General features: G+C 37.8%; 7 protein-coding genes across 18 annotated transcripts in view; 4 read left to right on the top strand and 3 right to left on the bottom strand.

Moving 5' to 3' along the window:
* Nucleotides 1-14455: 14455 nt before the first annotated feature.
* nefmb (neurofilament, medium polypeptide b) lies at nt 14456-16963 on the top strand. Its single transcript, XM_035522199.1, is given in 6 exon segments — nt 14456-14533; nt 14536-14724; nt 14726-15299; nt 15755-15881; nt 15976-16663; nt 16778-16963. Coding segments are annotated over 6 exon segments (1842 nt in total).
* Nucleotides 16964-19514: 2551 nt separating this feature from the next.
* On the bottom strand, nt 19515-26873 carry asb6 (ankyrin repeat and SOCS box containing 6). 3 transcript variants are annotated; one of them, XM_027029148.2, is made up of 7 exons: nt 26808-26873; nt 26276-26412; nt 25951-26123; nt 25247-25353; nt 25025-25133; nt 24772-24858; nt 19515-21243 (listed from the first exon to the last, which is right to left on the bottom strand). In XM_027029148.2, exons 2-7 carry the CDS (start codon nt 26383-26385, stop codon nt 20513-20515), a joined length of 1317 nt encoding a protein of 438 aa, XP_026884949.2. In that variant the 5' UTR covers nt 26386-26412; nt 26808-26873; the 3' UTR covers nt 19515-20512. The 3 variants fall into 3 exon arrangements, with proteins under 3 accessions (XP_026884949.2, XP_026884951.2, XP_026884950.2); XM_027029150.2 differs by having other exon boundaries at nt 26276-26324; nt 26808-26849; XM_027029149.2 differs by lacking the exon at nt 26808-26873 and having other exon boundaries at nt 26276-26776.
* A 7062-nt stretch (nt 26874-33935) lies between these two features.
* Nucleotides 33936-40380, top strand: LOC113589470 (SWI/SNF-related matrix-associated actin-dependent regulator of chromatin subfamily B member 1-A). 3 transcript variants are annotated; one of them, XM_027029152.2, is made up of 9 exons: nt 33936-34044; nt 34541-34652; nt 34789-34897; nt 35905-36042; nt 36283-36410; nt 38597-38763; nt 39168-39358; nt 39751-39882; nt 40001-40380. In XM_027029152.2, exons 1-9 carry the CDS (start codon nt 33961-33963, stop codon nt 40038-40040), a joined length of 1101 nt encoding a protein of 366 aa, XP_026884953.1. In that variant the 5' UTR covers nt 33936-33960; the 3' UTR covers nt 40041-40380. The 3 variants fall into 3 exon arrangements, with proteins under 3 accessions (XP_026884953.1, XP_026884952.1, XP_026884954.1); XM_027029151.2 differs by having other exon boundaries at nt 34768-34897; XM_027029153.1 differs by lacking the exon at nt 40001-40380 and having other exon boundaries at nt 34768-34897; nt 39729-39812.
* A 3977-nt stretch (nt 40381-44357) lies between these two features.
* Nucleotides 44358-49232, top strand: p2rx7 (purinergic receptor P2X, ligand-gated ion channel, 7). The gene is made up of 13 exons (XM_027029157.2): nt 44358-44900; nt 45107-45254; nt 45336-45407; nt 45496-45565; nt 45646-45742; nt 46070-46150; nt 46331-46472; nt 46566-46702; nt 46804-46894; nt 46985-47050; nt 47136-47237; nt 47378-47485; nt 48217-49232. Exons 1-13 carry the CDS (start codon nt 44782-44784, stop codon nt 48733-48735), a joined length of 1752 nt encoding a protein of 583 aa, XP_026884958.2. The 5' UTR covers nt 44358-44781; the 3' UTR covers nt 48736-49232.
* A 4764-nt stretch (nt 49233-53996) lies between these two features.
* On the top strand, nt 53997-58357 carry gucd1 (guanylyl cyclase domain containing 1). Its single transcript, XM_027029160.2, has 6 exons — nt 53997-54294; nt 54664-54745; nt 54826-54991; nt 56920-57011; nt 57190-57431; nt 57886-58357. Exons 1-6 carry the CDS (start codon nt 54288-54290, stop codon nt 57975-57977), a joined length of 681 nt encoding a protein of 226 aa, XP_026884961.1. The 5' UTR covers nt 53997-54287; the 3' UTR covers nt 57978-58357.
* Nucleotides 58358-59486: 1129 nt separating this feature from the next.
* Nucleotides 59487-77759, bottom strand: upb1 (ureidopropionase, beta). 2 transcript variants are annotated; one of them, XM_027029161.2, is made up of 10 exons: nt 77583-77759; nt 76243-76414; nt 75980-76067; nt 68208-68302; nt 67603-67764; nt 64407-64576; nt 64242-64323; nt 63541-63583; nt 60999-61153; nt 59487-59653 (listed from the first exon to the last, which is right to left on the bottom strand). In XM_027029161.2, exons 1-10 carry the CDS (start codon nt 77684-77686, stop codon nt 59570-59572), a joined length of 1155 nt encoding a protein of 384 aa, XP_026884962.1. In that variant the 5' UTR covers nt 77687-77759; the 3' UTR covers nt 59487-59569. The 2 variants fall into 2 exon arrangements, with proteins under 2 accessions (XP_026884962.1, XP_026884963.1); XM_027029162.2 differs by having other exon boundaries at nt 64407-64531.
* Nucleotides 77760-100189: 22430 nt separating this feature from the next.
* LOC113568542 (TOG array regulator of axonemal microtubules protein 1-like) overlaps nt 100190-113505 on the bottom strand; it is a 13982-nt gene continuing 666 nt past the window's right edge. The window contains exons 1-19 of one of the 7 annotated variants that reach the window (XM_035522035.1): nt 112729-113505; nt 110777-110840; nt 109375-109506; nt 108867-109124; nt 108112-108296; nt 107304-107536; nt 106716-106801; nt 106430-106585; nt 106087-106152; nt 105688-105857; nt 105238-105406; nt 104921-105142; nt 103261-103378; nt 102937-103042; nt 102427-102662; nt 101885-102043; nt 101432-101558; nt 100855-100967; nt 100190-100668 (exon numbers count right to left, since the gene is read on the bottom strand). The exon at nt 112729-113505 is cut by the window's right edge and continues 666 nt beyond it. In XM_035522035.1, the coding sequence (XP_035377928.1) occupies nt 100500-100668; nt 100855-100967; nt 101432-101558; nt 101885-102043; nt 102427-102662; nt 102937-103042; nt 103261-103378; nt 104921-105142; nt 105238-105406; nt 105688-105857; nt 106087-106152; nt 106430-106585; nt 106716-106801; nt 107304-107536; nt 108112-108296; nt 108867-109124; nt 109375-109506; nt 110777-110840; nt 112729-113505 (3546 nt within the window). In that variant the 3' untranslated portion in view covers nt 100190-100499. The remainder of the gene's footprint in view (nt 100669-100854; nt 100968-101431; nt 101559-101884; nt 102044-102426; nt 102663-102936; nt 103043-103260; nt 103379-104920; nt 105143-105237; nt 105407-105687; nt 105858-106086; nt 106153-106429; nt 106586-106715; nt 106802-107303; nt 107537-108111; nt 108297-108866; nt 109125-109374; nt 109507-110776; nt 110841-112728) is intronic. The other 6 variants (XM_035522039.1, XM_035522038.1, XM_035522040.1 and 3 more) reach the window with 6 other exon arrangements.

Below are 113505 nucleotides of genomic sequence, written 5' to 3'. Positions count from 1 at the left end.
TACCTGGCACCTCGCTGTAGTCATAAGACATTGGATCCTGGGACAATGAGATGCCCACGAACCCGCAGCACCAGGAGATTTGCTCTTTCTGGCTTGGTGGTGCTGAGACATGGCAGATTCAGACCGTGTGGAAACAGCCGGGGTTTTGTCCCAACGGAACAACCACATGGCAGATTCTCGCTCCCTCGCTGCATCCTTGGTAGCCATTCTGTAACAGAGCGATTGTGAGGCAGATGCATTTGCTGAGAAGAGTGAGATTTATTAGGGGCAAATCCATAATCAGAGTCATAGTCACTGTCCAGGGTCAAATTACCAATAGGAAGAGTTCTGGGATACATGGCAAACAAGAGAAAAAAAGCACACAATAACAGAAGAGGTTTAAAAAAGGCTACAATAAGGAACACAACAGAAAACAGACTATGTACAAAATTACAGGTAGCACAAAAACACAGAGGCTGGAACAAACATCTACACAGAGCAAACAAAAGAATGGATTAACAATGACCAGTACACACTGTGTATTATATTATACTATACACACACACACACACACACATACATATATATATATATATATATATATATATATATACACACACACTGAGACTGACAAAGTTCAGAAAGTTTACTCTCAGTTTTTTTTTTGCTCCTTTTGCCACATATTTATATGGTATAGTGAAGTACAATTATAAGCTTTTCATAAGTTTTTTTTCTTGACAAATACATCCAGTTTAAGCAAAGACTTAATATTTACAGTGTTGACCCTTCTTTTTTAAAACTTCTGCAATTTGCCTTGGCATGCTGGACATCAGCTTCTGGGCAAAATCTTGACTTATGGCAACTCAATCATACTGATTGTGCTCAGCCCATTGGCCCATTTTTAAAACTGCTCCCAAATATGTTGTGCATATTTGCTTCATGAAAAGGACCAAGCTGACTTGAGTTGCCATGGTGATTTATGCCAAAGAATTCTTTGCAGTCATTACTGTCAGGTCGCTCTTGAGCAGCCTCTAAGTGTGCATCTGTGTAGAGATGGCCTTTGATCAGTTCCATGCAATTCCTCTGTGACTGACTGTCCTTCAATAATGGTGTAAATGCACTCTTCACAGCCTTACAAAGCCACCCTCCAACTCTGATGATCCCAGAGGTCTCATCAAACTCAGGCTATTAGGATAATTAGGCAAATTAGTAATTAGGCTACTTAGTAAACGGAAGAGAAGGGGATTACCTAATCCAATTCCAATGCATAAAAATTACGATGACCTAACCAGTACCAAAGTAATGAACATATGAAAAGATACAGGCCTTATACTTCGATGGGTTCAACCAGGTCAGAACTGGCTGTTCTGGGTAGCAGCCCTTCGGATCACATTGCTGGGTTTACAAGCCTGCACTCATATGGGCACGGAATGGGCACAGAAAAGACCCAGCAGTTCCTGATTCACTGGACTTCATTTCCAAGATGGCTCACTCAGAGAACTAGCTACATTTGCATTGTAGCATTTCTAGACAATGACATAACAGGAGTCATGATGTAGATATGTTCTATATGTATATTCTTATCTTTTCTGGAGATTCAAGAACCAAGTAATTACTGGCCACATGACAATAACTTCCATCTCTGTCAGCACAAATAAACATGGATTTGCTTAAACAAAAATGTAGGTCAAAAAAGAAAAAAAAAGTGATGAGTGAATTATGAGGAGCATACACTAAAAGATAAGACAAATAAAACAAGAAAATAAAATGAGACTTGAGTTTCCTTAATGAGAGACTATTGATGATTTCTCAAATAAAATCAATAGTGTTTCCTTGTGTAAGCTTTGCTTGTTCTTTTTTTTATCCCATTCATTTTCAGTGGGATACGCCAATTCCTTTAGACTTGCCCAACCAATGTACAATGAGTCTGGCATGTCCAGTTGGGGAGATGCAGTATAATTAATTAGAATTAAAATTATAGAATTGTTGTTTAATGAGTGGGTGTGAGTGTGTGCATGAGAGTGTAATTGTCCCAGGGGGATATTCATTTGTAGGTGTCATGTTTGGCCCCTCCTAGCATCTTCATTGTCATGGTTACCCTGCCTCATGTATTTGTTTTGCTTCTGTGTTTAGTTTCTCTCCACCCATCTTTTGTATCACCTGTGTCTTGTGAATTCTTATTAGTATGTGTATTTAAACCTTGCCTTATTGCCTGTGTGTGTGCTGTTCATTGTTAATAATTAAATAATTAGTTATTTATTCTTGTCGTCACTTGTTATTGTTATAGCTTTCTTCCCCTTTTTGTTTTGATGTGTTTTGTTTCCTTTTTGTTTATTATGGATTCTTGTATTCTTCATATTGGCTCTATGACTCTGGACTGTTCTCATTATTACGATTCTGGATTTTCCCATAATAAATCTCACTCTTCTCCATGTATGCATCTTCCTCCTAACTCCTCAACATGACACAGGGTGTATTGTGTAATGCTGGGGATCTGGTGTGCTTGTTTTTTCCTTGTGGTGTTGAATTGAAATAGTCACCGTTGCAGATAATTGTTGAGAGGTGTCTAGATTGAATCAAATTAGTAGTTTGTTTTTGATGGATGCTGATCATTTTTGAAATGTAGTCCATTAGTTTTTCCAGTCAGTAATTGAAATGCTGATGTTTTATTTATAGTCCAAATGGACAGTTTTCTTGTTGATAATAAAGGTAAGTATTGCATTGGGACTTTTGTTTGTCACATTGATTGCTTACTGTAACGTAGGAGAGGTGGAGAGCGAACACACTTGCAGAGTGCCGGCGTCTTGGACATGATACTGAACTAAATTATATAGGGAAGCCATAATAGAAGGGATGGATGGGATAGAATAACTAAATATGTTTAATTACAGACACAGACTAACAATACAGAATAGAACTAAGAACAAACAGGCTAACAGGGTGAGGGCAAGAACTAGGGAACAAGGGAATTAAACATAAAGGAAACACTAACGGAGAACAACAACAACAAAGAGGTATTAAAACTAGAAAAAGCGGGGATTACACAGAACTGGGCTATGTAAAAAAAAACACAGGTAACAGAACTTGAAAGTAAAACCAGACAGCGCTTGCATATATCAACAGGGGAAGAGTAACGTAAACCGAAGTGAAGCGATGGGGAGAAAACCAAATGAGAAAAGAAAGCAGAATAAGACAGATGAATACTCATGAGGAAGTAACGTAGATGAAAACACAGAGAGAAAGTACAACAGACGAGAAAGCAGAATGAAACTTAGCTAACATGATCAAGGAAAACAAAATAGACAGATGATAACATAGAGCGCGGGGAGAAAGTACATGTGAACAAGAAGTGAGATTTAGCGAGATATACAAAAACAATGACTGACAAACAAGAGACGCAGGAACAAGTTTTACATAGGAACCCCTGGGGATAAAGGGGAGGAGATAGGGAACCATGGAGACAGACGAGAACCCGGAAGTGACTCAGTTGCCAGGGAAATGGGAAATGTTCAGGTGTCCTATCAGATGATAGTAGATTTTTTCATCTTTGCAATGTTCCTGAGTTCCTAGGCCTAAAAGAAGCACTTCTGTTCAGAACTTCTTGTCAGGATTAAATAAGAGAAGTTTCTTAACATCCATTGTCTGATGTCATTTACACATTCTTCAATAATATTAATTCTTCAATTCATATTAATATTAATAATATTTGTCTTCTGATTTGGTTGAGTGTCATTAGCATAGCAGTGGAAACTGGCACCATGTTTACAAATAATTTTACCTACTGGTAGCATATATAAATGTAGCGGTTACTCACAGTAGGAATGACTACTACTTGTAACACACTAGTACTAGTTTCAAAGGAGGGGGAGACAGTGATCAGAAAACCCATCATTTATAACATGAATGAATGTAGATTTATACCACAATGTATGGGTCACTTGAGGGATTTGTCCGAGTAGAATAAAAAGAGAAAAGGGGAAAAAAATAGCTTCAGCTCTAAAAGAAGAAAATGATGCCCCCCCCCACCCGCCCCTCCCGCCCCTTGAATCTTGGTTCCTCTCAAGGTTTCTTCATGTTTTAGGGAGTTTTTCCTTGCCCCTGTTGCCCTTGGCTTGCTCACTGGGGGCTTTGACAGACATTTGTAAAGCTGCTTTGTGACAACAACTATTATATAAAACTGCTATATACATACATTTGACTTGACTCTCAGAAACATATCAATGATGTAGCAGTAGTGAAGCATCTGAATACATTCGGTAGACTAATCAAGAGACTTTAAATGAGTAAATAATATTTGTTTATTATCTGAAGAATTCAGTTGTTTTCACTTTATTTGGAGTTTTCAAATTCATATCTTTAGATTTTAACCTCAGAGGTCACTGAACATGTAACAGCTATAATACATACCATCTTAGCATACTCAACAATACTTATTGTATATTTAGCTGCTAGACAATGGTAGCCATAATACTAGATCAGTAAGGTTGGGTTTGTAACTGGTTAAGGTTAGGATTATGGTCAAGGTTAGAATTAGGTTTCAGGTTGAGGTTAAGATTAGTTGGTTTGAGGTCTGATTACTGGTGTCTGACCCTTGAAAAAGTTATACCAAATTGATTAATTTAGATGAAACTCATTACCCTCTGAAGGTTGTTTTTCAGCCATTACTCTAAATCTATCAGCAGTCAAGACTGCATTCAATTTGTAAATGCAAGCTCAACCTGTACCAGCACATTTAGCTAGCTAGCAGCATATTTTGTTAAAACAGCTTCACTGAAGCTACAACCTCAGCAGCCAAGCTGACAGTGAAATGCAGACAAGTGGCCTTTGGTGAAAATGCTGATTATGAATATTGAGATAAATAGATTTGATAATCTTTTTCTCATTTTTTAACTGGATCTCTGGCATCCCTGTGTTTTAACATTCACAATTCATCTTGAGGTTCTTATGTTTCTCCCTTTATTAACTGAATTATATTCATATCTGTACAATGTTCAACAATATGGGCAATTAGATCCTCTGTTTCCCTCTAAAGTACCACTTTAAAGGCTCTCTAACATCCTGACAGTATATATTAACATGTAAAGGATGGTATGTTTAAAGACAAATGTGCTGGAACTGAAAAATAATATTGCAATGTTGAGGCAGAATGTAAGTGCAAAGAGCTTTACAAGATAACCTTAAATTTGAAGCCAGGCTCAACTGCTATGGATGCAATGCAGTGGTGAGTTGACACATCACTGATGGGCTCACTTCTCCTCATCATGATGCATCATGATGCATCATGACATCTTTTAAGTTGATGAGCTGAGGAAAGATATAAAAGGTGCTGCACTAAGGACATAATTTTTGTGGAGATAAAAGAAGGTGAGGATTAAGAGAGAGAAAATGATTAAATGCTATTTTATAAATAATATTTTTATATATAGCTAATCAGTTACTCTTCATAAAGTAATAAGGATTGTATTTTCAAACAGCATTTGATTTTCATTTCAAAAACCAATGTTGAAAAATAAAAATGCATCAGTTCTCATTTTAGGTACTGTTAATGTGAAACTGAAAACAAGAAATAGTTTGTTTTTGATTCACAAATAAATTATAAAATTGAAAACTAAGCAGCACATGCAAAAATGACCATCATGGGCTTTTTTATGAATGCATATGATACAAGTACTTGTTAACATCAAGACTTATTGTAATTTATTACTAAGACATTTAGGCATCACAGGCTGGAATAATAATAATAATAATAATAATAATAATAATAATAATAATAATAATAGGATAATTATTATTTGTATGCACCTTTCACAATACCCAAGGACACAACACAAGATGAAATTAAAAGAAAACAGAAAAGAGCTACAGTAAAAGATAATTAAATGGCTACATTTAGAATATATTTTGTATATGTAGTCATAAGATATGTAGTCTGGAACTATATATGAGGAAAAGCAGTCTGGAAGAGGTGTTCAGTTGGTGTTTTGAATGAGATGAAGGTATAAGAGCGGAGGTGTAAAGAGATAGTCTTCCAGAGTTTAAGGTCTGTTACACTAAAAGCCCTATCCCCAAAATCCCCAGAGGGTTCTGGAGGTGCAGGGGCAATCAGCAGAGGCAAGTCCGACAGGTCCAGAGATCTGGCTAGAGGAAGAGACCTGGTATAAAACACAGGACCAAGACTAGTGGCGTCTGTCACGCCGAGAACAGGCTGGGTGGCATCTTCCATGCCAGGAACAGAAACAGGAACAGGCTGGGCGGCATCCTTTATGCTGGGAACAAGAACTGGAATAGCCTGGGTGGAGCTCTTCACATCGGGAATAGGAACTTGATCAGGCTGGGCTCTGTCCTTCAGGCTAGGAACAGGAACAGGCTGGACAGAAACCATGACAGACGATGACAAATGATGAGGGACAAGCTGAGGAACTGGACAAGGAAAACAAAAATGCAACACAGACCAGACTAGGGGCAGCAGAACAGGGATGAAAACAGACATGGGCACCAGAACAGACACATGCATGGGCACAGGGACAGAAAAAAAGGAGACACAGATACAAAACCAGGCAGATGGTAAAGGCAAAAGCAAAACAGTGGGTAACAATGGAGACATAGGCAGACAGGAGCAGGCAACAGCGGAGTCACAGGAACAGCAGACACAAACGAGGTGGGACGGGTGGGAACCACAAGGCAGTGGAAGCAGCAAACACAGACAGGGGTAGGATGGGAGGGAAATATGAAGATATGGCATAGCAGTGCCTTTCGGCAGGTCCAGCAGATCTAAGAGAACAGAAACTGGCTGGGTGATATTGTGAGGTAATGAAACACACAGAAACTGAACAAATGAAGGCTAGGATTAACAGACAGACTATGATACACAAAGGCTGTAATAAATATAAAGGCAAGGAGTACATACTCAAACTAGATTTCAAATGAACAGATACAGGCTTTCATGAACAGACAAGGAACTTACACACATTATATATATATATATATATATATATATATAGAGAGAGAGAGAGAGAGAGAGAGAGAGAGAGAGAGAGAGACATGAGCTTTCAAAAACGTCAATGAACAGCAAAGACACAGGGCACAAGACAGGGTTTAAATACATTACTTTAACAAGACTAGAAATGAGGAACAGGTGTGGAAAAACAAACAAGGGGTGGAGAAAACAAAATTATGGAATGGAACCAAAACCAAACAACACAGGGAAACCATGGAACATGGAAGCTAGGAGGGACGAGCCGTGATAGTATTAGAAATCAATTTTATAAATTTTGCACACAAGCCGCATTTAGCTAGCTAGCTGGCTAGTAGCAGACATTGTGGCTAAATGTGACGGTAGCTATTTACGTCCACTATTATAGCCATACTGTAAAATAACATTAATTTATCCATCTATCTCTTCTATTTTCATATTCTTCATCAAAGGATTCAAACTTCTGTTATCATCACTATTTTCCAAAATTGCTGCAATGACAGCAGGTGTACATTTTTGCACAACATTTTAGCTAGCTAGTTAGCTGGATGTTGATTGCACCAGGAAGGAAATGTTCCTCAAGTGAAGGGTAAAACCTGATTTCTTGACTGGATTGTTTATAAGTTTAACACAGACCGACACAGAAATATATCACACATGGTGATTAGATGGATAAGACCTGAGTGAACACACAAATTATATGGTGAGAGGCAGATGACATGTATCTTAACCTATTTCTTACCTCTCTATCTAGGCTCTTTATTCTTACTATCAATGTAACGGTGAGTGGTAAGGAGGCGGACGCATGTGTGCAGAAGAGCAAGATTTATTATGGGCAAATCCAAAATCAGAGTTGTTGTAGCAGTCCAGGGTCATAGAGCCAACAGAGAGGGTACCTGGATACATGAGCAAAACAAGACAAGGATAAACGAAAGCTAAGAAACACAAAGGAAAGCTACACAAAGGCAAACAAGGGAAGCAGGTTATGACAAAGACGGGAAAACTCGGGGCTAAGAAACACAAAGGCTAGGATACACGGAGTACAAACTTACAGGTATACAGAGACGGACTTTCAAAAACATTCACTAAACACATAAATGCACAGATTCAATTAAACACAACCATTCAAATAAAGAATGAACAGCCAGCACCAAGGCAGGGCTTAAATACTTGAATTAAACAAGGGGCAGAGAAAACAAAACAATGGCATGGAACTAAAATACATAAGACAGGGAAAACACGGAACATGGAATATGCGAGGGACTAATTGTGACAATTGACAAAATTGAAATGCCAGATTCCACAGATTCAGGAAATGTTTGAACCATATTTGTACACTGTGTTATTTCAAAGATATTAATAAAAACAGAGAAACATTAAAGCAGATGTGCCAGTGCATGCATCAACAACATTGGGTTAATATGCCCCTAGACAGCCTGCAGACTGACCGCCCTGCCACACAGTTGTCCAGCGTGGACTGGTTGGCCCCTGAAGAGCAGCCCCCAATCCCTCCGCCCAAAGGTGTGACCCCTTTCCTCAGAAACCAAGGTGGTCCCAGATAGTGAGAACTCAGTCCTAGGGGTAGACTACTGTAGACTTAGACTAGGACTCTTCTCCCTCATGTGGCAATCGCATCATGGGTTCTTGGCTGCTTGGGTCAAGAAGTCAGAACAGGACACCTGGTGCAAGATGGAAGTGGCTCTGACTTCCCCAGCGAGCGTCAAGGAACCATTTTTGTTTCCCAGAGTAATTCTTGTGAAACTTGACAGAAACATTCGTTTATGGACTTTGAATTATCCTACCTATATTGGGAAATTTCTGACAGTAAGGGGCATTACAACATGTAAAAAGGTATTTCAAAACAGAAAAATTTGTTAAAACTATTGTTTGAATATTTTGTTCTCAAAAAAAAAAAAAAAAGTACTGTGGATTTCACTCAGTGGTCTGAAAACTGACCTGGAAATAATTCTTGCCTTCTTGAATCAATGTATGAAGACTTATGGGCATGGCACTTTTGATTATTTGTGAAATTTGCCTGAACCCTGGGGATTACCGCTTGCATCTGTATTTTACATTTTTGCCTGTACTTTCTGAAGTTATTACTTCCTGGAAAAGAAGGACAGACAAACAATAATAAATTAAGGACAGTGCATTTTCTAATATGGGTTTGGTTGTTTGCAATTTAAACAAAAGTGTTCACATCAAGAAGAATGAAAGCCTGAAAGTGTTTGTTTTGTTTCCCTTTTCATGGTTAATTTATACTGTACTTCAATAAAAGTGCTTGTATCTACTAACCTACCTTCTGAATTTTCTTCTCATTGCTTGACATGTTTACAGTTTTTTAAAGCTGCTTTCAGGAATAGCCCTCACATAGCTATCATGCAGATATTTACATTATAGCTAGTATCATGGCATCAATGCTCACAATATGAGTTGTTTGGTTGGCAAGTAAGTTTTGGATTGGAACATACTGTATTGGAATATATTGTAAAATTACTTTGATATGATTTAATAAAAAATATTGTATGATACCGAATTACAGTGTTATACTAAACATTTAGCATTTTTTCAATTTTAAAAAACTGAACTGAAATATTACAAGACACTGCTCAAAGCCAACCAAATGCAACATAGGCACTGTTGATTTTTTTTTTTTAAGGAAAACATCAGTTTTTACCAGTATAATATATGTATATTCAAGTTGGCCTGAGGTGAAAGTAAAGACAACTGTCATTGGTGAAAAACGTGCAGATGTCACAGAATGCTCCCCTCTCACTGGTCACGTGGTACAGCCCGCCACATGAAGTAGGAGTTTCTTGTTTTGGCTTGACTGTACTCGCGCCTACATGTTTGCACACCCCTGCACCTAGTTAAGTGTTGTTCTGTGTTTATGTATTTAAACCCCTGTCAGTTTGTGCATCACTGTCAGTCATTGCCTCTGTTTGTGTCCTTGTTCACATTGTCAATGCCCGTGTTTGCTGTTTACGTTATATCTGAGTGCCACTGTTATTTGTGTCTGTCAATAAAAGTCTGTCTCTGTTTCCAACTGAAGCATTTAATGAAATGAACAAAAATGAAGCTACACTAACGAGAACAACAGAAGTCAATGGAACATCAATGGCCGAGCAACAGTCAAGGAAACACAACAGATTTAAATAGGAAACAACATAAAACATACCATATGTTTAATAAAGTACAACACACACCACCTGAGTGTGCATGGCACAAAATCAAAACATACAAGCACATATGACACAGACACAGAACATAAGCAGGCACATGCTCAGCCACTATCGCATGCCAGAGGCTACTGGCAATTGGAAGGCAGCATTACAATAACAGCTGGATCCAGGGTAGCGGCCTTGAGAGAACTCTTTGCAATTTGGACTTCCTTTCATTGTCCAACAATGAAAAATTGTCAAATAGTTTAAAGGAAAGACTGATCCAAATATTCAACAGTCTTTGGAGAGACAATAGGAAATAAGATTCCTGCTGAAACATTTTGTGAAAAGGCTTCTTTTCAGTTTTATAGAAACATACCACAAAATATAACAGGAAAAACCTCAGCAGTTGTTTTTGAAAGACATAAGCATAAAAGGTTATTTCAGGTGAACCATAAATGTTCTACTTCTGTGCAGAATAAGCAACAAGAAAAAGCTAAACAGAGAAACCAAAAAAAAGACTAAAAACTTTGTAATACCAAAACAGGTGCTGGTTTGAGATTTCCAGGGAGGGAAAGAAAAGGCCTGGAATAACAGTGTAATAGAAAGAGTGTTAGGTCCTGTAACATACATAGTAAATGCCATCTAAAACCTTCTAAAAACATTTGGAGGAGAAGAAACAACAGCATTGGAAGTTTTTTTTTTTAGATTTTCAGAGTAAAGAATCACAGAAGAGATACAAAATGGACTGTGTGTCAGAGAGAGTTAAGTCTCCATTGATGTTCTCCCATCTGAAAGCAGACTCTGACATACAATGGCTGCACAAACCTTAGTTTAAACCAGCTAGTATTTTCAATATTTTTTTTGTTTGTTTTTTATAGAGTTTCATATCAGTTTTGTTGTGGTCTATTTTCCTATGGGAGAGATTATAGTTCAGAGCAGGATGGCTCATAAATACAGCTAAAATACACTGATCCTGCCTGCTGTGTCAGTCACCACCACCACGAACAATAGATTGTTTATTTTGCCAAAGAGACACCATCGTCAACCATTAATCAATCTGATATACTGCATATTAGATATACAATCTACACATTTTTTTAATATGACATTGGTAAATTCTTATTCCCATTCACATCTTTGCTATTAAAACAACCATGCTTGACATGGGCTTTACCAAGCTGACAGGGGCTTTAATCCATTACAGGGTCATAGTGACAATAAGGCAAGGAAAGGAGACCAGTTTTTCTGTAAGGTACTTCCTTCTGTCAGGATCCTCCTGGGGGATCCCAAGGTGTTCCCAATCCAGCTGGGAAATATAATCCCTCGAGTGGTTCTACCCTCCTAGCTGTTGACCTTTTTGATATACCTCCAGTTGGAGGCAACTCATTGTGTGCAGAGGTCAACCCAACTATATCTAGCTGGTATCTCTCAACTTCACACACTAGCTCCAGCTCCTTCCTACCTAGTTTCTATTGCAAAGGTCTGTAACACCACAGGCCCCTCCGTTCCTGCTGTTTCCCTAAAAGGCATTGCACTGCAGCGTTACTCTGGACCTTTCAGGTGATGGGCCCACATGGTCCTCCCTCGTTGCCTCTTCAGGCTCAGCCCAACTGTGTTATATAGGCTACCCAACCACCAGGCACTCCCATTGTTTTTTCAGGCAGGTTACCCAATACGTGGTTCTCTTGTTTCCGTGGTTCTCTTCTTCAAAAAGGTTTTTATGTACCATGTTTGCATGGATCTGTATCCTCACATTTGTTCATCATGAGAGGCACTACCAGTAGCCTAATGCTCAACCACAACAAGTCCCTGATCAAGGAAGGGCCATAAATTCATCTATGTAGCATGTGTTTCATGTCCTACATTGTTATCTGTTTCTATTAAGCCTGTTCATGTTTTTCTCTCAGTTAACCTGTTTGTTTAGTTTTTCAGTTTTTGCATTTTACTTTCTGTTTATTTTTTCAGGTATGATGGATTTGTGTGTGTGGTAAGTGAATCAAACATCACTGTAAATGAATATTTTTTACAACTGTCTACCTTAAAACTAAAGTGGGTAGTCAAAACAATTCTTAAATAAAAGTGCCTGCATGTGAACACAAATTATCTAAAATGTTTTTCTCTTTTTTCTCTATTGTCTTTATTCTCTACTGATATTTACTAGTTTATTATGTGAACAACCATCAGGTACAAGCTACAATAAAACTAGGCATAAGTGTTTCTACTTTGCCAAGATTGGGCCTTAAATGAGAGCTCAGCACTCTCAGTTATTGCTGAGCATTAGCTATGTGCCCCTCTCTGCTGCATAGGCAGAGTCATAAAAGGATTCTTTACATTAAGGGTGTGGAGTAGAGTGGCAATGAGTCTGCGGGGGTGTCAGCCATGACCACAGCCAGAAATCTAGGCACTGATTATTGAAGGAACATGGTGACAGCATGGAATAAGACAAATTATGTTACATTGAGTAAAGTATGAAATTATCTCAATGTTTTGATTTTAATCCTTATTGAAGATACAGTCCTCATTGATGATCATTGTCCTTAGACAAAGTACATTAAGTAGTATCCGAGGGTCCCAGAATAGTAGATTGACTGTCAGGTCCAGGTAGACTGACTGGAATAGTGTGTGTATAGCTGTACAGTTATAACAGTAAAAACACACAGGAGAGAAATGCATTGAAAGAATGTTGTATAATGTTGTGTAATATTGTATATTGCCCATTTAAAGTACATGTCCAAAGTACCTAACCATGGTCACTATTGCAAGGTCTAATAAACCACTAGCTAGCTAAGACCTAGTTAGCTAAGACCTGTATGAATTAATAAACGAATTATCGAGCAAATTAACATATTAGTGAATCCCAAAAATAAACAAACTTGAGCACTGGTTTATCAGCCGACAAGATCTGTAGTGAACTGGTCTGGTCTGACCTTGTTCGTGAGCGATTGGGTGAAGAAATTTCAACTCTACTGGTTGTCAAAAACTGGCATGTGGAGGTCATTACTTCATTATAAAACGGCGCATTTAACGACGATGGATGGAAGCAAAGCTGTGTAAAAAAAACAAAAAAACCCCGCCGCTTTAGAGCGCTTCAAGCGGCGTTTTTACGGCATTTTAAACTGACATTTAAACACCGTAAAATACAGCGGACATAGTGAACAATATCAGCATATAAAAACTTCCAAAATGCCGCTTTATTTTCGCGATATTACAAATAAACCGCATTTTGTTTGAATAAAGTTTTGACTACTCTGGCTTTCTTTAGAACACCACCATAACCACCACCTTACCACAATACGTTTTTGTGTATGAACTTCAGTTTAGTTTTTAGCTCATAAGAAAACATCTATTAAAATGGCAACTTAATTGCAGGTTAGTTATGCACTGGAGCTTTGTATCAAAAATTTTGTTAGCAATAGTCCATTGTAAATTAATATTAAAGGCATTTTAACTCATACTGACCTTTAATGCTTAATGAACAGTCTTCCCCCAAATATTTTTTTCATATGATTTCTTTTTTATTTAAGTAAATTAATTGATTTTAAATAAGGGTGCCTTTAGCCTTCCAAAATATGTCATTAGTGGCTGCTTTAAAGAGAATTTGTCAAATCATCAAAATGTATGAAAGTTTTTAGCTATTTCGAGGCACCGTGTTAATTAATAAACATTACTTTAAAAAAAAAAAACTAAAATACTATGACTGTATTTTATTGTATTTTTTACTGTTGGATATCATATTTAAGAATGACACTTCCAGACTTACAGGACACCCAGCAATTTTTGGGCATCGATTATGCTAATTTATGAACTCATAATGCACTATACTTATAAGAGTCCTGGAGCAAGAATACTAAAACCACACTTTCCTACCTCTGTAACATGACTGAAATTGTTGCTCTAAATAAGAGTTTCAGCCAAATACATAAATTCTCATTTCATGAATGCACACTCTTGTATGATCAGGTGGTAGTCATCTAATCTATGTGAAACAAAACCTGTCAGAAGATTTAAACATTTATTTATTTTTATATTTCATGTGGACCAGTGACTTGAACAGAATTTTATTTATTTTTTTAATCAGGATATCACATGGGCCTTGTACTGTATGAAAGTGAAGATGATATGAATTAGTATGATTTCTTACAGCATTAAATTATCAAAAGTTGCTCTGGACATGTTCTTAATTTTTTTTAATTCTTATGAAATTGTTTCTATTTTATGTGTGTTACACAAAATATTTGGTGATCATTTCTGCATGATATATAAAATGTTATAATAAACAATAGGCCTAAATTACATCAGGGTAACTTTCGAAATATTCTCAATTTTACCAATTACCAATATGCCTATTTCATTCAAAAGAACATCAAATTCACAAATTGGCAAAACTTACAACTCCAGTGTGCTCTTACCTGAGGCATATTTGAGTTTATGTCTGTATTTAATGGAAACCACATGCGCAGCAATGAGAAGGAGCAGCTCCAAGAGCTCAACATCTGCTTTGCAGGATACATCGATACGGTACGATACCTCGAGGTGCAGAACAAACACCTCGAAGCAGAGATTCAGGAACCATGGCAACAAAAACTGTCACAGGCTCACTTGAGCGAATGCATACGACCAGGAAATTCAGGAGCTTTGCCTCACTGTGGAGCAATTTAACAGGGACAAGGCACAGATTCTCCTTGACAAGGACCACATTGATGAGGATTTTCAGCGACTGAAGAAATGACATGAAAAAGAAAAATGCTTACAAAAACAAATGGAGTTGGAAAAGAAGGTCCAGGATGTTTTGGATGAGTTGGACTTTTTATGCCATAACCATAAAGACAAAGTTAACAAACTTCTAGTTCAGTTGCAAACTGCCCAGGTTCCGGTAGAGAGAAATATGCAGAAGACTGACATTATTTCTGCGCTACGAGAAATCCGTGCGCAATTAGATGGCCTCTCTTCGAAAAACCTTCAGCAAGGTGAAAATGAGCTCAAGTGCCTTTATATCGTGCTAACAGAGGTGGCTGAACAGAATAAGACTGCAATCAAGTCTGTAAGAGCTGAGATCGCTGATTCTCGCTGCCAATTACAAGCCCAAAACATTGAACTAGAGGCATTGCGTAGCATGAAGGAATCACTGGAGAGTCAACTCAGTGATATTTAAGACTGGCACAACAACGAAATATGCAGTTATCAGGTTCACACTCACTTTTCTGTTCAGCATATGTAAGTATGTAAGTGTGTGTGTGTGTGTGTGTGTGTGTGTGTGTGTGTGTGTGTGTGTGTGAGAGAGAGAGAGAGAGAGAGAGAGAGAGAGAGAGAGAGAGAGAGATACAGAAAGATTTGCACGTCTGAAGCCTATTTGTTGAAAAAAGGCAGATGTAATTGGGCTGCATTTTACATGTGTAATTGTACACTATTGCGCACAGTATGCCTGTGAATTAATGCATGTAATTGTCCTTTCAAAAACAGTACCGGATACACTGGGAAATCATCCATAAAAGTTATCCATGCGTGAATCCGGAAACCATAAATTAAATTTAGCCACTGGATTCTATACTTTACATTACTTCTTATTTCATGTGCAATCAGTTAAATAACTTGATTATTTATTATACTGTTTTGGAATTGCTTAATTTCTTCTATTTTTAAGATATGATCTACCAGCTCGAAAATGATCTGAAGGGGTCGAAGTGAGAAATGACTCACCATCTCCAAGAATATCAGGACCTGCTCAATGTTAAGATGGTCCTAGGTGCTGAAATTGCAGTCTACAGGTGCTACATTTACATTTATGACATTTAGACTGTTTAATGCTGTACTCTGTTTAAGTATGTATAAAGATCTCACTACTGTTTATTTTCTTTGCAGGAAACGTCTAGAGAGAGAAAAGATGTGCTCTGTAACCTTTTCTGGTGCTCCAAATGCTAGATTTACCTATAATCATTCCAAGAATCCCATACTCCAGCAGAAAGTTGTGAACGACATAATTTAATAAATTACAGGAGAGAGTGGCATAGATGATGACTTGGCAGATATGGCAAAAGAGATGTCAGTGGAAGCCTGTGGACAGGAAGAAGAACTTGAGGACAATGATAAAGCAATGGAGGAAGAGATTGTACTGTTCACTGAAGCAAAGGTAAATTCTGAACAGGAAGAGAAAGAAGAAAGTGAAGTAGAAGAGCATGAGAAAGAGAATGAGAGGGAAGGCATAGTAGCACCAGGACAAGAAAAGGATGAGGTAGAGTGAGAGAGAGAGAGAGAGAGAGAGAGAGAGAGAGAGAGAGAGAGAGAGAGAGAGAGAGAGAGAGAGAGAGAGAGAGAGAGAGAGAGAGAGAGAGAGAGAGAGAGAGAGGACAGAGATGAGCAAAAGTCAGAAGTCGGAGAGGAGGGACCGGAAGTTGAATTGATTGCAGAAACAGAACTGGGAAGCACATCTGAATCAACAGGTAGTAAGCCAGATAAAGGTGCCAGAGAAGAAGAAGAGACCAGTGAAAAAGCAGGAGAAAAAGAGGAGTAAGAGAAGGAGGATGAGGATGAGAAAATGGAGAATGAGCCTGCAGAGTGGTCCATAGGAGATGATGATGAAGAGGAAACAGAAGAAGAGGTAACAGAAAAAGAGAATGGAATGGAGAATGAAAAGGATGAAAATCTATTTCTTGATAATGGCCAGGGGGGACCTATCAAAGTAGAACCCAACTGCAGAGAGGTTTCAACTAGAACTGTAGAGACCATCACTAATGGAGGTAAAGAGATCACTCCAGAAGAACCTCTGGAGAAGAAAAAAAAGAAAACAGTGAAGGAAATAAAAGGAAGATCGATAATTGGTGAAAATGACTCAACTCAACCTCAAACATAGCAGTAACTAGGGAGGAGACACCATATGAAGTGAATTGTGAAAACAGAATATTCACAGCTACCAGAAAATACCCACCTAATCAATTGCATGTGTGTTGTATGAAATATTTGCATGTGAGGGAAGAAATGCAAAGTATAGCTAAGCCTACCAAAAAATCTGGCATTCTTAAATGAAAATGGTTTTAGGATTGTTATAAAAACAATACATGGGTTTTCAGCTTGGTGATGGTGATACTAAATGCCATGCAAAAATCTGAAAAACTTAAAATTCATGTCTCACCTAATGTCATATATATATATATATATATATATATATATATATATATATATATATATATATATATATATATATATATATATATGTAAATGATCCTTACTATTAAAATCTGTTAAATAATTATAATATTCCTATTTTACCTATTCCTTTAAGGCAATAATACTTATTCCCCCTTTCAACCCAAATCAAGTCCATGTTTTAATTTATTGATTCCAATTAAGCCATTAATTCCAGTGGCCTCTTTGTCAGATCTGACTCCTATAGGTATGGTAATAAACATGAAAAATCTTCCTCTACAGAACCAAGGATTGCCTTAAGTTATTCAATTATGTGCAATATCAATGACCTAAACGGAAAGTAGTACCCCCACCACTAAAATTGCATCTTATTTTTCTGGTTCTTACCTGTGCCCCCCTGGAAAGGATTGGCTCTGATACGAAAAGCAGTTTTAATCAGCATAGGTAATATCGAGTTCACTTCTCATAGGTCAGATGCTGTTATGTATAAATTATAGTAAATTAAACCCCTTTATTTTGTCCACTAGGAAGATCAAGAGGGCAGCACAAACAATACAAATTTATATGTATTGCATACATAAATATATAAAACAAAGCTACTCTGACCTGTGGAAAATATAAAAACAATGTCTGCTAAATAAACAGGCTGATTTCACACAATCATATATATTTGGATTTTATCAGATATTTTACTTGCCTTGCCATATGCTGTTTTGGTTTAAATCTGCTTTCTTTCAGTGTACCTGTGTCTAGTCAGTGTTTATCAACGTTTTTAAACCATTTTTTCTAGTTTTGTTTGCTAGTAATTGTTCTATGGTTTGGCTACAAATTATCCGTGACGTTGTGTACTTACTTAATTTTGCTCATTTTCCTGTTTAGTGTTGTTTTGCTTTCTTTCTGTTATTTTATCAGTTTTGTGTTTCTCAATGATTACACTGGGTTTTCCAGCACGGATGGTCATAAGACCTACAACTATGGATTTGCTTTCAATAAACATCCGGCCCTTGCATCCTGCCTCTGCTTGATCGCAATTACATTAGCAGCTAATGATGCAGTGACAGTGTCACAAGCAAATGACCTACCAGTATGTGTTTGTTCAGTTGGGACAAATCTCCAGCTACTTCATTGTTACTACTAACCTGTAAGCTGCCATTTCAATGTCCAACATTGAGCAGGTTTTGATATTGAGATAATAATCCATTCCATTCTTCATTGTCCTGTGCTCATTTTCCAATTCACAAATATTCTTCTGCTCAAAGATTAAACATTAAAATGACTGAATTAAAATTCATATGATTAGAGCTCAAACTATTTAAAAAATAATTAAATAATAGTTTTTGTGTAATGGTCAGCAATATTAGCATGATTAGGATCTCTAAATCTCAACATTTCAGCAGGTGTGTGTACTCCACAGCCTCATTTATAGCATTGCCAAAGTTTTCTTTGTGTCTGGCCATGTTCTCTACCACGTTATTAACTTTACCACACCTACCCTTTGCCAGATGCTCATACTGAGCTATGATATGAGTGCTGCTGCCAAATCCGTTTTAGCAATTACCATCTTTTTGAACTTGTAAATAGACTGAAAAAATTATTGATTTACTTTCAATACGAAAATACTATTGCTACATAGGAATCTCACAAATAAATCAGTATACTACTTAGGATCTCTTTGTAAATGCTTTTAAATATATTTGTAAATTTGAATCTAAAGGACAAAGCAAAATGTACTGTTTTTTTCATCTTATCAATTGATGCAAAACTGAGGAATCCAAGTAAAATGTTGCCTACACTTTGTGCCCCCATGCAAAAAACTTTGCAGTAACTTTGAAATTATCTGAAATTATAAAACAACGTGCAAGTTCTCTTAAGCTCCTACTAAATTCATTGTAAGTTAGCCAATGAGAGCAATGCTAATAAAATATCCATGAACCCACCAAAATAACAGGGTTGTTTAAAAAAAAAAGAAAGTAAAACAGAAAATATATACAAAGGGCCAAATCACTGGGTTGTAAATGGGCACGTAAAACTGCATCTGAGGTTTTTTTTTTGTTTTTTTTTTCATTGACCAAAGTCACATACCTTCTACTAAAAGTAGAAAAATTTGAAGAAACTAAATAAATAAATGCAATCTAGAACACCTTTAGTAACAAAGTCTACATGGAATGGCTAAGGTGCTACAACAGAATACAAAGAATATTTCTCTGTATTGTGTATTTGAGGTAGCTTGCCATTCATAAATACCTTTTGACTTTAGGTAAAAGGTACACTTTTATTTCACTTGTTTCACAAAGTAAAATGCAACATCCACTTCATTGTCTTTATAAATATGTGAATAATTCCATGCTATTAACTGTTTGATGCAAAACATCCTGATTTAACAACACAGACATACCTTAACAATACCTAAAAGACCTACCATATGGGAACAATCTAACATTCACAAGGAAACATAATTCATGAGATTTTCTACCAACAAAGGATGACAATATTGTACTATTTACATGACTATCAATTTTTCTGGAATCTGTTAAAAGACAACAGGTCACGCTAAGGCACTGGTCAGCTATACATATTGACAGCACACCATGACAATAGTTAGCTACTACATAAAAAATAACGTAGAAAAAAGTCTGCAGCACTTGCTACAGTATCATTAAATAAATCCTGTAAACAATAGTTTGTGTTCAGATGATTTAGTACAATTAGTTATACTCAAATGTGGCATATGTGTGAATGTCTACCAGAATGATATTGGGTTACACATTATTTTATCAACCCCATATATAGTCTTTTTTCTTTCACCCACCCACAATGGGACAAGTGAAGATGATGCAATGTTGTATGACTTTCTACTCAATTTCTACTGATCTCCTGCCAAAAGGACTGTGATCAGGACATGTTTAAATAGAAAATGATCAGATGGAAAGATTAATTTACACTTAAAGGGAAATAATTCAAATATATACAGTTTTCTTTTATTTTTTGTATATAGAGGTACACTATCATGATCTTTTATCAAAATGATTTGGTATCTAAATGTGGTTCAAATAAGTGTGCTTAGAAATAAATGACAGAAATACAGAAAACGGTCACAGATACAGAACTATCTATGTTTATTTGCTTGTCTACACAAACAAAAGATGGGTTCTCATTTACTTACTTGCATCGGGCTTATCTGGCAAAAAAAAAAAAAAAAAAAAAAGCCAGGATAAGAGACAGTATTTAAGATAACATACTCTGTCTCATATCTTTTCTAGTGAAGTGTAGAGAGGGGCTTGAAACTATCCCACCCTGGTCTACATGTTAGACTGTGGTCTGGCATCAGATAATCCTTCAGTCTGTCTGGCAGAGGCAAGGCCTTAATTTTCTTGTCTAGGGGCCAGGGTTGCAAACAGTGGCGGATATGGACCCTGCAGAGACTCCGAAGTGGTAGTGGCCGAGCTTCCTGCTCCCCAAGTCGTTTTTGTAGCTCCAGCAATGGCTCAGGGATTGACTCCTTCTCTTGCATAGACAACACAGAATGAGTAGGAAAAGGAGGAAAATGTGGGGAGCACAGCTGAGCAATCTCTATCAGTACTTCAGCTTTAGCTAGTAGGTCAGCCACATTAACAGCATTTAGAGATTCATGGAGGGCTTCTTTTAGCCTAGTGAAAATCAGGTTGTAACCTGTCCAGCATGACATGCTGTGGCAAGAACAGAAAAATGAAGAACCTCGCTGAAGGAGAACCACAGCTAAAGGGAAAAGCAAGTCAAAGTGCTCCAAGCTAGTGTAGGTTAGAGAAGGTTCCCATTCCTCTCCATCATTGGTGTTCAAACAACAGCTAGGGTCGGCACCATGGTCAAGAAGAAGGTTGGCAACTCTGATGCAGAAGTGTCCAACTACTGTTGCATCTTCCACACTACTATCTAGGGCCTCTTTTACTAGAAAGATGAGTGAGGATAAGGGGTTCTCACCATCATGAGTGGTGGCATGTACATCAGCACCTACAGAGAAGCAAACATATGCATGAGTTTTTGGTTCCAAACGTATGATTTTCATTACAAGTTTTTCATTGAAGGAAAACAAAAACAAATTAAACAAGGGGGGGGGGGAGAAAAAAAAAAAAAAAACACAGAAGAATTATTTGGATGATTATTTGACAATTGATGGTGACCACATGGATACAGGACTATATTTAACGTAATTCTTGCTTATGTTCTTATGTGTTTTACATTCTAGCTACTGTTAGTAGATTGTTTAACCATGTTTCCCTTAAAGCCTAGCTGGTGATTACATTGAGTGTTGAAATAAACAAAAGGGTGATCTTTTTAACTCTTGAGCAAGGAGTTGTATCCACATATCCCTAGCTTCCACTCTGGTGACCCCGTTTTCTCTGGGACGATTCCGGAGTTTACCATACCTGATGGCTAATGCAGTTTCAATCAAATTAGGCCAATTCGGCTCTACTGGTCTGCTAATGAATTAAAGACTAGATATGGAATTGTGACAATATTACATTTTTATCTTTAGATGACTTTCAACTACAAAAGCAGTTTCTTAGCAACATGATTATATTCATCTGCCAGACTGCCAACACACACTGTACATTATCTCCATTTAGCCCGCTGATGTGTCGGTATCTGCTACAGCAGTGTCATCGGGTCCTCCACCAAGGTATGCAGAATATCACTTTTTTCATCTTTCAGCACTTCTCAGAGTTCATCTTTAGATTTAGTTTTTAATAATGCAAACAAGTTTCCTGTATTTTGTTTGTATTCTAATAAAGACTATGAGGAATAATTACATATGGTCATTACACCACAAAAAATCTAATGGAAGCCTAAGACGTTTGCACAGTATTGTGCCTGTGAAGAATTTTCCCCACTCGCACTGCTCTAGGTGGTCTTTTCCCTTCAAGCTCATGTCCTCTACCAGAGGCCAGGGAGCTTAAGTGTCCTGCATAGTATCTTAGCTGTTACCAGGAACAACATCTGAGATTTCAGTCCATAAGACTGCAGTCCTGGGATCTGTTGGAGTGATTCTTCCAGTTTGGAGTTCACAGACTCTAGGGCTCTGATTACAGTTGCCCTCACCCCCCACATCTTATCTTTCTATCCATCTTCAGGCCTTGGTATTTCTCGAGTTTCTCATGTTCCTTTTTCTTGATGTTGCCATCACTCAGGATTGCCATATCTATCACTATTTTCTGCTGTTTGTCTTCTACTTCTATGGCCAGTTAGTTAGCTATTACCATTTTGTCTGTCTGTATGTTGAAGTCCCACAGAATCTTAGCATGGTCATTTTCCACACCTTTGGTGGTACATCCCACTTAGACTTTGGAATGTCCAGCACATACTCAGCACAATGTTTCTGTACACTATGCCAGTGACTTGGTTATGGCATTCCTTGCACACCCCGCTTACTAGCATCTTGTATGCCATTGTAATGCAGGAACTTTGTACAGCCTGCATCTGGGATCCTGACTGGTATGGTAGATCCCAGCCTCTATTGATCTTGTATGCAGTGCTTGTTCCTGTGCTGCCATGATTAGTGCTTCTGTGCTGTTTTTCAATCCAGCCTTTTCCACCCATTGGTAGGATTTCTCCATTTCAGCCACTTCCACTATCTGCCAGGTTTTTCCTCCCATGATTATTCCTGTTCCTTCTCATTCCCATTCTCATCGTGTTTCAGCTGTCTGAGGCACTTTGTCACGTGGGGCCCATTATCCTGGTGTGCTCCTGGAACTTGAGGTTGTTTCATTCTGGATAGAGGCTCTGATGCTCACTAGTCCTCAGCCCCCCTCCTTCCGCTTAGTGTACAGTCTCAGAGTGCTGGATTTGGGATGAAACCCTCCATGCATTGTAATGCATTTCCTTGTCTTGTTGTCATTTCCTCCTAGGCCATCTTATTATTCCCACAGGGTACCTGATGACTGGTAGGGCACAGATCTTGTTTCCCCCCACCCCCATTTAGCTGACCTCTCAGGACTTGCCTCACTCTCTGTAAGTATTTGGCTGTAACTGCTTTCTTTGGGGCCTCCCCATGATTCCCATTTGCCTGTGGGATTCCAAAGTACTTGTGTTTATACATATATGATTCCCATTTGCCTGCCTACACACACACACTATATATTATATAAAAAGTGTATGAAGTTAGAGTTAAAAAAAAAAAGAAAAGAAAAAAAAAGGTGTCAGCCTCTAATCAGCAGTTTGAGAATGATTATAAAAAACATAACAGAATCTGCTAAAAATATACCTAATTAAAAAATCCAACAAATGACAATACAATAAAAAGAAAGGGAGTTATTAATCTGAAAAAAAAAGTGTCTTAGTAACTTCCATGGTCCAAACCTAGCAAAGATTTCTTCTATTTCTATGTGAATAACCAAACTGTCAAGTAAATGGGTCTAGGCCACTAAGAACTAGCAAATGTATCTTTAGTTCAGTCTTTCATCACAATATCTCTAATAAATGATTATTGATGAATTGCATTTGCACCATTTCAAAATGCCTCTTACTCATCTTTGGTCATAAGTCAACATTAATAGAATAAATGAATACCATAAACTATTCAAATTCATTGTGATTTCAATATATTTCCAAATTTAAGAGACCTCCATGAGACCAGACACTGTGCTGGTTTCAGAAACATCAAAGTAGTGGTCATACCAGAGCTCAGTGTACCCTGTGAGGAGGAGAGGATGTGGAAGAAGTCAACGAAAGGAAGTGAGGCAAGTAGGCAGACTTGGTGGAATAATGCCACAGAAAGGGGTGGATATGGATGGGCTGCACAGACTTTGCATCTCAGTTTCTGTGTAAATTCTACAGTCTCCTGGGTATCACAAGCATAACGGAAAGCCATCCAAGCCAGCAATATTATAAAAAGCAGAAAAGGCAGCAGCAAAAGCCTCAATGTATGTGGATCAAAAGGATCCTTGGCATATGCTACTTGGACACAAGCTGGAAACTGATCATTCCCAGTTTCATCTGAATCATCGGGGAGAGGGTGTCTAATGTTTGAAAGACCTTAAACACCCAGTGACCCACAGGTAACATCACTGACGATGTGTCCAAGTGTATCACTAGTAAAAAGACATCTCATTTACAATATAGCCAAATACAAAATAGACAAATGCAAATAAGACAAATACAAATAAGAAACTTGTGTTAAAATGGTGATAAAATAGAACAATAAAACTTTAAATGATAAAAACAATAAAACATTAAAACTACAATTATTTCTAATGCAAAACCTAAAACAAAAGCATCAACTAAACAATAATAATAATAATAATAATATCAATAACAATAATAAAAAACAATGCATCAACTAAAACAGATAGAAGTGAAATATGAAGAAATAAATAATTTAAATTTCTCTAGGATAAAAATGAGGCTTTAGACTGTTCTGCATTTTGTTCCAGGTTTCAGGCGCACAGTGAAACTCAGTAAATACAGCAAGCACTGTTAATGACATCGTTGAACCATGGTGGTTATACACCTTTAAAGAAAATTAGATGTGCAATAAAGTACCTCTCTCCAGCAGTAGCTGAATGTTCTCTGTATTATTGACTGTCAAGCCATCACTGCAAGCCAAAGCATGGAGCAAGGCAGTCTTGCCTGCAAGAAATGTTACAAACTGCTTACTGGTTTTAATGACATACCATGGTAGAAAACCCAATCTCCCTGCAACGCTTACACCATAACAATGCGAAATTATGAACAGTAAAATAGTGCCAGTGGTGATTTTAATATCGTGGTTAATACTCTGTCAATTTAAAAGTACCATTCTTGTCTTTGGCATTAACATCAGCTCCAAGATCCAAAAGCATGCAGAGGCAAGAGAGTCTGTCTGCTTCCTCGCTAGCAAGGTCCAGAGGACTACTCTCATGAACCTGCAAGTGTGAAACATTAGTCAGACTTACTGGGCTAAAAACACAGCATTAAAGACAGCACCTTAAAGCTGAAGAATAGCAAAATGGCTTCTAAAATGTCATAATACACTTACCCTATCTCTTTTGTCAATTTTTGCCCCATGACCAACCAGCATTTGTACCATGTGTGGTTTATTCCTTAGCACTGCAATGTGCAGGGGGGTGTAGTAAGACACTGGATCTGTTAGGGATAAGAATATAAGGCAGAAGACTAGTCTTTTGATGAAAGGACCTATCCCTATTGTCATCTATGAAATCTGATTAAGTCTCACAAATATATATTTCAGGACGATAAATAAGAATACTTTGAACCTTATGCAAAAACTTTTTGTATTATCTAAAATTATTCAATTTTTTTGTAAAGTCAGCTCAGAGTTCGTAACTGTTCCACTTTAGATTCATCAAACTGTCAATTATCAGTAAAAATTAAAGTGATCCTATATAATTTACATGAACATTTGTGTACCTACTAGAGCTTGCGTTCACAATTACACACCATGTGTCTACTATGTGGTCCCTTTAACGGGTCATTACAAACTGCTAGACAGCTTATTTTGTCATTTGAATAGGGTTCTGACATTTTTCTCATGTCTAAAGGGAATTCTAAATAAACTATAAATTAGCAAATGCAGCAAGTTAATTTTTCTTAAACGAGCGAATTTAAAATAAACACGTATGTAGGAATGGTTTTGCATGCAGCCGATTAAGCGGAGCACTAATTTAGCTACATAATAAATGTATATAAATAAAACTCGAATCAATCAGACAGACAACACACCTTCAAAGTTTACGTCAGCTCCATAACGTAAGAGCACTTTGGCAGGACTCACTCTCCCAAGTTCTGCCACTTTAAAAAGAGAGTAGCTAATTCCTTCTGTAAATACCAGTGACTGTGACTCTTTTTCAAGTAGCTCCATCAGAGATTTACACACATTTTCATCACTCTCCAACCTGTAAATTTTGAAAATAAAAACACAGCTAACAAACCAGCCCCTCTTGTGCACGCTTGAAACATGGTTAGTACAGTCAACAGAAGTATAGCGAGCGTGTGTGTAATATATCACACACAGAGAGAGCTAACAAACATATCAGTGCCTAGTTACCTGGTGGGGTTAGATTCTTCTTCTTCTTTCGGCCCTATAACGCACATCACTGCATCCACAAGAGGTTGGTATTCGTAAACTATTCGTCTGAAGCCGTGTAAAAAGGGCATTCTTTTACTTTATTGCGCTTCTTCACACTGAAATAAGAAAGCGCAATACACCCTTAGCTTATATATCTAGCCATAAGTCTAAAGGGCTGTACAGAAAAGATCAAGCTGGTAACGCTAAACTGCTAGCTAGATATGTAAAAGACCGATGGGTTGATAGGAATACTAGACTAGTTGTGTCAAAACCAAATTATGCAATGACCACTGACTCAGGAACTAACTAACTCACTAACGTTACTTACGATACCTAACGCTAGCTAGCTAGCTACAAGGCTTGCTGCTTCAGGACAACCCTAGAAACAGACATTTGCAGAAAATAACTTCCATATCACTGAACCAAATCATCACGGACATCATTAACGTCCACATTGTTATTTTCGGAATAATTAAAATATACACGTTTTAAGACATTTGAAATAACGTACAGAAAGTACCGCTGGTTTTCCCTGCATTTCTTTAATCTTCGGTCCTTCCACGTCAGTCCGTGACCCGGAAACAGTCGGAATCGCCCATCTATAAGGATAATCCAGGGGACGATATATTTCACTATGTTGTTTGTTACTCATGGTGCACCGTAAATGTAGTGAACAACTGATGGACACTGTTCAAGCTCGTTCTCAATAAAGAAGCATTGCAGTATTTCACTCAGAAGCTTTTATTGATCAAATGGAACATGGACGTAGATAGCTGATATTAAAGTCGCGACATATCACAAATGAAAACTAAAACATCGCTAAACTGCCTAATTTAATTGTGTTGTGAGTGTCCACTAGACTTGTGTCCCTCCTGCAGCGTGGGACCGTGACAGAAGTATGTAGCGATATGAATACTTTAATAAATTGTCAATCAGAACTGATGAGATTAATTGGGGCATTGCCCTGATTAGCAGGGGGGAAAATAATACACTTTAATGACTTTATCAATGACTATTAATTCAGTCTCAACTCATGAAAGTCGTAAGTTCGACAACGTAATTATTTGTAGTTTACCAAAAATGAGAATACCACTCTTGAATCACAAGCGTTGCAATTAAGGGGACGTGTTTTTAAATAAAAAGAAATAGGAATATGCACAAAGACCATTCATTAAGATGTTAATGACCAGAGCTAATGAATTCTCTAAACCCGCTATAGAAAAAACAAACGTAAGAAACCACGTAGGAAAACAAAATTAACCCAAATGAGATTCGTAGTGAACCGAGTGTGGTTAAACAAATGAAAAAAAAAAGAAAAGGGAAAAGCACGAAAACAAAAATGATTGGGGGAACAAGCTACAGAGGTGCATTTCTACCGAGAGAGACATCGCCTTCTTCGGAGCGTGCGCGGTGCGAGGTTCACGCGAAAGCCGATGCAGTCCATTTACTTTAGTTCTATATGGATCAAAAGAAAGACCAGATCACACATTTAAGTCAAAAGTGATGGAAATCGCTGATGGAATTACTCAGATGTTGCGGTATACAACTAAATGTTACGGTACAACTTCCAATGGAGGTAGTCCTGTTTATTTTAGTTCTATGTTGATCAAAAGAATGAGCGTAGAATTACATTCAACACGGGTTATTTTATTTCAGTTTTCATTTTATAACCGACATGTAAATATATTATATATAAATTTATGGTGGTACATCCGTGAAACAAATTCTTAACTGCCTTAAATTCTTAAAACAAAGTCATAACCCGCCCATCTATACCTTAGATAGCATTATCACTGTTTACATTTCTACTCTAATGACTTGTTATTCCTCCTTAAATAACAAACTTGATGCACTGTTCTCCATCAATAATGCTTAAGGTGATGGTTCTGAGAGGTACTTGAAACCCTCTGTTAACTGATTTCTGTTAAGCCAATCGAAATGTATACTTAGTTAATACTTGTTTGCTTTGCAATTACTACTGCTCTACCCAAAGACATAACAGAAAATAAGAAAATTGAAATACAGATTTGACTTTCAAAACGTAAAAACAATGGTCGCTAAAGCAATACAATAATATAGGAGATTAGAGTGCACATATCTGTACCCTAAGAAACAAGAGACATAATATACATTTAGTATTAGCGTTAACAGTGAGTTAAATACAGCTAAGCTGTTAAGACAATTTATTGAGAATTAAGTGTAAATTAGCACACAAAAAAGTTACCCCAAGTACTGCCTGAAAAGGTGAGTTTAGAGGCCCTAGTGGAAGGAACTGGGTTGTGTAAAGTTTAGGGGGAAGTGTGTTCCATCACTAAGCAGTTACTAAAACTAAAGCATGACCTAGACATATGGGCATGGTTCACCACAAATGAATTCAACTAAATAAAACAAACAATCATATATTTGTTAAACAATTGAATGCCTCATGGTCTTAGAATGAAGTTTACAAACTAAAGTATCAAGCCAGAGGATGTGTGAAGCTAATGGGACAGTCAGTTTAATTATTTTCATATTTTCTTGAAGTTACAAACTACTGACTTTGATTAATTCGTTCATATAATATTTACAGTAAATATTGGTACATTAATACAAATGTGAAAATAGTACATTATTAGTTACATGTATCAATGCCAGTGCTGGAATTACCCATGCCTTACCACAAACATTTCAATACATGAACATGTTTATAAAAATTACAAATAAACTTGACCTGAAGTGAAGTTATATTAATTCATTCGCACATGTGACCTTTTGCATTGGTATCTTGAAGTTTTGCTAAATCAGCATGAAAAACTGGAACTGGATGTCATGCTCATTCTACACTAGCTAGCATGGTATGTTCTAATATTGGTCATTTTTGTTATAACTTGTAGGTATTTCTTGCAGTCATCCAATAAAGCTAATATTGTTACCTTTTTTAAATTTTACTTATTTTTTCATGGATCTCATGTTTCTCAATTACTGTCAATTTTAGGTAGTGAGTGAGAGATGTCTACCCAGTAATGGTAAGGGCCATTGGGTATACAGAGAAGTAAATTTAATTCTTGTATCACTGAAACAGTTCATTTGTGCACTGCATTGTTTTATAGGATATTGCATATTAATTTGTGCAGTTGTGTTCTGTTGTCTTTCTAGATAACCACTACCATATTTCCTCCTTCCTTTTTTTTTTCTTCTTATAATTATATGTAGAATTGTATCTTATTTGCATTGTCTGAGCATGGTCTATTGTGCTCCACTTAATCTTGATTTCAACTGATTTGAATAAATTACTTTCCTACTATTGAATGCTATCCTTCTAAGAGGTAGTAGCCAGAAAAAATCTGTAAAAAATACTTTTGTGTCCTGTTTTCATTCAGATACAACATGCTTCTCAATAGTATCCAACTTACAATATAGTTACTTTCTAACTACAAAGCATGTGAGCAGGTGCATTGCTAAGGACCCATTGTCAAAGAAATGTCTGAGGTACTGCAACTGTTTTTCTCTCTAAGCTAATTGTAACGTATTAAAACGAAACTGTATGTTTTAGTAATAAATGTTACTTTGACTAGCTAACACCTTGGAATGCCACCGAAATCAAGAGAACTCAGTTGAATGCTGATGACTGCAGTGTTGGCCCAACACTGGTGAACATAGTTACTGTCACACATCGAATTTCACCATCAGAACAAAATTGGTCTATATTTGGCTGCATTTTCAGGGCACGGGATAATGGTTATTAAAGAATGGGGCTTGACATCAAAATGCCACTGTTTATCCAGCGTCAGCTCCTGTATCGGTTCGAGTGCCACAGGGCGTTGAGCAGGACGCATAGACTCCCTTGACGATGTGAAACATTTAATGACATAAAACATAAAGGACACTCGTGGTACTCACACATAATAACATTAATGGACAGGAATACACAAACAGTATAAACAGTAACAACGACAGCATAAAATGATACAAATGCTGGGTTACACCTGCAGGCATTTAATCTGTACATAGTAAGTCATCCTCCATTTTGTATTCAGTCATAGTTTAGGCAAGCTGTACTGCACTCCCTTCCATATTCACCCTTTTATGTTTGAGCCTGGAAAATATATGCCTGTAAGTTAATAAAATCTTAAAACTTAAGCAATGTTAATAGCAAAAAAAGCATAAAAATGAGAACTTACATTTCTATGGTAGGATTTGCACTGTATATTTTGTGTTAGTTCTTAGTTAGTTCTACGCAATTGCACATCTGCTCCACACCACACTGACCCACCTGGACAAAGGGAGGGGTAATTATGTTAAAATGCTGTTTGTCGACTACAGTTCAGCATTTAACACTATCATCCCCTCCCTACTCACTACTAAGTTGGAGGATCTAGGACTGCATACATCCCTGTGCAACTGGATCTCCAACTTCCTAACAGACAGATCACAATCAGTACAGGTGGGCAACTGTGTCTCACCCACCCTCACCCTCAGCACTGGAGCTCCGTAGGGTTGTTTCCTAAGCCCCCTGCTCTACTCACTGTACACCTACAACTGCGCAGCCACCATCATTGTCAAGTTTGCTGATGATACCGTCGTCATGGGCCTGATCTCGGACAACGATGAGAGGGCCTACCTGGTGGAGATTAAACACCTGGAAAACTGGTGCCAGGGAAATAATCTTCTCCTAAATGTCAGCAAGACAAAGGAGCTGATTGTGGACTGCAGCAAGAAGCAGGAGCAGCACTACCAACCTGTGAGGATCAATAGAACCACGGTGGAGAGAGTAGACAGTTTCAGGTACCTTGGAGTTCACATCTCGCAGGACCTGTCCTGGTCACGCCACACCAACTCCCTGGCAAAGAAGGCTCGTCAGTGTCTTTCCCACCTGAGACGCCTATGAGACTTCAGACTGCCCTCCAAGGTACTGCGGAACTTCTAAACCTGTACTATCAAGAGCATGCTTATGGGGAACATCACAGTCTGGATTGGGAACAGCACCAAGCAGAACAGACAAGCACTCCAGAGGGTGGTGCGTTCAGCAGGGTGCATCACTCATACGGAACTTCCTGACAAGCAGACCATCTATTACAAGCGGTGTCAGAAAAGGCCAGGAGGATTGTGAAGGACCTCACCCATCCCAACAATAAGCTCTTCTCTCTGTTGAGGTCAGGGAAGCGCTTTCGCTCCCTGAAAACCAATACAGAGAGACTGAAGAGGAGCTTCTTCCCACAGGCCATTCAGGCCCTGAATCAGGGCAACTGATAAAGTGTGGTGACCACCACCATGTGACTGTAAATCTGTAAATTTGTAAACTGGAATTGTACATTGTGTACATACACATATATCCATATATACATTGTACATTGTGTATATATACATATAATACATATATTGTACATACATTGTTTTATATATATATATATATATATATATATATATATATATATATATATATATATATATATATATATATATATATATATATATATATATCCTTATGCACCCCTGTTTTTTTGAACAGTTTGGACAGAGCACTCTCAAACCATTTCACTGTGAGTTATACTATGTATGACTATGTACGTGACAAATAAACCAAACTTGAACTTGAACCTTGTATGTATCTGTGCGTTTCCTAGGTAGTCCAGGGTTGCCACAGTACCATAAATGTATATATACACAGGGTAAGATGTTGAATAATCTATGCCATTAGAGCACTATTAGAGCTTCACAACATAGGGCCCTGCATACTCTGAGGCAGAGGCAGAGTGCATGAGGCAGCAGAAGAAGCTGAAGAGGAGCGTATTGACAGCTTAGCTCTGATAATTGACTCAAGACCCATTTCAGCACACTAATGAGTATGTACAGTCAGTCTTTCATACAGTATGTTCAGCAGCAACTTCCAGATTCAGTGCTTCTTCAGTCAACTCATAGGGATGTTAAACGTCCTCAGCTCAATACAGTTTCAGTACATTGCATTGCCATCTCCAATGAAAAAGATACATGTGGAAGATAACTCACATTACAACATGACAAGGAGAAATTGCATTAAAGATCCTCTTTGCCATCCTGTCATCTTCACTATACCTTTACGTAAAGAAATGGTGCATATGCAGAAATTAAGTGCAGTTTCTTTGACAATCAGCCTGTAAGTTTAAACAATTACTACATTAACTTCAATTACATTTTCATAAAATAGTATAAATTGTACACCAAACTAATCTTCCTCCATTTTGTTTTGACTAAACTGGCATTTACGTTTTGGTTACTCAGACACAGAATTAGATCAGAGTAACCAACTTGCTAATTCATCTTTTTATGTATTTTTAGGTTGGAGATGCCATGGTGCACCTGGACAGTGAGATGAGCCAGAAACCTCATGTCTTGGTGCTAGGGAATAAGAAAACCTGCTTCTAAATTAATATCTTTAATGGGGAGGCTTTTGAGCTGAATTTAAGCAGTGGACTTATGTTTCAAGATTTGTTGTTTCTATGACAAACTACATAAAGCCTTCTGCCCCAATTTGGGAGTTTTTGTAACTTGCAGTTTTCAGTGTCCCAGGAAGAACTCCTTCAACACACTTCCCTCTGCTTTTATCCAAAACAACTTACAGTTATAACTAAACACAACTTGAGGGTTAAGGAGCTTGCTCCAGGTCTAACAGTGCTGGTTCAACCAGCAACCTTCCAACAACAAGCCAAGTACCTTTACCACTGAGCTACCACTACCCAAACAAATGCAAACACTGGGCTGTAGGTGTATAGCAAGCTACAATTCAAAGTGCTGCGGTTTGGCACCTGTGGGGTTAAGCAGGAGAAGCGATATGTGGCAACAGGTGAACAAGATAACTTTTAAGTGGGAGATTGAGAGCCCAGGAATGGCTTAGCATGAGTGACATGGATTTGTGGGTGCTGGCGTGTGTTCCTGGCTGGGTAGGGGTGGGGCATACAAATGCTATTTTGCACGTTTCCAAGTGAATAAATTAACATTTAATTTATATTTCTGCATAAAAATACCTATGTAAATATCAATTTATAATGATGTATTCCTTTCCAGAATATCTATACAATACATGTTAACTTGAATACATTTGAGTGAATATATTGTAATTGAACCTCGGTGAATTTGTTGATGTCTTTGAAAGCATAAGGACTGTAGAATACAGTTGATGTAACAGAAATTGAATATGAAATTGCAAAGTAGCTGTTTCAATCACAGTTAGTATTGCTTCTTGTGAGCAGTTTTTCTGCACTGCAGCTGGCGTCTACCATGTCTGGCGGGAGACCGTGCCATTTGGGTGTGCATATTGATTCAAGGAGTGCAAAGGCTTTAAACCTGTATGAGTTTGTTGAGCTGTTTTGTAGGAAAGTAATTAAAAACATAGAATACAGCAGAAATTGAAACTGAAAAAAAACTAAATAACATTGTAAACAAAGCAAAAGCCTCGAATTGTGATAATTGGTTGGTGTGTTTGGATGAAACTTGAGAAAATGCAGCATTATACAGAACACAGACTATTCCCTTTTAATGCCTGTAATTACCGTCTGAGCCGTTCCCATACATGGGAATAGACGAGGTTAAACTACAGCCAGCCCTTAGATGGCACCAGACACATAGTGGCATCACTTTTCACCCTATATCACACGTAGAACGAGTACAATAACGTCTGCGCATGTTCAGTCTTGTAGCTAAACTCTAACATGGCGCTGAGCAAAACATTCGGGCAAAAACCAATTAAATTTCAGCTTGAGGAGGGTGGAGATTTTTATATGATTGGATCAGAGGTCTGTTTTCATTCCAAGGACAAAGTACTTCTTGTTGTTTAGATTTTTTAGTCTTTATTTTCACGTCATGCTTATTGTATTTCAAACCGCATTAGCAGTCTTTGCTAAGACTATGTGGCTTCATTGCTAATTTAAGAGTCTAGCTAAGATATATAGCCAAGTTGGATTTGGTAGCTAGATGTGCATTGTTACTCGTAAATAATGTTTGAGATAGTTTGCTAATTTAAGGTCCCCGCTGATTTCATAATATCTAGCTGGCTAGGTTTACATAATCCATTCATCCCTCTTCCAAGTACATAGCTAGCTGCCATACCTAAGATTGTAAGATAACTAGCCATCGTAGCTAACGGTTTTTGTGTTAATATTACAGGCGATGTTCGTTATAACGCTAACTTTTCTGCTTTCTGTACATGTGTATGTGTGAGTGAGTCGTTAATCATTTTTGCTGCTGATAAATAAGTTCTGTTAAAAATCACATTACATTGTTTCCTTCCAGGTAGGAAACTACTTGCGCATGTTCAGAGGCTCCTTATACAAAAGGTACCCATCTCTGTCAAGAAGACTAGCATCAGTGGAGGAGCGCAAGAAAATAGTAGCATCGTCTCATGGTGGGTATTGAGTTTAGTTGTAGTGTAATGACATACTTAAGACAAAGTTCCTTTTTTGCATAGTTCATTAGCTACATTTTGTTCAGTAGAATCGTCAGTGTTTTTTTTGTGTTAGATCACGGTTACACAACTTTAGCCACCAGTGTGACGCTGCTGAAGGCTTCAGAAGTTGAGGAGATCCTTGAAGGTCATGATGAGAAGTACAAGGCAGTCTCTATCAACACTGAGCCTCCAACCTATATTAGGTACGTCATCCTCCCCACCTATGGGGTAGGAGTGTCCTGGCTTGGCCTTATGCCCCCTTTCTTGCCCTATGCACTTTTGTCATGGTGAAGACTACACACCAATCAATATGTCATGGAGAAGAAAATTCTCTGTCCTGTTTACACATGGAATTAACCTAAATCTCAAGTAATCCAGTCACCAGTAGACAACTAATAAATGTTGCTGCGTATACCTAGCAATTTGACTGTATCTCCACTGACCTTGTGTGGATTTTGAATTTTCCCTTGTCTGCCATCTGCTATGTAATTTATTCTGGACTGTACAGAAAAAAAATGTTTCTAATAAATGTCTCCAATAAAGAGGATGCTGAGTTTAGTCCAGGTAATCTGATTGCTGTTAACGTTTAAGCAAAGCCTTTACATAGATTTGAAAGAAAAGGGTTTTTATAAATTTGATTGTGGCAGGCTGTATGGATATTGGTATTGTGAAATTCCACCTTATGTTGTTTTCAACTGAACACAAGTTCCAAAAATGAATTCCCTGTTATGTCAGTGACATGCACTGTTACTTATTCTATTAAATGTAGATAGAATAATGGTATAATTCATATCATGATGTTTACATGAATACTTTCTGAACACTTTTACATCAGTGAGGTGCAGAAATATGTTTGGTAAAACTTGTCTCATTGAATTATATGACAAATCTACCCCATTTGGATAAAATAAAATATTAAATGTGCCTGTGTACTTGTTTAGAGATTGTTATAAATAAGCAGTATCATGGTACATATGAATCTTCTCAGTATTAGCTGAGATGTTATCCATGCAAACATTTTATTGTTCAGGATAAAATGTGCATATTTGCTATTAATCTAAGTCAGAAAAAACCTTTTGCCTGCTAAGACAGCAAAAGCTTAACAGTGTGCACATTGCCCAATAAATAAACCCTATATGAACCTCTGCTGCTAAATGACTACAGTAAAAGTCTTGAACTTGATCGTTCTATTACATGGCTGTGTTCACAGGGAGCAGAAGGCTAAGAGGAATAGTCAGTGGGTGCCCACTCTACCAAACAGTTCCCATCACTTGGATGCTGTACCCTGTTCCACAACAATAAACCGCAACCGCCTAGGCCGTGACAAGAAGAGGACTTTTCCACTTTGGTATTTAGTACTGAGTACCAATGAAATACAGACAATAAAACAGCTTTACAAATAAGGCTCTAAATGCAGCATAGCCAAGAATTATTCCTTACTATCAACTATCACAACTATATTGAATTTATAGTGCAAATTGCAGTTAAAATGAATATACAGTATTATAAGTGTTTGCTTGGCCAGAATACCAGGCTGAATCTTTTTGGGAGTCCTGAAAAAACTGAGGTTGTCCTTGATCTCTTGCAGCTTTGACGATCATGATCCTGCTGTGATTCATGAGAATGCCTGCCAATCTGAGGTTCTGGTGCCTATCCGGTTAGACATGGAGATTGATGGGCAGAAGCTGAGAGATGCCTTCACTTGGAATATGAATGGTATGTGTTTAATGATGGACTTGTTATATGTATAAACTTCATTTTGATTGATATTGGCATTCCCTCAGATCTGTTGGAGAGCCAGTCCTCCAATTTGGGGCTCACAGCTGTGCTCCTATCACCACTGGGATTACCTTGGTGTTAACCTTCTGCATTCTTTCTATTTCCTCTTTCAAGAAATTTATATATGTGTATATAGTATGTATGGGTCTATGATTGAGAGAATATATACTGATTTGCCAATTTATGAAGTACATCTAATCTATAGATGTACCTATATGCTGCACATCTTTTTGGGGGCAAATTCTGTGTACTCAGAAGTCGAATGAGTAACATGTATTGCGTTCAATATGATTGTGCCATGTCTCCATTGGCTTTTTCATGAATAGTCTGTTTTTTAAAAAGGGTATTTGATAGCTTGATATCTTGCATTTGGGGGGGGGGGAATCGGCCAACCTTCCAAATTGCAAAACTTTAAGCTTTTAGTGGTCTCAGAAGCAAACGTTGAAACATTTTGAACATGCAGACATTTTAGTTTGAATTTTATATCAAAAACATTTAAATTTTGAACATAAATAATGGTTTATTCTAGAGAGGGCACCAATTTGATGTCCTGTGTGGAATCGGGCCGATATCAGCAAAAAAGGATTGGGTATTGTTGAAGAAATGTTTAAGAAAACCGATCTATTACCATCACAAATCCAGCCTGAAAATGGCACAGCAGCACTTTGCAGCAGCACAGCACATGTGGTAACAGCCCTGTTAGTGTTAGCAGGTCACATGATAACAGCTGGGCTAGTGTGACCACGGTTTATACACTGCTGTAGAGTTTACCTGTAGCATTTTCTACCTGTTAACGATTCAAAACTTGGGGACCAAGGTGATTACCAAGGCAGTAAATATCTCGTGAGAGACTGACTAAGCAAATGGAAGGAAAAACAAATAAATTAAATGTTTTTAGTCTTGTTAAAGTTTTTTAGTTTTTTTATAGTTTTATTTTGGTTTATTTATTTTATTTGTTTGTCATCTCCATGCATAACATCTGTAAAATAGTGTATATATAATGCATCTCACACAAAACCATTCGATGTGATGTCACAGCTGTCACATTACAAAATGAACCAATCATACAACCCTACATGTGGCCTCAGGAGCAGGTAGCTTCCATACACAGCACCAGAGTTCGTTTGAATGAACTCCATTCCACTGATTTCAGGAGGATCAGAGATTGGTTCTGTGGCTTGAAAACAGCTTTCACACTCTACCAGACATACTGAACTCGCAGACAAGTGGTCATGGGTTCAGAAAAAAAAACACTAGAAAAGTCCACTAGAGTGCTACTTTCTTTCTTTCTTTCTTTCTTTCTTTCTTTCTTTCTTTCTTTCTTTCTTAAAGCTGCATTAAGTGTCTTTTTAAAGAACATTTTTGCTAACCTGATAAACATTCTGATGGATATCAATGAAATAACTGCTCTGATGAGATGTAAATATCTCAAAGATTGACTGGTTCTGTAACCAGTTGCACAGAATTCCTTACACAATACTAAAAGCTGCATTAACCAATGACAAAAAACTCTTCCATGAGAAGCCGAGCCTTCCTGCTTGGCAGTTGTTTTGCATGTGTATGCAGCACATAGAAGGGTAGGCTAAGCATGCATGCTTTTAAAGAGAAGATGTGCAACTGACTTGTTTAGTGGGCAAGTCAGATAGAAGCTAGCAATAACTCACATCTATTACAGCAGGTTTAATACTGTAAAAATTAACAATATATGCTACAGTCTAGCAATGTGCTAAAACCTAACTTGTCTGTGTTTTTTTTGTAATAAGGAAGAGATGAGAGTATAGTAGCTTCTATCCTAACACTATCCTATGCTATTTTGTTCTGTTCTAAGACAAAATTAAATGTACACCATTTTAGACCATGAAAAGTTGAGCAAATGTGAAATCTGTACCTAGTATGTTTCTTTATTTCAACAAAGATGAAAACTTTACTTTTATAAGCCCCTCGGATTTATAGACTTTTTCAGTGACTATTATAATGAATAGTAATGAATTCTGTGTTGGACAGGCAAAGATAATAATACACTGGCAAATACACCAGCCATCAATATATTGTTCACCTTATGTTGTTCATGTAGACTTGTACTTTTAGCTTTGAGAGACTAATTTGCAGTTTTTTTTTTCTAGAGAAACTGATGACACCAGAAATGTTTGCGGAGATACTTTGCGATGACTTGGATTTAAACCCCCTAACATTTGTCCCAGCCATTGCATCAGCCATAAGACAACAGATTGAGTCCTACCCCACAGACAGCATACTGGATGAGCAAATGGACCAGAGAGTCATCATCAAGGTGCAACAGCAACACTCATACTCTAATTACCTATAGGTCTTTAGTTACTGCTGTAATTTGTTTTCTACTCTCAACTACAGTTCTTGCTGTTGAGTGGCTGATTTATAGTAATTTGATAACTAATTTGAATTTCTATCATCTTTTGTGTACATTGTAAAAGGTTTTCCCAAACATGAAACTTTTGTTTACATAAACATATTTAGCATTAGTGCCTTAAATAATGTTCACTGGCAAAGGTAGGAAAAAAATCATATACACATGCATTTTATATATATATATATATATATATATATATATATATATATATATATATATATATATATATATATATATATATATATATAAACTGCAAAGTGTCATCAGAGGCATTTGTGATTTGTTTATTTATTTATTTTTTTATACAGCTTAATATACATGTGGGAAATATCTCGTTGGTAGACCAGTTTGAGTGGGATATGTCTGAGAAGGAGAACTCCCCTGAAAAGTTTGCCCTTAAGCTATGCTCTGAGCTAGGCCTTGGGGGAGAGTTCGTCACCACCATAGCCTACAGCATCCGTGGCCAACTCAGCTGGCATCAGAGGACTTATGCTTTTAGGTACCCACAAATATTCAAAATTAAATTTTAATTCTAATTAAGAGCTAGGCTGTGTAACATGTTTAAAAAAAAAAAAACCTTTTACTGTACAAATGGACTGAAATACAGTAGACCCAGATGGCTTAACATTTGTGTAAACTCCAAAGTTAGATGTCTTTTCAGCCTCTCCCAATAGTGTCAGCAGCAGTATCAGCTTGATAAGTTATTTGATAACTCATTTGAGCAAAAATGCCTCAACTTACTGGGCATTTTTAAATATGTTGTTATTTTATGTGTTTTATGTGATATAATTGTTTTTATTTCTTCAAGATTACTTGAATATTTTTTACCTCAAAATTCCATATATTTAAGTAGCAGTGGTGGTCGTCAGGTCTTGTTTCCTGTTTCTGTAGTGAGAATCCTCTGCCAACAGTGGAGATTGCAATTAGGAACACTGGGGATGCTGACCAGTGGTGTCCCCTTCTGGAAACATTGACAGATGCTGAAATGGAGAAGAAGATCCGTGACCAGGACAGGAACACAAGGTAGTAAAATACAAGTTTAATATTTTCTAAAGTTGCACTGGATGGTAACCAAGACTTAAAGTTCAAAATATTTTTGTTTATTAAACCATTTTTACATCTTTTCTGACTTTAATTTTAGGCGCATGAGAAGACTTGCAAACACTGCTCCAGCATGGTAAAAGAAATTTGCCATATTTTTACACCTATGACAATATGATCAAGAGGCAGACTGAGCAGTTTCAACTCTACAACACTGTACATTCCATTTTCCAGACTAAAGTTCTCCCATGTTGATTGATTCAAATACATTTAATTGCACAATATCTACTCCAGTCAGGTCTACTGCAAAATGTTAGGACCTGTTCAAATGTACTATTTATCTACTGTAAAGGATGTTTAGTAGCATGATAGTCTGATGTATCCTAATGTCTTAATTTGCCTTGTTTGTGAATAGTCCATTTTTGTAAGGTTGAATTATATCTGCTTTTAAATAAACAAATTACAACTATTGTGTTAATAGCAATGATTATATATTTATATGGTATAAACTTGTGAATGTGAGCCTGCTGAGTAAAAAAAATGTTGCTAAGCTAGCAAGAACTTGGTATTTCATCCATAAGGAAGTGTATGCACACGTACACACATACACAAAAACAGTGCAGACAAACTAATGATACTGACAAGGTGTTTATACATACAAAATGATAAAAGCACAGTACATTATAAACAAAGTCAAAAAGGCAAAGTGAACTACAAAGTGGCAAAGCCCACACTGACAAGTCAAAAGACCACCACCAGGTTATCTGTGTCAGGAGCATTTTACAATTCTTCTGAACACATTACTGCCAGTGAACAATCTAGTTGCAGTACATGGTGTCTAGAAAACTTTCAAACAGTGTATGACTAAGCACAATCTTTCACTTAGACACCGTTATTTTGAGATCTTAGATGAGATACTTGATAAACATGCAAAACATGCATTAATTGATATAAGTAACGTTCGAATACACACTTGTGCTGCCCGCCTCAACGTTACACCCCCTCACCTTTTATAATTGGTATGAATTTTGAATGGTCCTTCAAAACCAGCTGGTTAACTTTTAAAGTTTAATGTTTTCCTTTTGTGCAGAATCGAGCGCTTATGGAAGGGACGTATGGTCAGGAGTAACATGTCAGGCCTACAACAGCTTGGATGAAGGTGGATTGTTAGATTTGTCTAATGAGCTCCAATTCTTCTCTCTTGATTCACTATGTGCTCATCTGACACCTAATGTTTGACCTTCAACAATTTTTGGAATGCTGGAACTGCCATCTCTTTCGAAGAGAAAACAATCTGATTGCAGATCAGCTATGGCATATTGGAATGCTGCAGATTTAGAACTATGTGACACATACAGAGCATGGATACTTCCCCTTTCAGTACTGCAAGGTATATTGCAGTATTTGAGTATTTAAATGAAAAACCACCAGCGCCAGACTGTTTTATTATAGGTTTATTATAAGCAAAATGTTCAAAGCCTTCAAATATATTTATAGAGGTAACACCTGAAAATATGTTGATTTGTTCAACAACATTTGCTCTTTGTTCAAAATAAATCAAACATTAAAAATAAATGCAAATAAGCATAAAAGCATTTCTATGCAATGCTGTGCTGGGGGTCAGTGAAGTTTGTCCTGTCTTGTCACCGGTCATTGTAAATCCAAGCCTCTGTTTGTTCAAAGCCCTGTAGTGGTTTGCTACCTGTATTTGTTGTGTTCATATGTCCGAGTTATTTGTGCATAGCCAAAAATAATAATAATCTAAATTTATTTATATACCACTTTTTAAAACAGATGTTGTCACAAAGCAGCTTTACAAATGTCCAAGTCCAAGCCCCCAATGAGCAAGCCAAGAGCGACAGTGGCAAGGAAAAACTCCCTGGAGCATGAGGAAGAAATCTTGAGAGGAACCAAGACTCAAAGGGGGGAGGGCATCCTCCTCTGGCTGACAATATCCCTGCTTGTGTAAGTCGTGTTATTTGTTATAGCCTGCTTCCCTTTTCTGTTGCCGTGTTACAATGTATTTACAATGTTTTCCCGGACTCTCAGTGTTGGTCCTGGATTGTGATTATGACTCTGATTCTGGATTTCTCTCATATAAATCTCTTCTCAGCGAATGTGTCCACCTCATAATCACTCCACATTACAAGAATACAGGTTTGGTTCAGTAAAGTTGTTCAATTCCACTAGTAGCTCTTTAGTCTTCTGATTTTATGAATGTGTTACTTTTTCTTGCCAGAAGGAACTTCCTTCCGAATGCCCCAGTATCAGTGTCAACTTCACCAACAAAGGTGATTTTCAACAAACTCTGGAGTTGCTTTTTTTTTTTTTTTTTTTTTTTTTTTGCTGATAAAGCATCAGACAACACTGAAGCATGTTTGCTCTTGTAACACTGAGGGGGAAATACTTGGCAGTATCAACTTGACAAGACAATAAAGTCCTCTTCACTGCAAAATAAAAGTAGGACACCATTACAAATCAGCACACTAAGAAGTAAACTGAAAGGAGAAAATAAAATGACCTTTTTTCACGAGGCTACCTTTAAAAGGAACTGTCCTGTATCTGGAGCTGCAGTCTGGACTACTTACAGGGCAACAGATTATAAAAGTTGGATCAACAATTTGGATCACAAACAAAGAAACATGGCAATACTAAAATTCTTACCTAAAGCCATTTTGGTGGTAAGAGTGCCCCCTTGATGAATTGTATTTTTACTCTAAACATGAGTTTACAATCCAGGTCCATGCTTCACATCTAAAAACTATAGCTCTGACTTACAGTGTAGATACAATACTTAAAAGAAAGTTATGACATTATGCATTGGTTTATTTATAAAGATACCCTGATGTGTGGGCATTCTTCTTTGGGTAACTTAAATGATTAGCACTTAATAAAAAGAATACACATATAATGTATATACTGCTCAAAGAATTAAGGGAATCACAGCATAACACCAAGTCAATTAAACATCAGGGATATCAATCTGTCCAGATAGGAAGCATAAGTGATTGCAAATCAATTTCAGCAGCTTTGGTGCAAATGAAAGTGACAACAGGTGCACTGGAGTGGCAACAGCAAGACAACCACCAAAAAGGGAATGGTTTTACAGATGGTGGCCACAGACAATTACTCTCTCCTTATCCTTCCTGATGGATTGTTCTCTACAGTACTGTAGTTTTGTGTTTTTCTAGTGTCCTTGCTAGTGTCCTTTGCTAGTGTCACTACTGGTAGCATGAGGTGGTACCTGCAGCCCATTCAGGGTGCACAGCTAGTCCAATTCCTCCAGGATGGCACATCTAAATATACCATCGCAAGAAGGCTTGCTGTGTCTCCCAGCACGCCCATCACAGTCTCAGGAGCATGGAGGAGATACAAGGACACAGGCCATCACACAAGGAGATCTGGACAGGGCTGTAGAAGGGCATCAACCCAGCATGAGGACCGGTGTCTACTCCTATGTGCGAGGAGGAATGGGAACAGAACTGCAATAGCCCTACAAAATTATCTCCAGCAGGCTACTGGCATGCATGTTTTAGACCAAATTGTCAGAAAGAGACTCCATGAGGGACTGACATCTGGTGGGATCCTGTACTCACAGCTCATTCACCAGAGAACATCAGAATTGGCAGGTCCACTATTGGTGCCCCATTCTTTTCACAGATGAGTGCAGGTTCACACTGAGCACGTGCGACAGATGTAAAAGAGTTTGAAGACACCATGGTGAAGGTTATGCTGCCTGCAACATCATACATCATGACGAGTTTGGCGGTGGGTCAGTGATGGTCTGGGGGGACGCATATTCTTGGAGGGTTGCACCAATGGACAGCTGAACACCAATTTCTTCTAACTAGCTAACAAAGGCTGACTCAATTTAGCTTACAAGGTATAATAAACTATATTATGAATCTGACTACATTATAAATCTGACCTTTCAAGTCAGTGTTATGTACAATTCTGTCAAAATGCATTAACAAATAACAGGAAACGACATTAATGATAACTGAAACTAATTAAGTTAGCTAGCTAGCTATGTGCCTATCTCTTAAACACAGCTAAGGTTAGAGAATGTTAGTGATTTAAAATGGAACACTTAAACCTGGTTGTTCCACCATATTCACTGAGTGGCTGTGTCTAATTGTCAGAGCTCCTGGCTTCGCCTAAATCAGTTGATCAACAGAGTTTTAAGGTGAACGCCTTCTTGACACATCTGTAAAAATTGTCAGATCTCAGAGGCAAAAGATTGACTGCAGAAGCAAAGGGAATATTTCAGAAGCAAAAGAACATAGCACAATCCATGAAAAGAGAAAAATGAAAGAAAAGACTGTCAGAATACAAAAATGAATATTTCATGACTGCAAATAGTAAAACGATAACCAAGTATATCAAAAGGAATGTTTTATTTAATAAATATGAATGCATTCGCAACATACATGTTTGATAATGGGGAGGGGGGGGAGGGGGCAGTTGTTATCTGTCAGTTCTACAATCACCCCTCACATTAAAATGTTTTTATGTTTAACTTATATAGAAGTATAGAATAAGGTTTTATAGAAGTAATTTATAAAAGTAATTTATCATTTGAAATTAAAGTTTGTCATCTGAGCAGTTCACTTATATGGAATGGGCGAGGTTAAAATTTGAATTGCAGCCATCCACTAAAAGGCGTCAGACACATAATGGCTTCACTGTTCACCCGCTGTCGTCTAGTCCGTCGGGTACACCGCCTATGTTAGAATCACAATGCTTTACTCATTTCAGGGAGCTGGCCCAGTTCATCTCTTACAAGCCTTAAGACACAGTATGGCCATGTGACTTTATTTCTACAGGAAGAGTGGGTAGCCCGAGCAGCAGTTGTAGTGACTTTGTGGTCAGTTATTAACAATGGGTTGCAGACTGTTCAATCTCTGTGAATATGAGACATATAAACTTGTCAGAATCCGGAGCGTAAAACTCGGAACGTTGAAATGGACATTAAATGGAGTTATCCTGATGTTTATATGGTGAGTGGGGTTCTCTTGTATTAACCGTAATAACAAAAACAATACCACAACAAGATTATGTTGTTGATGCATAATATCATTAATAAATCAGGAAGCCAACATTGTATTATGTTGTTGGCAGTGCTGTTTCAGGCATCGGGGATTCTTATGAGTAGATGATGTATTTTTCACATGAAGCAAAATAATTTCAGACTTCTTTTTAACAGTTTCATGATGCTGTGGAATAAAGAATATCAAGAGTATGACTTGATCACAAGTTCTGTAACAACAAAAGTCAAAGGAGTGGCACATACAAATATCCCTTACATTGGTGAAGTTGTGTGGGATGTTGTAGACTACAGCGGACACTCTCCGGTAACACTGATGCTGTATGGCGTACATTAAGTATATTTAGATGTTAATTATGTGTTTTGGAGGACTGTGTTTGTTTTTCAGGAAAGAAATTCATTTTTTGTGGCAACAAATGTTATTGTCACAAAGAACCAAAAACAAGATAAATGCCCAGAGGTATGTATATATTTTGGGACTTGATTTATTCTTAATATTGGTCATTTTTATAATAATTTTAAATGGGATCGTTTCTTTATGACTACAGATTCCACCTTGGGGTCTATGCAAAGCTCATATGGACTGTGAGAAAGGGTTCTCAGACCAACATAGCCACGGTACTATCATGTCTGTTACAGTATTTGCTCAGTTTATTTATATCTTAAATTATTCTTACCTTGATTTGTGTGTGTATCAGGGGTTCAGACAGGGTCGTGTGTGAAGTACGACATTCTGAGAAAGACATGTGAAATATCAGCTTGGTGCCCAGTTGAGAGCCAAAAGAGACCTCCCAGGTGCAGTAATAAAAACAAATCATATGTTTGTAGTTTAGAGGCTCATAATCCATAGAATCCTATCTATGCACAAAAAAAACAATAGGCAGTTTAGGTCCACAGCAGGTTTTTAACTTCCACAAGTGTAAGCATGAGTGGTTTTACTCCTGTTGCATTGGTAGCACAAGGGTTGCTTTAAGGAAGCGTTAAGAGGAACTTCTGCACCTTTATATAGAAACTGAGTCATGTGGATTTACATGAAATATTGTGTTGGGGGACAATGTTAACTTGTTCTGAATATTACTGACTTCCAAAAATAATGCTTACCTGTTATTTCCATTTATACAGACCTGCCCTTTTAGCCTCTGCAGAAAACTTCACTGTGTTAATCAAAAATAATATCAGATTCCCAGCCTTTAATTACATAAGGTAGAAACTTTTTCACCAACACTATTCATGTATCTTGCACTTTGCACTGCTGCTAACATTTGGGCACCTAAGTGTTTTAAAATGCTTAACCTTGACTTATAGAGAAAGCCAAAAACTTAGGTAGAAAATATTGAATATAATTCACCTACAACAAAGTTTTTTGTTTTTGTTTTTTTCTAGAAGAAACATACTACCTGAAATGAAGGACAGTGACCTTAAAGGTTGCATTTACCATCAATTCACCAACCCATATTGTCCTATATTCCGTCTGGGAGATGTTGTGCATGAAGCCAAAGAGAAATTTTCTGATATGGCTGTGGAGGTTAGAATATTTAAGCAGACTATTTTTTCCAGCACTATTATATTTTTCAGCAATATATTTTTTTCAGTGCTAGTAATTATTTACTTCTCATAGGGTGGTGTAATTGGGATCCAGATCAACTGGGACTGTGACTTGAACAGGTTCTTCCACAGCTGCCTGCCCAAATACTCATTTCGCCGTCTGGATGAAAAGGAGAGCAACCAAACCTTGTATCCAGGCCTGAGCTTCAGGTAATGAAAAATACTGAATAAACATCCAATGTATAGAATTTTAATATTGATCTAAGATATATATTTTTAAATTTGTTCTTAAACTTCATACTATGTTTCAGGTTTGCAAGATACTTTACCATGAACGGTGTTGAACAGAGGACTTTGTTTAAAGTATATGGCATTAGATTTGATGTTATGGTGTTTGGCAAGGTGAGAATAAGAGCAACATTGTGATAGATAATTTTGGTTAGCATAAATTTTTTTCTATTTTACAAAATCTTTTTTACTCCTTTTTTTTAGGCTGGTAAATTCAGCATCATTCAGCTAATTATCTACATTGGATCAACACTCTCATATTATGCCCTGGTGATTGTCATTAATATTTAAATTCATATTTATGATATAGTTGAGCAGATTATAAAATAATAAAATGGTACTGTGCACCTCATAGACCAATGTCTTCATTGACTGGCTTATTGGGACAAAGTGCTACTCAAAAAAAGCCAACCAGAACTACTCAGAAAAGTTTGAGTCAGTACATGATCAACAGGAGGTGACGCATAAACAGCCACACTTACTCATACTTTTACACCTGGTTCTCCAGTGTGTATAATTTATAGTTGTTTATACATCCCTAAATCATAAAACTGATTAATGTAATTGTTCACTATTTCAATGCAATGTTTATTGCAGTGCCTTCTTTGCATATCTTTTGTGGATGAGGAACAGCTAAGGGTGGTGAAAAAGTCGCAAAAGAAAAGTCTACAGGAAACCAATCCAATTTTTCTGCACCGGTGGAAGGTGAGGTACATATTTCAGACCTTTGTCAGACCTTCAAAGACACATAGCAGAAGCTGATGAAATTTCTTAACCAGTACTAAATGTTTGTTAAGCACAATAACTAACAAAATATACAGCAAGATGACCAAAGATTATATGAGAATACATTTGTATTAAAATAAGTACAAAGGAATAGATTGTCACCAAGAGTTGGTGAGCTGTGTCCCAATATGAATGATAACAGTTCAAGGTTTGTGCACATCACACCAACCACTTTGATCCCTCTGCAGTACAGAATCGGTGGCTATGATCAGTGGCTATGATCCATTAAATTACTAAGCATTCCAGAACAAAGCTAATGTAGAAACTAAACCAATTCTAAATTCATTTATGGCTATCTTCAAGTATTGGTATGCTAGTACCTAATAAGTAGAACAGAATTTGACTGACAACACTAACAAGGTAAAATTAATGTGGCGCAGTGGATGAATAGCTGGAATATTTGCTTGCAGAATTCTGTTAACCATTTGTTGGACTAGTGCAGAAGGAACTATATATACTTGTGAGATAGTTGGCTACCTATCAATTTAGTTACCCATATCTGTGGAATTAATTATAAATAAATGAAAATGATAATGTCAAGCAGACTGTTTAGTTTTGTTTATACTGGATAGTAGCAGCACAGACCTAAACTAAAATACACCAATCAACATAGGTTATGTTGTCTTATCTTTGTCAATTATTTGTATTAGAATACTTTGACTGGCAAGAGATTTTTGATTGTCATCCAGAAACGTGGGCAGACCATGACCCCACCTGTACAGATTGGCCAGTGGAGTGAACTGAAGGCAGACGGCATTCTCTCTGCAAAGCACAGTGATGTGAGCGCTGGTACACCTTTGCAGGAGAAGCCCAGGTCTGGATACCTTGACTGGTGTCATTGTGGCGTTTGCCACCACTCAACCAGCTTGCATGAGCAGCTCTGTTGTCGACAGAGTAAAGGGCGCTGTATTTCCACCTGCTCCCTCTTCCATGTTCTAGTGCTCAATCATTCAACCTTGGAGACTGCACTGCTCTATGAGACGCCACTTGCAGAGCAGCATGAAGAGGACCAGCTGCGCCATGAGGCTTATGCACAGTATATTAAGTGGCGATTTGGTGAAAAAACACCCATGGATGCTGTTCCTGTAATACCTAGTTGCTGTTTATGGAGGATTAGGGATCAGTACCCCAGCCCTGATGGCAAATATAGTGGCTTCAAGTTCCATTAAGTCCTTTCATTCTGACACCGCTAAAGCAAGTCTGTTTTAGACTTTGGAATGCTCCTAAATGTTAATACTGTGTTGGTTAATGAGCTCCCATTAATGCCCAGGCTGGGGCCATTACAACTGTTGCCACTCAGCCATCTTTCAGGATTAAAGGGGTCTGTATTGCCACGTTCCCCAATCTAGTGCCTAGTCATTATACCTTGAAGATTGCTCTACTCTATGGTGTGCTTCTTGTAAGGTGACATATGGAGGCTATGTCAGTCCAAGCTGGACACTAACCACCATTAAGCTCCAACAGAATTTTGTTTAATGAGAATGTATTAAAATGAACCTATTATGCTTTTCTGTTTTTTTCTCTTTCCTTTAGTGCATTATATAGCTTTTTGTGCATGTAACCAAATTGCAAAGTTACAAAGCCTAAAATACATGCCAGAGGCTGGAATGCTTTCCAACAGAAACCATTTTTCTTAGCTGCCTGATATTCCTCATCGGAATGGCTAGAACAGAGCAAGCAAGCTAACCACTCAGAGCAGACTGGTCTCATTAGGAAGGGGCTTAAAGACACAGGAGCTCTAACAGCATTTCAGATAGAAGGTGAATAGAGATGTACAGCATGAGAAAAAAGCAGTAGACCCAATAAATAAAATTATAAACACTGAAAATGAGCATATATCCAAAAAACAACCAGACAGTGTAACACTGCTTAAGAATAATGGTTTTTTTGTTTGTTTGTTTTTTTGTTAACAACACAGATATAACACACAAATAGCTCCATGCTTCTCTAATGCTTCTCCCATAAGATAGAGTTCCAATGGCAAAAAGCGGTAGGTTACAAATCATTTTAACTGCTGGTAATAATGCAAAAACAAAATATTACCATTGTGATATGTCTTGTGATCTAATAAAAGTGAATGTAATGGATAAATATTGGCATGCATTATTGATTAATGTATTAATTATGTTTAGATTACACATGATTTGATGCATTTTAACAGACAAAAATACTAATTAGGAACATAAGAATAAAGTGTTGCACTTGATAAATTACCTGCTTAAGAAAGATTAGGCCCTTGCATCCTCCTTGTTGTCCGGTGTCTCTTCGTCATAAAAGTCAGCATTAACCAGTTTTAATTCATGCTTTTGATTTAAAATATGAGCATAGAAATGGTCCAGAAGTAATTTATGCTAAACATTGGCAAGTAAAGAAAAATATATAAAACAAAATACATTAGGGATTTGCTGCCTAGCAAACTGAATAAGAGAGTTGTGCACGATGCTGAATTTACCTGCCTACGATATATATATATATATATATATATATATATATATATATATATATATATATTTGATAGATAGATAGATAGATAGATAGATAGATAGATAGATAGATAGATAGATAGATAGATAGATAGATAGATAGATACGCATTTGTAATTTAGAAGCAAACAACATAATTAAGCAAAGCACAACTTTCAAAACAACAGATAAGTCAATCTCTGCAGCTTACAGTGCCATACTTTGTCAAAAACAAATCATATTCCATAAGCTTTTACCAGTGTGAGCATTTTAGCAGTTTCACTGTTTTTAACATATTTGGCATAGTTTTAGAGAAGAGGAATTTGTTGCATATTGTAATGGTATGTTGAATTTCACATTTTAATCTTCTTCGATAACTCTTCTCTTAACTAGTTGTAAATATTAAGTCTTTGCTTAAACTGGATGCATTTGTCAATAAACAGTTACATTTATGTAATGCTTATAATTGTACTTCACTATACCATATAAACATTTGACAGAAGGATGTAAAGGCAGTAAAATTTGTGAAAACCAAAATTTGTGTCAGTCTCAAAACTTTTGGCCAATACTGTGATCTAACAAAGGGATCACAATTCTAAACAAAACACAGAAGGACAACACAAGTGAAACCCAGTGCATGCTTACATACAGATCTAGAGATCCACAAGCACAAGCTGACTAGGGATATCAAAAGACAAGGTAAGCACACCAAGACCACAAAAGTCAAACAAACACTAATGCACCTCACACATTGTTAGGACAACTCTAGCAGGAGCTTGGCCAAGCTGCCATCTTTGCCCAGCAGGGTCCTTATATAGGCCACAGCAATCACTTAAGGCAGGGCGGAGCGAGTAACAAGGCGTACAGCAAGACCCAAATCCCGAACTGGATGAGGAGCACACTGCAGCAGTCCAGGAGCAAAACAATACACAAATCTCGCAGGACCTGTCCTGGTCCCGCCACACCAACTCCCTGGCAAACAAGGCTTGTCACTGTCTTTACCACCTCAGACAGCTAAGAGACTTCAGACTGCCCTCCAAGGTGCTGTGGAACTTCTATACCTGCACTATCGAGAGCATTCTCACGGGGAACATCACAGTCTGGCTTGGGAAGAGCACCAAGCAGGACAGACAAGCACTCCAGAGGGTGGTGCGTTCAGCAGAGCGCATCACTCATACGGAACTTCCTGACCTGCAGACCACATATTACAAGCAGTGCCAGACCAAGGCTAGGAGGATTGTGAAGGACCTCACCCATCCCAACAATAAGCTCTTCTCTCTGTTGAGGTCAGGGAAGCGCTTTCGCTCCCTGATGACCAACACAGTGAGACTAAAGAGGAGCTTCTTTCCACAGGCCTTTCGGTCCCTGAAACAGGGCAACTGATGAACTGTGGGGATTACTCTGTGTTTGGTGTCCACAATAACATCATATAAAAACTGTAAAAATTGTAAATTGTAAAAACTGGAAATTGTACATTGTATATATGTATATTATACATTCCCTCTTCATCCATCATTACATGGATTATTTATTCATCAAACCACATCCATTTCCCTGTATCTCCCTGTATCTCTCCTTGGCTCAGACAGAGCAGTTACAAAAGGCATTTCACTGCCAGTTATGCCATGCATGACTATGTACATGACAAATAAACTGTGAATTTGAACTCAAATTGTTATCAGAGCACTTCAGTAGATTCTGGATGTATGCTTATTCCTGTACCCTTGGTATGATTCACATTCATTTTTACTGTAGGAAATTGTAGTAATGGGATGGAAAAATCCTGTCTATTCAGTTCCATATATGCAATATTTAAAGCTCTATAAAATAAAATAATCTCCTCTACTCATCTATGGCTTACTGCAAGCTCTCAGACATTATTTTGTTCTGTTGTTCACCATTTTTAAACCAAAAAAAAAATCAACATATTTGTTTCTTTATTTTTCAGCACATTTTTAAAAGTTTTTTTCAAGTTATCTTCTATTATATTAATATTAAATGATTCATCTGTTTTACAGTGAATAATACTTTTATATATTGCATTTGTTGTGTGTGGGGATTTTTTGTGAATACTAGAAGCTTGTTGTCTGTAATTTAACATTTAAACTTGGCTCCAATAAGGTCTTCTTCATGTCAGAAAAAAAACAAAAGGTTTGTGGAAGAAAATGTGAAAGAGGTCTGTTTATATGTGTGCATTTGTATATAGTAATGGTTGTAGTGGAATCTATCTATAACTGATTTTATAGACCAAAATACACATTTAAGACGATTGTGCCATTCCAATAGTCCAGATTGCTACAGTAAAAATGACTGAAAGTCATACCACAGGTATACCACAGGTATATAAGATATTTCAAGAATATATTGGAGTAATCTGATAACAATTGGATGTTTATTTTATATTGTTTCAAAAGTTGACATATAGTGAACAAAATAGATATTTTACAGGATTTTTCTTCCCCAATACTCTAAAGTCCTATAGGAACATTGAATGAAATCTTCAAAAGGTGATGTATAGACAACCAAATAGACATTTTTTCAACCCATTACTACAGTAAAAATGATGGAAAGCCATATCATGGCTTTCATAAGAAAGTGTATTTTCGGAATATAGTGGGGTGATCTGATAACAATTTTGTTTATATGTCACGGAACACTCCCTTCTCACCGGTCATGTGGTATGGCCTGCTGTGTGCAGTGGGAGTTTCTTGTTTTGTCTTGATTGTAATCACACCTACATGTTTGCACACAACTGTACCTAGTTAGTGTTGTTCTGTGTTTATGTATTTAAACCCCTGTCAGTGTGTGCATCACTGTCGGTCCTTGTCTCTATTCACATTGTCGATGCCCGTGGTTGTGGTCATGTTCGTTGTTTACGTTATGTGTGAGTGCCAATGTTGTATGTGTCTTTCAATAAATGTCTGTCTCTCTCAAGGGAGTCTGTGCATCCTGCTCTGTGCCTGGCAGCACTCAGGCCATTACATTATAGTGCTTCAAATGTTTCATATATGGAACTGAATAGACAATTAACAGAAATTTGCCATCCCATTACTCCAAATTCCTACAGTAAAAATGACTGAAAATCATACCCTCGGCACATGTGTAAGTGTTTTTAAAGAATCAAGCAGAGGGATCTGATAATTTGATTTGCCTAGTTTATTGAGCTTCAAATATTGCATATATGGAACCGAATAGACATTTAACAGGATTTTGCCATCTTATTACTACAAATTCCTACAGTAAAAACATTAGAAAGTCACACAATGAGTACAAGAGAAAGTGTATTTGATTAATTTAATGGCGTGATCTGATAACAATTTGATTATTTTATTTTATAGATCTTAAAATATTGCATATATGAAACCAAAGAGACATATTAATAGGATTTTGCTACCCGATTACTCCAAATTCGTACAGTAAAAATGACTGTGAATCATACCATGGGTACAAGAGTAAGTGTACTTCAAGAATGTACTAAATTGATTTGATAAGAATTTGATTTGTTTATTGTATAGAACTTTAAATATTGCATATATGAAACTGAACAGACATTTAAGAGGATTTTGCTACCTCATTACTCCAAATTCCTACAGTAAAAATGACTGTAAATCATGCCATGGGTGCAAAAGTAAGTGTACTTCAAGAATCTCATATAGGGGTATGTGTGTATTTTAGAGCTTCAAGTATTGATATATAGTGCACTGAATAGACATTTAAGAGACATTTAAAAGACATTTAAGAGAATGTCACAAAAGGCAATATAGTATATAACTTTTGATAGAGTGGAGAACCTAGCGTGTCCCTGCAACCTCTCACCCCGACCCCCTCCAGAGTTTTGGTGACCATCGAAGCGCCGGACGTCACTAGTCACATGATAACTTTGATGCGAGCTTCGATATACTGTGTCGAATCAGTGTGAATTGAGCTTCGATACACTGTGTCGAATCAGTGTGGTTTGCGATAGTGGAACGAGCTTCGGTGGCTTGGTGTCGAATATCCCATTTCTACGAGGAAGTACACAGCTAGCTACATAGGACACGTATTAGGCTTGTTTTTGCGTTAATACATTAATGCATTCCTGAGACCAGCTAGTTTTTAACGATGTCTTGGTACAAAATAAAAAGATTAAGTAATTAAAGTAAGGGTAAACAGGGTTCTAATGACTATCTTATGCTACTGAAGTCTACAGGGAGTTCATTAAAATCTTTACCGAATGAAGGACTAGCTTAGCTGCTTGCAGAAGATAGACGCACTACGTAATGACAGGTAAGTTAACTATATGAAATGTCTTAATTTGAAGGGCTCTCGTGACCCTAGGCTGATGTCTGCCAGTCACCGGTAACCAGAAATTAGGAATAGCTTTAATTAGCAGCTCACGATATCCGTTTCTAACAAGTTGGGAACGTTGGGAACACGAAACTACTACAAGAGAAATAGGTTGGATAACCTATCTTAGCTAGATACCTAGCCAACTAACAAGTATCTGCAAGAGAAAAACTGCTTCATGGTATCCTTAGCATGCTGTCATTGGTTTCGCTGGCGAAAACGTTAACCTAGGTTATAGACTTTTGTAGCTAGTGAATGTATAATGGCAAATTAATCTTAAATTTATTGGGGTTTTTTTTTTTTTGGTAGATGCTGTTGTTTTAAATGTACCGGTTATCCGGCAGCTATATCATTGGGACTGCGGTTTGGCGTGTTCGAGAATGGTGTTAAAGTAAGTGCTAATTGTCAAGTCTTCGTGTAAGTAGCGTGTTTCATTATACCTCACTGATACTACTTTTCCAAATTGCTCAGATATCTTCATCCAGTAAGCGAGGAAGAATTCCAGGAAGCCTGCTGGGATCTGAAATTGACGGAAAGCGTGTGGACTATCGATCTCGCATATCTTATGCGTCAGCTAGACGTTAAGCATTGCTTCTGCACGCAGACCTTAGGAGTAGATAAGGGCTTTAGAAATCAGGTGAACCACATGTTGCAGAATTTACATAACTAGTGTGTAAGTGTAATGCTGGGTAACAATTAGATGTCGTTTTCCCAACTGTGGTGCTGGACACACTTGCCCCCGCTGCACAATGTTGTCTTTCCTACTGCTTGCCTCCTGAATATAAAATGTCTACCACCCCTTTTAAAATGGCAGGTTTTTGTGATGTAAAAAACTGAATCCAAGATAAATCATGTCAGAATATTTTCTACCTTTTATAGTGAAACTGAAAACCTAAAAAGTGAACCTGAAACCTAAAAATCAAAAACAATAAAAATCATTTTATGCAGAAAAAAAGGGAAACGGTGTTGAGTAATCTGGTTGCTTAAGTGGGCATACCCCTAAACTAATACTTAAGTACCCTCAAACTAAGCACCTATATCACATTATTTTTAGATAAGTACATCATTTTGTCACATCTTGACTGGAATGGAATGGAAGATATTGGAAGAATGGAAGATATTGCTAACTGTCAAATTGTCTGGGCATATCTCATGCACAGTTCTGCCTGGGCCAAAACTTTGATTTTTTTTTTTTTTTTTTTTTTTTGGAAGGTGTGCTTTAGGTTGATGTCATGCTGAAAGGTGAAATTCCTCTTCATCTCAAGTTCAAGTGTCAAAACATCTTCATCACCATAACTGGTATTTGGAGCTATTCAATGTCCTTCCATCCTGATTAAAGCCTCAAAAGCATGATTTTTGCCATTTTTAAGGCAAACATATTCTGGTATTATGGCCAAAATATGGCCAAAAAAAAATACTTTGGCCTAATCAGAGCAAAACACTTTATTCCACTTGGTTTTGTGAGATTGGATGTATTGTATGTTTTTCTGCAAACTTTATCTGGGCTTGGATGTATGTGTTTTTTTTGTTTGTTTGTTTTTTTTAAAAAAGGCTTCCATTTTGCCACCATATCCCAGTGCCCCAGCATATGAACAATTCAGGAGCTTGTCACATGTAAAAAGAAAACACTTCTTGCCAGAAATTGTTACAATTATTTAATGCCTTTTGGCAACCTTCAGTTTTAGAAGGACATTGTTAAATTGTAAAACACACACATAACACACAATATGGACATGGGACATACCATCCGGTTCACACTGTTGTGCCATACTTTATCGACTTGTGTTCAATTGTATATCTAATACCTTGAAAACATTTTGTAACCCTCTCCTGATTTATATTTTTCAGCAATGAGACATCATACCTGCTTTGTAAGCTACCTGAAACTGCTGAACTTTTATTTGGGGTTAGTTAGTCACTTTACTTGATGCAACTATTTAGTATTTAACATGAGTGTTAATTTAATTGGTTGATTCTCAAGTCTATTCTATACACATTCCCAAGTATTATATTATTATATTAGGGTTTGCACACTTATGTAAACAGGTTTTTTTTTTTTTATATATATATATATATATATATATATATATAATTTGTTTCCCACCTAAAATGAATCTTATTGGTTTTCACTTTAATTTCTAGGTTTCACAAAGGTAGACAAGGTTCTGACAATTTTTCTTGGTTTAATTTTGTACTTTACAAAAATCTGTCATTTTAACAGCTGTGTAGACTTTTTTATATCCACTGTAATTAGCCATTTATGAGTGCCTTCATAAACCCAATTTGGTATGAGGGTTAGGCTAGCAAATCATGAATCTATGTGGCACAGGGTAGGTATCATAACTTAGTGGTGACAGCGAGAAAATATTGTCTGCACTGGACAGCATGTTACACTGTATGATTCTTTGGTAAAAAGTTTTTTGTTTGTTTGTTTAACTGTCGTCCTGTACAACCAGAATACCATGACAACTAAATAATGACAAAGGGTAGATAAAATTATGCATTGTGATCCAACTGTAAATAAGTGTTAATACTCTGTTTTTGGATTTTTTTTTGCTGTTGTAGTCATTCTACAAAAAGCATTTTGACACGGAAGAAGAAAGAGTAAATGAACTTTTTCTGAAAGCAGAGAGCAAAGGAGTAGTAGTGAAAAAACGGTACAGTGAGCACCTTTTTGAGCATGAATATTAAAAACACATCAATCCATGGTCATACCAGTTCCATTGTAGATATGTGGCACCCAGAACAGAAGTTGATCTTGGTAATGGTGATTTATATTGCTACCAAGTGTGAAAAACATCCTAACAACAAAAATCTCCATTTTTTTGTCTGTAGTTCTGTAACTGTTCAGGAAATCCAGGCCCATCTGCACCAAGGTCATGTGGCCATTGTACTGGTTAATGCTGTAATGCTGGTGTGTGAACTCTGCTCCACTCCTGTCAAATACTGCTGCTTTCTCCCTGTGGGCCAGAAGTGCTTCTGTAGGAAACCTGACTACCAGGGTCACTTTGTGGTAGTATGTGGATTTAATCGTACCACTGGAAGCATCTTCTATAATAATCCAGCCTACTCTGATCGTGAGTACTGCATGTATATAAGAGTGAACACACAAATTAGTGCCATCCAACTTTCAGTTGAAGGAAGAGAGACTAACCTTTGTTCATTGAGTGTGAAGTGGTAATTTGTTTTTAGGACTCTTATCTATAGTAGCCCCAACTCCATGTCATTAGCACTACAGTCGTACTGATAAAGAAGCTATAAACCAGTTTTGTGGGGTTTTGTTTTGTTAACTAACCAAAAATAAATAAATAATAAAAATTGTTAACTAACTGTTAACTAAGTCTTTATGCAATTTAGGTATTATGTTTAAAATTCTGAAAATACAAACCATAAGGGTTTGTATTAATATTATAGATGAACAATATTGTTCTCTATAAAATGTAATGTCCAAGAAGAAACTTCAATTTTTTATTGTGCAAGTAACTAATTGGAATGCCTCAGTGACTTACAGGCAATCTGTTTGATTTACAGGTGTGTGCTGCACAAGTATTAGTAATTTTGAAGAAGCAAGGGTGAGCTATGGAACAGATGAGGACATTCTTTTCATCTACAAGGAGAGTTGATCTAATTCATTATGGGGAATTTGGTTAGCTTGGCTGCAGTTTTGTACCATATAGCTGCACTACTGGAAAATAATAGGTGGTATAACTCATCTCGGGCTTTCATTTTCATTCGAGGAGAAATAATTCAAGATGTATACCACAAATGGAAAAAGAGTTAGTCTCTGTTGTTCCAATAAACTCAGGGCCAGGTTAGGTCATAGACAAATGATCGACAAATGTTCATTAGCAAGCTACACTATGTAAGCATTTCACTCTACAATAAACATTTGTATTATTCTTTTAGAATTAATTGCAGTCTGTTCATCTGTTTTGTATGTGACACAAGCTCAATCTTTGTATTCAAAATATACATATTGGATAAATGAGCCCATTTAAGAAGAGTTGTGGCTGTGTTGGTGATTACTTCACTGCTCTTTGGTCTGTTCACTTGACACTGGAATAAATGTACCAAGTGCCTTAAATGTGACCATATTTTAGTATAATTTTAATTGCCATTAAAAGAGAGACTTTCAAAAATGCAGGTAAATTGCTTGCTGGATGAGACTTCCATCACTTCAACTTGCAATAACTAATCTTTAGTTATTGATGCACTTTGAATTGCTGCTATGTATGAAAAGTACTATATTTAAATAAACTTGCCTTACCTACCAGAACAGTACTTCACAGCTTTTGTACAGGTATATACTAGACTAGAAGTTCTGTCAAGGCTTAAGGGGGACTTGAAGCCTACCCAATCTATATTCTAGGTCCCAGTATGCATCAACCAACTAAGCCAGGGCTGCAAAACTCCTGATCACCTCAATCTCAAGGGTGTTTTAAGTGCTTGAACAAAACATGCATGTGGACCAGATGAGGGTCCATGAGAAATGAATCAAGAACATCTGCACTAGAGTAAAACCCACCTTTCAGTAAAGGAAGAGTACAGTGGAGTACTACACAGCAAGGCCACTATGCACCTCTTTCCTAAAGTTTTATGTTTTTTTGCTGAGAAAAGCATAACTCCTGTACTGTACAGTCCTCATTAATACACCAATGTAATCTACAGCTAAGGCTGACTGTTGAGTGTTTCTACTTTAGCTTTTACTGTTCACCACTGTTCTCAATTTTCTTTTTTAAAATTGCTTTGAAAGAGTACCATGAACAGTAGCCTCTTAAAGGCAGTTACTCCATTTATTTTTAAAGGACACTTCTTATGGACTGCAGAGTAAATGGCTAGGATAGATTAAATTGGCAGAACATAATTAGTATTAAATATAAATAAATGTAAAATTCTTCAATTATAATCTGAAAGCTTTCAACTTTCAATTTTTAATGCACGAGAACTGGTAATGTGTAAAACTTTAAAATTAAAAAAATTAAAAAAAATTAATTCCAATAATTATGTAGCTTTTCATTAATAATGTGGTGTTTGTCTTTGATTTGTAGTTACAGTACACTTAAAATTCAATCATTTGCAATTGAATTGGTGAAAATACAAATAAAATGTATATTCACTCGGGTACCAACAAAGATTTTCCACCGATTTCATCCTTTATTGGTTACCACTGGCAGAAAATAGGTTCCAGTCATTTTAGGACCAGTTTAAGTTTAGTTTACTCCTTGATAATATTTGGCTTGAAGTCATTCTGAGTAGCCTTGGTAAGCTCATCTGCATACATATCATACCTCCCGGTCATCTGGAGAAAAAGTCATAATTCAGAAATGGAGGAAATGCAGCCATTTTTGACACGGATATTCAAACAGAGTAGTCTTAAATGGACCTTTGTCCTGGATTTCACCTTATGTCAATCTGTCCTTAAAATAAAAAAAAAATAAATAAATAATGAAAAGACATTTGCAATTTTTTTGCTCAGCAGCTTGTTTCCATCAAACTGACATTTAGTGCTAAAAATGTGATGACAATTTCTGGCAAAAAACAAAACAGTTGTTGCATAAGTTTTGGCTTGCTGAGAAAAATGTTGGCATTTCCATCTCAAATTTCATATATCTTGCAAATTGTGTACGTTTGGCTATCTTTTCCTTAACTGATAAGGGCCATAACACAAGATCGACAGACTCATGCAGCTGCTAAACATTGTCCAGTGCATAATAATTATGTGCCCGCTTATAGCAAAGTTAGCCTATTAATGTGCAAATGAGATGGCTGTGAAATTATTGGCATTAACAGCTGAAAACAATATAATTATAGCAGTATGTTTGTTTCAGAACCAGTACGTTCATAAACCTTTTAAATCAGTACCAAGCCAAACCCTGGGGAAATAGTGTGTGATGGTCACTTAGGAAGGTTAAATGGATCCTCTGACTGCTATGCCAGAGAGTTGGCTCTTGTTTACCTCCTATCATACCTGGGTCTGAGTCCTGGGTAGGGTGGATGCCTTCAGCCTTCTTTATATACTGAAGTACTATAAAATCAGTGTTTTTCTTTTTAACTGAGCTTTTTTTTTTCTTTTCAGTATTAGAGCACTCTTTGAGCACTTCCCAATAACTGCACAGGATGTGCCATGGCTTTAGCTATTGTAGTGTAGACACTTGGCCTTGTCATTGTAAATGCTGAAATGTGGCAGCATTCATTTCCTGTTAAGACGTGTTTTTGATGAGCAAGGCTAAGAAACATTAATCTTGTCCTAATCACTTTAGGCTATCTGTAATCCTGTCCCATTACATGACATGTATCTGTAAATGTGTTATTTTTCCCCGACAAACATTTCCAGTGGGTTTTTTTGTGTTTGTTTTGCAAAATCTCAAATATTGACAAATACCACTAATGTTAAATGGAAAAATGGAAAATTTTGTCGACATTGGTAGAATGTTACAGATAATTTCCATTTCTATTGCTTACACTGACAAATGTTTTAAGCACTAATGGTATTTTTGTAAAAAAAAAAACAAAAAACATTTTTTACAAGATCACAAAAATTTACAAATTTCTTTTACAAAGAAATGTCTATAAAATAATAGTAGCTATACAACTATTGGAATTCAAATAGATCTCAAATATGTAGTTTGTGTTTCCTAACTCACCTTGAAGTTCCACTTGTCTGCCGTTTGACGGTTTAGGTTTAAATCTATTTCTGCTACCAGTAACCCATCATGAGTTCTAGATAGTCCTGGAGACCGACTGCCATCAGGTGCAGCCACATAGCTGGAGCCATAAAAGTGACCAAATTCATGATGTGCTGCAACCGCAGGAATAGCAGTGAATACAATTATACACATCAAGATGATCCTTACATGTTCCAAGACATTAGGGATTACATAAAGCTAACCTAGCTAACCTTCCCTCTACATAACAGCAGTTAAACCACCTTGGAGGCCATTACATCACAGGCTTTTCAGTGCGGTTGCCAAGTAGGCACCCTCCTTCTCCAGTGTTTCATTGAATTAAACCTGTGACATCTCCAGAAGGCTCAACAGTGAGATCTAGCAACCCAGACCCACAAATCCTCTAGTTCCTATCTCTACTGGCCTAATATGTCCCAACAACCATATTCCCTTACCTCAGCCATCAAGCTTGTGAATTTCACCTTCTTTCTTTCAAAGGCTTCCTCAGTTACATCCTCAAATGGATTAGTCAGCTCAGTAAACTATTTGCTGACCCTCAATTACTACAATACACCGTGGAAGTTGCCTATTTACATCCGCTGCCAACTTCTAGTCTTGGCTTTATCCCATCTACTGCTAATGCTAACTTGTGTCTAATCACTGACACTCTGCACTTCCTTCACAAACCCAGTAGAGTCGTTCCCACTTTTTGATGGAAGAGATTTAACCTCTATAGATCTACTATCCAACAAACATGCTTATGCTTCCACTTATAATATCCCTATGACAGATTTAACTTTTATACATATTTTACAGCCCATATCTTCACCTACCCACTGAAAAGGTTTTCTAGGTGTGGGAAAGACATCATAGCCATGATGTCTTTACCAGTGGTAAATTTATGTTACCTGGGTTCATCTACACTAAGCCTCATCAACTTATCTTTCACTTCTCAACATCTTTCCACTTCCACAATGACTGACTCCTTCAGTGTTTTCCTTGAGTGGCCACTGCTGCACACCTGCCATCCTCTTCCTGCTCTCAAATAAAGGTAGTAATCATCTGCCTCCTTTCCGGTAGTGCCACCATGTTGAATGCCTTCCACGAATCACCATAGCCTAACCCTGCCCTCCCATTTTGTACCTGACGTGTCTGTGTTCTAGAGCTCTCTCAGCTGACTCTCATGGATTCCAGTTTCTTCCTGCTTTTCAGCTGGAGAAGCCGCTTTTAGTGCCACATTTTGTGAACTCAACAAAGTTATCTCAATATTTACCTTATTACATTGAAATTCCTCTACAAAACTTGTCATCGGCAGTTATAGCATTCCTTTTCCATACCGACCCACACTACATATACAAGGCACACCTAATCACTTCCTTGTGGTTTTATTCACAACCTTCTCTAATTCTACACTTAATAATAATAACCATAATAACCATCTTCATAGACTCAGTGGCCATCTCTTACAAGGCAACAATCCAAATCAAAGACACCAAAATCTTAGCTTTTCTCAGGGCTAAAAAATTGCTCTTTATTATTAAAAGCTGTCTTACCATCTACCTAAGTTTTTTTTTTTTGTTTTTTTTTACAGATTTCTCCAATGTAGAGGAAATCAACTTACTAAACTTTTCTTGCACAAGCTTTCCTCTAATGATAGAGACTTCTGTATTTACAAAGCTTAACATTTAACCTTGCCCACTTAGCATTATCACTCAACTTGCCAAGCAACTACGTAAAGTAAATGGAAGAATAGTTGCAAGTGTTGTCATATCATCTATGTATACTCCAAAAGGAGGGAATTGAGCACCTCGTGCCATTTCTCTCCATCAACAACTCATATGGAAGCCCTAATTTTCACTTCCATTGCCATGGGAATTACCAATGGTGAAATTGTACAGCCTGCCATTATACCCATTTCCATATGCTGCCAAGATGTGGTAAATCTCTCTGTATTAAAGCATAATTCAGTATCTTTAAAATAGGCTTTCACTAGCCTAGTACCTGAAAGAACCCAAACACCATCCCAAACAAACTGTATGGCCCTGAGCCAAAGGCGTTAACAAGATCCAAAAATACCACATGTATATCCCTGCCCTCCATTGCTGACTGAATCTGCTGCCAGATCATACTACAACGTTCCAAACATCCCGGAAAGCCTGGGTTCCCTGCCTGTTGTACTTACATGCTGCTATCTGTCTCATTGTGCCTACACATTTTCTTGACAGGAAATAACCATGAGTCCATGAGTCCATGGCAGTCCCAGTAGAGTCTATTCCTTCCTGTCAGCTGTCTTTCCAGGCTTTCACAAGGTTTTTCCTTTGTTGCCAACTGACCTTTTCTCACCAGTCACTAATTCAACTATTACCATTACACTAGTAACATATGGATAATAAACATTTGTTGAGATTATCTGTTGCAGTACTAATTTACTGTAGACATTGTCATGTCTTGCAATTAGCACTTGCAATTAGTCAACTACATGTGACATTAATAGACCTCTGAGACCTCTGCTGAAAAATACCTTTCTTCCCATTTCCAGATGTGAATTCATTCTTGAAATACTCCTGAGAAGGAAGATAAATTATGTAATTATTTTGCTGCACTGATACTCTATGTAAAGCAGATCATATGAACAAGTAACAAATATAGAGCACTTCATATAAAATAATTCTCACTATAAATATTGGCTATAAATAATTCTCACTATAAATATCCAAAATAGTTGGCAGTGAGAGGGAGTGTATGATGAAACCTTTAATCAGCAGTGATACTGGCTTGAACTCAACTTACACATTCATATCATTCAGCACTAAACATAGTGGAGCAAAAGTACAAAGCATTTTTAATTACTGTTTCTTAAAACATATAGGACAGGCCCAAAATCAAATATAAACACTTTTGTGCACTCAAGTATTACATCATAGTATGTAGAATATTACAGTTAATGAATTTATAAAACCTGTTTAGTAATCTGAGTTTTTTCCCCCTTTTCTTTATCTGAGCTAATATACTCTACTGTAGAGAATCATAACTATAAGAGACTCTTAGTGATGATATGCATAACTATAGCCTTTTATATGTCTCTCATTTGAACCTTGAGTAATGATTTTTGGCATGCCTTTGGTGTGCAATAAGAACACCACTGGTAACTCACTGCCACTGATGTACAATAATAAATACAATTTGCGCATACATGTTTGTATCCCTTATTAATTTACCTACCGTGCCCACTCTGTTGATGGCACAGGTGAAACAGTGGTTGGCAATGGCAGCATTTCTAGCTTCAACCGACCACATTGGTTCACTGTAACAAAAGTCTGGACTTGTAATAACTGAATAAAATAAACCTACTCTTCTGGAAGAAGGGTAATGGTGAGTGCTTCCCACCTGACAGCTCCCACAGTGGCTGAGGGGTTGAAGATGATCTCCGCTCCATTGATGCTGTACATGAACCAGTTAAGCGGGTGATGGCGGCCATAGCAGATATTCACAGCTATCCTTCCAAACTGTGTCTGAAAGACACGATGGCCTGTGTTGCCCTCCATATAATACGTAGACTAATTATAAGCAGAAGAGAAAATACAACACATTGGATCTGAAATGAGACAATGGTGACTATAAATGTTATAAATGCAAAATGTTACTCAATGTGAAGATGTAATGTAGGATTGGGCAAACCAGTACCAAATGATAAATACAACACAAAGAGAAGATTTGCTTTTTAGCCACACTCACTATCTGGGAGACAATTACTATCACACATCTGTAAACTGAGGTGAAATTATATAACAATGCTAAAACACAATTAAACAATTTAATATACTATTTACATATGTAATAAACTAGGAGTATCTAGCAGAGAGGTTCCTGACTATGCTTCACCTTGCTAGAGACATACCAACCAAACCAGCCACCAAAATCTCACAATAATTTCTATGACAGTTGGAAGGATAATGCCCATTGCAAAGTGCCACAGGACATCTTAGCACATAAATACATGTTAGAACACAAGGAGGAGGAGTTTACTTGTGCTTTTATATTTTTCAAAAGGGAAAAGAGAAGTTGCAGGTCTTTAAGAGATGCTCCTAGATGTGAAATGTTCCGAAAAGTCCTTTTAGGAACCAATCAGCATGCATGGAATTTGCCCAGATGACAAATCAGTATGTTCATGACATGGCAAGCAAAACCTCTGCAAGAGAATTTACTTGTGGTTGTTTATTTTCTTTACAATTATAACATTGTTTGCTAAAACCTTTATTACTGTAAAAGCCTCAGTACACTTTATTGAAACAAAGTGTTTGGCTTTGAAGAACATGATTTAATGCCACAGTAAGTGGCTCAGTGATGTCACTGCCACTGGATCAGCAACAATATTTTTCAGAGTCAAATTGTGGTAGGTGTTGACTGGAGAACTTGATGGAACATCCAAGTCCCATGCGCAGCAGCTTCCGGGCTGATGAGTGCAAACTTTCCTTTTACAGTAGGCACGGTGTACTTTTCATCATAGGCCTTGTTGACTCCTCTCCAAATGTAGAGTTTACGGTTGTGCCCAAAAAGTTCAATTTGGTCTCATCACTCCAAATAACTTTGTTCCAGAAATCTTGAAGCTTGTCTCTGTGCTGTTTGGTATATTGTAAGCGGGCTGCTTTGTGGCACTGGTGTAGTAAGGGCATTCTTCTGGTGACTCAACCATGCAGCCCATTTTTCTTCAAGTGCCTCTTTATTGTGCATCTTGAAACACCACTTTTTTTCAGAGAGTCCTGTATGTCAGCTGACATTATTTGTGGGTTTTTCTTTGTATCCCGAACAATTTTCCTGACAGTTGTAGCTGAAATTTGTGTTGGTCTATCTACCTGACCTTGGCTTGGTTTCAACAGAATCCCTCATTTTCCACTTCTTAATTAGATTTTGTACACTGCTGATTGGCATTCTCAATTCCTTGGATATCTTTTTATATCCTTTACCCATTTTATAAAAGTTCAACTACTCCCGCAGATCCTTTGATAATTATTTTTGCTTTACATGCAGGGGTCTGTCGGGAGCCCAGTAACTTACTGACTCTTTATACACACACACACACACACACACACACACACACTGACAAGCAAACAGATCACAGGTGAGGATGGTTACCTTTAGTAACCATTTAAACTTGTGTGTCAGCTTGTGTGTATGTTATCATGCCAAAACTTGTAAGCTTTTGATCAGGGTCATTTGGGTAGTTTCTGTTGTCATTATGATTTTAATAAAGGGCAAAAACAATTGTTTGATAACAAATGGCTTTACCCAACCACTAAACATGAATAAAAGAAAATTGTATTATCATTATTATTCTCTGAAAAAATATTTTTAAAAAAAATCAAATTCTGCCATGGTATGTAAACTTATGAGCACAACTATGTGCATCCGGAAAGTATTTACAGTGCTTCACTGTTTCCACATTTTGTTATGTTACAGCCTTATTCCAAAATGGATTAAATTCATTTTTCCCCTCTAAATTCTACACACAATACTCCATAATGACAAAGTGAAAAAAGTTTGTTTGGAATTTTTGCAAATTTATTAAAAATAAAAAACCCAAAAAATCACATGTACATAAGTATTCACAGCCTTTGCCATGACACTCAAAATTGAGCTCAGGTGCATCCTGTTTCCACTGATCATCCGTCAGTTGTTTTGACAACTTGATTGGAGTCTACCTGTGGAAAATCCAGCTGATTGGACATGATTTGAAAAGGCACACACCTGTCCGTATAAGGTCCCATAGAGAGGTTCTGCAAAGAAGAATGGGAGAAACTGCCCAAAAATAGGTGTGCCAAGCTTGTAGCATCATACTCAAAAAGACTTGAGACTGTAATTGCTGCTAAATGTGCTTCAACAAAGTATTGAGCAAAGGCCGTGAATACTTCTGTACGTGTGATTTATTGGGCTTTTTAGTTTTAATAAATTTGCAAAAATTCCAAACAAACTTTTTTCACTTTGTCATTATGGGGCATTGTGTGTAGAATTTAGAGGGAAAAAATGAATTTAATCCATTTTGGAATAAGGCTGTAACATAACAAAATGGGGAAAAAAGTGAAGCGCTGTGAATACCTTTAGACTTGATGGGTCTGTGCTGGCACAATCAGTTTTTGCCTCATCCAGTCTGCCAGAGTAACTAATCCTGACAAATCTGAATAAACTACCTAAAATTCTCTCAATCTAGTATCATTCATTTTGTGTTCACATGACCTAAATGGGCAAATTCATCAAATCATATGGTAATCAGATGAAATAATCCATATTTATTCTAGCGGAAAACTATAAATTGGTCAAATTTGACCAGAACACAATCAGAGGGTTAATATGCCAACTGACCTTAACATTAAAATTAGGTATTTTGACCTTTTTTTTCCCATAAAGTACATTGCGGAATGTTTTGAAAATTATACTTTGTTCAAAACTACACTTGTTTTAGTTAAAAAAATGTTCAAATGTAATAAATCTTAGTTAATATACTCTCTGCTGGATGTGACAGTTGTACTATGAAAAGAGTGATTGGTCACATGAAATGAGTGACAGAGCAAGGAACAGATACACTGACCTCATTGAAGTCTCCTACACGTGGAATATGATTCTTACGGCTCTTTCCCAGGAACTGCCCAGTGTTGGACACTACAACTGCCGTATTCCAAAGAGTGCCTCCATGGATTTCATCCCTTTCCAGAATGGGAGACACTACCACCATGTTATACTTTTTTGCCAACTATTAAATAAATAAATAAATAAATAAATAAATAAATAAATAAGGCTCTAGATATGAATGGTATACATTATTACCATGTTGGGCTTTAGCCTCTTGTTAGTACTATTAACATAACATTAACATAGCCTTAGTTACTCAACTTCATTTAACAAAATGTAACTGAACAAATTTTAAAAACACAGGAGAAGCCCCAAGCAGTGGAACAGGTCACAGTCATTTACTCAGTCACAAGGGGATAAAATACAGTACACAGGTAACAGATTAAAATGATCCAACATCTGAAAGCTAGTACAGTTCAGTGAAATAGAGTGGCAGCACAAATCATCCAGAACTTTAACACTTTGCTTTCATTTGCAGAATTTGGGTGCTGCTAATAACATACTATATTACAACCACTTTATTTGACCAATTCTTCCTTTATTGAGTATACTTAACCTTCTCACCTCTTGACAGAAACGTGTGGTGAAACCATCTTCAGCAGATTCAGCAAACTCTGTCCATGGCTCCTTCTCTCTTGTACAAAATGCAAAAGGCATTGCTGTAGGAATAAATACAAAACTTAGTAGTTATTCCACATTTTTCCATGCTAGGGTTATTTTTTTAAAGCAAAATTCTAATAATAGACAAACTGTCACTCTCAGAATGGACCCTCTGCAAAGTTAAATCTGATTTTGTTTACTAAATTTTTAGAAAGTTGTTGTGAGTCTGTTGCTTATAGAATGTTAAGTCCACTCTTCAACGAGCTGCTATATTCTAGTTTTTAGAAGCTTCATAATTAGACATTTATATGATTGATTGTCTGTTTATCAAGTCTGGCCATGTAAGCAAATGTACTTTAAACATATGCATAAAAACAGTAGAAATGAGAACAAAACAATAGCATTCTGGCATTCCTAAGAATGACAGGGATTTATTTTCAAAGACACCCATAAAGTTGCTGTCTGTTTGGTTTCTACAGAAACCAAAAAGACAACAACATCTAAGGTCATCCACATGGTAAAACAGGTACTTAAAAGCCAGCTGAATGGAAATAAATTCCATAAAAATTAAAAAAAATCCATAAATATGTATGGTTTGGCAAGCTGTCATTGCCAATATCGCAAAACTTCACTATGCATGGGAAACCCAACACACTGTTCAGAAAAAAGGGACCTTTATATATATATATATATATATATATATACACACACATATATATACACACACACACACACACACACACACACAGGGTTTCAAGAGAAACATAACAATTTAGACAGGTCCTTCATCAGCTGTGCAAGCAAAGTGCTTCTGAATTTGTAGGAGGGGGAACCTGTTTATATTTTTATAAGAATTATACATTTAAATCATAACATTCATTCCATAGGGTTCTAAAGTCCCAAGAGTGTAGATCATTTCCTTCTCTTTGCGATTCCTCATTTCATTGTTGCCATAGCAACAACTGGAATACAAACAGATGTGTCATTAATGCAGTGTCCATTAGTATTAAAATGCCTGGAAACAAATTCTTATTTCTGATGGTCTGAAAATGTTCAACACTGCAATCAAGCGTTTGTGATAACTAGCAATGAGTCTTTTACCATGCTGTGGAGGAATTTTGGCCCACTCATCTTTGCAGAATGGTTGTAATTCGGCCACATTGGAGGGTTTTGGAGCATGAACCGCCTTTTTAAGGTCATGCCACAGCATCTCAATCGGATTCAGGTCAGGACTTTGACTCAACCAATTATACCAAGCAGGTGCTAATGATCATCAATTTCACATGTAGGTCGAAACAGTGATTAACTGAAACAAACAGCTGTGTAGGAGGCTTAAAACTGGGTGAAGAACAGCCAAACTCTGCTACCAAGGTGAGGTTAAGGAAGACAGTTCCATGTCACAGGCCATACACCATGGCAAGACTGAGCACAGCAACAAGACACAAGGTAGTTATACTGCATCAGCAAGGGCTCTCCCAGACAAAGATTTCAAAGCAGACTGGGGATGCAAGATGTGCTGTTCAAGCGCTTTTGAAGAAGCACAAAGAAATGGGCAGTGGTTGGGCAAGGAATCTTAATGCAGCAGATGAAAAATGCATCAAGCTTATTTCCCTTCAAAATCGGAAGATGTGCAGCAGTGCCATCAGCTCACAACTGGCAGAAACCATTGGGACCCAGGTACACCCATCTACTGTCTGAATAAGTCTGGCCAGAACTGATCTTCATGGAAGAGTTGCAGCCAAAAAGCCATACCTCCGACATGCAAACGAGGTCAAGGGACTCAACTACACACAAAAACATAGGATCTGGGGTGCAGAAAAATGGCAGCAGGTGTTTTGCACTGTCAAAATTTGAAATATTTGGCTGTAGCAGAAGGCTGTTTGTTCGCTGAAGGGCTGGAGAGCGGTACTGAGTGTCTGCAGGCAACAGTGAAGCATGCTGGAGGTTCCTTGCAAGTTTGGGGCTGCATTTCTGTAAATGGAGTTGGAGATTGTCAGGATTAATGGTGTCCTCAATGCTGAGAAATACAGGCAGATACTTATCCATCATGTAGTACCATCAGGGATGTGTATCATTGGCCCCAAATTTATTCTGCAGCAGGACAACCACCCCAAACGTACAGCCATTGTCATTAAGAACTATCTTCAGTGTAAAGAAGAACAAGAAGCCCTTGAAGTGATGGTATGAGCCACAGAGCCCTGATCTCAACATCGAGTCTGTCTGGGATTACATGAAGAGACAGAAGGATTTGAGGAAATCTACATCCAAAGAAGATCTGTGGTTAGTTCTGCTAGATGTTTGGAACAACCTACCAGCACAGTTCCTTCAAAGAATGTGTGCAAGTGTACCTAGAATAATTGATGCTGTTTTGAAGGCAAAGGGTGGTCACACCAAATATTGATTTGATTTTGATTTCTCTTTTGTTCGTTCACTGCATTTTGTTAATTGATTAAAATTAAATTATTAGCACTTCCATGTTTGAAAGGATTCTTAGTTTACAGCATTTTTCACACATGCCTAAAACCTTTGCACAGTACTGTATATACACACACAATTCCTGTCTCAGTATTTCATTAGGTGGTCATATCTTTTCTCCTCACTGTCATGACTGCTTAATGCCCCTCTATGATCCTGTCTTTTCCATCGACTGGTATGATTGTCTTAAATAAGCCTCTTTTGCTATCTGTTGGTGATACATTCCATGCAGTCACTTATCCTGGCATATCCTCTACTCCAATGCTAGGATGCATGTGTCTCATCCCAGACAGTGGATTTTAGACTTTCTAGAACACTTTCCCCCACTCCTTCCAGCTGGCATATAGCTTTTGGATGTTGGGTCTTGGGTGGAGTACCACACACTTTGAGTTTTCTGGTCTTAAAGTCAGCAGCTTCCATGCCTTCTCTATGCCAACTTATTGTGCCTGCTGGGTATCTGATGATTGCCAGGGCATTTGTGTTTATGAGTGATATTCAAATTCAGTTTGCCATATGTTTCAATTGTTATTAATAAATTTTGACCTCGTGAGAGAACTATTGTCTTAATCATGGACATGCGCAGGTGAATTAGTATGATAATGTTTTGTTATCGTGTACTATGACAAAACATACTAATTTTTCATAGTATACCACTATTACTATTATGGCAGTTTCTTGCGAATGCCACTTTTTAGTCATTACTATTCTGGATGCCTTATGTGAAGTTAACGAGCCCTCAACTCCATCACCACAGCCTTTGCAGCAGGGTGAAGAGATGATATTATGGTGAAATAGCCAAGCTTGGGCTCACCCATGAGAGCACCTCACTCCTTCCACATGCATGTCAAACAGGTTTGCCCCACTGAGGAAGCCACCCAATAAGAAGACTGTTGACATGTGAAATCAGCCAGGCCTTTAGGGACATTACTGAATACTTAGAGTCAGCATTTCCCTGCACACTCAATGATGTTATTCCACTTAAAAAAAAATAGGGACAAAAAATTTAGCACCATGGTATAATGATCACCTTCGCAATTTAAAACAGAACACCCGAAAGAACATAAATAATACCACACTAATCTGCAAGTCTTTCAGCTCTACTTAAGTATAGGAAGGCACTTTTTACTGCTCAAACAGCTTCTCTCTCTACATAAATAAAAATAAAAATAGTATAATTTTCTGATTTTGTACAGTTGTTCATCTAACTAGGAATAAAACTGACACCACAGCTCAGATTACATTACATAGCAGTAATGAGTTCATCAGTTTTTTCAATGAGAAAATTATGAACATTATAGAGAACATTCAGAGTATTAATGGGGCATTGGGCAGTTATATAGAGGTCAAAACAACCATGCCAATAAAAAGACAAGAATTCTTTACTCCTAACATCTCAGACCACTTATCAAAAAAATCTAACCTCAACCTCTAGGTCAACGCTCAAATCCTCCCCTTTATTCCCAAGAGCCATTAAAAAGCTATAGCTCACCAGTTAAGCTCATACATGAATCACAACCAGATACATGAAGTCTTTCAGTCAGGGTTTAGAGCCCATCACAGTACAAAGACAGCACTGATTAAAGTAGTTAATGACCTGTTGGCTTCTGACCAGGGTCATGTCTCTTTGCTTATATTGCTTGATCACAGTGCATCATGACACCATAGATCTTGTAGGTATGCCAATCTAGAAGGTGGCAGCACCATCAGCAACGCATAGAGCAAGCTTGCATCACCAAAAAAAAGAGGGTTTGTCTCACGCCTGTGAAATTTGCATCCTTTAAATACCTTGATCTATAGAACTTAATTCTCTCTGGTTTTTCCTGCAACAAGATTAGACCTAAAAGTGGGGCTCTCATCTCTACCTCAGGTTCTTTCTTTCCTAAGCACCAGGGAGCACCAGGAGTTATCAGCAAACAGCTGAAAATTGTATTTCATAATTAACCCAAGTAACAGTGGAATCTGTTGTCTGATCAATGTTACAGCAGCAACAGATTCACCAAATTACCAAGCAAGCTTGTGAAGGCAATCACACAGACTGAAACAAAGGCAATCAATTCCCTCTTGTTAAACTGCAGTCAAAACACATATTCTTGGATTTTAGTACCAATAGGACAATTCCCAGTACACCTGGCCCATGTCATATTTTAGAGGAATGGAGGAATTCAGTGAAGACGACAAGCTACGATAATATATATAAAAAAAAGATCAACACGAGACTATCTAAATTGCACTGTTTCATTAATGGACAGAGGTAAAGAGCGTTTCAACTATTCACATCTTTACGCTTGCATGAGCGTGTACACACCTACATGCAGAAATTCACTCTCCTCCTCTTTTACACGGGCATGCACACACACACACACACACACACAAATAATTTAATTGTAAATATAATGATTGTTGATGCTGTTTGCAATTGAGCATTTGTGTTTGATAAATGTATCGTTTATTCTAACAGTTGTCTGTCTATCATTCAGATTGTGGTTGTTGCCAATATCAAAGAAAGTCAGTTATTTAAATCCATCAGGGATCAAATCATTGTTACTTTCTTTAGTTAAACGTTTAAGAAAATATTTGAGACTGATATAGTGAGACTGATTAATAATTGATGCATAATAAATTATATGTATTGTAAAGGATTAATAGTTGAAACCCCTACAATCTCAACTTTTTATTTGATATGATTTTTTTAAATTTGATGACTCAAAAATACTGTTGGGATTAGGGGAATAGCCCTTTCTGGTTTAAATATTATTTAGTTGCTAGTCACCAGTTTGTTAACATAAATGTAGACAATGATCAGTTCTAGGGCCCCTGATTTTTTGTTTATATATGCCACCTCTAGGTGACATCATATGTAAATGCTGTGCTAGTTTCCGCTGCTATGCTGATGATAGTAATGTCTCAGCCAAACCAGAGAACAAACACCACTTCTCTCACTTAATACTGGCAAAACAGACACAGGCGCATGCTTTCTATTGGAGTCCATCCTTGCATGTTATAGTTACCTAATTTACACACCTGTGTACTTGGACATGCCAAATAATCCATTTTCTTTTTCTGATGAGGTACACCTGCTCCTGATATCATGTTGTTACTAAGCCTCAACCCATCTCAGCTGCTATGGCTCTTCCCACCATGACCCCCTGCTGTGGGCCACCACCTCTACCTCAGCCAACCACTTTGCTGTTAACCCTGGACAGTCTTTTCTTGCCAGATGGGTTTCAGACAAACACACTCATCGAACCCAGACTAGACTTCTAGAAATCCAGGATGGACATTCATTGCTTCTTTCTCTCTCACTTCCCAATTTGCTCTTTATAATTTATATTGTTGCTATTGTAGTGTTCATTGTTGGCCAGAGGATGATAAGCCCACTTTTGAGTCTTGGTTCCTCTCAAGGTTTCCTCCTCACACTCTCATGGAATTTTTCCTTGCCACTGTCAGCTTTGGCTTGCTCACTGGGGGTTTGGACTAAGACATGTTTAAAGCTACTTTGTGACACTGGCTGTTATAAAAAGCACTATATAAATAAATTAGATTTTGACTTAAGATTGAAATCAGATCTACCATTCCTTAGGTATCAAGTTATTAGAAGAAATTTATAATTATTTTTAAAATTTATATTTTATTTCTGGCAACCTCAGAGAATATGCCTTGGTAGAAATCCAAACCACTGTAGCCAGACATAAGATAAAAGACATTAATATTCATGATTCATGTTCATGTAAGCGAGTTAGATAAATCTTGTTAATGTACCTTCCCAAATTTGGTTAAAATCTGGACATAGTAAAGGTAACGGGCTTATTCCTCCAAGAAGAGATTAAAGTAGCTATTGAGAATAAGGGAAAAGTGGAATTGTTAGTTCCAGAACCTCCAGTGCTTAAAATTGTTACTTTGTCCAATTCTTATTAAAGCACTCCTTTTGTCTGCATAGGTCTTATTTTTGCTCATTAAAAACATTCACATTCATGTTTTTATGTTTAAATGTAATGTTTAAATTTACCCAGTAGCATAGATACATTACTGATAGAATAGGAGTTAGTGTCGTTCAGACGGTGGTAATTAGTTCCAAATCTAACTAAGACCCAAAATCAAAGCAAGAATTTAGCATCAAGATAATTTACAGAAGTGTCTGGCTAGCCAATAGATACCACCTATGGCAGCATCTTAACTGGCCTACAAGACCTGAGGGCAGTTCCATACGGAGCTGTGCCATGGCAGAACATTTGAGTCCCAGCAAACAATTTACAACATACGCGAGGATGTTGCAGAGTCATTGAAAATATTGGGATTAAGTATGATTCCTCACAAAGCCTGAAATTCAAACAACGTGATCCAATTCAGTGTATGGCCTGATGTTGACATGAACCTGAAACTCAAATCAACAAGCAAGTCCTTCACTTCACTTCTGCTTTGATGTCAGTTTGCTATCTGATATCATAACTACCCACCTATATAATTAGATTAGGCAACTCATCTGTCTGAATAATTAGGTATCTAGGACCCAATAGTGTTCTGAATTCCACAGCATATCTCTGAGGCATAGTTAGTAGTTGCCGGATTTTGTTTACTGATTCTGTTGTAATTCTATTCATTTCCTGAGCGTTTTCTGTCTGTCTACCATGCCTTATAATTCCCCAACACCCTATGATATTGAGTAGTCAATAAACTTTCTATTAATTTACTAACACTGTTTGTAAGAGGTTTTCTAACCAGCACTATATGACTCCTCCAAACATTTTACGTCTCTGCCTTAGAGTGACACTGAGTGAGTATTAACTAACATTCACTATTCTTTAATGACAATTAATAAAACTTCCCTAGAATTAGGGTGGTGCCCCTGGTTATAAGTATTTTTGACAAATTCAAAACATACCTCACAACAATAACATCATTCACAATGCTATACAGCTATATTTGGCATTTTGGAGACATCTAGGCCACATGAAAAGAGCACAAAGACCAATGAGATGGGAAACTGGTGAAGGTGGGGTCATGGTTTGTAGTTTTCACTGCTTGGTAGTTACTGAATAGTAATTAAATTAGATTATACAAAAACGAGTAAAGTGTATAAAGTTAACTGATATGGTGTGAGAATTTAGCAGAGGTCAGAAAATGGTCTCCTGAAATGATTTTTTTTTCAAATGAAATGCAGTATGATCAAAATGGGAATTTAAAACATTCCTTCAAGTAGGAATTTCAAGGTAGTAAATATACTTTTATTACACTATCACTATGACATCTATGTAGCTACTCACTCCAGGCTTCCTGGAAGCAGACTATATTGACTCCACAAAAAGCAGCTACCTCCACTATCTCACTCACTCGCTTGTGCAGAGCTGTGATCTACGAGAAAGAGATTTGAGTGAGTTAAAATTCAGTAAAGACAGCATGAGCAGATGAATACGTAAGACACATGAAATCATATGCTTGATCAGGTTATAGAAAACCATTCTGCTTACTCAGTGATTCTCGGTGTGTGGTCAAAACTGATCTGTGGGATTAGAGTGGCTCTTTTTACCTGGTTCAGCACAGGGGCATCGGTCGGAAGAATGATCTTATTCTGGATGAGACCCACTCGGACAATCCTAGGTGTCCTGAGTTGCTCTGGTGCGGCCTCGAACACATATCCCTGCAGGTCAAATTCCCGTTCCTGTGCAGCCTCCACTACTTTCTGGGGTAGAATCAACTTCCTACAATTCATTTTTACTTTGTTTAATAGACACAATTAAATTTAAGCCAGCTAAGAGTTCAACTGAGTACAAACTAATAATTTAACATCATTCACCGTGTGACTCTGATAACCCCAAGTTTTACCAAGTTTTATGTGTGTCACACAGATCCTTTTTCCCTAAATATAAAGGGACAGATTCAAGATGGTTAGCATGTCTAGTGAATTCTTCGATGCTAGTAAATGTAATGAGTTTGCAGCATTTTTAGCAATAAATGTAGAAAATACTGCAAGTAATTCCCCCCATTATTTGTCCACTTCCAGTACACAGAGCTGTATAAAAAGCGTAATGTTCATGTTTTAAGCCAATGACTTAAAAATATTTACTTATACATCTAAAACGTGTTAATATAAAATATAACCCAACAAAAATGGAAAAAAAAAATATATATAACTCAATCAGTCGTATTTTAGTTGTTGTGGGATGTAATAAAATTAATCAAAATATAGGCATACTTTGAATCATTCCAGAACAGGAAATATAATGTATGTATATAACGTATGAATAAAGTAAATCGCGCGAACGAAATAAACTTAACTTCTTCCGTGGACACGAGGACTCCGTACACAATAGTATTCCGAATACAATGCTTGGATGATTATCCAAAGCATGTAAGGATCAAATACCGATAAATAATGTTATTGCTGTAATAGTCTACATAAGGATCTAACATTTGGTAGAGTTCCTATGCATCTAACAAACATAACTGCTTTATATTCAAGATTAAAAAAAAAATAAAAAAAATAAAGGTGATTTCATTGTAAGTAACACTCGATTCATAGAGGCCATTAAACCTGTAACAAACTATAATGAAAACCAGCTATTGCACAAACCGCATACCAAGTTCAGGCTGTTTGTACAGAGACTAGCCAAAGTTCAAGATCAATCATTTACACTCACTCTTATGTGGAATAACTAAAATGTCTTAAGAGCAGAAAATTTACATTTGCTGCATTTAGCTACGTTTAACAGACTGCGGTGACATTAATGTATGTTAAATATCTCTAAAGAACGCCAGTTTATATCATATAGATACATATATACATACATTCTATTTTGAAATTAGTAATCGAAAATACCCTCGGTTTAGCAACTGGATGTCAAAATCAGCACACAGCTGTGAACTTACTTGAGTTCTTTTCCGTACAAAATTCGTTTAACCTCTTTGAGTTCCGCGTCAGGAATGAAAGTTTCCAACGTCTTTTCGAGCGTTTCAACTACAAACTCTGACATTCTGGCGGGTATTTATTGTTTTATCGAAAAGATTCTGGAAAGCGCGTTTTTCCACCAAACTGGTTTTCTTTCAGGCCGGACCACCTCTAAATGGGAGGGACTTTTGGAGCTGGCTCCGGCCTGCAGAAGACACCCTCAAACAGGTCGACCTTATTTAACCCCAAATGGAATTGTCTCCTCTTCATGGGTGGATCGCGCAACTTTAATTGTTCACCCTCGTTTCCTTTCATCGTTTCATTTCCTCACGTGTAGCTCCTCATGCCTCAGAGGAAACAAGGAAAATGCGAGAACAGCGGAATTAACGCTAAACGGACTTAAACACTGAGCTCAAATCCACAAACCTTTCTCCAGTTTCACATCTACTCGATGTAAACGCTGGAATGTTTGTGCACAAACAGGCAAACAGGTTACAGGGGCCATTCTTCTTATTGTACTAATAGTTACATAGATTCTTAAGTGCCTTTATTCATATGGTACGTTCGATGCCATAGTATTGAGTCTAGCGTGCTTGGAATATTTCTGACATTATCTAACTAGCTGGTCAGCTAAGTTACTTTCTAGCATCATGTGAGATATTTATCAGTTATTATCTCACATAGAATGTTTTTGGTGTAACCAACGCGGCTACTTATGTAATTTTAAGTAATTGTAGGTAATTCGTCTTCTTATAGGAGATTAAATGGGCAATAAAACATTAGCTATCTAACTTCAAATTAATCGTTTAAAGTTAGCTTTATCCAGCTGTTTAAAGGCAAGTGGAGAATCGACTTCTTATTAGTCATATTAGACAATTGTTTTTAATGTTATGACCGATCAGTGTATACTATCTTGTATAAGTGGCCTTATCAAATAATAACCAATGCCGATTGTAATTTCAGAAGGACAAAAAATCTTATGAGATAATCAAAACACTTGTCTTGAGGAGCAAAAGGACAGAAGTAAATAGAGTTTCTCATATCGTTTAGTAGACATAATAATGCACTTCTTTTTTTAGGCCAAAGTTTAAAGTGCTTATCTAGGATTTGTTCCAGTGAGTAAGGTCATGGTAAATAAAAGAATCTGACCCAAGATCAGCACTCCTACTTTAGCTTTGTGAATAGGGTCCAAGTTCATCAATATCAATGTACGATTAATATCCTGGACGTAAATGAGGATCATCAAAAGAATCATTACCAGTACATTGACCCATATGATCACTAGAGAATTGATGTGACAGGACATAACAACTAGAAAAGTGAATTTCCTGAAGAAAATGCAGAGTGATTATGCAGCAATTCCCAAGGAGTTGATTAGTGGTTGCACTGGTATCCTAGATGGGTGTTACCAAGACAGCACTTAATAATAATAAATCATGCTTTTTATGATAAAGGAGCAGAATTAAACTCAAGCACATCCAAAAAGATTTTGCAAATGCCACTGATTCATCCACTGGAATAATGGTATTCTGAAGTACTGTAAATTGGGAAAATGCTGAGTCTTGTGCATTGTTCTGAGTTTGCAAACAAAAAGGACGACATGACCATGTTGTTAGTGGAAGTGGAGATTTATGCTATTGATCTACAGTCGTGGCCAAACATTTTGAGACTGACACAAATTTTGGTTTTCACAAAGCTTATAGTGGCAATTTGCATGAACTCTAGATTATTATGAAGAGTGAATTGCAATTAATTGCAAAGTCATTCTTTGCCATGAAAATAAACTTAATCCCAAAACCCTTATTTCCACTCTATTTCAGGTCTACCACAAAATGACCTGCTAACATAATTTCAGTGATCTTCTTGTTAGCTCAGGTGAAAGTGTTAATGAGGACAAGGCAGCTATCACTCTGCCATGCTGATTAGAAGAGCAGACTGGTTGCTTTATAAGCAACCAGTCTGCTGGGTGGTGGTGCTTGAAATCATTGACTTCTTCTGTTAACCATGGTTACCTCCAGGGATACATGTGCTGTCATCATAGCTTTGCATCAAAAGGGATTCACAGGCAAGGATATTGCTGCTTGTAAGATTTTGCCATCAAACCATTTATGGGATTATCAGGAACTTCAAGGAGAGTGGTTCTTTTGCTGTGAAGAAGAGTTCAGGGTACCCAAGAAAGTCCATCAACTATCAGGACCATGTCCTAAAAAGGATTCAGATACGGTATTGGTTCAGCACCAGTGCAGAACTTCCTCTGGACTAGCAGCAGGTAGAGGTGAGTGCATCTGTACACACAGTGAGGCCAAGGCATTTGGAGAATGGCCTGGAGTCAACAAGGGCAGCAAAGAAGCCACTTCTCTCCAAGAAAAACATCAGGGACCGACTGATATTCTGCAGGAATTATAGGGATTGGACTGCAGAGGACTGGGGTTATTTGCTCTGATGAAGCCCCCTTTAGACTGTTTGGTACATCTGGACAAATTATTGTCTGGAGAAGAAAAGGTGAGCACTACCATGAGTCCTGTGTCATGCCAACAGTGAGGCATCCTGAGACCATTCATGTGTGGGGTTGCTTCCCATCCAAGGAAGTGGGTTTGCTCAAAATTTTGCCTAAGAACACTGCCATGAATAAGGAATGGTATCAAAACATCCTACAAGAGCAACTTCTCCCAACGACCCAGGAGCAATTTGGTGATTAGCAATACTTTTTTCCAGTATGATGGAGCACCATGTCTCAAGGCAAAAGTGATAACCAAGTGGCTCAGTGAACAAAACATTGAAATTTTGGGTCCATGGCCAGGAAATTCCCTAGATCTCAAAAGTCAATCCTCAAAAAGAGGGTGGACAAACAAAAACACAGAAACTGATCAACTCCAAGCACTGATTAAGCAAGAATGGGTTGCCATCAGTCAAGATTTGTCAATAAAAAGTTGAAAGAAAAAACTTATGAAATGCTTATAATTGTACTTCACTATACAATATAAACATCTAGCAAAAGGACCTAAAAAAACTGAGGCAATAAACATTGTGAAAACCAAAATTTGTATCAGTCACAAAAGTAACTACAATCTATATCCCATTTCTTTAACAGCTAATTAAATTAAAAATAATATATCAAGATATTGAATGTATGTCAAAACATTGTTTTAATAATAATGTTTAATAAAAAAAAATATTCTTCTTTGCTCATGGGAGAGACACCCACTGGTGTCCTTTTTGGAAATTCCCCAGTGTATTCCAATGCAACACATGCTACCCTGAGTGAGTATGTCAATTCTGTATTGAGAGGGCTTTGCTCTGCTATTCATTCAGTTGCTGATAATATTGCTGCAGCAGGTGCTCAACAAAAGTGATCAGTAATTACCAAAAGAAGAGAATTAAATGTTTGTATGGTTTTGTTCACTGTGATGTTAAAGACCAGAATTGTGCCGTTTATGGTCTGTCCAAAAGTTTGTAACTGTGCTTGTAAACTTCTGTTGCTGCTGTAACATGAATTGTATGCACTTCATCATGTCTGATAACCTCCACAGTCAACCTGCCTCCAACCCATCTGGTCTGCTTGGCTGTGATGGGAATGTTTTCCTGCACACTTTGCTTGTGTTTAACCTGACGAACACTTTCTGTACAGGCAATAAATAGTAATCAGCAGTCCAGGCTATTCTTTTAGAGCGATTCCAGAATTCTGTCCTTTATCAACAGTTTTGCAAAGGGCTTCAGTCATTATTGGGCCAAGGATCAGAAATGCTACGTCATCATAATGAAAGAGGTATTCATAGATAAAGTTACTGTGTTAGTTAAATAATTTAAGATTGGAACGTTTGGTTCATAATCCACATTAAGTATAGTTTGACCAGTTAGAGCTCTGGTTACAGGAGAGTCTCAGCTTTGACATATGGATTTAGAGACTCTCAGGATTTAAAAGACTCTCAGCTTTGACATATGGATTTAGAGACCCTTATAGAGACACCAGCTGCCACGGTGAAATGCATTCCAGGCACTAGAGTGTCCAACCTCAGGGCAAATCTCAAGGTTCTGGATAAATGTAAATTTTCCAAGATACACATAAGCACTAATGGTGTGAGGTTAAGGCAGTTGGAGATTAACAAGAATAATATTGTGTTATTTAGTGAGGATTAAGTCTGATGATATAATTTTGGCTTCTTAGATCTGATGTTCACTAGCCATTGCAAAGCCAACACTAAAATAGCCTTCTAACATCTGAAACATATAATTGTTACAGGGCAGTGGTAGCTTAGTGATTAAGGTACTTGACTTGGCTGGTTCAAGCCCCACCACTGCTAGGTTGCAGCTGTTGAGCAAGGCCCTTAACCCTTGGTTTCTTGAGTTGTACTCAGTCATAACTGTAAGTTGCTTTGGAAAAAAAAGTGTCAGATAAATATAGTCAGAAATAAGGTTCTTGTATCCCAGCAAGAACCAGAGAAACTCCTTCATGCTTTTACCTCCAGTAGGGTGAACTATTGTAATGGTATTTTAAACGGACTGCCCCAAAAGATCATTAAACAGCTACAGCTCATTCAGAATGCTGCTGCTAGTGTTTTAACTAGGACAAGGATTATCCCACTTCTAAAACCTATACACTGGCTTCAGGTTAGTTACAGAATAAAGTTTAAAGTGATGCTACTACTATATAAATCACTGACTGGTTTCGGCTCAGAATACATCTTGTATATGTTTAAAGAATGTAAACTGAGTAGATCTTTCAGGTCCATGTACTCAGGTCAGCTAGTTGAGCCCAGAGTCCAAACTAAACATGATGAAGCAGCATATATGGTGATGCTGCATATAACTGAAATAAACAGCCAGACGATCTTAGATGTGCTCCAAATGTATAAATGTTTAAATCCGGGTGGAAAACATCTTTTTTCATGTGCCTTTGATTGAGCTCTAAAACTTGCATCCTATTTTCATAGCTATGACTCAGACCTCATTGTCCACAGCTCTACCAGTAGGCCAAAGCACTGAATCAGGAAGACATAGTGCTCAATATAGTGATGTTTTGATCTCAATTTCAGGTCTGGGAATGTCTCTTTAATCAACTGCCTGTGATCAAGAATCTTTCAATCTAGATAGGATATGGATGCTGCTGAGAACTCTGCTGACATCACCAGCTCAATAATGTTTTTCAACTTCATTACTATCTGCCATAATGGTTAATGCTCTGGTACATAACTGCCAATCATTAATGGGAAAAAATGAAGCATCACCAAGTTTTTGTGCTGTTCCCACTTATTGTTTACTTTGAAAAGCTAGACTGTAATTACTTTGGGTTGGTTCATGTTATCAGAGTGTTTGCAAGGGAAGGACTTTATTTAAACCAAAATTTCCCTTTTTTATGAGTTCCTTCAAGAAAATTGACAACTCATATGGTACAATTCATGTAAGAAAGCTGGTGTAATCCTGTTACTAGATGAAAATTGGATAGGTGCTTAGCAAGAACACACTTTTTTCACACCCACTTTACCGTTAAGATGGTTATTGTCTTTGAGTGCTTCTGTGGTGGAGTTGTGCTATTCAGTAGTTTGTAGGTGAAAACTGGCATCCTGTGTCTCTGTGTCATCTTTACTGGCAACACATAATTGACACAGGTTTTCAGCTTGAAAGCTTTCTTGAAAGCCAGCAAGGCTGTAAGCTATAAGATAGTCAGCACATGCACAATACATGGTTCCCCTGAGGTTATTATTGAGATGTTTTACAAACACACCTTGCTGTTCTAGATGACATATGTCTTTGATCAGTAGATCAAAAACAGCATTTACCAAACAGAGCAAGTTGTATTGAGGCAAAAGAGTGGAGGCAAAAGAGTGAAAACTACAATGCTCATATAAAGCCTGTCAGTAATGGTGCAGTCTTCCAGTTTACTTAATACTTACTTATTTACTCAAGCTTTTAGTTAACCTTTTGAACATAAAGGTGCAGATCCTGGGGACTGCAGTCATAGAGTTTTCTAGTAATCTGAGATGTTGATGCTGTCGTTCAGCCACTTCATGCATTAACTCAGGTTTGTGACAATGATATGGGTGGAATGCAATCTCTCAGAGAGCCCTAAGGACTGTGATCATCCTCTGGCCCTCACTTTTAGTTATGCTGTTATAGATAAATCTGCCAGACCTACATGCTAATCACTGTTCATTCCTCAGTTTAATCTTTGCAGATGTAAATATCTTTCTGTTTTATTTGCATGCTACTGTAGAGATGCTATAAACTTTGAACTAGAAATGCTCATTGGCAACAAAGCATCTAAAAAAATGTCCCAGTCCCACCTGCATATGAACCAGTCGATGATCTGATCCTGGCATGTCAGAAACAGCCCACGCACCCTAGACTGGAGTAACCGAGGTTCCATATTTACAGTGACGTGGTTAATTGGACTAAAAATAATGTAATAAATCATGGACTAGTTACTGGCTGGGCCACCCATTGGAGAATGAGTTGCCTCTTTAGTCTTGGTTTCTTCTTAATGTTTTTTCCCTTATCCAGCCAAGGGAATTTTTCCTTGTCACTGTTGCTTTTGGCTTGCTTATTAGGGATCTGTACACATTTGTTTTTAAATCGGCTTTGTGTGTTATCAAAAGTCACACATAAATCAGTTTGACTTGACTTTTTTACTGATGGGGGTTGCCGATAGGACAAGAGTGCATTTCATTTCACTGCGAGTTATACTGTGTATGACTATGTATGTGATGAATAAACCAAACTTGAACTTGAACTTGAACTTGATACATGGCCTGAGTTTACATCTATGGTTCACATGGCCTATTCCAATATTGAATGAGTGTGAGCCAAAAAAAAGGGGGAAAACTTCTAGGGTTAGGTTTTTCTGTGATAAAAAGTTCCTTTGATTACTGCCATTCAAAACCTTTGGGTGTGGAAGTTTTTCCACTGGCACATTGGCATTCCCACCAATTTCCATGGGGATATTGTGTAGTATTTGATTAAAATGAAACCACTTGAGGGTTGACTCCCTCTGGACCTTTGTGATCTTAATCAGATATATGAAAAGAGAGAGTTTATCAATGATCATGTAAGGGCCAGTCCAATGTCAAAGAAACTTCTGAACAAGTTTAACAGTGCTTTGCTAGGATTTTAGAGTGGGACAAAAATACTACACCTCGTCCCCTACCTGGAACTCATTATAGGAAGGTTTTTGGTCATAGTAAATCCTGCATCTTTCGGTACTCTTTTCCATGTGTTGACATACTGATGTAATGATGGGTGGATTACCCCGTTGCCATATTAGCCTCAATTGGCTGGTAGAGCACATCCAAAAGATGAGTCTGCCAGTCATTAACTCACCTGTTGAATCATGTAGTGTTGCTTGGATGGCCATGAGTACTAAGGGCAACTTAATGACCCAGTCTCAGTGGTTGGATGCCACCATTTGATAAGCCCTCTCTGTTTGGCTAGAGGCCTGAGTGTGTTAACAGATACAAAAACTGGCTATCACTCCCAACAACAACCAGAGTTCTTGCATAACATTGAAACTGAAATAGGTGAGGGGCTCCTTCATGCTCTAGAAGCATAGACTGAGTGACACTAATGAGACTGGGATACTCTGCTTGTCTTCTTGAGATCTGTTGATGTTTTGCAAATCCTTTTAGAGCCAAGTTGCACAGTTGTCAGCTAGATGAGCAAGCCATGATATCCAGAAAAGGATGAGTGGTGGGATGGAGGTTTTGGACAAATAGCAACCTAAAGTTTAAATCCTTTGTCATCCCTAGTTCATTTCTTGAACCAAAATGGGCTTGTTGGAGGCATTAGTTATACAGTTGGGACAGGTGACTGTAGATTTCCTCCTTTGTTGCCTAACACACATCATAGTTAGCTTTGATAAAAGTAGGCTGATGCTCACTAAAACTATACTGACTTCTCAGCTAGAGCTCACCTTGTTTCAGTATATTTTATTGTCTACTGTAGCATTCAGGTGTTTTCCAAGATGGCAGTCAATATCTTTAAGATATTGACATTGTTTGAGCCATCATGCTTTGATTCAAAGTGATGATGTTGCATGCAATCATATCTAGGAAATCATATCATAGGGGACCTGATCAGATGAGTGGCCTACAGGAGTGTGAACCGATTGAGGGATCCCCCACTACAGGGTCAGCATAAACCCTGCTGGGCTGAGGGGGAAAATAAGGTCCTGGGATGACAAGAAGTAGTAAAGGGTGGTAAGACAGTGTACCTTTGAGCATCCATAAGGGATGGCCCATGTACTTGACATTTGCAATAAGGGCATTCCCATTCCCTGGGTCAGTTGGAACCTATGTCTGGGTAAGATGTGACATCTCTGTCAGTTTTTTCCTCAGGGGTCCCATTTTCTGTGGAGATCACTACAGTTTTATCTTGGCTTCTGCTAACTCACTTTCTGTCTGCAATTACTGTTAACTCGTATTTGTCTCTTAGTAATTCTCCCCCAGCACTTTCTTGCTGCACCCTGATCTTGGTGAGAAATTCTGAATTGGGTTACATCCTGGATGACTATCTTATTTGGATCAGCTCTTTACCTTTGATCTCCTTGGACATATGGCAGGCCACACACTCTGATATAAGGTCAGAGGGCGTACATGTCTATGCTGTCAGGTCTCAAGTCTCTAATTAGGTTGAACAATGTTGACTTGGCTTGCTTTTACTGGAGGGTCCTGACGGGTTTGCACTGTTTAATGAGGAACAGAACTGAAAGAACAGAGTTGCAATTACTTGCAATGTGCAAATTGCAAACATGTCACAACATCTTGTTTTCACTTGCCAACTGTCTTTTCACTTGAAATATGTGTTAGAAAGTATTTCCTTATCATACATTATATATTGGTTAAAAACATTGTCGTGAAATGAACTCATGTTTGAGGCATTTAGAAAGCTTGGAAATGTTGTTTCATAGTATTAAGAACTGAAAGAACTTAGTTGCTACAACAGCGTATTTCACTTGAAATTCGTGAAAAAAAGGATTTTCTTATCATGCATTATATATTGGTTGAAAACATGTCTTGAACATAAAACAGTGTTAAAGCAGATTAGAATACTTGGAATCGCGGTTTCATAGAGTACAGATTGCATATTACAAACGTGTTACAACAGATTGTTTTTACTTGCAAATAGTGTTTTCACTTGAAACATGTTTTAGAAAGTATTTTCTTATGAAGCATTATATATTAGTTAAAAACATAATGCCTTGAACTGAAACCATGTTTGAGATCATTAGAATGCTTAGAAACACTATTTCAAAATGAACAGGACTGAAAGAACAGAGTTCTTACTTGCAAGCAAACATGTCACAACAGCTTGTTTTCACTTGCAAACAGTGTTTTCTATTGAAATACGTCTTGGAAAATGTGTTCTTATGAGGCATTACCTATTGGTTAAATAGATTATGTCTTGAACTGAAAGAGAGTTTAAGGCAATTAGATTACTTTTAATCATATTTCATAGAGTACCGAAATGAAAGAAAAGAGTTGCAATTACTTGCAATGTGCACATTGCAAACATGTTACAACAGATTGTTTTTGCTTGCAAACTGTTTTCACATGAAATAAGTATTAGAAATTGTTTTCTTATCATGGATTACCTACTGTTTAAAAACATTATGTGTTGAACTGAAACCATGTTTCAGGCAATTAGAATGCTTGCAATCCCTGTTTTTAGAGCACAGAACTGAAAGAACAAAGTTGCAATTACTTGCAATGTGCATATTGCAAACATGTCACAACAACTTGTTTTCACTTGCAAACAGTGTTTTCTCTTGAAATATGTCTTGGTGTCATGGTACGGCCACACCCCCCTCAAGTCTGCGTGTGTGTGCGTGTCTGTGCGTCTGTGTGTGTGTGCGCGTCTGTGTGTCTGTTCTCTTGTGTCGTTCACCTGATCCCTGTTGTGTTTAATTGTCATGCGTGTATATAAGTCTCGTTTCGTATCGTCAAAGTTGTCAGTGTTTGATCCAAGTAGTCTGTGTTAAGACATGTATGTTTCATGTGTGAATAAAACGTATGTTCGACGTGCCTTGTCCCCACATCCTGCTTAACCCTCGTCCGTCACAGAAACACTGACCTACCAAGGATGCCTGGGAAAGGCAAAAGAAGAAGGGAAAGAAAGGAAGTCAACGCCCTCCCACAGCACGTGCAGCGAGGTCTCCTGTGGTCTTGGGCACCCTCCTTGCTCCAGGTGCAGATCCAGGTGCGGAAGCAGGGGAGGCGTACGGAACCCCGGCGGATGACCTGGACTGGTACAACGACTTCCAGTACTTCCAGAGGAGTCGTACTCTGTGGACTCATACTGTCCAGTGGAGAGGCCTTCCCTCATCATGGCCTCGCTCCAAGGAACTACCGGGAGGGAGGAACCCGCTGAACAATTTTGGGGGAACCCTGTGTATGGCCCGGGATCAGGCGTTGCAGAGTGCCACGGGGAACAGCCAGACCAAGAGGACCGGTACTCGGAGATGGACTCTGCTGGGTCCTATGACCCATGCCTGGGTGTTCATAGGGACTACATGGACTACGGAGAGACAGAGGAGTGCAGCGACGTCTGTCTGTGGTCGGAAAGTGGTTCCGATTGTGAGGAGGAAGCTCCAATGGAGGTAGAAGGGGACCCTCAGAGGGATCTTCCTTCCCACAGTGATGCCAAAAGCTCATAAAGCAAGGAGCCTCTAGCACCTAAGGCACCACCCAGGGCACGCTGCCCAGGAGCGAGCAGGCTAACCCGGTTGGCTAGCACAGGCAGCGTTTGTCTGTGCCCGTGCCCGTTAGTGTGTGCGTCCCTGTCTGTCATCGTCTTGGTCCCTGTCCTTCCCCCCACTACCCTGTTTGCGATGGCCAGTGGCAGGTTGTCTGGTCCTCCAACGTCAACTTTTGGCGTGGGTCTCGGGGCCACAGCCCAGTAGGCTGGCACGCCAGGAGTCGCGCCCTTGAGGGGGGGCTCTGTCACGGTACGACCCCTCCCCATTCAAGTCTGCGTGTGTGTGCGCGTCTGCATGTGTGTGTGTGTCTGCGTGTGTGTGCGCATCTGTGTGTTGGTATTGCCACGCCCTCTTGTGTTGTTCACCTGATCCCTGTTGTGTGTAATTGTCATGCGTGTATATAAGTCTCATTTCATATTGTCAAAGTTGTCGGTGTTTGATCCAAGTAGTCTGTGTTAAGACATGTATGTTTCATATGTGAATAAAATGTATGTTTATGTTCAACGTGCTTTGTCCCCGCATCCTGCTTAACCCTTGTCCATCACACTTGGAAAATGTTTTCTTATGAGGCATCACCTATTTGTTAAATAGATTATGCCTTGAACTGAAATAGAGTTTAAGGCAATTAGAATGCTTTTAATCATATTTCATAGACTACAGAAATGAAAGAACAGAGTTGCAAATACTTGCAATGTGCACATTGCAAACGTTAAAACAGTATGTTTTCATTTACCAGCAGTGCTTTCACTTGAAATACATTTTAGAAAGGATTTTCTTATCATGCATTATATATTGGTTAAAAACATAATATCTTGAATTGAAACCATGTTTGTGGAAATTAGAAAGCTTGGAAATAGTTTCATAGTATATAGAACTGAAAGAACTTAGTTGCAATGTGCATATTTCAAACATGCTACAACAGCTTGTTTACTTGCAAAGAGTGGTTTCACTTGAAATATGTCTGAGAAATTAATTTCACTTGAAACGATACCTATTGGTGAAAACACTGTGTTGCACTGAAACAGTATTTTTGTGACCATCAAGACATATTGTTTTTAACAAATGTATAACACAATATGTTAAGAAAACACATATTGCAAGTGAAAATAGTCTTTGCAAGGGAGAACAAGTTGTTTTAACTTTTGTAATGTGACCTTTCAAATTAATTGGAACACTGTTTTTACACTTCTAAACATTGTTTCCCTGCCTTGTAATCGGCTTATACACTATTTCAGTGCAAGACATACTGTTTTTAACCAAACTGTATAACTTACAATATGGTAGGAAAACTAATATTGCAAGTGAAAATATTTTATTCCACTGCAAACAATCTGTTTTAACATGTTTGCAATGTGCACATTGTAGTTATTTGAAATTTTGTTCTTTCACCTCTGCCCACTATGAAAAAGCATTTCGAAGCATTCTAAGTTACTTATATACCGTTTCAGTGCAAGGCAAACCATTTTTGACAAACGGTAAAACACTTTGTAACATGTATTTCAAGTGAAAAGAATTTATTCAGGGGAGAACAAGTTGTTTTAACATGTTTGTAATGTGACCATTGAAAGTAATAGCAACTCTGTTTGTACACCTCTAAACACTACTAAACAGGGTTCCCCTGCCTTGTAATCAGCTTATACACCATTTCAGTGCAAGACATACTGCTTTGAACCAAACTGTATAACTTACACTAATGTTAAGAAAACTCATATTGTATGTGAAAATATTTTTATCCAACTGCCAACAATCTGTTTTAACTTCTTTGTACATTGCAGGTATTTGAAACTCTGCTCTTTCACCTCTGCCCACTATGAAAAAGCATCTCAAAGCATTCTAGCTTACTTATACACTGTTTAAGTGCAAACAAACCGTTTTTGACCAACAGGTAAAACACATTGTAACATGTATTTCAAGTGAAAAGAGTTTATACAGGGGAGAACAAGTTGTTTTAAAATGTTTGTATCGTGACCATTGAAAGTAATTGCAACTCTGTTTGTACACCTCTAAACAATACGAAACAGGGTTTCCATGCATTGTAATCAGCCTATAGACCATTTCCGTGCAAGACATATTGTTTTTAAGCAAACGGTAAAACTTACAATATGTTAAGAAAACACATATTGCAAGTGAAAATAGTCTTTGCAAGGGAGAACAAGTTGTTTTAACTTTTGTAATGTGACCTTTCAAATTAATTGGAACTCTGTTTTTACACTTCTAAACACTACTAAACAGGGTTTCCCTGCCTGGTAATCGGCTTATACAACATTTAAGTGCAAGACATACTGTTTTTAACCAAACTCTATAACTTACAATATGTTAAGAAAACTCATATTGCATGGGGAAATATTTTATCCAACTTCCAACAATCTGTTTTAACATGTTTGCAATGTGCACATTGCAGTTATTTGAAACTCTGCTCTTTCACCTCTGCCCACTATGAAAAAGCGTCTCAAAGCATTCTAGCTGACTTATACACTGTTTAAGTGCAAACAAACCGTTTTTGACCAACAGGTAAAACACATTGTAACATGTATTTCAAGTGAAAAGAGTTTATACAAGGGAGAACAAGTTTTTTTTAAATGTTTGTATCGTGACCATTGAAAGTAATTGCAACTCTGTTTGTACAACTCTAAACACTACGAAACAGGGTTTCCATGCATTGTAATTGGCTTATAGACCATTTCCGTGCAAGACACATTGTTTTAACCAAACGGTAAAACTTACAATATGTTAAGAAAACTCATATTGCATGTGAAAATAGTCTTTGCAAGGGAGAACAAGTTGTTTTATCTTTTGTAATGTGACCTTTCAAATTAATTGGAACTCTGTTTTTACACTTCTGAACAGGGTTTCCCTGCCTTGTAATCGGCTTATACACCATTTCAGTGCAAGACATACTGTTTTTAACCAAACTGTATAACTTACAATATGGTAGTAAAACTAATATTGCAAGTGAAAATATTTTATCCAACTGCAAAAAATCTGTTTTAACATGTTTGCAATGTGCACATTGCAGGTATTTGAAACTGCTCTTTCACCTCTGCCCACTATGCAAAAACCATTTTAAAGCATTCTAACTGACTTGTACACTGTTTCAGTACAAGGCAAACCGTTTTTGACCAACAGATAAAACACATTGTAACACGTATTTCAAGTGAAAAGAGTTTATACAGGGGAGAACAAGTTGTTTTAACATGTTTGTAATGTGACCATTGAAAGTAATAGCAACTCTGTTTGTACACCTCTAAACAATATGAAACAGGGTTTCCATGCATTGTAATCAGCCTATAGACCATTTCCGTGCAAGACATATTGTTTTTAAGCAAACGGTAAAACTTACAATATGTTAAGAAAATACATATTGCAAGTGAAAATAGTCTTTGCAAGGGAGAACAAGTTGTTTTAACTTTTGTAATGTGACCTTTCAAATTAATTGGAACTCTGTTTTTACACTTCTGAACAGGGTTTCCCTGCCTTGTAATCGGCTTATACACCATTTCTGTGCAAGGCATAGTGTTTTTAACCAAACTGTATAAGTTACAATATGGTAGGAAAACTAATATTGCCAGTGAAAATATTTTATCCAACTGCAAACAATCTGTTTTAACATGTTTGCAATGTGCACATTGCAGGTTTTTGAAACTCTGCTCTTTCACCTCTGCCCACTATCAAAAAGCATTTCAAAGCATTCTAGCTGACTTATACACTTTTTCAGTGCAAGGCACACCGTTTTTGACAAACGGTAAAACACTTTGTAACACATATTTCAAGTGAAAAGAGTTTATACAGGAGAGAACAAGTTGTTTTAACTTTTGTAATGTGACCTTTGAAATTAATTGGAACTCTGTTTTTACACTTCTAAACACTACTAAACAGGGTTTCCATGCATTGTAATCGACTTATACACCATTTCTATGCAAGACATATTGTTTTTAACCAAACTGTATAACTTACAATATTTTAAGAAAACACATATTTCAAGTGAAAATATTTTATCCAACTGCAAACAGTCTGTTTTAACATATTTGCACATTGCAGGTATTTGAAACTGTTCTTTCACCTCTGCCTACTATGAAAAAGCCGTTCAAAGCATTCTAACTGACTTATACGTTGATTCCGTTCAGGGCAAACCGATTTTGACCAAAATGTAAAACATAAGAAAACACGTATTTCAAGTGAAAAGAGTTAATACAAGAGAGAACAAGTTGTTTGTAATGTGAGGATAGAAAGTAATTGCAACTCTGTTTTTACACCTCTAACCACCAGGTGACAGCGTTTCCATGCAATGTAATCAGCTTATAGCCCGTTTCAGAGCAAGACTTTTTGTTTTTAACCAAACTGTATAACTTACAATATCGTAAGTAAACATATTTCAAGTGAAAATATTTTATCCAACTGCAAACAGTCTGTTTTAACATGTTTGCAATTTGCACATTACAGCTATTGTATTTGAAACTGTTCTTTCACCTCTGCCTACTATGAAAAAGCCCATCAAAGCGTTCTAATTGACTTATACGTTGATTCTGTTCAGGGCAAACCGATTTTGACCAAAATGTAAAACATACGAAAACACGTATTTCAAGTGAAAAGAGTTAATACAAGGGAGTACAAGTTGTTTGTAATGTGAGGATAGAAAGTAATTGCAACTCTGTTTTTACACCTCTAACCACTATGAAACAGCGTTTCCATGCAATCTAATTGGATTATGCACCGTTTCAGAGCAAGACCTTTTGTTTTTAACCAAACTATATAACTTACAATATGTTAAGAAAACACATATTTCAAGTGAAAATATTTTATCCAACTGCAAACAGTCCGTTTTAACATGTTTGCAATTTGCACATTTCAGGTATTTAAAACTGTTCTTTTACCTCTGCCTACTATGAAAACGCGGTTCAAAGCATTCTAACTTACTTATATGTTGTTTCATTGCAGGGCAAAAGATTTAGACTAAAATGTAATGCATTATAAATGGAATCTTTACATTGCAACTCTGTTCTTTACCTTTTAAACACATTGAAACAGCATTGTAATCGCCCTATACACTGTTTCAGGGCAAGAGATTGTGTTTTAGACTAAAATGTAATGCATTATAAATGGTATCTTTACATTGCTACTCTGTTCTTTACCTTTTAAACACATTGAAACAGCATTGTAATCACCCTAAACAGTGTTTCAGGGCAAGAGATTGTGTTTTAGACTAAAATGTAATGCATTATAAATGGAATCTTTACATTGCTACTCTGTTCTTTACCTTTTAAACATATTGAAACAGCATTGTAATCGCCCTAAACACTGTTTCAGGCCAACAGATTGTGTTTTAGACTAAAATGTAATTCATGATAAGTAGAATCTTTACATTGCAACGCTGTTCTTTATCTTTTAGAAACATTGAAACAGAGTTTCAAAGCATTGTAATCGCCCTAAACACTGTTTCAGGGCAAGAGATTGTGTTTTAGACTAAAATGTAATGCATTTTAAATGGAATCTTTACATTGCTACTCTGTTCTTTACCTTTTAAACACATTGAAACAGCATTGTAATCTCCCTAAACACTGTTTCAGGGCAAGAGATTGTGTTTTAGACTAAAATGTAATGCATTATAAATGGAATCTTTACATTGCTACTCTGTTCTTTACCTTTTAAACACATTGAAACAGCATTGTAATCGCCCTAAACATTGTTTCAGGGCAAGAGATTGTGTTTTAGACTAAAATGTAATGCATTTTAAATGGAATCTTTACATTGCTACTCTGTTCTTTACCTTTTAAACATATTAAAACAGCATTGTAATCGCCCTAAAAAGTGTTTCAGGGCAAGAGATTGTGTTTTAGACTAAAATGTAATGCATTATAAATGGTATCTTTACATTGCTACTCTGTTCTTTACCTTTTAAACACATTGAAACAGCATTGTAATCGCCCTAAACACTGTTTCAGGGCAAGAGATTGTGTTTTAGACTAAAATGTAATTCATGATAAGTAGAATTTTTACATTGCAACTCTCTTCTTTACCTTTTAAACACATTGAAACAGCGTTTCAAAGCATTGTAATCGCCCTAAACACTGTTTCAGGGCAAGAGATTGTGTTTTAGACTAAAATGTAATGCATTATAAATGGAATCTTTACATTGCTACTCTGTTCTTTACCTTTTAAACATATTGAAACAGCATTGTAATCGCTCTAAACTCATGCACCTCCTTACATGAGTCCTAAAAATAAAAGCACTACAAAAGGCTGCAGACCCCCAGTGTAGCCTTGCATCTGCTGTGCTCATTAAAGTCTATGAAACCTTGTTTGATCAGGACCAATAGTAATTTTTCATCAGCTTACACTAATGGTCTTTGTAATGATGAGCATTAATGATTAGAGGGGGTATCTCCCTCAATTATAGAGTGGATGAACTCTTGTTATGCAATTGATTAATTGACAGAGGTGCTGCAAGTTCAGGAACCTCTCAGTTGGAAAGGTGTAGGAAATACTGCAGTCAGCAAGGTATCAGCAAGCACTTAGAGTGCCAGAGAGTCTAAGAATAGAAGCTGTTTTTTTCTTGGCCTTCTGTTTTTCAGTGTGGCAGCATCGCTGAAAGGTCAGGATGTTGTTTTAGCACGCAGAACCACCTTTGAGTAACACAAGACAAAGAACGTGTTTTTTCTGAGAAGCGTGTAAAGAGAAAGCAATCACTTGCTAAAGCCTGCCCATAAAACAATGGCATCGATCAGGGCTCTGCTCTGCTTCAGACAGGACTAGGGGAAAATGCGCTGACAGATGTGATGATCATAGAGGGGAGACAATTGCATAACTGTAAAGCAGTTAATGGATTTAATATGTAAATTACTGCTTTCATGTGCAAGTGGGTCCACCCAAAGTAGCTGATTAAAGCTTTTGGTGGACCAACGGTCTTTCCATTGTCTCTGCATAGCCATGAAAGCCACTAACCATTCACATTATATAAAATGATTCTTGGGAAGTTGAAGGTTCTGGGTGGTTGTATTTCTACAAGCCTTATTAAGTGTCACTATAAAATATCACAGGAGAAATGCTGATGAAATGCCAGGATCAGATTTAGCCTTGGCCTAAATGAACCAATCTTGTCATGGCATATTTGTTGTCATGTTGTGGCAAATCTTGGCCTAAATGTGTCTGCTAAACATTAAGGCTATATATCCAAAATCTGGGCAAGCAGCCAGATCTCTTTACATCTCTCTCTTGCGATCTCTCTCATACAAAACACATGTACACATGCATTCTATCACTGGCTGTTTCATAAACCCCCAGACAGTTTCTATCCTCTTACAGGTCAATTCAGAAGCATCTCCAGCAGAATATCAAGAAAGAGGTTGAATGAGACTCCAGGTACACTCTGTCACTTCCAGCGCAATCACATATTTTTTTGACTTTGGAATGTGTGTTGTGGTAATTTTTAGACATCTTTTATTGTGCAAAAATGGAAGGGTTGGCACAATTAAATTGGAGTTCCATGTAAATGGTTGTGTGTATTATTGTGAAAATTAAGTAAAAGTAACAAGAACAAGACAGACCAAAACTCAGCTCATTAAAATCCAATGATATTGTTTATTATAGAACAGTTAGTTCTTTGATTAGACGATAGAGATTTCATGAGTGCTGATATAGAGTATAATGGTACTCTGCTTTACATGTGCATTTTATTAACCCTTAATTACAATTGTTATCTATCTTAGATTGTAACATTTGCTGTTATCTCATCAGAGTCAGGTCATCAAATGATTTGTCAACAGACTCATATTTTTCTGTTTGCACAATAAATGGGAACATGCAGATAAATGTACATTATAAAAGTAGCCGGCCTGTGGTAACATAAACCTCCACAAAGTAGCAACCTATGGGAAAATGTTTGTGTTGTTTGGTGACAGTTCAGTACCAGTCCATTTGCAGAGCTATTTGTGTTGACAGAACCAAATAAATTAATAAATAAACAAACAAATCATAACATATTGTAGATTATTAGTGTTAACTAATAAATGGCACTTGTGGAACTGTTGTATAAAAGCAATATCACATGTGATATTGTTTGATTTAATCTCTGTCAGAACTGGCAGAACAATAAAGGCTAAGTAAAACAATCACTGCGTGTTGTACTGTGTATGACTATGTATGTGACAAATAAACCAAACTTGAACTTGAACTTGAACTTGAACAATCCACACCCACCTCTTGTAACTTCTAACAAAACTCAGCCTCTTCCCAGTGAGTGACAAAAATGACAATGCAGGGATTTCCAGGATTACAAGGCTTATCAGGGGAGCAAATCAAATACTATAGGCACAACTATATAACATAATCTACCACAGGCACCACCCCTCATCGTATGGATACTGTATAGCAGAATATGGATATGATTATAAGTGTTAATAGAAGTGCCATATGGTAGACTCAGAAGATCCTAATTATTCATCACACTCTCCAGTATTTATTTCACTTTTCCCAGTCCTTTTACACAGGGATTCACCTTGACTTATAATTGTGCGTTGCACACGCTTTTCATACATGTGCCGAAAAAGGTAACACCTTGTGTTTCTGTTTGTCAGGGCTCCTTTATCACATAAAACCAGGTTGCGCTGGGTTATCTTATTTCAGCCAATGGGCTGCGTGCTGCTAAGGCTTTTTCATGAGATTAAAGGCACTAATGCTTCAGATTGCAGTCATAATTCACAGAGGCCCTTGCGGTTGTGAGTTACAGCTCAACAGAAGTCACTGTGCCACTTTTGCCAGTTACTGAGCCTTTTTGGAAGTGTATGCTGGAGGTTTCTTGCTTCTTGGGGAGGTTACTGTTTCTTTGTTCTGAGCATGATGTCAAGACAACATTATCTTATCCATTGTATAACTTTCAAGTTCTAAAATGTCAGATTGACCCCTTTTTTGTTTCAGTTCATGACAGACATCAGCTGTAAGCATTTATAAACATAGGCAATTTCCTGAGATAGTGAAAAATAAAAATAGAAAAATAGATAGACTGTTTGTAAATGAGAATGTCCTAAAATCTAATCTGAGCTCCCCAGAGTATGAGCAATAATTATTTTCAAATAGCATTTTATTTCAGTTCATTCCTTTTAAGAATGAAAGTCTGTGCATTCAGGTAGTGGAAATCAGGGGTAAAATCAGTGGCAGTTTGATCTGCAGTGATAGAGGTGCCTCAGTGATCTACAGTGATCATCTTCACACATTTCAATTTCAAGTTCAAGTTCAAGTTCGGTTTATTTGTCACATACATAGTCATACACAGTACAACACGCAGTGAAATGGTGGAGAGTGCTCTGTCCAAACTGAGGAAGAGAACCAGGGGTGCATAGAGAAAAAAATATATATACAGATAAATATGTATTCTATGTATGTACAAAAATATATTAACAATGTATGTACAATATATGTATATTATGATTATATACACAATGTACAATGTATATGGTTGAGTATATATGTACACAATCTACAGAATGTACAGATCCATTGTATAGTACCATATCTACAGTTGTTGTAACAGGTTAATTGAGTATAAATCTAAATCTATATATACAGATGTACAGATATACAGTCATGTTACGTGGTGGTGGTGGTGGTCCTCTTCAGTCTCTCTGTTTTGGTCTTCAGGGAGTGGAAGCGCCTCCCTGACCTCAACAGAGAGAAGAGTCTATTGTTGGGATGGGTGGGGTCCTTCACAATTTTCCTGGCCTTGGTTTGGCACCGCTTGTAGTAGGTGGTCTGCAGGTCAGGAAGTTCCGAGTGAGTGATGCGCTCTGCTGAACGCACTACCCTTTGGAGTGCTTGTCTGTCCTGCTTAGTGCCATTTCCAAACCAGACTGTGATGTTCCCCGTGAGGATGCTCTCGATAGTGCAGGTGTAGAAGTTCCGCAGTACCTTGGAGGGCAGTCTGAAGTCCCTTAGGCGTCTGAGGTGGTAAAGACGCTGACGAGCCTTCTTTGCCAGGGAGCTGGTATGGCGGGACCAGGACAGGTCCTGCGAGATGTGAACACCAAGGTACCTGAAACTATCTACTCTCTCCACCGTGGTTCCACTGATCCTCACAGGTTGGTAGTGCCGCTCCTGCTTCTTGCTGCAATCCACGATCAGCTCCTTTGTCTTACTGACGTTTAGGAGGAGATTATTTTCCTGGCACCAGTTTTCCAGGTGTTTAATCTCCTCCAGGTAGGCCCTCTCGTCGTTGTCCGAGATCAGACCCACGACAACGGTGTCATCAGCAAACTTGACAATGGTGTTAGAGCTGGAAGTGGCTGTGCAGTCGTAGGTGTACAGTGAGTAGAGCAGGGGGCTTAGGACACAACCCTGAGGAGCTCCAGTGCTGAGGGTGAGGGTGGATGAGGCGCAGTTGCCCACCCGTACTGATTGTGGTCTGTCTGTTAGGAAGTTGGAGATCCAGTCGCACAGGGATGTATGCAGTCCTAGATCTCCCAACTTAGTAGTGAGTAGGGAGAGAATGATACTGTTAAATGCTGAACTGTAGTCGACAAATAGCATTTTAACATAATTTCCCCTCCCTTCGTCCAGGTGAGTCAGTGTAGTGTGGAGCAGATGTGCAATCGCATCGTCAGTGGAGCGGTTGTGGCGGTATGCAAACTGCAGTGGGTCCGTGGAGGCTGGCAGTGAAGATGTGATGAAGTCTCTAACTAGCTTTTCAAAGCACTTCATCACGACTGATGTGAGGGCGACAGGGCGGTAGTCATTGAGGTCGGAGGGTCGAGGTTTCTTCGGGACGGGGACGATGGTGGACCGCTTGAAGCTGGACGGGACAATACCGAGCGTCAGGGAGAGATTGAAGATGTCGGTGAATACCGGGGCTAGCTGATCTGCGCAGGCTTTGAGGACCCTCCCGCAGATACCGTCTGGTCCCATCGCCTTCCTGGTATTCACCCTTTTAAACACTCTCCTCACGTCACTCTCCGTGATGATGAGAGGGCGCTGTTCTATGGTGGGCCCCGCGCATGTGCCATTGGCTGCGCCAATAGTGCCATTTGCACTAGCGCCGTTAGCATTGGCGCTGTTAGCACTAGCGCCAAACAGAAGAATGTGTAGCTGCAGTAGTCTTGACAGTTTGCCAGTTACACTCTGATGTGAATTGTCAATGTTTAGGGACAGCTGCCAACATCCACATTTTTAGAATGAATTCTCTTGTTTAGCAAGGGAATTTTGTTGAAGAAACTTTGTACCACAATTATGTGATTATTTTTTATTGAAAGGAACACAGAAGTAAATGTCACACTGGAGTAGTGTGTATAAAGCAAAAATAATTTATCAGTCATTGCACAGCTTATACTGTGGGTGTCAATACATATAAGGACCTAAAGGTTAAGGCTGAATCTAAGGATATTGTGCTGGGTGGCGTGTCAAAGAAAAGGGTTACACAAGGGAGTATGCCATACTAACAATGACCAATTTTCTATATGATCTAACAGGAATATATATAAGAAGTGAAAATAAGAATCAGTAACTACAACACATAGCACCCTTTTACAAAATATTTTTCCTATCACAGAAAGGTACTACTAGATTGTATCTCATAAAATTAATACATTTTGGATATATAAATTAAATTTGTTGTATAATCATGTTGTGATTATCCTGTTCCATGTATTTAATTTTTTAATTTAATTCCAGTATTTAATTTTTTACCATACTGATGTCATGACCAAAATAGACTTCTATATCATTAATTTGTTAAACAATAAACCATAAAACATCACATCAAGTGTGTTATTCTTGAAAACATTTACATTTTTTTATTCCAGTTAAAGAAAAAATACTTGGTCAGTCCAGTGCATGGCCCAGCTGACAGCCAAATGTATACACAACATCTTAGCAAAGTCTGATAGAATCTGCACAGACTCAACTCCATTAACCTTGTTGATAATATGGCTACAACCATATTTACTTGCTAAACTCCACCTGTCCTCCAGCACTAATGCACCTCAAATGACAGCAGCTTGTGGGCATCATAACTCTAAGCATAACTCATAACACATCAAACAGAATTGGCAAAGCACTTCTCAGCATCTCTGCAGACAGCAAGTGTTGAATATATCAGATTGGCTTCCTAGAGTGCTGCTGAGGTCATTCTGTTCTGATTCTGAGTTCAGCTTCATGCCATAAGTCAGTGACCCCTTGTGTGCTCACAGTCTGTTTAAATAGAACCTTGGCAATAAGTGTCACAGAACGCTCATCTCCCGCGAGTCATGTGGTTTGGCCCGCCACGTACAGTTGGGAGGATCCTCACTTGTGGCCACGCTTGCACACACCTGGACCTTGTCCTGTCTGTGTATTTAAGCTGTTTGATGTACTTGGTCTTGTCTGCAATGCTGTGGACCTGTGCTTTGCTGGCATCTTTGCTGAACACACACAACAAGAGAGAAAATGTAAGGATTGGTTTATTGTAATAAAAAGAAATTGAATGTGGTTACAATAAATTTAAAACAACAACAACAACAACAACATAATCACCATCAAAAATTAGAAAGATTAAAGCAGTTTCAATAGGAACTCATGTTTTTTGCTTTGATTGTTTAAAAATTCACCTGCTGACAATCTGAGGTTGACGGTTTAGAGAGGAGGCATACCTCATTCCACCGCAAGGGATATAGTGCCTGCCTCGAGCTGAAGGGGTATCCTGAGGCTTCTCACCCGGGACCTAAATCCACATCAGCATCACTGGGTGATGACTCTCCAGATAATGAAGACCAAATGTTCTTTCATACTTTGTTTCTAACTACTGGGTCTGGGACTGCACTGTGCAATATCTATACCTTACTGTAAATACAGTATTTGAACTATTATAATGGGAGATCACAAACTATTTACTAGGAGACAACTGTATTGCCTCATCTTTTTGTACACTGTCATCTTTAATATATGATTTTGGCTTAATATATTTGTTGTATATACATACTGCTGTGTACAATGTGTGGTGCCTTGCACTGCTCTGTACTTTAGTATTTGTTTAAAACATTTGTCAGCTCTGAGGTGGGTTTCACTAATACTGTGAATAAGTTTAGTGAATAAGCTTTGTTTAGTGAGTAAGCTTACAGCATAGTGGCTGAATGGAATTAAAAATCCTAATCATATATACAAATAGACACTGTGCTGAATTGTCACCTTGGATTTCAGAGTGAGGACAGTGGCCCTGATGGTGGCCAGGTCTTTGGTAGGGATGTACTTTTCCACCATCTTATCAAAGTCGTGATGAGACGACAGGAACAGTAGCATGCGGCGACCAAAGTACCTGAGACAAATAACAGCCCCGTTCCCATGAGAGAACCATGAGGGAGGAACTTAAGGGTGACTCACAGCACACCAACAAATTGTACCAGTCTACTACATTTACTACAATTAAGCGGAGTCCAATATTTATTAGTATATTTATTTTACCAGGACACAATTCCAGTTGCCAAGACACTCTGTGTCTAAAAATCTTCTATTACTCTACAATTTAGCTGCATTTGCTGACTTCAGAGTGTCATAGTTGGGAGACTAAAAGAATAAACCAAAAGATTACTATCTGGGCATGTGAAAAGCTTTGATAGTTTTCCATCTGATCCTGGTACCAACCTGGTTTCTTGGGAAGAGTCTTGCGCCAATTTGGAGACTGCAGGTAGAATTCGATTAGTCACACCTTTTGTCCCAGACAATAAGCGGTCAGCGCCAATCTTTTCTATCAAAGTAGCCAAATGCTGAGAAGTGCACTTTCTTACTGCAGCATTCAAATGACTTTTGAGGAGAACACAAACGAGAAAAGAGAAGGAAATATTTAAAGGCACTCAAAAAAGAATGACATAATAACAAATATGTAGTAATCTAGTCAATGTATACAGTGCAATGTTTAACTCTTTCATCTTTAAAGTAACTTAATACACTTATCTATGAACTAAAGGCATAATCAAATTATCCTATTCTATTTGATGGCTTTAAAAAAAAATCTTTAAGAGGATAAATCAACAAAAATACTGTCCAATGCCAAAAAACATTTCGAAACACCAAAGGATAAGTGAAAATAATAGCAAACAGCAGCCAAAGCGCTCTCATTTGTTGGCCTCTTGACTGCTGCAGCTAGATGAAAGCTATAGCTGGAAGCTAGCTGCAAGTTAACTGACCTGAGTCCTCCAGCGAGAAGAGCGTTCATGCTTCGGGTGGGGGTGCAGTTCTGCACCATGCAGTCCAGGGCTGTGTCCACATCCTGCCTAATAAAAGCATTGGACTCTCCTGCTTTGTGGAGGAGGACCTTGGCAGTAGCTTCCACCTCCTGGTCCATACCTTTCTGCAGGCCAGAGTACAACTCTCCCAAGGTCACCAGCGCCACGCGCGACACTCCAGAGCGTAAGTTCTGAACCTGGGGGAAGACATTCCAGCTTCTGTTATGCTTGTGTTGTGTTATGTGTTATCTAAAATGCCGTTAGATGAAAATTGTTTTTATAATAATTTCAAGCATTATACTAACTTTACTGAAAGATCTGTGTAGTTTTTGGCAGCAATGTCTCAATAACATATACTGATGGTGTATGACAAAAAATTAAATGGTATTATAGGTTAATTTTAGGAATCAGACAGATTCACAGGAAGTTACAAGGAGTCAGACGCAATAGTGAGCAGATATAGTCACTTACCTCTTGATTAAGAACAAGGCAGACATCATGAAGCCTACTACTAAGCACATCAGAGTGATACCGTGCTAAACTACGCATGAGTATCAGGCCATCAATCTTCTTCTCCCTGTATGAAAATATTGGACAAACACAAACTGTAAAAGTAGGCTATCATAACTGAAAAAAGGTTATGAAAGAGGGGACAAAAGGAAAAAAGTGATAGCAATAAAATCACTTTACTAATTTCTAAGCATATGTATCATATATGCAGAAAATCATAAATTACTAAACTGTTTTACTTGACCCTAGCCAAATGCTTCATCATTTTACAGGTATGAGATTTACCAGTCATCAGAGCTAAGCAGTTTGAAGCTCTGAGTGAAAGCAAGGTCCGGTTTAGAGAACGGCCGCAAAACCAGCTGCTCATGGGGATTCTTCCTGGGGGTTCCTGGTGTGAGTTCATCTAAAGAGGAATACCGCAACAAAAACAAACTGACTACTTATTTTAGGGCTACCAGTTCAACTTTGTTCCAAATCAACTTGACTGCAAAACATAACATTATTCAAGATGGCCAACTACATTTAATGGCCTTGCACAGTATTTTTTCTCCTTACTCAAAATGTTGTATTAGCTGGAAGCATGTGATTATCTTCATACTTCTGCTTCAGTTCAGTAGTTATTGGGCATTGTAGAGTGCATAAAACAACCTCTAAATGTTTTATTTTTTGTATACCGCCTAACTTCTATTTAGGACTTACACTTTATGTGGTGTTATCTTTGATGTCACAGATAACACTAATTGACTATAGTGAATCATAAGCTATGTAATATTGCATATATATGAACTGTGAAATCAACTGACCCTACTACACTTCAATCACTGCACATAGCTCTTCTCAAGGAACAGAGATGACATGTACATACAAATGCTCAGTTTTTGTATACAAACGGGAAAAGGGTTACTCTACATTTTATTCCAGAAAACAAGACCAAATCAAGGTTGCTCAAATTGCTTTCTGGGGTCTAAGTGACACCCAATACAAGAGTTTGTAGCAAGCATTTTACTGTGAAATAATTTGCAAACTGAGCTCAATACAGCTCTAGATTTGCCTGCCGACTATAACTGAAACACAACACCTTTCCCCACACTTACTGGAGGTAATATTGATAAGTTAGTAAGTCTTTGATATTAATTAACAGCCATTGTTTTCATTCGACACTTTATTCAATACCGTAGCAAGTAATGGAAAATATAACAAAACGTTAGTACATGCAAATGTTTGCTAATTTTGTGCAATTTGGGTCAACAAATGTATTTTTTATAACGTTATGATACACCAACACTATTTGAAATTGCCACCAGTCTCTGCCTGTCCCATGTTTAGCTCTCTCCATGCGTAGTCAAAGCCTGTTAGCTAGACCTGATTAACCAGCCGAATATACGCTAGTTAGCTAACGTTCCTTAATAGCTTTAATGTAAACATGATCAATATGTAATAAATGCACAGATGATGTTGCTATAAATGTATTCTTAAAATACAAACTGTGGTGTCCTCTAATTGATTAGTCTATTTAAACACAGCAAGGATTCTGCTGTTGACCAAGACCCCTAATAGCTTTTCACCTCTTCGGGTTCAGGCAAGTAAAGCCGTCTTGATGCGAACCGACTTCCACCCAGCACCATACTGACTGGGGTGGTTATGCTTGACACAGAGGCTGTCAATGAATCCTCTGAGGTCCACACCCAAACAGCAGAATGGTAAAAGGACAATAATCTTTTTAATTTCGTTTTATGGTTAAAAAAAATGATAGTAGGAAGGTGACTGGAATATTTAACATTCTTTGAAATATATATGTTTGGTTTTTTTTGGTTTTGTTGCATTTTTAAAAAAACAACTGTGCAGGGCCTTTAAAACACAATTGTGTGATACAGTGTTTAGAGCAAATCTATTTACTCAAGAGCAGTGACCATGCATGAAGCGCAGAATAACAGGTGACACTCACCAGAGCAGTTTGAAAGGGGTGGACATGCTCTGTTCAGACTGGGGGCTTGTTGGCGTCGTGGCAGCATGCGTCTGGAAGGAGCCGTGGGAGGGCTGGGATGAATGGGGGGACTCAAACCTTTGACCAGGCTTCTGGGTGCGTGTGTGCTGTTGGGGCTCGAGGGCAAATCATCCAGGAGTTCAGCCTTCGTGGATGCTAGAACACTACCGTTGCGCTGCAAATCTGATGGGAAGGAGATTAACAGGCTATGGTGACTACAGAGCTTCCATGAGTCTCAGTAAGCATGAGGAGGAGCATTCATTGAGGTCAACCGTTACCTTTCAGAGATGCCGTGTCGTCTGAGCCCACGTCACATGCAACGTGTCTAAAGTTCTGCTTCAATCGTTGCATGTTCTGCCACTCCCCCTGTATAGGCGGAACTTCTTGCTGCTCCAGACGATGTTGATGCATCTTATCCCTTGCAAACCTAGACAGCTTTACCCTCTCCAACAAATACACATACATGAATAACCACATAGCATTTCTATTCAAGACTGTCAATCAGAACCTGGAGGACCGGACTGAAATTATGCAACGTAGGAGTCATTTTGCATTAAAATCTTATCAAATCTTTCTTTTATCAAAATTTTACTGTCAAACTGGCAACAAAATCATTCCATATCAACAGCACATTCAAAAACCACTGCTGAAGTTAGGAAAGATTAAAGTAAAGGGAATCAATAAATATTAGCAGATTGTTCAATAAAACAAAATAAACATTGTCTCACCGCTGCTTTTTCTGGCTCAGTGCTTTCTTCCGAATCCATATGGCCAGCTGAAACAGCATGGCCATACACCCCAATCAGTGGCTCCCTGGGGGATTTTCTTACCAACTCCTCCTGTTCTGGGGACAGAGTCACTCCAGGGTAGCAGGGAGCACCAGTGAAGCCAAAAACTCCTGTCATGGTGGTAAAAAGTGTCAGTTTAAGGCAAAGCCACATCAACCTCTTTGTACTTCACATATGGAGAAACACACCAGTCAAAAGTGAAGGCAGCTGCATTACAATCACAGTAAACAGTTTACATTTTCATCCTGTAATTGGCATCCTTGTTACCAACTATCAAGTTCTTACTCAAAATGTGATTAGATATCACAAAGATAGCACAAAAAACAGATAAATTCCAACCTCTGCCAACTACTCCCTCCGACACGTCACCAGCAGGGGAAGCCCTGATGCTATGCATTTGAGATCCTGAAAAACACAATACATGCTGACCTATACATCTTCATGAAAAATGTAATAACTCCAAATACAACAGCTGAATTTATACTGGTTGCTTTATGAGGCAGAAAAAACATGTCTGTGGGTACAGGCATAGCGATGGGCAGGGGACTAATTGTTTGTAGCACAGAGCTTCCAAAGCAATTTTTACTCATGTAATATGGGGTTAGGTTTTTGTTGTTGTTGTTGTTTTAGCAATGTTTCATCTGACTTAAGATCATTTCCAGAAGAGCAAGGGTGATCTCACCTTTGACAGGCCTGAGGGCACGGAGAGGCTCTCGACCAGCAGGCCTGGTTTGTGGAGGCGACATTGCTTTCTCTGCTGGTCCATTACAGTATGCTACTCTCTGACCTACTACGTTTACGCTCAAATCAGAAAGAACCTTTTCTTGCTGTTGGACATCTGCAATGCAATTCACATTCAAATCTGTAAATGCATTCTGACTTAACTCCTCCACATATATGAGGTATAAAACCATTTTTTGGGGTGTAGTCACTGGGCTAAAAGAAATACTCAGTGAAAGTACACACACCTTGAGCACCTGCTTCCATGGAGGAAGAAGTTTTCTGTCTTCCTGATGGTACTCTAGCAATAGTTTTTGCTGCTGAGTCCCTAGGGCTACAATGATTTCAGCAACATGACATTTATTTGAGTGCATATCAAATTCCAGCACAATGCACAGCATAAAATAAAGGATTTACAAACTTTTCAAAATTGGTGTTGCTGTATGTGATTGCTGTTCATTGCTTGACTTTGCTACCAAACAATCAGCTTGTTGGCCTGCTTCCCTCATAAAGGAAATAAAATGAATCCAGTAATGGAGAACAAAAATACTCCTTAAAGCAGGAAGGTACAGTAAGCATAGAGCTTGTGTCTGTCTTCTTTTATTTCCGAAACACATTTTTGGGGCCTGACATCTCTCTCTCTCTCTTTATATATAAATAAACCAACGACCCCAGTGATGTGTCCCTGGTTCCTAATTGCAGAAGCCAGTATAGGTCTGCATGGACCACATTTCAGACAGACTTCCAATTCTAAGTGAATGGCTGATTAACTCAATGCTGAACCATTATCATAGATTAATTCATATATGTATGTAAGAGCAAGACCAGTCATCTACCTGATCTTGGTGCCATTGGTGATGGTGGAAGTTGGGGGTGAATAGAGGCTGGACAGGCTGCTCTCGCTCAGAGGGCTGGTCAAAGATGGTGAGGTGTGAGAGGGGGAGTCTGTACTCGGCTCCAGCTTCACAGCAGAGTCCGGGCTGTCGGGTTCTGGGTCAGAGCCACTCGCGCTTACCTTGGCTCGCTTCTTAGCCGCATGATTACGCAAGCAGCGAAGGGAGTTCATCATCTGCAACATAACCAGAGTCTATTAACCCAAATGCATTTGACAGAAATGCAAATGCAAACTGTTTGGTTTATCGGTCAAGTTCAAGTACATAAAGCAATACTACTGTATGCATATAGTGTGAGAATCATCCAGATGTGTTTGGAAGAACATTCAGGTGAAAAATTATTAATGACCTGGCCGCCACCACCACCACCACTTCCTGATATCATCCTCACTGAACAACTGAGATAAACTCAAATGACCTATCAGAAGGAATCATCACAGAAATCACTGCTGAAGGGCAGCTAAGTAAAACATGATGCCTTCATGTTCAGCTTTAACACAGGGATGCTAAAGCAGCATTATTATGTGACTGCCATAATGTTTGCCAGCTTTTATTAGAACCAAACATGAGTTAATGCACTAAAATCCAGGCTTTTCTATTTTTCTGGTCACCAAGTATTTAATGGTTCCAAAGTAAAACATTTGCAGGCAGCAACAAAAAAAAAGTGCTGCAGTATCAGTTAAGTTACAGCATCTGAAACAAGAAACTGGGGAACTCCACCTATGTATACGCAACACATTTCACTACTGACCTCCTCCCTGTCCACTGGCTCCTCATCTTGGTGGGAATTCCTACCAGGCAGCTCTTGCTGCAAGGTATCCTGCGAGGATTGCCGTATGACTGGGGAGGTGGGTGGATGATGAGATGGTGATGAGATGGTGCTCGCCCACAAAGTACACGCAGGCAGTGGGGAACACCTGTTGGATCCAACTTCACCTGCAGGGAGTGTGATGGGCAATGTATTCACTTCAATATACAGGGTAACCGAATACAAAGCCATCAAGTATGTAAATTTAACAGTGCCATCTAAGCCTGTAAAATAAGGCAACCCATCAGAAATCATTAGCAGAAAAGTTACTATAACATTTCATTGCCTCAGCAAAGTACACTGCTGATGTTTTCCTATCTAGAAAAGAGATAAAGCCCTGAAAGTGCCAATGAAACATGATTCAAACTAGACCAAAAAGGGACATCATCTCATATGTATCTTGCCAAAGCTTAATTAATGGCAGTGCAATAAAGTATTATCGAACGAAGAATAACTGAAAGCAAGACATCCATTCCAGATTAAGTAGAGCTCATGTAAATGTGTGACCCAACAATGATTCAGTTTCTTCTTTTTTTTTAATTGAATCCTGAAATCTTACATTTCAATACAATTTGATATTTCAGTATGATTCATTTTTAATTCTGACACTGCTAAATACTGAAGAGCCAAAAATGCTTTGGCAGTTTCCCACTGAAGAAAAAAGACACATTTTCTAAGCAATGTAGCTATGCCCTCACCTGTTTCGTCCGCCCATGAGCTGGGGTCCCTGTGACGAGGGATCGTATCTCGCTTGTTGGGCCATGTATTGGACATGGACAGTGAGGAGTTTGCATGGCATCTACGAGGCAGGGTGGGAGTCAGCTGCACTCCCGGAAGAGTGGCCAGAGGGTAGGAGGGCAGCAGAAAAGACCCGGGGGGGGGTGGATTGGAAGGAACTGAAAAGGTGCGCTCTACACTGGGGTTACCAGACAGCAAGCGGTTGGCTTTGGGCAAACCTGTATGGAAAAGAGCATCTATTCTCAAGAGAATCTTCCATGACTATTCATTTGGCAGCAAATAATGTTCAGTAGCTCCTTTCATTTGACACTCAGTGAGTGAAGTTTATGGTCAAGTGATGCCTTGATTCCAATTATTCTATTTAGCAATATTTTACAACAAAACAAATCTATTGCAAAAATTATGCAAATGTTCTATTTTCTACATTTTGTATATATAAATAAAGTAAAATCAACATCAACAAGTCACCTCTGTCAGAATCACTGAGGTTAGCTGCTTTTAAAATATCTGGGTCCGCGCCAAGGCTACCGCTTCGACAAAGTCTACCCACTGTCTCTCTTTTCCATCCTGGAGCATCGGGCTGGAAAGGCTCTACTGAACCTGGAGAATGAAACAGAAACAGGAAACTTGAGGACAATTTGAAGCATCAGCTCAGCATATGTAACTAATAGGCACACATCAGACTACAAATGCATACCAAAAAACAACTAAGCGGTAAACAAAAAGTGAGCAATAGCAATTTAGATTTTATAACTAAAGACTTTAACATAATTTTAAGAAAACTTAATCATATGGTTACATTGTTTACAGGAGAGCTCTGTAGGCTCTTCTTGGATTTGAACAGTGCAGGAGGGATCTTTTATCAACAGACTGCAATAAAAGATTCAAGTCTAGTCTTGCCTGCAGTCTTATATTGTCAATGCCAACTAAAATAGGACTTGGTAAAAATCACAAATTCCTTACATCACACAGACCGCTGCAGCACACCAGAGCTCAACACTGGCCTTGTTTCACCCAGTATATTAAAGAAGCTATGTTATATAGATGATTGCGTTTGCAGCCATCTAGATGTGGTATCAGAAGCCAGCAAAGCAACATGACAATGTTTTGTTTGTTTGTTGGGGCGGGTTAAAAAAATAACAAAGTGACAACTATAATCAATATACATGTATAGCCAGCATTATACTAAGCTTCTATATCAATGGTAGGAAGCATTATCATCCTAGGCTAAACAAAACTGCCCAACAAATAATGTGTTTCACCATAAACCCACCCTGCATGTGGGTGGTCATGGTGCCCACTCTAGTGTGCTCTACTCAGTCATCTACAAACATATCACTGCTAAAATTATTACTGGAGCATGAAATACACTCAAATTCAGACTTCCTCTAGTGTTTCTAATAAATACTACTCCCATGTTTCATAATCCACACACTGCTACATTGTGTTAATGCTTCGGTGTGGATTTTAGGATATTTTTCATGATGCCAATTTTTTTTTCCCATAAAGTACAGGAATATTGAAAAGTACTGAAGAACGCCCATATTAATAGCAGCAGTCTGAATACTGATAGAAACCCACTTCAATGTATTCCATGTACTCATACACATTTAAAACTAAACAATGAGTTAACATTTTCATTTCATGTCTTGACCTACATGTTACAAGTCTGGGTGGCATGTTCAAGGACTGCTAATTTAAGGTGTGAAAATGAAAGCATGAGTAAAGGCAGAAACAGTAAAAGAGACACAAGAGACATGGGAATACAAATCAACATGTATTTATAGGTTGTATGTTGAAAACCTAGTAAGAAAATAGGACAAATCTAAAATAGTGGACACAGAGAGAAAACAAAGAGACATTTACTTACCAGAGTTTGTGCCACAGTTTTCCTGATTCAGCCTCAAGGAGGTAGTGAGATCTTCCACACTAAACTAAAGCAGCAACAACAAAAAACAGTCCCTTATTATTGAACATTTATAAGTAAGCATGTAGCTAACCATGATATTCCTTTTTTTTTTAAATAGACATCTGTTCTGTTGTAGCTCAGTACACAATGCTTTCTTAACAAAAATGTACAGGACATTGTGCAATTTTATGCAACTAAATTACAATGAAAATAGTACTGAAACAGTTCAGCATGAAAAATAATGGGGGTCATGTTATAAAAATGAAGTGACTCAAAACTTACACATTAGGCAAAACAGTTCAGGTCTGCAGAAGGGCAGTAATGTAAGAAATGTAAGGCTGTAACTTTCATCTTTGGTTATATCTTACATTTTGTCTATAAAATTTCTAGATTCCTTTGATCAGAACTTCTCAGGGGTCATTTTTTTCACCAAGAGGTATAAAAACAAGATGGGTGTCTAATTCCACAGTGATAACATTACCCAAGACTTCATAATCTTCTCCCTTCATTAAACATTCAACACACTGTCTAACTGCCTGGTTTCCATAAGCAAAACCACACGGCCCTATTATTAGAGACATTAGAGAGATAGATTGGATGGAATTCAGTTTGAATATATTTTTCACTAAAATACTTGTCAAACAACTCTAGAAAAGCACACACTGACCCCAGATTATTAAAAACAGTTACATATGTTTTGCACAAAACCCCACCTTTTTACTGTTTGCGTGCTTACAAAGGAGAAATAAGTCAACAGGATGCCATTGCCTCGCTGAGCTTGAAGTAAACACGCAAGGTGATTTTCAGTGGCAAGGAAGAAACAGTTCCCTAAGGTTTCAACAGCTTAATTAAGACAAACTTCACATGCAGGCACAGGGAACAGTGAGACCTTTATCACAATGTCTGCTTTGGGAATATGATAAATTATCTCTTAACGCCAAACAACAGACAACCTTTCTAACAATGGAAACTAAATGTTGTAGATATGTTGCCAAGAAACATGTAGTGTTACAAACACTTTGTAGATATTTTAAAGATCATTTTAGTGTGAGTCAATGTTATAATGTTAGCTACACCATGCAAGAAAATTAATCTAAGATAGATACCTAGCTTTACCAATTCAGCTGTATGTAAAATATATTTTAAACATCTTGCACTAATGCTTGGAACATTAGGCGTTTGATTACATCTGTGTCTGCGATTTTGAAAGTGTTTTTATCTTCCCTGTTATATCTACTATAATGCCCCATGTTGTGCAGTTTACCAAAGAGTTTTGGGGTCAGCACATGTCATGAATTACTTTCAGGTGAACAAGATATGTCACACCCTTTTAACCCACTGGTCCCTTTCTGCTTTGTGGGAGGTTGTAACCAGATCAGCACCCTGTCTCTCTTTTCTCTGACAACCGACCCTTTCTAGTGAATCCTTTCTATTTCTATTTGTTAGGTCCTACTCTCTGACCAGTCTGTTAAATCAGGGGGGAATCTGGATATGGTGAAGACTTGAGTTTGAAGCTAAAACACCTGACAGTACATTAATCCTGTCTAAAAGAATACAAAGTTTAGGTTAGGTTGTTTTATTCAACTGCAATTTAGTATTTCAGGTTCTTTCATTTTTAAATCCTTCCAATACAGCTATGGGAGAAGACAGTAGGCTATACCAAGATTTATCAATTTGGTGGTTTCACACAAATACAATATATTGATGGAAATTGGAATATGGAATAGAAAACAACTTGTAGCCTAACACAAATAAATAAGATTCACAGCTACATAAAGAAAAAAAAGGTAAATTAACTTGTTGAGTTTGGAGCTGCATTCAAAATAGTACATTCTCTAATTTTTAACCTTATTTTTCCTTTTTTGTAATTCTGTGTGTGCATGTAAAATTAACTTCATGAGGTAATCACCCACCTTATCAGATAACTTTGTATTTGATGCACTGCAAGGCTGCTTGTTTACTAAACATGGGAGGCAAGACCTCTCCCAGGGTAGCTTGTTTTTTGCCTTCCTAGCACTAACTACTCTCTTGTGTGACTGGAGGTCATCTGTAAGAGAACCAAAGCTGCTGTAGCCACTCAGTCGATCCGAATCTGGTTCTGTGTGGTGGCTCTGTGGACTGTTAACTTTCCCTCCATTAATAACCCAGTTCAGGTCAGCTCCAGAGCCAAACTGAGGCATTTGCCGTTGACCAGGCTTGGGGATGACCAGTGCGTATTCCACCATACCATCTGCAGACAATCGGGGGAGAATATGTCTGGCTCTTCGTGCCTGTACTGCAGCCATAAGTCCCTCCACATCTCCAGTGAAGTCCAACCTGTCAATGGCCTTCATGAGTGGCTGTTTTTTTCCTGTGTCAAGACAGCAGTCAAAAACAGCAAAGAGCTCCAGAGCAGCATGTCGGACCCTCTTTTTATTGTCTGCAAGATAAGGAGCCACTACAGAACACAGATTGGGGATATTGAAGTCTTTTCTGGGGTGTGTGAGCATAGCAGCTGTGATGATGTTGATGACATCTTCTCTGACTCTGGAATTTTTGTGCCTTAGGTGTCCTATTACAAGTTCCAAAACTTTCTGTGGACCTACAATCCTCATGAGGTGACGAAAAATATTCATGTACTCATTCCGGGGAACAGTCCGTGCGTCCCCCAAAGTTTTGAGGGCCACACATACAATCTGTTTATAATGTCT

The sequence above is a fragment of the Electrophorus electricus genome, chromosome 23 (assembly GCF_013358815.1).
Source record: "Electrophorus electricus isolate fEleEle1 chromosome 23, fEleEle1.pri, whole genome shotgun sequence".
Classification (NCBI taxonomy): domain Eukaryota; kingdom Metazoa; phylum Chordata; class Actinopteri; order Gymnotiformes; family Gymnotidae; genus Electrophorus; species Electrophorus electricus.
The sequence above is the reverse complement of the archived record's forward strand: the minus strand, read 5'-3'. Positions and strand labels throughout refer to the sequence as shown.

Coding starts and splice junctions, on each gene's coding strand:
- asb6 (XM_027029148.2), bottom strand. CDS start 26,385: ATGCCCTTTTTACACGGCTTCAGACGAATAGTTTACGAATACCAACCT. Junction 25,354..25,950: donor AGCTGACGTAAACTTTGAAG/GTGTGTTGTCTG, acceptor TATCCCTAACAG/ATCCAGTGTCTTACTACACC. Junction 24,859..25,024: donor TAATGCCAAAGACAAGAATG/GTACTTTTAAAT, acceptor CATTTCTTGCAG/GCAAGACTGCCTTGCTCCAT.
- LOC113589470 (XM_027029151.2), top strand. CDS start 33,961: ATGGCGCTGAGCAAAACATTCGGGCAAAAACCAATTAAATTTCAGCTT. Junction 34,898..35,904: donor GAGCCTCCAACCTATATTAG/GTACGTCATCCT, acceptor CTGTGTTCACAG/GGAGCAGAAGGCTAAGAGGA. Junction 36,043..36,282: donor AAGAGGACTTTTCCACTTTG/GTATTTAGTACT, acceptor GATCTCTTGCAG/CTTTGACGATCATGATCCTG.
- p2rx7 (XM_027029157.2), top strand. CDS start 44,782: ATGGGTTGCAGACTGTTCAATCTCTGTGAATATGAGACATATAAACTT. Junction 46,703..46,803: donor TATCCAGGCCTGAGCTTCAG/GTAATGAAAAAT, acceptor ACTATGTTTCAG/GTTTGCAAGATACTTTACCA. Junction 47,486..48,216: donor TTTTTCTGCACCGGTGGAAG/GTGAGGTACATA, acceptor TATTTGTATTAG/AATACTTTGACTGGCAAGAG.
- gucd1 (XM_027029160.2), top strand. Junction 54,992..56,919: donor ATAAGGGCTTTAGAAATCAG/GTGAACCACATG, acceptor TTGCTGTTGTAG/TCATTCTACAAAAAGCATTT. Junction 57,432..57,885: donor TAATCCAGCCTACTCTGATC/GTGAGTACTGCA, acceptor TTTGATTTACAG/GTGTGTGCTGCACAAGTATT.
- upb1 (XM_027029161.2), bottom strand. CDS start 77,686: ATGTCAGAGTTTGTAGTTGAAACGCTCGAAAAGACGTTGGAAACTTTC. Junction 76,068..76,242: donor ATGCCCCTGTGCTGAACCAG/GTAAAAAGAGCC, acceptor TCTTTCTCGTAG/ATCACAGCTCTGCACAAGCG. Junction 64,324..64,406: donor GCCACTGTGGGAGCTGTCAG/GTGGGAAGCACT, acceptor CTTTTGTTACAG/TGAACCAATGTGGTCGGTTG.